The following is a 141663-nucleotide window of genomic DNA, read 5'->3' as shown; positions in this document are numbered from 1 at the left end:
ATGAAATATGTAACATCGTTGGCGCATGAAGAAACCCTCAAATTCCTGCTTCCTGCCTTTCATGATGTTCACGTTCATGTTATTTTGAATGACAGAGTTATCTAATCTTTCTCAAATCAAAACTGCTCAAAGGGGCTGAAATCAAGAGTATCAACAGTTTAAAATGCAAATTAAAAAACGTGTAATTTAAGTTTCAGATTGATACGTTTTATCTTGCTTCTCTGTCCTGGTGAGGAAACACTTGATGTCTGTCGCCTTTTGTTGGATTAAGGCAGTGTGCTCTTTATGATGGCTCCTGAGGAGGACATAAACAAGCCAGATATTCTATAACGCTGTCCTACTTATAAAGGTTTTAAACGGTTGAGAAAATAGTGCTGTTGGTGAGCCTGATTGCTCTTAAAGCTGCACTGAAGTTTGTTTGAAATGGAATCTTTAGTTCTTGATACGCTGTTGCCTGTGATGGTGCATTCATTTCTACAAGCAAAGCCCATTTGTGGTCTGTGCACACTTAAGAAGTTGTGTACTTATAGAAAGCTCCGAGCTGGCAGAACAACATGCAACAATGTCAGAACAGATGAGCAGCTTTGTATCTGGAGCCAACAATACAGTGAAATCTTTTAGCTCTTCAGCTGCTGAATGCTCCACTGTGTTTGCAAACTCGTGTTTGGCTGCTGAGATCTCACAGAACTGTTTCTGCATGAAAGTGAATTAAAATGGTAAAACAAAAGTGCTGAGATGAGCTGAAATGGGAGAATTCGGCTGTGGGTTTACCACTACTGCAAAATATGAAGACTAAAGATGCACACAGCAGCCTTAAATACCCTTTGGTTTGTACCCCATTCTTCTTGTACAGCCACCGAGTGTTTCGATGTCGTTCCCTTTAGAGGTCGGCTCTGTGTTTTCAGTCAAATTATGCAGCGTGCTGTGGAAAGAGCAGGCGGTTTGTAAGCAGTTAGCTCAGGTGCTAAATATTTCATAACCAAAGTGTTTTTTTGTAGTTGTTTGCTCAGCAAAATAATGCATCACAGCTGCAGCTGAAAAGACTGCGCTCCTAACAATATTATGGATAATTAATATTTTAATGACCGCATCCTTAAAGAGGGACGCCTCCCTAAACCCCGTGAAATTTACAACTAAGTCAAGAGTGTGCTGTGTCAAATCTGTCAAAGTGTGTCAGGTAATGTTATTGGTTTAACTGAAAAAGTCACCAAAGTTTTCATTTGTGTTGAAGTTTGAATGAATTCAGGCGGCTGTGAAGTCGAGTGCACCGACCGCTGGAGTCAAAAGAGTTTTCAGTGTTGAGGATTGTGATGGGAGGAGCAGAGCGATCCTTCTGTTAATAACAGCAGCAGCTCTGGTACAGGTGTGGTCAGGTACACAGGTGTGATGTGCGCTGTGTTTAGGTGGAGCACACTTTAACTTTGGGTTTGAAGCTCCTGATCAGCAAAATGACTAATAAAGCTCCAAAGTCCACATGCCTTAATATTCCAGTTAAAACCTCCCGTTTCTGCTTTGATGCACTTCATCATTTATTTAATAACTGAGTAGTTTTTTATTGGCTAGTTTAATAACTGATTAATAATTTATTGGCTAGCTTAGTAATGAGCTGTCATGTCAAAAAGATAAAATGCTTCTGACTGAATAAAAATATTTGTTGCTCTGTGAGGTTAATTTTACATCTTCATTAATGAGTCCATAAATCAAAGAATATCCTGTCCCATTTTTAAACGCTTTAGTTGGATGATTCCTGTAAGCAATAAGCATGATTGATTACTATATATTGAATAAACTGGACATATCAGCAGCAAATATTGATGTGAGCTTTTGACCCTTAGCGCTTTTTTGCAGTCCGGTTGTAGGACCTTCCCTTGTTCACGGTTATCTGTCTAGTGGACTCAAACAGCGGTATTATTTTAGCTCTATTGATTCTGGGTAATAAATAGCCTGAGAGCGTTGTGCTGCTGGTAAAAGCTGAGAGGGGGAATCCCCTGGGGAAAAGCTAAAGCAGGCACCAGGTCCCGATCTGAGGCCGGCAACCAAGAGAGGAGGGATTGAATACAAGTCAATAGATTTATCCTTTGAAAGCTACTAAAATAGATACTTTGATCAGACACTTGGGTTATTGCTGTGATGTGTGACGTACTTTGAGGGTGTGGTAAAGGTTTTTGTCTGTGTCCACTAAATGACTGCGTGCGCGTTGATCTTTGACGCTCAAGTCATCAAATCCTGCTGTGAATGTCGTTTGACGCACACGTGTTGTTTAAGGTGAACGATTACTACATGAATTTTGTGAATTTGGCCATTTTGATGCTTTTTCGCATCAAAAGCTGACCGTGAGAGTTCACTCATCACAAGCGTTCAGTGTTCAGAGAACATTGGTTTGTCTCGTAACGCGATAACAATTATTTTGTCTTTGTTTTTTTAGTTCATGAGTTTTAATCGGCCACATTTATAATGAAATGTTTCAGATTTTTCCTCTGAAATTTGTGAATGGGATGAACTCAGTGCGACCTGATTAAGCCTGAACTATCATTTAAAGCAGAGAGGTGGGAGGAGGGAGGGAGTCTGAACCCAAACTGTGAGCTGGATCCACATAAGAGGAGCCTGAAAGTGAACGCTCTGAAAACTCGGGGAAAAAAAATGTTTGTTCTTAGTGAGGTGCCCTGACTTTCTGTCTCACAGCTCCTGAGGTCCTCAGATGCTGATGAATAAGAACAGCAGCCTTAACATAGTTCAATGTTTTCTCCTCTAGGTAAGCACGTGGTCAGTGGAGGAGCTGCGGCTGAAGCTCGCCTCTCTGGACCCTCAGATGGAGCAGGAGATCGAGGAGATCCGCCAGCGCTACCAGGCCAAGAGGCAGCCCATCCTCGATGCCATCGAGGCCAAAAAACGAAGGCAGCCGAACTTCTGAGAAGTTCTGGAGGATTTCTCTCACGTTTTCTGCAGCAGTCTGGAGGAACGCCACCGAGGCTGCTGGAGTTTCCACATGATGTGACGTTTGGGGAGCGAGGATTATCGCGCTGGACGTCTGCCTGCTGAGTTTTTGGACCTTTGTCTAAGAAGAACTGTAGAAAAGCTGTTCAGCTGAATATCATTGACATTTATTTTGTCTGCTTGAGATCCATGATCCTTCTGTTTGTGGCATTTCTTTTCATTCATCATCAGCAGCAGTTTTGGACTCGAGTTTCTTTCTGCTTATTTCAAGCTTGCACACAGTTGTTTTTAGCATACGGTGAACATACTTAGAGGGACCATCAGGTCCTGTCTGTAATCATGTGGTACATCATCATTTGAACTGCTGACTGTTAAACTTTGGTACTCATCTGTTACTTTCTTAAGTTTTTGCCATCATTGTTGGTAAGCAATGAAGCTGCTGAACTTTCCAAGGTTTCCGCATCAGGCAGCGAGGTGTTTTATAGAACAGGATAAATCCTCATTCTTGAAAAATGCACAAAAGTTTGAAGGGGAAAGTGGATAAAACTGGGTTCTGCCGGCACGTCTGCTTTCCCAAAGATCTCTAAAAGATTAAAAAAAATCACTGAATTTGAATTCATAGCTAAAAGCAGAGGAGATAACGGTTCGGTTTTTCTCCTCTTCCACTCGATTGGTCATCTGAGAGATGCTGCACATATTCTGTGTTTCCACACAGTTTGCTCTGAACTCCAAAGCTAAGGTTTCTTTCGAAGCTGCTTGAGAAAACTCTTTCATTTGGTACATGTCCCTGCGTTTCTGTTTTCTACATTTCATAACTTCACAGCCTTTGGTGTTACATTGAAGTCCTACTCATTATATCGGACTTTGTGTTTGTGCCTCGCGACCAAACTGTTACTAGATCTTTTCTTTTGTCTTTGATCTTCTGTCGGCTGAAGCACATTTTTCTCACTTCCTGCAGCTGCAGCATGAAGCCAGACTGCAGAATTACTTCAGTAATGGAGACAGAAAAATGGCATCAGTTAGTGCAGAGTGTGGTTCATGAACCAGACTCTCTTTCTCATGTGGACCACATCTTTTCACTTTTTCCCAGTTTTATATTTAGATGCAAAGTAATGTTTCACTTTTATAAGATTATGCGATCGTCATCTCAGCTCTTGGGCCAGTTAATGAGGATTGTTTACAGTTCACAGATGATGATTCTGCTCTGTGATTGGTTTGTTCGGTTGGGTTTTGGTTTTCTGTTGGCTTGTGGGTCAGAAGATGAATCTGACAGGTTGAGATGATCAAAACGAAAAGAAAAAAGAAATCTGGCTACATAAAATTACAAGTCTGTAGTACTATGTAAATATTTAGTAAATGGTTTCTAACACACTGTAAATTAGGAGATAAAAGACATTTTCAAGTGTTTACAGTTTGTGTCGGCATTCATAACTCCTGTGCAATATTACAGTATGTCATCAGTATCCTGTCATTACAGCACAGGAGGAGTTATTGTTGTCGATACGCAGATTAAATGAAGTGCCCTTTTTATTTTTTATACTTTTCCTTTGTGTGAGTGGGCCTCAGAGTAACACGGGGCACAGTGGCCGCCTGGCAGCTTGTTTGGCTCGTCCTCAGATGACCCTCGCTCACAGTTCTCGTTAAACTGAAGCAAAACTGTTTCTGTTGTACAAAAGTCCAGCAGGGGGCAGTAGAGAGATTTTCCTGAATAAACTGGAGCGTGTGGAGCTCGGGGGCTAAAATTATTTACACCCGCTTCTACACAGAAAATCCCTCATTTTGCTTTTTTTTGGGGGGATAAAATAAAATTACACTTGAGGCATTTAATTTTTCTCACAGTGAAGCAGATTTTTATTTATTTGTTTGTTTGTTTGTTTTTCAAATTAAAATGTTAGCATTGTGCTAAAGCGTGCTGATTGGTCAGGACACGCCCCCTCGACTGTGATGATGATGATGAAAAATCTCTCCTGCTGCTCGCGTCATGACTGAAATAAAGCTGCTGAGCCTCGTGGCTCACGGTGCTGTGACGTCTCCAACACTTACAAAAAGGTATTTTACTTCAACTGAACCTGTTTAAAAATATTTATAGAGAGAAAATGGAATTATATACACTCTCCTGCCCTTGTATCAAAAGTGTTGACCCTGCAGATTTTCCATTTTTGGCTGCAGCTCCGTGGAGTCTCATTCATTTTGGATCGTCTCAGCACGACTCCCTACAAAGCGAGGGAGGTGTCCATAACTTGGACATTCTCTGACAGTGCCTTATTCTCGATTAGCCAAGTGGCCAATCACAGCAGAGACAGGTGACTAATCACAGCAGGGCCAGAAGTTCTGTATCAGTGAAGGACGTGAGGAAAATCATGCATTCTTTAACATTAAACATGCAAACGTAGTCTGCTGCAAAATAAAACAATGAAAGTGTAAATGAGCATATTGTGGGCGCTTGTAACCTTACAGTGTGTTAGAAACCATTTATTAATGTTTCCTTATAAATGTTTGACAGTGGACGATGGAAGAGAAGATCTAATCTTTCTTTTATCAGTTTACTTGGTAACTGCTTCATCTCTCCAAAAAGTCATGTTTTTAAAGCACAGATGATGGTTTGTGAGTAAAACATGAAGTGTGGGATCCTAAAACTTCTGAATTTTGATGTTCTGATTGTTGATTGCACCAAAATGTGAAATATGACCACATTTGCCTTTTTGTTTAACCACCAGTGCCCTTCTTATTGTTTAGATTTTCATTTCAGATCCAGCATTTTTCTTTATCTCTCCTAAAATAAGCTCTAAAAAACAGACCTGGTTTGACAGATTTATGGAGCAGATTCAACAAAGCTTTTATCCCCCCGGGTTTGATCTGGCACAGCGGACTCGATGAGGCCGCTCCTGAAAAAGTGCCAAGAAGACTTAACATTCCTTTAGGAGGTCCAGCACAAGAGAAAATAAGGGACGGTTTATATTTTTATATGTAGGTTTAGCAGTGACACAGTCAGTCAGCGAGGCGATGGTTCATCTCAGTGATGTGTGTCCGGATGAAAATGAGCTTCTCAGGTCATAAAAACTCCTCAGGGGTGTAAAATAATGGCAGAACCAATTAGAAAACGCTGTAGATGGTTCACAGGTCACGTCTGTATATATGAGCAACACTCGGCTGCATGTGTATATTTTGATTCATTCAAGCTGAAAAGTTCAGTGTCAGAAAACAGGACTTTAGAAAAAATGTGAGAACTGCTGCTTTCAGCGGGAAACCCTTCAGCTGGATTTCATCACAAAATGCTGTATTTAACAGATGGTTCAAATCCACAATGTGCACATTTTCCTGTGGCCTGTGGTGCTCTTTATCCACCAACCATATTTTATTTACATGGCCAGTTTCTTTTCAGTCCGGTGGAACTAAACAAAACTCACTTTTTTTGCTTTTTCCTCCCAGTATCTGTCGGACCACAGCGTTATAGCAGAGATAAACATGTTAACAGCCTGCTGCAGGAAATGTTTCTGCCCTCATGAAGGATGAAAACATCCACAAAGAACTGTACAGTGGGTTAATTTTTCCTTTGTCTTATTCGAAGTGTCCAACTTGGAAAGCTGCAGCTGATCGTTGTCTGTCTGCAGCTAAGCTAGTTGGAGTCACTAAACTGGACCATTTCTCTGTGTTCACACTGTTTTTTGACCTTTTTTGTGATGCAGATCCTCCATCAGGTCTGTGCTGCGGTTACAGTCATTGAAATTCTCGCATTTTATCAGCCAGTTACTTTGCAGTAATTAGCAACTGTAGGCATGTCTGAGACCAAACTGATAAAGGTGCAGGCCAGAGGAAGAACCTGTGAATTTGTTTGAACTGCCCCTTTAACCTTCCTTTATCCTGTAGCTGTTGGTGTCTCCAGTGTTTCTCTGTAAGATAATGACTCATGAGCACAATTCATTTCCTGCTGTGTTACAGGCAAAGCTTTTTCTGCCTCATCTTACGCACTGTGGATGCACTGTAGATGCACTGTGGATGCACTGTGGATGCACTGTGGATGCACTGTGGATGCACTGTGGATGCACTGTGGGGCTTTTCAGAATATAAAAACTGGTTTTAATCCCTTGACTTGCAGAAAAAGGGGACAAATATTTAAAATAATGGCGCCTGATTGTTGTTGAATTATTTGCATGAGCTGTTTGTTGCTGCCTGAAATTAAGTCGAAGTCACTGGAGACCAGAGAACCTCTTTTTTTTCTTTTTTTCTGCTTTTTTAATGTAACAGAGACACTTTTGAATGCTTCCTTTGATTTTCCAACCTTTGACTGATTCTTCATAAACTGCTGAATATGAAGACCACAACAAACATCAGAAAGTATTTGCAAGTTTATTTTTGGTCCTCATTTTTCAATTTCAAAACAGTTACAGTCAAACTTCTTCAACCTTAAGACTGTTAAATTTTTACTTTGATTTAACGTAATTTACATGCTTGAGTTAAAAAACACTGAGCAGCGTTTCAGGATCTCAGCATGTCAGTTTACTTAACGAGTGATTCATGGATAAATCCATACACTCTAAATTACGCTCTCTTTAATCTCTACATTTTTTTTCTTTTTTAGTGAATAATACTTTCTTTAATTTTTGTTGTTTACACTGTTTCGTGCTGGTTTTATATAACTAGCTGTTTAATTTCACCTCAATATTCAAGCTCAAACATTTTATTGGTCAAAGAAATTGGATTCATTAGGAAACTGTAAAAGTGCCTGAAAAAGTGAACAAATGAACAAAACAAAGAAAACCAGAGAAAACTTCAAATGTTGCTGAAGTCTGACTTTTCGTTTTGGACGTTAATCTGAGTGAAAATCTTTCTGACTTTTGAGAATTCAGAAGTTCTTTCTGCCTCCTTGTGTCTCTGCCTTTTGTACAAATCTGTTTGAGAATGTCAGGATCTGAGTTTGCTTCCTGTTTGCGTCTGCCTTAAAGTCTGAGCTTGTGTTTGAGGTCACTGCTGTTTGGTTGGTTTGTATGCTTTGTGGGTTTTTTGTTTGTTTGCTTGTCTAACAAAGAAAATAAAAAAACTAAAGCAATAAAAGATGCTGCTTTTACTTTTGTACATATAGATTCTTATCAAGTTCCAATCAAACCAAATGTAACTGTAAACCCGCAGCAGACACTTCATTAAGTACACCTTTGTAGTACCAGGCTGGACCCTATTTTTCCTTCAGAACTGCTTTAATTCTTCATGGCAGAGATTAAATATAAGGAACACTTCTCTGAGATTTTGGTCCATGGTGAAATGACAGCGTCACAAAGTAACAGCAGATATCTCAGCTGCACCCATCATGTAACTCTCCTGTTCCAGCACAGCCCAAACGTGCTCGACTGGACGGAGATCTGGTGACTGTGGAGGTCATTGGAATATAGTGAAGTCATGTTCAAGAAACCAGTCTGAGAGGATCTGAGCTTTGGGACATGGTGTGATCCTGCTGCAAGCAGCTATCACGTGGTCCCAGTCAGCAGCGATTCACAGGTAGGCTGCTGTGTTTAAACAATTCTCAGTTGGCACTAAGGGACCCAAAGTATGCTGAGAAAATATGCCCAACATCACCCCACCAGCAGCCTGAACCTCTGATAAGAGACACGATGGGTCTGTGCTTTCATGTTTGCACCAAATTCTGAGTCTACCATCTGAATGTTGCAGCATAACCTGAGACTCATCAGCCCAGGCAATGATTTTTTTAATCTTCTGTTCACCAGTTTTGATGAGTCTGTCAATTATTCCCCCAATTTCCTGTTGTTATCTGACAGGTGTGGTCTTCTGCTGCTTTAAAGTTCAAGATGCTCTTCTGCATATCTTGGTTATAACGAGCGGTTATTTGAGTTACTGTTGCATTCCTATTAGCTCGACGCATTCTGGCAGTTCTCTGACATCAGCCAAGCATTAACACACAGAGTTGCTGCTCACTGGATATTTGCTCTTTTTTTGGACCGTTGCCTGTAAACAGCAGTTTCTAAAATACTCAGACCAGCTCAACTCGACACCAGAAACCATGCCAAGTTTAAAACTTCTTACAAGTCTTCCTCATTCTGCTGCTCAGTTTGAACTTCAGCAGGTCATCTTGAGTCTGTCTGCGTGGCTAAATGTACAATGTTTCTGTCATGTGACTGTCTTATTCAATATTTCCATACTGGATTTTATATCTGATGAAATAACAGATTGTAGTCACAGTTTGTACAGTCATGCTCTGCCTTCATCATCAGCTTTGGGGAGGACTCTCACTGCCCTCTGCACATTCTAAAAGTTTTCTCGTGTCCTATCAGATCCATCACAAACGCCCAAACTTTTTAGGCACGCCTCGTCCCCCTTTTTCTTGTTTCCTCTCCTTGTTGAGACTTCTGTCGGCCAAAATAGCAGAAATGAATTTTTAATCAGCCGGCCACGAATCTGATCTCTCTCTCCTTCAGTCTGTCTGCTGTTTGTGCAACAAAAATAAAACAGAAACTGTGTGTGTGCGGTCACAGAAAACAGCAAGAGAAGAAGAAAGAGGATGAAAAAAAAGTTTTCCTAGAAAGAGGACATCCAGCACAGGGGCAGATCTACTGGGGGGCAAGAGGGGGCAACTGCCCCCTACTGTAGAGCCTTGACCCCCCCAACCTGCATATTTAGGGTTCAAACTATAAAAATAGGCATTCATAGCCTTTTCATTGACCACATCTAGGAACCTAGGTGCTCTAGGAACGCAACCCCCACAAATTTTGCCGGTTGACTGGATAAGCCACCTTTGGCCGACTGTTTTGTGATTTGGAGCTTTATGATTAAAATTGAATTGAACTAAATGAATTGGATGTCTCTTTCTGAGACTGACAAACCCTGACGGCACATGAATGGTCGTGCATCCTGGAGCTGGACAACCTGTGCAGCTTTAGTGGAGTCCAGCCTCTCCAGGGGTCCTGATGCCACTTTGATCCAAAGCAGCTGAAGTGGAGTCAGAGTAGTTTTTGCTTCCTAACTGGACAGATTGATCTCCTTGACGCTTAACTACTCTGACTGATTGTTCCCTTAATCCCTTAATTGTTCCCTTTTGAGCACTGTTGAAACTTTACAGTTCATCTGTTATTTTTTCTTCCAAAGTCCTGAACTCTCATCATGCTGAAAAGATAGCTGTTGCACTGTGTGTTTAGGCTGAGAAACATCGTGCCAAGGCTTTTTCAAATGATGACAAAAACCTTTCTCAGTTTCTCTCCACATTTTCAAACAGATAACAGCGTTCAGCCCCGACTCCACGTGGCACAGCTTCAAACTCTGGAGCATCAGCTCTCTCTCAGATTGGAAGGAAACCTGCCCGGAGACTCGTCCTACACCAGCATCCATTATGTGAAACTCAAGCTGAGCTGCAGAACAATCTTAATGTCGTTCATCCTGTGGAAGTTCATCCAGCTTGTCTTTCAGAACAAAGCTTTGGCAGAGAGGCGACATTTAAAGGGCCAGTTCACCCAAATCTGATTCTCATTAAGACATCTTAACAGTTTCAGTCCTCTCAGAAAGAAAGTTGTTATAGTAAGTAAACCAAAGGTGAGTGAACTGGAACTAGAATAGAACTAAATATCTAACCAGTTCTTCTGTTAACAGCTTCTTAAGTTAGAAGTTCAAAAGTTAGTCCAGATCCAGAACAGCGCCGTCCTCCTCAGTCTACTACATAAAACTATATATAAAAGAATATGCACTGAAGGCTCAAGCTGTCATGATGTTTAAGAGTTTTGGTTATGCTTCATTTGCTGTTTTTTATTATGAAAGTATCTCATTTTTTCACCTCACCCCCAATTGAATGTTTGTCTTTAGCTTTGTTATTTGATGAGTTTAATGTTTCTGTTGTTTTTCTTTGCCCTCTTTCAGATTTTCCTTTTTTATTATTATTTAGCTTGTTGCCTTCCATTTTAAGAAACATCTTTAGTGCTTTTATAAATGCAACACTTTGTTTCCTTTCTCTCTTTAACACCTGCCTTTTTATCTTCTGTTTGACTTAACTTTATTGACATTATTTATTTGTTTGTTCTGCATGACTAACAAATTTTAAAGGACATTTGATTTGCATTTGATATGATGACACAGAAAACAAAAGGAAGAGAGGGAGAGAGCAAATTGTGCCCAATGGACACTGAAGAGTATAAAAGTAGATGGACGTGAAAAGGACTTACTAAAATTAAAAAGAAGGAGACATTAGCTCAGGTGAATGCTGAGCTTGATGCTCTCAGCAGTGTCAGAACTGATTTTCAGTGACAGTTTGACAGGTTTGGTTCATTTACGAGTACAAAGTGTTTGACGTTTCACAAAGTGATGACTAAACGAGCACCAATGACGCATCTCAAACTGAAACAGGCCTGTAGGAATCTATAAATACTGTAAGATGCCGTATATCTTTATTTATCTTCAGGATACGGCCCAAATTTATATGAATTACTCTTCAGTTTCATGTATTTGCTTTTCTGTGCAGCAGATTATGATTTTACGGTTTTCAGCTCACCTGCTGTCCTGAGTCAGAGCCTAAAAGGCTGCATCTCATCACCGTTCATGTTTACTGAAATGAGTTGACTGAGGAGATGAACTGAAGCGTCATCTGTCTGGTTAGTGGTGTTTCCTCACAGAGAGGGTCTTGTGCACCTTTTTAAACCAGTCTGAAACATCTGGAAGGATTTTTCTGAACATCCACAGACGGTACCATGTTTATTATAACACACTCAAACTCTGTGTACAATTGAGGTTTTTACACTTCAGTGAGGTTTTTCAGTCAGTTCTCACAGATGATTCTGGTTTCTCAGATGCCGCTTGCATCTCACTGTTAATCACAAGGTGACTTTTGGCTTTAGTGTCTTTTTACACCGAATGTGACAAAATAACGGCCCAGTTTCAGAGACCTACAAAGTCTGCTAGAGTCCGAGCGGTCTGAGTCATTTGGAATTGTTTGTGGTTCTTTCAGTCTCTTTCACTCACTGATTAGGTTTATTAAAAGATGATGGTTTGGGTTAAAACACATCCCTTAGCAACATAACAGTGACACGGCGCACACCGGCCTCTTGTTACACTCAGCAAAGCTGTAGGTTAGTCAGTCTCCCTCCTCGGATGTACCATTAGCATTAGCTTTACTTTTTGTTGCACTTTGTGTTAGCTAGCATGTTAACTCGCAAGTGCTGTGTCTGTTTAGTGTGATGTGTTCACAGGTTACTGTACAGACCACACATATAACTCTGCAATGGACACACTGATTTTGACACATGTTGGCTAACTGCATTTACCTCTTTCCAGTCTTTATGCTAACCTAAACGTTAGCTTAACTGAACTTATTCTAGCTCCAAAAAAACTACAAAAATGCTTCCACTGAGGCTTCAAAGTACAAAGATAAGAAACTTTTTCATCAAATGTTACCTTTATACATTTTACTTCAAGAACAAAATTACGATTCAGACTTTCATAATCTTTTTATTCACTTCATTTCATACACGTGCATGCTATTTCTCTTCAGTCCAGCTCAGTTTAGGCTCAATCGATTCGGTTCTTGAGCAGACCTTCGTGTTTAATGTTGCATCATGTACTGTAATTCTATTATTTGGGGTTTTTCATCTTTTTTTAACAGCTACAGAAAAACTTCATTATCAGAAAGAACAAATTTCCACCCTGAAAGCTGCCCACATGCATGAATAACAGCAAACTACAGTCCATCACGTAGGTTTGTGATGGAAACCCAAAGCTGATCATTAAAACCAATTTACAACATGAGCCCTCCAGCGCCTGGTTTCTTTAAACTCCACCAATATCCAATAAAATTCCAGCCCTCTTGGAGTTTAGCCCTCCTGTTTATGCTCGATGAGTTCAAAGGTCAAACATGAAGCGTACAGATCACTCCTCATGTTGTGTTGCCTTGTTTTAAATGAAAGCCAGATTTAAATATGAATGCAGTCATCATTTCCATATGAACACGTCACGCACGAGGCAGGAAGTGAACCTGAACAGCTTTGATCTCTAGTGAGAACGCAGCCTTCAGCAGCTCTTCGTCACAGCTGATGCGGCTCCTTCTTCCTCGTTATCGACGTGTAAGATGGATGCTCCACATAGCTATAGTTTATTACACCACCTTCGTCCTCATAATCTATATCGTCCTCTTCGATATCATCAATATCATCATCGTCCAGGCAGCAGCTGTCCCCGTTTGACCCCTCATCCTCTTCGTCCTCGTCTGGCCCATTCTCGCAGCTCATCCTCATCCTCATCTTCTTGCGGTTGTTGTTCCTCACTGACGCCTCCAGAGCTTTCTGGCGACGGTAGAAGTGGGAGAACTTGTTGAAGATGATGGTGATGGGCAGCGCCACCACCAGGGTGCCGCCCAGGATGCAGCCGCTTGCCGCCAGCTTCCCGACCACCGTGACGGGCACCACGTCCCCGTAACCCACCGTGGTCATGCTCACCGTCCCCCACCACCAGCAGGCCGGGATGGTGTCCAGGCCCACATCCTGGAAACAGACACAGAGGGATGCTTTAGACATCCAAGGTAAAGATTTTTAGATTTATTTATATTATTATGTAAACAATCCAATTAAATAATAAAATACTTTGGTATATAAAATCTATCAGAACAAAGCTGAAGTTTAAAACTAATCTTCAAGGGGAAGAGATGAACTGACCACACTGACTAATGTGCTCTTTGAATTTAATCATTAGTAATTACACCAACAGGTGTGCTTTAAACATCACAGATATGCCTGCAAAACAGGATAACTGCCACACCACTTCAACTGTTCAGTCACTGATATTTTTATTTGTTACAGACCAAAACAAAGATAACAGCTTGATTGCGCTGTGAAGGATTTATCAGCGTCTAACAGCACTAATTAAAGTAAAACATTCTGTGAGCCAAAACCTTTTAATTAGCCAAATGTCATGAAAACCAGCTCAGGGACTTCATTGGCAGGAGGAACACGAGTGAGTATTAAAACAAAGACTTTGTTACAAAGTAACTGAGTAGTTGGTTGAAGTGTGTAGCCATGGTTTCTGTCTTCATACTGTAGCAACCACCGAACATTTAGCAGGTGTAATGTTTGCCACATTCATCGGCATGTTAGCATTCTGATATTTATACTGGGAGGAATTTAAACTGCTCATAAAGTATTGGAGAATTTTTAACTGTAGACTGACGATGGCTCAAAAACGGTATGCCAAACAGACTGACACTGAAATCACTGGAGCCAAGATGTTAAACGCTTAAAAAGCAAATTCAAAGAACTCATTTGAACACAAACTAAGTTAAATGATTTCCACCAGTGTGAAAGTCCAGCAACCACACGTCAGTCAAACTTTACCTCTTCATATTCAGCAGTGTAGGCGATACCCGAGAAGACGGACACTCCCACAGCCAGGTAGAGCAGCAGAATGCCCACCTCACGGTAACTGTGCTGCAGATAAAACACGGAGGGGTTGAGATGTGTTTGTGCACAAAACCTCATCTGTCATGATCAAATATTTGAGGTTCGATTCGTGACAGCGATACAGCCAAACGCCCACCATCTATGCCCGCTCGGCGTGAGAAAACACTCGCCCGTCTTTTCTTTATGTGAACTTTGCGTCTGCAGCTCACCTGACCAAATGTTTGTCTCTGTAAATGTGACTCTACTTCTAAAGTTTTGCGCTTCCTCTCATGTGAAACTCATAAAAAGAAGGTTTTATAAGAAAAGTAGAAGCGAACGTGTGGTACTGATTTTGCAAACTACAAATGTTTGTATTAGACTGCCGCACTCCTCCACCAGGCTGAAAAGTTCAGTTCCTGGTTTCAGGATATCTGGATCTGAATCACTTTGTAATAATCTGTTGACATTGTTGAAATTTTTATGTCTCCCAAATGTTCTTATTTAGGTTGATATGTATTTATGAAATTATGACGTGATGTATTCCATCTCCTGTAACGTTTTCAGGGAACTCTGCCCATAACTTTTTATAATCATGCCAACAATCAGTGAAAACAATCACATGAACTTCTTACTGAAAGCAATGAGCTACACAATCTGACAACACAGCAGAATTTAACACAGATTAAAGCCGGGGTCGCGAACGTCCGGCCTCCGGGTCGTATACGAGACTGTTAGACCGTTTCAATCACACCACAAAGCAATAAAATGCATATATTTTATACATGTAACTTATAGCATGAATAAAAAAAAAAATAGAAAAAAATACTGACAGTCATTAGTTTTCTGAGATGAAACCGACGGATACGTCCAAGTCAAAATCAGTGTCAGTGAATACAGCACGTGATGCACACGTCATTACGTGATTGACAGCAAAGGATGAATCGTGGCAGCTGTCATGAAAACAAAGGTGGATGCAGAATGCTGCGTATTCCAGGAAAAATGGACACATGATTTTTTTCTTTCTTTAAATGAAAGGCAAGCCGCTGTGCCTAGGTTGTGGCGAGGCGCCGGCGCCATTACAGTTCACAAACGTGACGAGCTGAGAGGACGAATGCCCTCTCAACTCAAAGTTAACGCTCTTCCTCAGAGTTTGAGTCCTTAACAAGCAGCTTTCACACGACTGCAGACTGACAGAGAATATTACAGGTGCATGTTTTGTGTGTGAGTGCATTAATAGCCAAGAAGGTGAAACCTCATGAGGCTCAGTAACACAGTACTTACAGACTTTTGCATCCCTGAGTTCATAATAGTATGGTCCCCGGAGAACTATATAAAAATTTACATGCCCCCCACTCCTGGTTTAAAGGAAACAAATGTCAGCTTTATTAAAATTGAGAAGGATGGTGATGAATCGTGGACGTGGATCCCTGTACACTATGAAGAACAAATCTAAGAGAAAAAAAACTTAGTATGCAAACAAACAGTCAGTGGAGTAAAAAAAAATCAGTTATCTGAGAAATGGAGCATTTCCACAAATAAGCAGCAGTAAAAGTCAATTCACAGAGAAGCTGGTCTTTTTTCAGAGAACTCCTTTTTCATTAGATGCTTTACTTCTGAAATGTTTCGTTTTCCATTTTCAAGATCAAACTAAACATTAAACTAATGTTTCGAGTTAAAGGCTTTTTCATTACTTGATATGCAGGAAAGAGACCAAATAAGCTCTCAGTGCTTCATTTGAAATGCCGGTCACGGATCAGGAACTTTATTAAAGTGGTGCTGCACTTTAATAAAGGCTTTAATAATCCTCTGCTCATCTCTGTTGGAAGGAACAAGCTCATGGTATAGGAGATGAGACGGAAACGTGCAGATGTAATGAAAACCAGGAGGAGCAGCGCGGTGGTAGATTGTGGTCCCTGATCCTTCATCAACAACCCCAACTCCAAAACATGTCAGATAAAACAGAATGCAGGGATTAGAGTTTTCATAAACTCATATTATATTCACAATAGAATTGACAAAACATATAATTTTAAGAAAAATAAATGCTCATTTTGAATTTGATGTCAGAATGCTGGGACAGGGCCATGCATTCCCTTTTTTCCAGCATTAGTCCACAAACTTCTGGGAACTCAGGAGACCAGCTGTCATAAGTCAAAGGTGACTCCGAAGTTCTGGACTCTGCATTCACAACCCAACAACCGACAGAGCTGTTTAACAAGTGTATTTACACAAGATTTAAAAGGCAGCAGGACCTGAGGCTGGGGAATCACAGGCGGTGATTCAGGCAGCTGTTTGGTCAACAAGGGAGAGAAGAGTCGGTCAGAGCCAGAGCAGAGGTGTGGTTAGAATATCCTGACATCCTCAGAGGCAGAGGAGGAGCTTGGAGGGTGGACAGCCAGGTAAGTTTCCTCAGTTCCTTTCTCAGTGCACACAGACCAGCTTTGAAATCCTGGAAAAGACGTCTGTTACAGGTGAGTGGCTCAACAGGTAAATGTAGGCATGCTGACTGATCACAGTCTGAGAGGTGTGGCTCGAATGGGTCTTTAAAACTAATCACTAATCCTCAGATGGACGGCACGTGCAACAGGCGAGAAGCGATTTTCAGTTGGCGAAAGATCCGGACTGCGGGCTGGCCACGTCAGCGCTCGGACTCTTCTATCCGGAGCTATGCTGCGGGAATAGGAAGGCCTTCCCTGGAAAAGGCGTCGACTGGATGGCAGCATACGTAATACCATCAGAGATGCAGGTTTTTTAACTGAGTGCTGATAACAAGCCAGATGTTCCCTCTTCTCTTTAGTCCAGAGGCCGTAGCATCCATGATTTCCAAATAGAATTTCACATTTCAGTTTGTCTGACCTCAGAACAGTTTTAATGAGCTTTGTGAGGCAGCTGTGTTTCTGGATCACGCTCCCAGGCGGCTTCTGGTTCGCACGATAGAGCTTTAACCTGCCGTCCTGCGCGGAGGGCACGGTGACTTGTGTTCATAGGCAGAACCGTCCCTGTGCATTATTTTGATGATATTATGTACCGTAGATGAGGAGATATTCACAGTTTAATATTCAGGAACATTATTGTGAAATAATTTACTTCTGAAAAACGGTCTCTCTGAGCTCAGTTTAAACAAGTTTTCTGTGAATAAACTTTGGGTTTATGAGGTTTACAAAAACATTTACACAGCGTCCCAACTTTTTAGGAATTGGGATGGTGCGTCTATTTTCAACGCTGGTGTCACTGATACATTACACATGATACTAAACATACACAATATACACAAAAATGTTGCTTGGACTGATTTAGAATATAAAACCAAATTTCCATCACATGTTAAAGCTTGCATAAAGAAAATCTGTGCAGACGGCAGATTAATGTGTAACATGACTTAAAGTGTAAATGTTGTCAGCATTGTGCTAGCTTCAAGGCTTTTACAGATGACCTCACTAATCCAACTTATACCCTGAAAGCATGATTTTAATTGGAAACCATCCACAGCAATGCTAGCTAATTGGAAATGCTAAGTTATGTTTTCTAATGTTGTTGTTCTTCCATCTCAAACACACTGACACAATTCCCCTAAACTCAACAACAAGTGAACATCAGTGAGACCTTGTGTTAAAAACTGCAGCCCACATGCAAACTTTTGTTTCCTTCAGTTGTCTTTTTGTGTGTCTGTGTGGCTCTGAACCCTAAAAATCAAAAACACATGTCCAACACAGTGTGCATCACATCAGCTGAGATCCACTCACAATCCATCAACCTGCATCTGAGGCGTCTACAGAAAGGTCAACAGAGCAAAAAGTCACTAAACTACAAAATGAAAATCAGTCAGCTGGTTAATGTCGCTGTGTGTCAGAGATCCACACGTTACAAAACTTTGTGTGTCTGTGGGAGCAGACAGAGTCTCCACTCACCCGCAGTGTTGCTCCCAGTGACCGCAGGCCGGTCGAGTGTCGGGCCAACTTTAACACTCTGAAGATCCTCATTAACCTGAACACCTGAGAGGACACAGAGTGGAGTATGAGTGTCAATCTTTAAAAAGAGTCTGAGGAACTCTGGCTACACGGCAGCAGCTGCAGACATTCACTACACTGTTCCAACGGTGGAGTCACGAAGCTTCAAATAATGGGGTCAGTGTACGGACGAGTAATCACCGTGAGCTTCAGACTGCTTTCAGACTGTGTTTTTTTCTACTATGGTATGAGCACAGAAGCCACACCCACCATGTGCTCAAAGCTTTTGTTTGCAAGGGACAGCCAATCAGAAGAAAGTTGCATCAAAGACATGGTGGTGTTAAAGACCCTAGCATTAGCTCGGCAGCAGGCCCATTTTATTTTTAGTCCTCTTTAAATGACAGTAACTCTGTTACCGCTTCTGCTAGAGACAAAATTCAACCCGTTTCAGGGAAGCACAAAGCATTCACAAGGTACATCAGCTCCACGTGTGCGCTTCACATTACTGTAACTCCTCAACCACACTGGGCTACCGAGAACATTTAAATGGTTCCTGAAAGATGAGAATTATTTGATATTTTTATAGCCAGAATTATAAAATAAGCCCAGACAGCCTGTATGATACTGGTGTGATAAAGGGTTCAACAGTGGGTGAACTGAGGTGCCACATTAAATATAATTGTTTTGAACTGTGAATCATAAAAAGTTACTAGATTGTGAAACGAAACCCTAAAAAAATCACTGACCCCGATGCTTTAAATTTAAAATGAATTGTACGTCATTGTTATAAAGAGCAAGTTTTGTGTTGTGGCACTGAATGCATTTGTCAATTTAAAAATATTAATTGAGAAATAGCTTCAGTTACACAGGTATCATAATTAAAATATACGAGCCTGTCAATCAGGGAAAGACCTGGAAATATATCAGACTAATGGAGCTACAATCATAAGCCTTTAGTTTATCTCTGCTACAGGAGAATCTTAAAAGTGTGACACTAAGCAGTCCTGACTAAACATGAAAAATGATGTTATGGGGTAACAAGCAGAAGTTCCACAGGGTGGTGCAGACAGAGCCTCAGCAGTGAGACTGTGTTGACCTGTGAGTAAACTTACACTCTTACATTGACTTCCTTTATGATTTCTCTTCATTGTGTGTAATATAAAATGAATGTGGTCCAACAACTGATTGTTGTTGCTGGTGTGATCTCACTGAAGATGGTCTGCAGTTATTAATAATGTCTTGGCATTACAGTCTTAGGCTAGCAGAACCTCCACAGATGGTGCATGTAATATTAACAGTGTGCTCTTTGATGGGACTGATGAGATTAATACTGCATATCAGACACTGTCACCATAAATACAAACTATCGCAGCCTTTACTGAGAGATCATGACAAATGTGACGAATCTTTCGGTACATTTTTACCAGAGCAGCGTGCGCTCCACATTCATCCACAGCACAGACCTGTATGAGTCGTCCCAGGTCGCCCAGCTCGGACTCGGATCCCACAGTCACGTCAAAGACCAGAGTGACGTAGATGGGAACCACAGACACCATGTCAATAATGTTCAGAGGGTGATGGAAGAACTTCTTCCTGTTTGGTGCGAGCAGCAGCCGCGTGACGACCTCAAAGAGATCACAAACACTCAGCGTTTGTCACCGTCCTCTGTGTTCAGCGTCTCTATCAGCACTGACATATTCGGGCCTAATATTTAGGTTTAGGTATTTTAACTGTGCCTGGAATTTGTGTTTGGTTTAAACAAAGTGATACAATTAAACTGATGCATAAAAGTCAAACAAATTGAATGAAGTATGTAACAGCTCATCATGGTCTGACTTTGCATTCTTTAAGGGGTTTTTTCTCTGTGCCTCGTGTGTTTCCTCCGTCTTTGTGTGATGTTCTTTGTCTTCCTTTCATTTTACTTCCTACTTTATTTTAAAGATTTACTTTGAGGGTTATTTTTGATTTTATTTGATAGGATAGCAGTAAAAAGGGGAGAGAGAGCTGGGGAAGATACACAGTAAAGGACCGTGGGTCGGGCTCAAACTTCAAACTGGCGTCCTTCCTGTTTTAATTTGAAGGGTATTTCCTCATTTCCCTCCTTGCTCCCATCATAGTTGCCTGTAGTTTATTACCTTTCTCTCTCTGCTGTATTTACTCTGTTAGTCTTTGTGAAGTCGTCCCTGTGTTTTCCTTCACGACCTGTTTCTCTGTTATTTTCACTTCCTGCTCCGTATGTTTTCAGAGTGATCCTCTCTGTTCTGTGTTTCCTTCCTTGGCTGTGTAGCATGTTGTTATTGTTCAGGAGTATTTAAAGTGCCTTTTTCCTTCATCCCTGCAAAGACATTTTTTAAACTCTGTGCTGTGTTTCATCTTTAAGAAATCTCCAGCATGAGATAAAAACTGCCATAGAAAATATTTTTGATCATTTTAAAACATATTATCTTAGCACAGTTAAGTTTATTCCTTTTTTTCCCTTCTCATTGACATGCATGGGAAATGGTCTTATACACAACCTTAGATATTAGACCTAGTGAGTTTTTAGTGCACGATAAAATAGTTCACAGCATGCTTAGTTTTAATCACCTCACCTCGAAGGTGAACCAGCAGGAGCAGAACACCTCCAGCGCCTGCATGGTCGGCTCTTCAATCAACTTCCCATCAGAATCAAAAGTCTGGGAGAAAAAAGGACAGAGGAGCGTCTCTAAGAGTGTTTTCAATTAAACATTTAGTGATTTCATTTGTATTCAAATTTGACAGCCTATTAGATATTTTTATTTTAAAATAATTACTAACACAAGTTTTTATTTATGTATCTTTTCAAAGACAGAATTTGCTTTAACAGACATCAAAAGCAGAAAAGAGAAAAAGACACATAGTTGCTAAACAGAAATGATCAGTAAAAGCGATTATATAAGGTGGACTAAGGATAAAAAAATGATGTTAAAAATGGACTCAGTAAGGCATCAAGAACTTAAATAAAACAAGTAAAACAGGGTTAATCTATCTGACTGATTAAATCATTTTACTGGTACTTTATTCTTTCTTTTGTAATTATCTTTATGTAAATAGTTGTTCATGTGTTTTGGGACATAATCAGGAAAAGTGAGGAAACATCTAAACCACAGAGAGCTGCGTGGCCAAGCTGTCGATTTACTGGTTCATTTAGTTTCCCACCAACACCTTTGGCCACGTACTGAAAGAGTGAGGTCACAAATCAAAGAAATGAACTTCCTCTGCAGACTGTCTGAGCAGTTACAGGACACACTGGAGAGATTATATCTCAGTTTACTTCCTGAAAAAGCTGGAGGAGCTGGCCAGGAAAGAGGGAGGTCAGGACATCGCTGGCCCTGTGAACTGGACCCGGGTAATTAGGCACCAGCAAAAGTTTACAGAGCTGACTTTCAGCATCACTCTGTTTGGATCCAGAGAATTATCAGTAGTTTACTTTGTTTTCAGTTCATAAGATTGTTTCAAGCATGTTTTTCTGTCTTTCTCAAAGCGGATTTAAGGCTCTTTGTGAAAGACATCTTTGGTAATATTAGGCGAGTGTAAGTCACACAAAATTAGTTTGTCTATTTGATTTCACTGAGTTTGACTCTGAGAAGCAAACAAACTGTTTTAATGAAACTGTGGATGAAAAGTGTTAATTACTCTAATTGTCTTCATCTGAGCCTAAATCAGCACGATGAAGCCAACAGATGCTTCCTGCTGAAAGCTGACTGAACCGTTTTGTTTGGTCTCCACGTTTTGAGCTCGCCGTACCCACCTGATACTCTGGCATGCTGTTGATACACATGGTGGCGATGGATGTGAGCACCACTCCGATGGAGAGCAGACTGAAGAGCTTGCTGGGGATGGAGTATCCCGGGTTCTCCAGCGTCAACCACAAACACTTCCTGATGTTCCCATAACGCACTTCCTGGAAGTGCTGCATGTCTCTGTGAGGGTGGAAAAAGGCAGTGAGCTAAAAAAAAATTTTTTAAAAAGGAGAAAGAACGTGCAGCTGTGTCTTTTACTTGTTTAAGTCAGATATCTCGTCCACAGATGTGTCTACACTGCTGGCGTCGCTCTCATCGTCCCAGCTGCGATGTCGGCTGCTCTCCAGCTTGCGGTCGTGGTAACGATAACTACAGCAGCTGTCCAGGAAGAACTCATTGATGCCCCAGTACTCGATCTCCTGGCTGTGCGGGCAATAGAACCCAAATCAAGGTTATCTATGCATTATTAAAAAAAAAGTCCAAAAAAGTCACACAAACCACATCAAAATAAAATGATTTCCATGTGTTTGTTCTCTCATCTGCTTCCAATGTTATTAGTGCACTAAATGGCTCCATGCCTCCTGTAATTATGCTGCATATTGGACAAAGGACACCTGCAAGCAGGCCAAAAGTCTAATTCACGTTAAATTTCTGCTCGTTCTTTCCAGCGCAACATAACACTGACACACCTGAAGATCCACTACAAGATTTGTTGCCTTGCTTTGGTGTGAAAACCAGGATGTGTACCTGAAGGTAGCCCAACAGTTTTGTTGAGTAAACGTCAGTTTGATAAAAGTTAAAGAAAAGACAAAAACAATCCAACAAGAACCGTGGACCTCAGTCTTTTTGTTAATGTCCAGGAAATGGACCAATCACAACCTCCACCAACAGCAGTGCACCCTCACTGACTGTAAATGATGTCACATTTGTGCAGTGTGTAGTTTGGGTTTGTGACTTTTTCAAAGGATCAGCTGTTTAAATTTTACATGATTGTGTAGAGTTGATGAATTCATTTTACTGCTTGTTTTTAGACTTTAAAGTTTTTATGCAAAGCAACAATGAACAGTGAAGTCCGTTAGCAGCTGCTGTGTCTGATTACAGGACAGACGAGCAAAACCAAGAAAGACTGAACTCAGCTCACTAAAACCTTTCTTTGAGTCACATTCACAAACGTCCACAGTCGGTTACAGATAGATTGGTATGAGAGGTGTAAAGGTTCTCTGGGATGCAGAAAGATGAATGTGGCTCAGACAGACCTGAAGGAGAAGACGCACAGCTCCTCCATGATGTGAAGTTTGCCAGTTTGGTAGAAGTGGAGGACGTAAGGGAACAGGCCGGGATTCCTATCAAAGTAAAACTCCTTCTCCTGCACATCATAGTCATCACATACCTACAGCAGGAACGGTGGGAATAAGACAGAGGAAGAGTGAAGAAGAAGAGAAGCAGGTGGGCTTTTAGTAAGTCAAGGCAAGTTTACCTTCAAATCTATCACGTCTCGTGTCAGTCGTACCCCACTCACACCCAAACACATCAGCCCACCTGCAGTATGGCCTCCTCTGAGTCACATGCCAGCAGCTTTCCCAGTCTGGTGTCCGGGAATTTCTTCAGCGTGCTGGAACAGAGGCTCCTCTTCAGACCTCCGACGTTCACGTGGACGAGACCCTCGTCAGAGTCCTGGTGAGCCCAACTGGGCAGACTCTCCTTCCCCATGGTTAGATCAGCTGGGACAATAAACACAAACTGAAAAACACACTGTGACACATTTTAAAGACATTCAATTTTGTGGTTACATTATTAAAAGACATGATATAGATGTTAAAAAAGAAACAGTACAAGTGTGTGTAATCTGATCTGTGTCCTGTAAACAAACCCTCCTCTACATATTGACCACATCATGCCAATATACTAAACCATCTGTCACCATTTGTTCCTTTCATCACATCAACGCATGTCTCTGCTGCAACAGTTTCCCTTTGTGTAAGTCGTTTGTGATAAAATTGCTGGTTAATTTCTAAAACTGTGAACGTGTGTGGATAAAACCCAAACAGCCAAGCTTTCAATTAAATCTCCACAGGACACAAACACAGATCTTCAGCAGTTTCTGTGAAGACTTCTTAATGCCCCCCCTCCTTGATGTTTCTGGGTTTTTTTGTTTGCTTCTTGTCTCACTTTTCATGTGAATCTGTGAGTGAGACACATAAGTAAGACCGGGAGAGAAAAAAAGCATTAAAATCATCTTAAAAGGAAAAGACATCCGAGATGGAAAAGCCAACTCAAAGTGACGTTTCCTAACTTAAATCGGCGTTTTCAGCCTTGGTTCTGCTGGGCTGAAGCTAAGAGGCATTTCTCAATGTTTTTTGTTTTTTTTTCCAAGGAGAATTTATCGACGCATGGTTTTCTGAGTACACGCGATCTTTACGCTCCAGATTGAGTTACATGAGAGCTGCTTTATATTCAGCAACCACAGCCTTCTAGTGAGGAGTAAGTACTGCGATAGAGTATCACTAACAATGATAAATAATCCCCCCGTTCTACTATCACTCACTCAAACAATCAAGTTTTATTCTTATTCTTGCATCTATACGTCACGTACAGCAGCATGCAGTTCAGGCTGCACAGTTTATCCTTACTTCTCCTTTGTATCATTCACATGTGCCAGGCTTCACACTGTGCTAAACACTCAGTTTTTCTTCTCTTGGGTCTTTGTGATGTCATAACGAGTAAATATCTCCACCCAAGTCCATCCTGGACATTATGGATGGGGAAAGAAGCAAATAATGTACAGTGGTCCCTCGCTATAACACGGTTCAGCCTTCGCGACCTCGCTGTTTCACCGATTTTTTCTGTGCAATTTTGCATGCTTTTTTTTTCTACAGCGCATTGTGTTCTGCGTTCTGATTGGCTGTATCCCATTGTCAATCAATCTCTTGCCGTGTCTCCTGTACAGTACAGAATGCGTTCAACTTGTCAAATTTACACATAAATCTTTGATTGCTAGCAGTGTGACTCTGAAGTGCTGTACTGTATGTTTGTAAGTTTTCTCCAGCAAACAACGAAACGTTGACATTTTTGTGTTTGCCAAAGGCAACCGAGGGTGACTTTGGTTTCATTCTATAATACTGGACTTATTTTTCTACGAAGGTTTGAACTTTGAAAGTGTTTAAACAAGCGAGAAAAGTGTGAAAATGTTAATGCCTGTCTGAGAAAAATGTATAACGTATGTAGTGAGGGGTTTTACAGCCATAAAACCCCTTTCTCACCCCAACCAATCACAGCAGATGGCCCCGCCCCTCCCTGAGCCTGGTTCTGCCGGAAGTTTCTTCCTGTTAAAACGGAGTTTTTCCTTCTCACTGTCGCCAAAGTGCTTGCTCATAGGGGATCATGTGATTGTTTTTTTTTTTCTCTGTATGTATTATTGTAGGGTCCACCTTACAATATAAAGTTGTAAGGTAGACTGTTGTTGTGATTTGGCACTATATAAATAAAATTGAATTTAATTTAACTGAATGAAAACATCTATAATAATTGTAAAAAATAAAGTTAGCTACTTCGTGGATTTCAGCTATCGCGGGTTATTTTTAGAACGTAACTACCACGATAAACGAGGGACCTCTGTATTCCCAAAAACCTTCAGTTTGTGATGAGGGACCAATCAGAAACAAGCTGGGATAAAAAGTTGTGACTTTAAAGGTGGGAGGGGCTAAATCATCTTGTTTCAGACAGAGGATGAACTGGGAGGGTTTCACCATGACATAAACAAGGATTATTTTGAACTGTGAATCACTCAGAGCTATTCTTGGGGCTGTAAATTAGCTGAAAACGACCCCTTTGATGACAGACACGTCATTTTAATGGAAGCTGTGATCGTTTTGACAGTTAATGTGCATCTGACTGAATCATGGCCAGAGTATGACTCACCTCTCAACCTTAATTTTTGTCTTCTTGATCTCAAGCTGAGTCAGCACTCATCAACCCCCCCATGAAGAGCTTGTACCAAAGAAGAGCCTCAGCTTTAATTTCTGCTCCAAATGTTTGAGCTTCTTTTTAGAATTGTAGCTCCTCTAACTCCACCTGCTCCTCTAAATGCACTTTTAAGACCAGGGGGGCAGACACTAATTGGACGTAAGAGACATTTTATGTTGACCACAAAACACAATGAGCACTGGTTGAGAGCCAGACTTAATCTAAGTGTAACCACAGTTTGCACATTTTCAAAGTGTTTTCTGTGCAAACGCGTAGAAGATGCAGAAGATTTAAAACAGTTCTTCTAACCTCATGGTTGCTTGCAACTTTCTCCATCAAGTTTAAAAAAACAAAAAAACATATATCGATGCAGCCAGAACTCCCACACGCGCTCATTTACTGTACTCCTGGTGCAAACACCCACACAGCGCGCATACTTTCACAACAAAAAAAGAAGCTACACAATGAAATCAGACAACAGATGAGTAAATAACAAAGTTCACATCAAGCCCCAAAATTGAGGAAAGTGCTGTGATGTTATCAGCCTCTCCCAAATCTTCCTGCTGTGATTTAAGATATTTTTTAACAATAAGAAGGCAACATGACCACCAGGAAAACATAATTCAATCCTGTTTAGTTGCCAAGAGTTGCATTAATATCGCTTAGCAACAAGTAAAGGTTGTGAGGATGAAGAAGGTGTCTGCAGCACTGTTTCTGTTTTCCCTCGATCACCGCCAGTTTGAGCTGCCGTGTTTTTGGAGCTACAATTTACAGCCGTCCCCCAAACACACCACACTACAGTGTGCCGTGACACTCCTTCAAAGACCTGTCTGAGGGCAGAGACTTGGCTTTAGTATTAGGTTGGACACAGGCGTCATGTGACGACTAGAGGTGTAAATTATGCGGCATGTCTAGTGAGGATTCCCCCGCAAGAAACTTTTGACCACCTGACACTTCATAACTTGTGTTTCTGCATCAGTTTGTGCTTTTTTTCACTGATGTCTTTAAAGGGAACACAAAAAACATTCAGCATGTACTGTAGACTAATAATGCGAGGCTTTAAGGCCATCCTATGTTGCTTTTAAAAAATTATGCTGTTATTTCTTGTAATAGTATCCCTGCTGGGTTAACTCGCAGACACATTTCCTCTTCGTCTTCTGTGTTTTGACTTTTCCAGACATCAGAGTCTGAGGTGACGACGTGTCAGGCAGCTTTTGTGGCGTATGTGGGGAAATCTGCTTAAACATGTGTCACATGGTCACGTCAGTACTAAACAGTTGTGTATATTTTAGAAGCCTCTTTTAATAGGTCAAGTGCACTTCAGACAGAAAATGCTGCTTCCAGTTTCGATTGTGATTGATTTTCCCTCAGCGTACACCCTCCTTATATGTCTGAGTCTATGTGTGGCCTCTACACACAGAGTGGAGCAGGCAGCGGTTGCTGCAGGCGAAACAAAGGCAGCACCGGTGACAGTTTGTATTTCTGATCAGAGTCTTGCCTCTTAGTGTAAATATCCAAACGGTTGCTCCTCATGTGGTGCTCACTCTAACAGGACCGAGGACATCCATCCATCCACTGTGAGGCTGCAGTAAGTGCCTCACTGCAGGTAAAGTGTAGCTATAATGTATTGTAACAAGGTTACACAGCCTCTAATTACAGAGTGTAGGAAATCGCCCGAGGAATCGCAGAGAGGTGTTAACCTAATGTGGACATAATGGCGTTTTAACCAGGACGGTCTGACTTCATCTGCTCCTGAATCTTTCACTGTCTTCCTGCTGGTATTTAATCAGGTTTCTCTGTGCTCAGCTCACTGATTTATGGTCACACGTCCTGGCTACTGTTTGCTTCACTGCAGCTGGAATCTGTCTTCATCCGTCAGCGGCATGCTCGGGTCAAAATCAGAGACGGGTGTAAGAACTCACAGAGCGCTGGACAATAACAATAATGATAATAATAATAATAAAAGAATAATACTGTCATGTACGTTTCTGTATAACGCTGTTAAACAGTTGAGACCACATTTTCAACAGAAAAACAGATTTTTTACATTAAGTCGGCCATGTCTGTGTAAAATCTGTCGTAAAAAAATTATTATTAATTTATGAAATATGATTTCAGTCTGAACAAACCGACATTACATTCAGCAATGCACAGCTAATATATTTCTGATATACTTCACTGTAAGTTCTGGTCTCCTTTTTGCTGTCTTTCTTTCGTTCATCATCTTTATGTGAATGTTTTGTCTCTGTGTGGTCATTGTCTGTTTTTTTATGGTCGGTCTTTGTGGTTCTTTTGTGTTTCCTTGTTTTTATGTGGTTAGTTTTACGGTTATTTTTCATCCTTTGTAATTGTTTATGGTCTCTTTGTGGTCCCTGCACATCCTTGTTAATGCATACATTGTTGTGGAACAATAAGAGTTAACGGTCCCTCTCTGTAGCTGATGCCTGTTCAGAAATCCATTTCTAATGATTCAGCAACCGAATGCCTCCATGCATTAAACTGATGAGGTGATAAAAGCTGAGTGTAAACAAAACTTACAAAATAATCTGAACTCAGGAGTGTCTTACTGGACCTCTTAAACTCCCACAGCCTTCATTCATCCCAAAAGCTGCTCAGTGCACGTTTGAGCCTGGATTATGATGCTATTAGAGGAAACTGCTCCCGAAGGTCAGTAACTGACTTTAGCTTGAAGGAGTTTGTTGAGAATAAAAAACTCTCTGCTGTAACTTTAAAACATGTTTTTGTTTTTACCTGGAAACACTGTTCATCCACTGCAGCTCTAAAATGACAGATTTCCTTAAAGCCTCTGTTTCTGACACCAACACTGATCTAGATCTGACCCATTTTTTAGATTTTGTTTCACTAAATGAAACAAACGTTGCTCTTTATTGCCCACTGCACTGCATCTGTCATGTTAAAGTGGGCTTATTATGCTCATTTCCAGCTTCAGATGTTTATTCTTGGACTCTACCACAGTGGCTTTGCATGATTCAGATCTGGAAATAATCCTTATTTGTCATGTACAGGATGGCTTTCTTCAGACTGGCTGCCCCTTGCAAACAGAAGGTTTGTCCCTGAGACTGTTTTTAGGGATGTAAGTGCTGAGTGAACCTCCGTGTTTCAGGCAGTCTGAGCTCGTGGATGACAGTGATGAATATTATTTGAAAGTTTTGAATTATTTAATATGAACATCCACTGAAATAATATAGACCACAGGAAATTTACAAAGAGCAAAGTAGGCCCACCAAGGGCTCCACAGCTTGTGAATGAAATCTTAAATATTACTAAATATATTCTTGCCCCAACCCCCCCCCACACACACACACACATTAAATAAGAGTGAGACACTGGGAGCCTCCGTGTGTCTGTAATTACATGCTGAGCTCTCCGGGGAGCTGCTTTGGTGCACATACAGAAATAAAGTTGATCTATAATTCAGCACCTGCAGCCTGGAATCACAGCGGTGGGGAAAAAGCATCCTCAACAACAAACTCCCTCCGTGAGCAAGAAGCAGTGCTGCAAACAAAAGGGCGAAACTTCCCAGAGTAAACTGGGATAACTGGAGCTGCCACTTTAAATCTATCTCACTAAGACCACGAGACGCAAAAAGATGCTGGTGTGTTTTAATGTGACTTACCTGTGATGTCATCTTCACCCCATGATGAAGTTTTTCACTCCTCAGCCTCTAAAAGGATGTGATCGCTGGAAAACACACAAGAAACCCCCCAAAACCCGCGCGACCTCCTCGTGCTGGAAACTTCAGCGTCCTGCTGCAGAGCTGTCACAGTCCGCCGTGCGCGCGCAGCTTTCCTCCATCTGAAGCGCTCATCTGTCCGTCTTCTCTCTCGGAGGCGGTCTTCGGCTTTTTCCGTCACATTCCGTAACAAGAGCCGATCTCCGAGTGAGACACGTCTCCCGTATTAAACAGTTTTTATGATGCGTTTGCGGCGCTCAGCGGTTATTCAGAGTTTAGCGAGGCTGTTTTTAAAGTTTTAATGTCTCCGCGGAGACTCAGCGCTGCTGCACTCACCGGCTTTAAACCGGCTCCTAACACAATTCAGTGTTTGCATGGCATCATCCTAATATCTCTTACATTTTACATCTGGGATTTAAGCTCGGTGTGTGTGTGTGTGTGTGTGTGTGTGTGTGTGTGTGTGTGTTCCCTAATAAAAACATCTAAAGTCCCAAATGCCATAAAATTCATTTATTTTTATTTCCTATATTAAGCCTTTAATATCCCAGCAGGGACACACTGCAGCTGACTTACCTTTTTTTTTTTCCTTATTAAGGTATAAACTTTAAAACACTTCCTCACTGTAGTGCCAACACTGCCTGTGTCACGTGTTCAATTAGGCCTGGGGGCCATAACTGGATGTCACTGGAAAATGTGAAGGAAAACATAAACTGTATTTAAAATGGTGTTTACCTGAATTTGAACTATAATTTAACAAATGTTTACAACTTGTTGCACTGATAAAGACCTCCTCCGTGGCTATTACTGCACCAAAGTAATTAAGTAATAAATAAACATAAAAAAAAAAAACATCTCTGATTTAATAAAAACGTTCTGGGTGATGAGCTACCAAAAACTTTACATATTTATTTCTTGCAGTTTAAGCCCAAAGTGATGTGCTGACAGATCTCTCTCATCTGCTGCAGCAACATTTCTTTGTTGTGCAGAAAAACTGAGAGTAAGTGTCCAAGTTGGACTTTTTCTTACATTGAGATAGCTCAGGGATTAAATGTGTAACTTTTTTATACCGACAGAAAACTGATTTTGTTTCAGGTCTGAACCAAAGTGCACTGTATGTGGCCCACAGTGTAACCGGCTTATATGCCTACTTGCATCTTTTTCGCAGCTTTTTTTTTTTTCACATGTCCTCCTGAGCTTTTTCTCATCATTCCTGTATCATCTCGTTGTCCTGATTTGTGACTTCGGCTAATGCGCTTTTTAAATAAAGCTTATTTTGTATTTTGCATCAGTTATCTTGTCTACATTTGACAACTTCACAGTCTCAGCATGTGAGCATGACTGGCTCTATTGATTTCATAATACATTTATAAATAGATGCATTTGTTCATTAGTTTATTTGAGTGCCGTACCATTACAAAGGTTTATTCTGCACACGCTGTGACACACTGAAATATGAAATATGAGGCATGATGACAATCAGTAAAGATGCCACATGATTAAAATAGGAAAAGTGTCCAGTTCACAAAGTGTTCTCATTATTTGCACATCTACAGTCTTTTTATGTCACTGATCTGCTGCACGCTGGAGTTACAATACAAACACAAGCATTTCATTCAACTAATGGGTCACACTTCTTTTCTTTTATATATTTTCTCGTATATTTTTAAATGTCCTGTTTACCTTTTTATTACACAGGAAATTTTACAAAATTTCTTCCTGAGAAATAATAAGAGCAGTGTGTGCAGACCTGGGTCTGTTTATAAAATACCAGGCTGAAAAAATGATATGTTGTAACAACAGATATTTCACTCAGTTTTATCATTTAAACACTTGTGAAAAGGAAAGCTTCCAGTCCATATTATTATGTTCATATTATTACTAATAAACTTTATTATGAATGTTATTGACCTGTTTTTGTTTTGTTTTGTAATGATTGATTATTAGATTATTAGTATAGATTATTAGTAGTACATTATTTCAATATTTAAGCAATGAAAGGACACATTTTCAAATCAATAATTAGCACTCAGATAATTAATTAAGACAGAAGTCTTATCTCTCACAGCGAGTCTGTACAGTATGTCGCTCATGTTGGCGAGCTCCTGCATGTCTGTGATGAGGGCGCCATCTAGTGTGCATAATGAAGTTTTACAGCTCAGCCTGGGTCGATGGAGGTCTTTGCTTCTCTTTTTGTTTCTTTCATAAACATTTTTCAGAATTTTACACGCAATAAGAAATTATATCATCTGCTCTGATAACTGGTACTTCTAACCTGCTGATTGGCTCAATCAGAATTTTTGATAAGCAGGTGGGTGGGGCTTCTGCGTTTGCAGCCAGAGCTGACAGACCTGTATGCCTGACAAGGGCCATGTATAAATCTATACTGTAGGCAAGTTGTCGCCACAAACTCTTCTGACAGCATGAAGTGCACCTACATAAAAATTTGCATAATGTCAATTAATTTGTTTTATTTAGACCAAAATCAACATCTGTGCTCACTGAATAAATCAGGTCACATCACAGGCACATTCTTTTAACTATAGTCAGTGTTTAGAGTCAGTGCTTCTCTGGCACCGTCCGTTTCCTGCTCTTCCCTCTAGATTTAACACCTTTACAGCCAAAGTGAAGCCTGAAGTGGCTGCTGAGCTTCTGGTCTCTGACGCCATAGATGAGTGGACTGAGCAGGCGTGGAAGCAGGTTGGTGAACAGAAAGGTGGTGAATAGGATTACGGTCCTCTTATGGGGCCAGGCTGTGACTAACATGAGGTTGATGAAGGGAGAAATGTATGACAGCATGCAGATGAGGAGCTGGACTCCATGCAGCAGGATGGTGTTACGAGCATTTTTGGCGGAGGCCTGGTTAGAAGAAGAAACTGCCCGGGCGGCGCAGAGGACCTTCAGGTAGGTGATGATCAGCGTGAGGAAGACAAAAGAAAACAGGAGGACCTGAGAGGGAGAATTCAAGTTCATTTGATCCAATCATTTAAACTGAGCCATAAACGTAGAAAACAAACATGTCACCTGCACAACCAAACTTTGTGTCTCATGGTACGGTGTGTTGTACACAGAGGAGGGGTAACAGATGACGTTCTTCATGAAGACAGAGAGGGGCTGGATGATAAGGAGGATGATGACATCTGAGATGGAGGGGATGAAGGAGACAGCCCAGATCAGTGCGATCAGAGCGTACGCTCGCTGCACCGTGCAGAGCTGAGAGTGATGGAGAGGCCGGCAAACAGCAATGTAGCGTTCAACCGCCATGCCGGCCAGATTCAGAGGACTGTTCCTGCATGAAGACAGTTTGAAGACACAGGTTTATATTTGTTCATGATGTCTGTGATACGCTCTTTCTCCCTACCAGTTTGAGTTCAGCTCAGTCTGTTAGAGTCTTAAACATGTAAATATTTTGTCATGTATGTTAACGGTTTTCAGGTGTACCTAATGATGTGGTCAGTGGCTATGTAAAAACTGTTATAAACTGTTAAATTGACAACAGCCTGATTAATATTAGACGTATTGTACTGTGGCTTTAGATTTTTTCATGCCCTTCATTTATTTCTTATTTGCAGACTTTACGATGTTCCTGCTGGTTGTCATAAGTGACACGTGGACAAAAGCAAACGCACACTCTCTCGCACAGACACACTTACTTGTTGGTTGTGATTGTGATGAGCAGCATGACACAGCAGGGAGCAAAGCTCAGGGGGACGGTGTAGGTGAGGATCTGCAGTATCACAGTAACTGTCAGCATAATCATGTCATTGATGACGAGGTGGATGTAAAGCACGTACCTGCAGGAGAGAAAAGACGGGACAGGAGAGGACAAAAGAGCAGGATGAGACGACAGACGCAAAAAAATAATTATAATAACAAACTTCATCCTGCTCTGAGTTCTATTTCATATATTATTGAAATTGATGTGATATAAAACTTGTAGATAGGAAATGATACACCTGGGGTCTTGCTGGAAAACAACGCTCTTAAAATAGGTGTAGACAAACATCCCATTAATGCAGTTGATGATGAAGCCAAATGCAAAGGAGACAAAGTTCTTTGTGAAGGCGTCATTCAAGCTGTCCTGACGTTTGGTCGTGTTCATGTCACACCTCGTCCTGCTCGGATAGAAATAAAACAAGTTTTTAACAGAGAGCCAGTTTCATATTAGACAAAACAAATATTTCACCCACTGAGGTTAGAGGAACAAGAATCATGATTTGAATAAACTAAAAGAAATGACAAAAGGAAGAATTTTATTTTAAGAAAAACAAAAAAATCAAAACAAAAATTGTGATACATATTAATAAAATGTACCTTCTATAGTTAGTGAATTTTGCCAGCGACAAAAACAAACAAAAACATGTAAAAAACAATAAAGCATACATGAAAGTACATTATGAATGTATAAGTCAATATTTATCATGACCGCCTTTATTGTCCTCCACACTCTGATGTGAGGCAGCAGTTATTCTCCAGGCTGTTTCAAACACAAACAAAGCTCTTCTTTGGATGTTAGCTGCTTTGTTCTGTTCTCTCTCACGATGATCCCAGACTGCTTCACTAACGTTGAGGATCGAGTGTTGTGGAGGCCATTAATGACTGATAGTGTTATATTGTGTGTTTTTGTGTCCAGGTGTATTTTCACTGCACTGGCGGTGTGTTTGGCATCATTGTCATGTGGAGAAATTAAGCTATTAATTTCCAGATGGTACTGCATGGTGGATCAAAATATGTTGGTACTTTTCTTCTTCCATCACTACTGATTAAAATTCAGAGCCATGAGAGAGTCTCTGCTGTGATTTACAAATGGCTGCAGACTCTCACTGCTGCTGACCTCCTCCATAGATCGTAATGACAAATTGAACTAAAAATGTAACATTTGGATTCATGTTTCTATTCTCATTCAAGTCCTAGTGTCTAAAGTCTGTTATGTGCAGACACAACACTGGTTCATCACTTCAGTTAGGATTTTTTTATAATGCCTGTTCTTAAGTTCTTAAGAAAAGACAAAACCTTTCTCTGAAAATGGTTAGGTTCAAGGACTGGAAATGAGTAAAAAAGCAGCAATGTGCAAAGAAATACTCTGAGACAAGCTGCAGAACGAAACAAAAAATAAAGAAATGAGTGGTGACTCAAGACTTTTGGACCGTACTGTGAAATAGCATTTTTTAAATCACTCTGCAGTTTCAGATGCCATGAATAATCTTAAATACCCTGCCATAAACACCACTTCATCTTTAAAGTGCAAAAACATGTTGGTATTTGTTCATCATTCTTAAAATGATCACCATTTCTATGTTTTCACAAAACAAAATTTAACACTTCAGCATTAAAAGACAGCAGATGTAAGTTACTCCTTTCTGCTTTTAAGTCTTTAAGCAAAAACGACTTACTTCAACACGACACCGGTCTGGCCTGTGCTGATGTAACGGGCTGAGCAGCTGTGTGTGAAAAGTGAGAGGATCAGGAACACGTGTGGTTATATAGATTTCCCTGCTGCAGTGATGTGAGATTATCCTGGAGAGGTGGGGAGCTACAGGCCCGAGGGTGGATTATTGTTTACGTTTTGAAAACTGTGTGTAGTTGTGAACACAGAGTTTGTTTATCAAGAATATTATGAGAGATCTAAATGAAGGTTTATTCAAACAGCATGGTCAGGTACTATGAGTCAGAAAACCCCAACAATCATATGACCCCCTATGAGCAAGCACTTTGGCGACAGTGGGAAGGAAAAACTCCCTTTTAACAGGAAGAAACCTTCAGCAGAACCAGGCTCAGGGAGGGGCGGGGCCATCTGCTGCGACCGGTTGGGTGAGGAGAGAAAGACTGAACAAAAGGCATGCTGTGAAGGAGAGGCAGAGATTACTAATAAGTAAACTGCAGCTGGTGAGGGTTAGGGTAGGTATAAGCACCTCCTACTGTTTATGTGTTTATTGTGTTTTACTTCTTTACTTCACTTCATACTTTACTTCATAAAGCAGTTTGATAAAAGGCTACACATTTATTTTGCAGGAACACCTCTGTGCTATATTACCAACTTCTGCTATATTAGAAGCTGTTTCGTCCGGTTCCTCTGCACGAGCCCAGCTGATACCTGGTGTTTTAGGAATGATGCTGATCTGCTCGGTACTGCTGACATCGCTGTGGTAAATTTCAGGGTCACTCACTTTAAAACACTCACTTTGCTTTGAGCCCTGACAGGCCAGAAAAACACTTGATCTGTGTTCTGACACAAATAAATCCAATTTTATAAAATGTACTCATATAAAAATGGTTTTGCAGTTAATTAGATATATACTTTTTAAATGATTGCCTTTTTAGCTATTTAAAGGATTACTTTATTGAGGATTAGTTGTACAAGAATAAAACATCACAATTACCTTTATGATTTGTTTGAATGTCTTTATAGAAAAATTTCACAGTGTTTCAGACGCACTTTGATTCAGAAATACACATGGATGACAAAAAAATACAGATTTTACTTGGAATGTATTTATCTGCACATCAGTCCACATGCTGTGAGCTTTAAATATTACTGATGTTATTTAAATCTATCCATCCATCCATGAATGTATGACAAACAGGTGAAACAGTGATCACACAGAGGTTGTGTGCAGCACACTGTCGGTCAGGTTGAGCTGAGGTTCCCTGATTGTGGTTATTTCACCTGAGGGTTCATTTTCTGTGACGCCAGCCTGAGCAGAGTCATACTGTGTTCATGACAGGATAGGTACCGAGTCCAGTACTTCCTGAACTGTTCATCACGAAAACCATAGATCATGGGGCTCAGGAAGCGGGGGATGATGTAGACGAGCAGGAAGAAGATGTATCGAATCTCCAGGCCCAGCTGAGGGAAGAGAGAGATCAGAGCCGCCTGAAGGGAGGGAACCACAAAGGCGAGCATGCACAGCAGCAGCTGAAACAAAAACACAGCATAGATACAGCTGATTTATGCCTCTGGACTCAGATATTTTCAGATATATGTTCCCTTAAATGTTCAGGAGATGTGGTAAAAGTAACAAAAGTGACAAAGAAGCAACATGCAAGAACAGCAGCTCTATTTCAAGATCCTTCCAGATCTTTAAGCTCCTTACTCTATCTTTAGGGCTAAGCCATCCACCCATTTGGAGGAAACTCATTTCAGCTGCTCGTATTCATGACCTTACTCAGATTTCATTGCCATAGCTGAGGGTTAGGATGTAGATGGACTGATAAATCAAATGCCCACATTACTGCTGATGCTGTACGAATCCACCAGTCCAACTCACTCTCCACCTTCCCACCACTCATGAATAAAATCAGGTTCTCAGACCTGGAGATGTATTTTCGCAGTACACCAGACTGGTGCCTCTGTGGAACTTGGTTGTAACCCTTCTCCGAATCTACAAAAGATTGTAGACTGGACGGTCAAACTCCCATGATGCCTCCAAAAGTCCCACAAAGGTGAAGATCAGGTCTGCTCTCCCATGGCCTGTTTGAAATCTGCATTTTTCCTCAGGGTTTTAAGGGCAGTGCCTCCTTCTCATCACCCTGATACAAACTTTGATAATTGGACCTGATAATTGGAGCATAGCTACCAGTCTCAGTTTTTTGAAAATGGGACCTTCCACCCTCTATCTCCACCTCCACATCTTTCTTGTTCATTGTTTTGGGAAACAAAAGTTATTAAAGATAGAATTAAGTGAACAGTTTTAAAATCTCTCTGCTCTTCATCACACCATCTTTGAACATTTAAGTGGGAACTAGTGATAAAGGCAGATGATAATGTTTGGTGGATACATCAGTTCATGTGAATGGTGTCAAGTCATACGTGTTTTTTTCATGGTGTGACACCCACCTGCACCCCGTGAAGCAGCACGGTGTTCCTGGCTCTCTTCACTGAGACGAGGCTTGTTGAGACAGCCTGCGCTGTCAGCATGATCTTACAGTAGGTGTAAAGCAGCGTGAGGGCCACAAAGGAGAGGTAAGTCCCATCAAACACGCAGTTCTTGTAGTAGATGGACTGGTCACGGAAAAGAAGTGAGTGGTCACAAAAAATCTTGGTGTGGAAGAAACTCGGAGGCTCCTTGACGATCGTGATGAGGAGGTCGGTGATGGGCGGGGTGACGGTGAGGATGAAGATAACGCAGATGAGGAGGAGGGTGCGAGGGATGTTACACATCTGGGTGTAGTGCAGAGGGAAACAGATGGAGATGTAGCGCTCCACAGCCATGCCGGCCAGGATGAGAGGGGTGGAGCGGGTGGTGAGGATCGCTGTCATGATCTAAGGATGGGAGAGGAGGGTGGAGGGAGAGCACAAAGGATAACAGTGGTGTATAGTAGTTAATTTGTAGATCACGTATTGTACTGTGTAGATCATCTTCTTTACTACCTATTGTGGATTTTAAAGCAACAATAACAGTATTCATACAGATCCTGTAAAGATGCAGCACTATTTTTCTTTCCTCTGTGTTAGATGGTCTGTAGTCAGGATCCTGTAGGCTAAGAACATGAAAACATGCAAAACATATGTGATGGGCTTGACTGATGCTGCTGTGATTTACCAGGAGGCAGCAAACAGAGGCATGGATCTTCCTGAAGATGTAGCTGATCACGTAGAGAGCTGTCACCAGGGTTAGCTGCAGAGCATCATTGATCACCATGCAGATGAACATGATGTATCGCGGGTTCTCGTAGAAGAGACTAGGGTCAGAACAAAGAGCTGAGAGCTGAGAGGGAGATGGTGTGGTTTATGTTTGTGTGTACCATATCGCCACATTAAGTTTGCAGGTTTTCTTATTTTGGATTCATCTGCTTATTTTTGAACATTTTCCAGGAAATGGAATTTTTGTCTTTCCAAACCAGTTTAGGCATTTTATTGTTAAACTGGAGATTAAACTGGACTAATGCAGCAAAGTCTAAAGCTGTTTTCACATAAGAGCTCTGGGCTGAACTCGCTCTTACTCATGTGTTGGACACAAGATTGAAGAGTAACCTCTGGATCTATTCTCAGTACTGAAAATACCTCAGCTGAGGTGAGGGTGCTGCCTGTGCAGAGCATGCAAGAGTCCCTATCCATGAATTCATCACATTACTTTTATACCAGAGTAAATAATATCAAACAGACTTTTCACGCAGCATTATACTCCAGACTCAAAGGTTAAATGTGTCCAACATTTGACTTCTCATGTGCATCTTTTCTTAAGTAAAAACAGTTCAATATGGAAGAAGGCAGAAGAATGTAACCTTTGGGGGTTTTGCTGTACTCTAATTAGTTTTTGTGCATCCCTGAGGCTCTGAGCACCTGTGTCGTTGGAAGGTGTGCATCATGCTGCCATTGATGATACTGAGGACCAGCCACACCAGCATGGCCACTATGTTCTTGGTCAGAATGCTTGAGAAGCTCTCCTTAACACCTTCTGTCTGGACAGAGGTGATATTTGACACCAGCGGGTCCAGAGGCCCAGAGGAGGTGGAGTTCATGACCAACATCTCCTCCTTCTCACTGTCTGAAGGAGCAGAGAAATAAAACCTACAATTATACAACAATTATACTCATGAACTTCTTCAGGGATTAATTACACACTGCATCTTTAATTAATAATAAATCTTTGATTAATAGTAAAAAAAGACACATTTCAGGAATTAAAGTATATTACTATGGGTATGCGCTCTCTCTTAGCACAGCTATTATAGTGAAAAAGGCAAATCTATAATAACATTTTGTAATAATGAGCATACAAACATGCTAGCCTTCACACACCTGCACACAGATCTGCTCTTTACAGTAAGGTCAGAAGTAATTTCTAATTCTGTTCTCTCTTATAAAAAAACAAACAAAACATTTAGACGTGCAGAAACATTCAGTTTTTGTGGGTAACTCAGCACAAACAATGTTCATATACACACTTATCTGTAAGACAAGAGAGATGATTAGATGTCAAAAGATATTCTCTTTCACTGTTGATGCATCAACAGTCACATTTCATATGTTAACATCATCAGAAAAAATATAAAAACTAACAGAAGAATTTCTTTTTACAACTTTCAGCCTTTTCAAACCAACAAAATAGGAAATATTCATATTTTAAATATTGCATTAATGTAACCTAACAGCAGGAGGTGGCAATCACAGGCTAGAGCTATGTGCAAAGACATTCAACAGACAGTTGTCAGAGCCTCTCACCTGCTGACTCACTGACTGGGTCAACAGCCTCCTCTGCCAGCCTGCTGCTCAGATAAGCCCCCTAAATATGATCCGTCCTCTACAGGATGATGTCAGATTACTAATTTCAAAACTGGAGCTTTGAGTGGTGCAAACCACGGGACACCATTGTTGTCATGCATGAAGGTATTTACAGCATGTTGCTGTGCTTTATGTAAAGAAATTATATTCATGTCCATATAAAAGCATGTCAGTCAGCCCTTCTCTGTAAACTAAATAACATAAACCGAGACATTAATAAACTCAGAATGTATTAATTCAGTAGAAGGTTTTACAGCAGAGAACAGATTTTGTTGAGACTGGATGTGTGGGAGAGGCTCTGCTCACTGTAGTGTCCACAGTATAAATTAGTCTATGTGCTTCCTCTGCATGCTGAGTTTGGAGTTTATCTCAGTCACTGAAGCGGTGCACCACATTTCAAGTCATTTGACTTTAACAAAGTCAACAGAACTCATAAGAAAAGTGTAGCTGAAAAACAGATGTGCTGACCTGTTTCAGGCGTCATTACAGGAGTCCAAACTGCAGCTGAAATAACAGATAATAGTCTGAACTGTTGTTAACAAAGAAAAATTCAATGCTTCATATTAAACTATAAACACATTTTTTTATGGTCTTTAGTAATGTGTCCTTCATTCTCCCACACAAATACATTTTTTATCTCTGTTTTAATTTGTGGGGACGTGGCCTCCCCAGCTCAGACTGATGAAGTTAAATAAGCATTCGCTCCTTTGAACAGACAGTTTGTTTTCTCATTAATCTCTGAAACGCTCAAACAAATTGAATCCACATAAAATTTTTGTACTTGCCAGGATACATTTTCAACAGTTTGCATTTCCAACATTTCCAACATATTTATTTATTTTTCACATCAGAACATTACAAATTAAAGGTTTTCTTCAAACACTCTACAGGTGGTCTTTGTCCTCGGGCGTTACTTTCCTCTCTTTGTTTCTGCATCTGTTGCTCAGAAAGTACATCCTGAGGTACTCCCTGAACTTCTTGTCTCTGACACCGTAGATGATTGGACTCAGAAACCGGGGCAGGATGTAGACGATCAGGTAGTTTGCAAATCTGATTTCGAGGATCCGGCCTGGGAAGATGATGTGGAGGACCACCTCCACGCTAGGAGAGACGTAGGAGAGCATGCACATAGCCAGCTGGGCCCCGTGGAGGAGGATGGTGTTCCTGGCTTTCTGGGCTGATGTCTTATCTGTGGAGAGGGCTCTGGCTGCAAACAGGATCCTCAAGTAGGTGACGACCAGAATCAGAAACACACAGGAGAAGTAGATGATATCAAAAACTTGCCTTTTGTATGCCAGGATCGGGTCTTTGAACACATTCTGGCGCAAGCAGAACACCGACTCATGAAAGAAGCTCAGAGACTCGGTTGCAAGTGTTACAAACAGATCTGTAATATCTGGAGCCACACAGATAAACCAAATCATCCCGATGACGATGTAGGTCCTCCTCACGGTGCAGATTTGGGTATACCGCAGAGGTTCGCATATGGCTATGTAGCGCTCGATGGCCATGGCAGCTAAGTTAACAGGGGTGTTTCTGGTGGTGAAGACCGCCACCAGGATGAAGAAGCAGCAGAAAGCGACGTTAATCTTGTAGAAGATGTAACTGAGAATGAAAAGCATGATGGTGACAGTCAGCTGGATGGCATCGTTGATCACCATGTGGATGAAGAGGATGTAACGAGGGTCATCATAAAAGGTCTGAAGGAGGAAACAGAGGGAGTGAAATGTCCGTGCTGTGATACTTCAGTGTGACACTTTCACACCTTCTGAAATAGGTTAATAAGTAATAATAACTAATAATAATGAATAATTAAAAAAAATTGTGATAATAAATAACAGAGAAATAATCAGCTGCTTCTTTGCTACAGTAGTCCTGAGTTTAACCCTCAGTGAGTTTGCTGCACATGAACCACTTCTCCATCTGCTGCATTCAAAGCTCACTGCAAATTTCCAGACAAGCACATTAATCATGAACTCCAGCTGTAAATCACAGCTGTAGATAAGAGTATACCCAACAAACAGAGTCACAGCGACCTCTATGGAGAGGCAGCTGAGAGGAAGCAGAATGACTCAGTGGTTAACAGCAGCAGAGCTTCGGTTCAAACTATTGTGGGAGGTTTTGTTTCTCCATGGACTGAAAAGACAAGAATAGAGTAAAAAGTAGAGTTTGGGGGAAATACTGCCTCAAAACAGTTTTGTTAGAGTTTCATTTACTCTTTTTTCTAAATTGCGTAAAAATAAAATATCCTCTGACTTTAGACACATTAAGGACGACATCACTTCTGACGAACAACAATAAGCAATATTCACAACCCGCAAAGTTTTTTAAGATAAAATCACTCAGCAGCAGAAATAATACCGGCTTTATCATCAAATATGGAGTGAATGGAAAAAAAACATTTACAGGTGCCTGATGTCATTCACAGTCAGCTGCTCTCTGGTCTGTATTTGCTGCTGTTGTTAGTGCAAAACACCTTCAGTGTCTTACAGGAGTGCAGCGAAGCACACACTCTTGAAATAGCAATACATTCTTCTTATTTTTTTCACCTTTTTCACTCTGTGTTTAACTTATAATCACATCTTTAAATTGTTTTGTGTAATTTCCTGTAACGATACATAAACATACATGTTTCAGTTCATACATGTGTGTGAAGTGTATGTTCTGTGGGTGCTGGAGGGCCAGTAAACCAAAATATCATATTAATTAAATGTTTTGGCATTATAAATGGCAGGATAAATAATAATATATATATGTGTGTGTGTGTGTGTGTGTGTGTGTGTGTGTGTGTGTGTGTGTGTGTGTGTGTGAGTTTACCTGGTGTCTAAAAAACGTGACCACCAAGGTGCCGTTGATGTAACTGAGTGTGAGCCAGACCAGAACCACGATCAGGTTCTTGACAAACGCTGTGGTGAAAGTATCTCTGATGAGCAGCAGCTGATCCAGCAACAAGAGACAGAAAATTCAGTTTATCTGCTTCTGGTGTCTATGAGCACATACATGAAACAGGAAATGGAGAATAACAATAAACACAAAATTATTTATCTCTATTATTTATTTGGGTAAGACTGTCTGGACTGAATCTTCCTCTTGTACCCTCGATAAAAGTGCATTTTACTTTCATTGAATGCATCAATGCAGTTTCCAATTCAAGTAATAATTTTACACCGTAAAGTAAAGTCAATGTCAGGATTTTATTTTATTGTATTTTTTTAAATAGATTTATATTTCAATATTTATTTATTTGTGCTGCTTTACTGAACCTGATAAGGGACGGTCATGTTGCCTCTGAGACCCAGCAGTGAGCTCATTCTCCACATGAGAGACCTGAGGGAGGATGGACACAGACAACACAACACCTGTTTAAATAACTCATTCTAATACAACTATATTAGTAGTATTCTAATTTTAATAATCAGTTTAAAAAAAAAATCTTGCATACCGCAGTTTAAAAAGTGGACACTTTCCCCCTAAAATAAAGGAGCTGTGTGTTTTATGGTTTTACTACCATATTGTTATGAATTTCATACTTTGTTCTGAGTCTTACACACAGCTGAAGCTTTAACAGTTCAGATTCTTTTTCTCCCTCCCTGTCTGACACGAGCATCGGCCAAAACTCACACCATTGTCACTTATTGTATAACTATAATATCATACATATTATCAGCAGGTGCATTCAGATCTGGGTCTATGATTAAATAAACATTTGATTAAATAAAAAGCTGCCGTGCACTTTCCTTTTCATCACAAAGTTATAAAACTGTGGTTTTATTTCAGTAAGTCCAGTTTTATTCCATATAATCTTAATAAATGTCTACCTGAGCACTCAAAGGACTTCATGCAAATTGCTTCATTTACCCATAAACACACTTTTTTCTATGTAAGCACTTTCTATCTAACATTCACACAAATTCAAACTGGAAGGATCAATCAGAGCAGCTTGGGGTTGCTGCCTCTAGAATGGCAATATTAGTAATAATGGTAATACTCCATTACATGTGAATGACCTTAAATTTTAAATTTAGGTAAATAATATTTAAAACGTTAAATTAGAATATTATTTAAAATATATAACATATTTAATACATATATGAAAAAGGAACAGAGTAACTGCTGCAATGCAAATAAATTCACACTGCAGAGATTTTAATGAGGACCTACCTGAGTCCAGGTGAAACACAGAAGGCAGTGTGAGAGCGGAGCCTTTATAAGTGTTTCAGTGTTTATCACAGGAGGGAAAGCTTCACGACGATGAGAGTGCTGCTGTGATTGTTATGATCTCATAATCAAACATGAGATTTAAAAAAATGTAATCTTTAAAAAAATGACAAAAAAAATAATAAATAATACATGTCAGCTGTACCAACTCATTTCTTTTACTGTATAATCACCCAACAAAGGCCAAGCCTGAACTTTATTATTCTGAAGCATGAATGCTCTTTGGCACAGCTTCTTAAAAATATATGAATGAGTCATAGCAATTTTCATGATCCTTGATTTAAAAGATAAAAAGGCCAAAAAGAAGAGAAAAAAATTCAGCATATTCTGAAATAAGAGAACTTTATAAAAAAGAAAAATCTTTAATAATTTAAGGCTGGTGGTAACTTTTTTCTGCTTTACTTTTAGTGTTTTCATTGCACAACATGGAAGTTGTACAAAATGTCTCATCATTTCTTGAAAATTTCAAAGAAATTTTTTTCATTGAATAATTATAATAATTATAACACCCCCCCCCCCCCCCCCCCGAAAAAAGAAATACGCTTTATAAAAATCAAGCTATGGTATTTATTTATTTATTTATTTGCAGCATAAAAAATGAACACAAATGAGTTAATTTAAAGTTTTATACTGTTGCAGATGTAACATTAAGTGAGGCCCTGGTGTTTTCTGGGTGGGTGATTCCTCTCTCACTGCAAACGAGGAACCTTCTCACATATTTCCTGAACGTCTGGTCTCGCAGTCCATAAATGATGGGACTAATAAACCGAGGTATGATCTGGACAATGACAAAGGAAGCAAAGCGTATGGGACTTTCCCGGTTCGGGAATAACATGAACAAGCTCTGTTCAAATATGGGCCTCACATAATTCAGCATAAGTAGCAGCACCTGAAAACCATGAAGAAGAATAGTGTTTCTGGCTTTTTTGATGTCACCGGTTAGTCCCTTGGCTGCAAACATAATCCTAGCGTAGGTGTAAATGAGTGTGAGCCAGACTACGACAAGACAAACAATGTGTGAAGCGTCTCTCTTGTTCAGGCTGTATGTGCTTCTGAACACGAAATCTCTAACGCATCTTACTTTAGAGTGAAAGAACTGCAGAGGCTCTGTAGCCAGGAGGATGAACAGGTCAGGGAGGATAGAGAGCGCACTGGCAGCCCAGATCAAACCAATCAGAATGTAGGTTTTCTTCACTGTACAGATCTGCCCGTGACGGAGAGGCATGCAGACGGCGATGTAACACTCGATTGCCATGCCAGCCAGATTTAAAGGGGAGTTATGGGTGATGATGATGGAAATGATTAGCAGGATGATGCAGTAAGGCACGAAGAAGATGCGCAGGGTATAACTGATGATGAGGAGAAGAGTTGACAGGAAAAGCCACATCATGTCATTGATCACCAGGTGGATGAAGAGAATGTAACGAGGGTTTGAATGTAGGATCTGCAGAGTAAAAACAGTGAATCCACATATGTGAGGGGAACAGGATTGCTTTTAAAGCAATTTGATGATGTTTCTGCAAATGAGCAAGAAAAGATTTTTCACTACATGGTACTGAAAGCAGCCTCTACGGTTAGCTGTAACTGACACAAACTATTATAATAAGAATTTTTAACTATTCGAATTACTTAATATTCATTTAATCACATCTTCCCTAAATTTTACACCTTTAAAGAAAACTTCCATGTTTTTCAGAAGCAGATGATTTTTATTTTATTTCAATAATTCGGAGTAAAAGAATAGATTTAAAGACATGCCTTGATGCATAAAAATACAAAGCATATAAATAAACACTATTTGCAGAGAAGCATACTGTATCAATATTTCCTAATGCCTTTTTTACACAGAAAAATCTGAAAGTGAATCACAGTGAGAGCGATAAACTACTCTTTTTTCATTTATTGCTTAAGATTCAGCGCAAAACCAGCACAATACAAAAATATTACTATACATATTCAGTCAGGCAGCAAATACTGATCTTTGTCCTTTTAAAACAAAAAGAAGAAAGAGCTTTGCCATTAGATTAAACTGAAAACAAGCAAAACTCAGCATCTGTTTCTTTAAAGCAGAACAAAACAAAGTCAGAAAGGGTTTGCATTTAAGATCTGCCCTGTGCTACAGTTATAATAATCACACTTTACATGATTTGTAAAACAGTGTACGACTTTATACCTGATATTTTCTGAAGGTGTGGATCAGGGTGCCATTGATGTAATTAATGGTGATGCAGAGGGTTGCAGCTACGATGTAGTTGGTCAGGAGGGGATTCTCCTCATACCAGGTTAGAGTGGAAGAGAAATTGACTGAAGACAAATTCATGTCTGACACGATGAATCCTCCCAGTCTGAAATGATCACACACACACAGATGGTGTTGGAGGTTACTGTGTGGCATCGAAAAGGCTCAAACATTCATGAGTAACAGAACTTTCATAGTACAGCGCACTGATCTGTGAAAGACATTCAATGTTTCAAACACAGCTCGAAACGTTATCAATTCACAACGGCTCACATGTTCTTTACTTTCTTTGTTAAAATCAAACCTCCACCAAACAAATCCAGCTGACTACAGGAAACTTCATTCATTACACTTCTTCACTTCAGTTCTAAATGACACAGACTGCAATAAAACTGCTAAGACAATGCTTGTAATCTAAAAATCTAAAATTAAAATCCCAGAAAAAGTTAAAATTATATAACAAATATGACAAACAGCAAAAAAGGATATCAAACAACAACACAGTAATTTACAGTCTGCAAAGTATCCAGTAATGCAGTAACAGTACACACGAAATAAAGATTGTACTTACCCTCACAAACAACATGCTCTATTAGACTGTAGGGAGTGCAGGGAAGTTATATAGATGCCAGTGTTTGCACGCCGGCTGCTCGCTTCCTCCATCTCGCCTAGATGGTTGGAGGTAGTTTGGATAATCCCAAATGATGTTGTATGCAGTGATTGGTTGTTTAGTTTGTTTTGGTTGCATCATGGTTTTGCATACTTGCATATGAGCGATAAGTTCCAGGATGAAGAAATAAATTCAACACAGAAGTGAAAAGAGTCGATCCCCACAGACTCTCGATTTAACTTCCTCACAGGACAGTTTTACAGTCTGGTTTTAAAAAAGGCTTCAGTCCTGATGGGGAGTTTCTCCCTTTATAAAAACTGTACGTTGGGTGATTGTATTTTCTTTTTCTCCTGTTTTTTTTAAAAAAATAATTCATTCATCCGGAATATTGGCATAACAGGCATGTCCGCTAATCAGTGTCACTAAACTGGACTTTACATGTTTATGCGACTGGTGCAGTGTCACTGTGCAAACTGTTATTGATTTGACGTTATTAGATATATTTGTGGTTTTGTACTCTTTTACCTGAATCTACTTGCCTTGAGACAAATGTTTTCAAAAACATAATTTGTCACCTATGAGGTGGTCCGAGCTGTTTTCAGTTTTGCTCATCATTGAGGGTTTTTTAGGTCTTAATCTCTTAAACTTATACTTTCTTTTAAATTCTTACTCTTTTTGTTACTTCCCCACATGCCGTGGACCTTCAGGTGAAAGAAAAAAAACGGCAGTTCTTCTGGGATTTTGGGAAAAAATAGACAAGAGAAAATGATTTTGTACCTTTGTCTGGATGTCAGCTGATTTAGCCGTATCTGAATTTTTACAGGTTCCACTGATTACAGTAGGTGCGAGTTACCAGCTGAGCTGCTGGTTTTTCTTCTGGTGGCTCTCTTCCTGTTTGGTTTTCATGTTGCTGAGTAACTTTTGTTTCAAGTCTCCTGAAGCGCTCAGATTGAGATTTTAGATAACTGTGAAGGTGTTTTTCTTTACCATGATGTCTTGTGTGGCCATAAAAAGCTTTTTATATTTTAGGTTATTATTATTATAATTATTATAATTATTATTAAAATGACTATAACAACAACAACAATAATATTCTGTCCTTCAACTACATCTTGACTGCTACCTGTTTAAATGTGTTTTAGTGGCATAAAAAACCCCAAAACCTGTTAAAACTGTGTTGCTATCCAAACACAGGATAAGTGTGGATTTGACACACCTGCTTCCAACAAAACTGCAGGAGAAATTTGATCTGCCTTCACTCTTCAGAACAAAGCAGATAACGAGCCTGCAAGGCTTTATTTGGTTAGGACATAAATAATAAGAGGGGTTTCAAATGAGCATCATTTGAACATGAATGATGATCAGAAATGGTTGGACTCCTAAACACAAACTTAACAATGTAATGTTACTGTACAGTGTAGCGAGGAATGCCCAGACCTCTACATTGGAGAGAGCAAACAGCCACTTCATGAACACATGGCACAACATAGGAGAGCCACCTCAACGGGACAAGACTCAGCAGTCCATCTGCATCTAAAGGTCAAAGGTCACTCTTTCAAGGATACCAATGTTAACATTCTGGACAGATAAGACAGATGGTTTGAAAGAGGAGTGAAAGAAGCCATCTATGTCCACTGTGAATGACCATCTTTGAACAGAGGCGGTGGTTTACGACACCAACTGTCTGCATAATCCAGTTTTGAGATCCCTTCCCAGACGCCTTCATGCCCACTCACATCCTGAGTGTGAGTGGGCATTAAGTCACATGATAGGGTGGGGCCAGGTTTCACAGTGGGTTCACCTGAAACCTTGGCTGATTGTGACCCACACCTGTTTTCACACCTAGGCTCATGGATGGACTATGACAAAGACATAAATAATGAGAAGCATTTTAAATGAGGATCATTTGTACATAAATAATGAAAAATGGTTGGTTTTGGTTTTAGAAAGCCTCATCTACAGAAGACTGAAGATGTATTTACATAAGTACTATGAGTGTGACAAGAAATAAAGTAGATTACAAATCATGCACTTCTCAAGAATGAAATGTAATGGCACATTAAGGTGAGTGTCATTAGCATCAATCAACATGCTGCTATTTTTAGGAGCACCACACTAATGCTGAAGAACTTTCCATTCTGTAAACCTCAGTGTTTTTATCTTAATGCATTAAGTAATTTAAAAACATCACTTGGAACGCATTAGCTGATTAAAGAGACACTCTTAAACTCAGAAAAATGTATTTTGGATTTTATTTTATCAAGGAAAAAATTACTGTATCCAACTACTTTAAATATAAATAATATGATAAATAACTACACATAACAAACGTCAGGAAAGACTCTTTATATTTCATGTGTCTGAAATAAAGTTATACCATTTTTTTAACTCTACAAATATTGGCATGAAAATCCTTTCTTGGCTGGTCTCTACTTACATCTGCCGGTGGGCGCTTCTGACTGTTTTAGAGCTCTTGGGTTCCTTCACATTGTTTCTAAAAATGTATATGTATATATTTAAAATAATTTTCTGTATTATTTTGTTATACTTACTCTTTTTGCATTGATTGTCATGGTCCTGGGTCATTGACCCAGTGTGTAGTGTTCTCTGTGCCTCCCTTATGTTTGGTCTCTGTGTTTCTTTGTTGCTCTGTCTCCCCTGTCAGCTGTATCCCCCAGTCAAGTCTGCGTCTCAGTGTTACGCTTCCTGTTTTACTTTGAAGGTCTGTGCCCTAGGTGAATGTATTGAGTTTTGCTTCCCTTTGGTCTCATCATGTCTGATTTCTCCCAGCTGTGCCTTCCTCCTGTGTCTCATTTCCCTCGTTATTCCCCAGTGTATTTAAGCCCTGTGTTTCTCTGTTCCAGTGTTGCGTCCTCCCTCATTGCTGTGTGTTTCCTCATGAACTTAGGCTTCCTGGTGTAGTTTTGTTTTGTATGCTTTTCCCCTGCCAGCAAATAAAGTTGAGTGTTTTGAGTTTAAACCTTGTGTCCGAGAGTCTGCGTTTGGGTCCTTCTCCTGCCTGCACACAGTGTCTCATGACATTGGTTCTTTTGGTAATACCTACTTCTTATGTTGATTGCTTTTGTTTTGCCTTTTTTGTGCAACATTTTCTTCCATCTTTATTAACTTTGCTTTCATTTTGTCCAGTTTTATTTCGGTCCACATTTTCAGCTGTTTGAATTCTGCATTTTTTTTGTCTGTACAAACACTAAAGTGTCTTGTAAAATTGCCAAATAGAGAAAGTTACTGTTCGACACATTCACTGTAACGTTAGATTAGAAAGATATGCACAACAAAAAAGGACAATTAGAATAAAATAAACAAAGACTACTCAACCTCAGTATTTTAATTAAAAGAGCTGATGGCATTGTTTTGGTCTTATTTGTTAATGTTAGCCTTTGGTGAGTAGAACAGGTATCTTCTCAGATATCTTCTGAATGCCTTATCTCGTATCCCATAAACAAGTGGACTAACAAGTCGAGGCAGAACGTGAACAAATACTGAGATTGTGTAGCGAATAGTCAGGACTCCTTTTGGGAACAACTTTGTAAAACCATTCAGCAGTAAATCATACACGTAGGTGAGCATGCACAGCAGCAGCTGGAAGCCGTGCAGCAGTACGGTGTTTCTTGCTTTCCTGGCGTTTGCAGCAGCTGCCTGTGCAGTGAAAAGGATTCTGAAATATGTGTAGACAAGGGTGAGCCAAACAATAACCAGAAATACAATGTTGGACATAGTTCTCTTCTTTTCTAATTCAGGAAGTCTGAAAACAGTTTCTCTAAGGCAGAAAACTCTTGAATGAAAGAAATCTCTGGATTCTGTGGCCAAGATGGTGAATAAATCTGGTAGAATTGTAAGTGAACTTAGCACCCATATCACTGTGATCACAACGGTTACATTTTTGACTGTACAGATCTGTGAGTGCTGGAGAGGGAAGCATATAGCAACATAACACTCTACTGCCATCACAGCGAGGGTCAGGGGATTGTTCAGGCTGCAAATTATGGAAATCAACAATAAAATGATGCAAAATGGGAGATGAAGAGTGAAAATGATGTAACTGAGGACTTGAAGGAGGGTGAACATGATGAGCAGCAGGATATCATTGATGACCAGATGAATGTACAGGATGTAACGAGGATTTGTGGTGAAAACCTGAAGAGAAGGACAGGATAGTTTAGACCTTTTAGGTACATTACAGATGACCACATAAGAATACACATGAAAAAAAATCACATTACACGATGTCTCGCATATATCCCAAACGGACATAATGAATCGATACAAAAATAATATCAGGAATAAGTAAAATACAGACCTCATGTTTTGTGAATGTGTGCACCAAGCTGCTGTTGACATAGATGATGGAGACAGAGAGACCCACAGTAATCAGATTCTTGACGATAGCTGTGTTTAAGGAGTCCCGATACACCGCCGTCGTCAAATTCATGCCAGCATTTGAACGGTTCTTGAGACGTCTGAAAAGTTTCCTAAAACCTGGACACTTTATTCATCAGCATTTAAGGTTCATATAACATAAAATATTAATATAGGAAAGCTTTAATACTGAAGGTCGATTATCTGCTTGGAAACATTATTCTCAATAAGAAAAATAGCAAATGGAAGCTAAATAAATATACAAGATAAATATACGGAGTAAATAAATATACAAATATGTATTTAGTATGCGCTTTTGTTTTTTAAGCCCAATCATAATGATGATGATCCTTCTGTTATATGTTTCACCTACCAATCTGTTGCCATGGAAACAAAAACAGCAAACAGTAAAACAATGGTTCGTAAGGCACACATATTATTCACACTGTAATACTTGATAACATCTAAAAAACTCAAGTGAACACAATAATTAAAAAGATCGTTATCATATCACATCATTATCATATGATATCGTTTTATCTCTTTACACACAGACAAACAAATCGAGAACAGGCACTCACCTGGTTATGATCAGAGTCAGGTGGAGTTGATGTCACTTCTAATATAGAGTACTGGTACTAGTCAGGCAATAGTGAAGGGGTGTGTGTGCTTGTGTGTGTGTGTGTGTGTGTGTGTGTGTGTGTGTGTGTGTGTGTGTGTGTGTGTGTGCACGTGGTTTCATGAGAGCCTTCAGAGTGCGTGTGCCTTAGAGGACACTCAAAGCTCATTACGTTTCATAAGTCCTGACACTGACATGCAATACTGTACAAACCAGTTTAGATGAATTAAATCTTAAATGAAATTCTACTACAGCTCTTTACAATCCACCTTTTTTGCCAGATACTTTTTACAGTTGGGACTGGTGACCTAAGGAGGGTATAATGAATGCGAACTTGAACTTTCAATGGGTTTTCATGGCATGAGAAACAAAATTTCAACAACACCATGCTGGTTCCTGGAGTATTTAAAAGTAGAATGGGAGGCAGAGCCTTCAGCTTTCTGGCCCCTCTTCTGTGGAACCAGCTTCCAGTTTGGATTCAGGAGACAGAGACCCACTCCTGACTTTATTCATCAGCATGTCACTTCTCAGGCAACATATAACAAAGAAAGCTTTAATACTGAGGTTGTTTGTCCTCTCATAAATATTATTATCACCAAACAATCTAACTATGGCCTTTAAATCAATTTACAAATATAATTTTGTTAATATGTTTATTACACAGTTTTGTCTTACATTGTAATGCCTACCGTAAACTAGTTTTCTCATTTTCTGGTGATCGATGATGACCATTATTTTAAATGCATCACACTTTTTATGCACCATGTCCATCCAACCTCTCATCCAATTCAGGGTCATGGGGCGGCTGGAGCCTATCCCAGATGTCTTCGGGGCAGGGTAGACCCTGAACAGGTCACCAGTCTGTTACAGGGCTAACACAGAGACAGACAACACTCACATTAGTGCAAATGGTTGCTCTATTTCCAATTTTGAATAAATTAACACTAAAACAGGGACACACAGGGAAAACCTGAAAACTCCACACAGATGGTAAAACTGAACTCAGGACTTTCTTGCTGCGAGGCAACAATGCTAACCACTAAACCACCGTGCTGCCACGTGCTGCCACTGTGCAACCATATCATTTTTTTAAACTTACCCATTCATTGGCATAGGGGAAAACAAAGGGAGAAAATGGTGCACCATAGAACAAAATAATTTCAATTAAGCTAAAGTACTAACAGCACACTAAATTGAAGCTGCTAATTAAACCTTGGTCCTTGAGTTGTTATTTTTAACATGTCTGCTGTGAGAAACAACTTCTATTCTCATTCAAGCTTGATTTGTAAGTGATTTTATAAGCGTAAATCTGTAAGTGCACACATATAACTCTCATGTGATGAAAGTAAATAGAAGAAGATCCAGACAATGTTCATTTCTAAACATGAAGTTATAGCTGAAGTAATAGTTGATAACATCCAAAATCATCCAGCGAACAGATTGATTACAAATTGTTACAGGAAAAATACAGGCAAAATATTGTAGCGGGCCAGGGCTGTTCGGGGTTCTGTTTACAGTTATGTTTGTTCTGTTGCCATGGTTACAGGTGACGCTCCCTCTGCGACTGTGTGTTTCCGGGTGAGAGAGCGCCATTTTGTGTTGTTGTTGTGGCTGCGCCGAGCGGTGGTGTTAGCGTTGTATGCTCGTCTGCCTATGCTAATAAACGGCTGTGCTCCCTGGCTAGCTCGCGGGAAGCAAGACCAAACGAAACCTCTGTCTCCTCCTTGTCTGAGCTCGCCACATTGGTGTCAGAAGTGGGATAGCTCACCCTCGCCGGAATGGAGAGAGACACTCAGAGGCTGGAGCAAGCGAGCGGCCATGTAAGTCCCCGACGGGTCCCGACGGCGCGAGCGCACCGCGGCAGCGGCCCGTGGCGACCGACGCTAGGACAATGCTTGATGGGCTGCCTCCGTCGGCCGACACACTGGGCCCCCGACAGCGAGCAGTGGTGCCTGCAACGCCGGCTAAGGTACCGAAATATAACGGGCTAACCCCGCTAGAGCCCTACCTCTCACAAGTACGGCTAGCCGCGAGACATAATGGCTGGAGCGACGGAGAGGCTGCTACACACCTAGCGCTAGCATTGGAAGGAGATGCACTGCAGGTACTCCATGACCTAGCCCCGTCAGAGCAGCATAAGCTCCAGGCCCTCACCATAGCACTCGAGAGGCGATTTGGGCAGCGGCACTCCACTGATCAGAGCAGGGAGCAGCTGACCAACCGGAGCCGTAGGCCGGGGGAGAGCCTGGGCACTTTTGCAGCGGATGTGTTGCTGTATGCTCGTCATGGCTACCCAGAGTTCCCAGCAGCAGCCCGTGAGGAGCTTAGCCTGCATGCTTTCCTGCGAGGACTTTTCCCAGAGCGACTACGCCAACACGTCCGCCTGGCCATGCCTCAAACTCTCCGTGAGGCGCTCCTTGAGGCTGAAAGGGCCGAGCTGGTGCTCACCTCGCCACCTAACCAGCAGGTGCGCCCCCCAAACTACCCTCAAATCAGAGCCGCAGACTACGACAGGGAGGGGGAGGTCCCGGAGGTATGCCAGCTGCAGCTCTCGGTGCCCTGGAGGCGACCCCGTCGACCGACCGACCGCTGCTACCGGTGCGATGAGCCTGGCCACGTGGCGCGCGACTGCCTGGCGCCCGCCCAAAGGCCAGAACTATGCGGCCTCAGGGGGATGAGAGAGGGAGCGGTACAGCGAGGGGACCACCGCTCCAGCTTCCTGCCCCCCTCCAAGAACGATGCACGGTGGCGGGCCTAGTCGGGCACCTCAAGGGACTCTACCTGAGCTGCTGTGTTGAGGACCAGCCCTGCCAAGCCCTGGTGGACACGGGGTCCACCATTTCCCTAATACGACCTGGTGTGTTTCCTGGAACATCCGGGCCGCTTGTGATGGGTTGGTCACCCACCGACACCCAACTGATGACAGTGACAGGGGAGAGAACTGACATGCGGGGGAAGAAACCGTTGCGGATCCGAGTGAAGGGTCTGGAGCTGGTGCACGACTTCTGGCTTGCTGACATCCAAGAACAGTGCATCATTGGCCTTGATCTGCTGACCCGCTGGGGGGCCTGCGTTGACACCGCGAAGCTGGCTATCACTCTTGGTACAGAGACTCTGGCCCTCCAGTGCGGTCAAAAGCAGGGAACCGGAGACTGCAGGCAGACTCGGCTGGTTCAGCACACCATCGACACCGGCTCTGCTCAACCCATCTGTCTGCGCCCACGCCAGCTGCCCCTCTCGAAACGGCAGGGAGAGCGGGCCCAGGAGGCACGGGGCGTGGCTACTGCTCGGGCCACAGCCGGCGGAGGGGATGGCTCTCGTTGACCATGCAGCAGCTGAAGCAGGAGCAGGAGGCTGATGCGACGTTGGTTCAGGTGGGGGCCTGGCTGGAGGCAGCACGACGCCCAGGCTGGACAGGGGTGTCAGGACAGGGGCCCGAAGTGAAGGCCTACTACTCCCAGTACAACAACCTGGAGACCCACGACGGCCTCCTGTACCGGAGATGGCGGGCCCCCGGGCAGGGCAGAGATCTCCTGCAGCTGTTGGTGCCTCGGACGCTGCGGTCGCAGGTGCTCGAGCTCGTCCACGGCTCGGTGGGGGCCGGCCACTATGGGAATGCCAAAACTCTCCGCCGTCTCAGGGGACGGTTCTATTGGCCTGGTTGTCAACGGGAAGTGGAACTTCATGTGCACTGCTGTGACACCTGTACGGCACGGAAGGGCCCCACTCAGCGCTTCACTGTCCCCCTACAGTAGCATCGGTGGGGGCCCCGATGGAGAGAGTGGGAGGAGACGTCCTAGGGCCTTTCCCCGTCCCCGAGGCAGAGAACCAGCGCGTGTTGGTGGCCAGGGACTGCTACAGGAGGCTGAGCGAGCTGCGCCAGGCCCAGGTCAGTGCCGGAGTACGACAGAAAGGAGCCTGCGACACCAGGTGCCGAGGGGGAGCTTTCGTGCCTGGCGACAAGGTTTGGGTGTACTGCCCGGTTCGCAAGAGAGGGGTGTCCCCCAGGCTGTGCGGTCACTGGCAAGGGCCGGCGGAGGTCGTGGGGCGGCTAACAGAAGTGGTGTACCGGATCCGCATGCCGGGTCCAGGACGCGTGGCGGTGTTGCACCAGGACAGGCTCTCACTGTACTGCCCGCCCGCTTCCGCAGCCACCAGGGCAGGGGATGCTGGTGGCACCCCAGGTTCTCATCCAAGTGACTCTTCCCCTGCTGGTCGAGATCGGCCTGCGCGCCGAAGGAAGACACATGGACAGTTGCAGGACTTTGTGTTGGGTAATGGGGTTGTCGGGGACGACTGACCCCTTAGGTGGGTGCTATGTAGCGGGCCAGGGCTGTTCGGGGTTCTGTTTACAGTTCTGTTTGTTCTGTTGCCATGGTTACAGGTGACGCTCCCTCTGCGACTGTGTGTTTCCGGGTGAGAGAGCGCCATTTTGTGTTGTTGTTGTGGCTGCGCCGAGCGGTGGTGTTAGCGTTGTATGCTCGTCTGCCTATGCTAATAAACGGCTGTGCTCCCTGGCTAGCTCGCGGGAAGCAAGACCAAACGAAACCTCTGTCTCCTCCTTGTCTGAGCTCGCCACAATATTATATTATGAATTTATGTGCACGAAAACACAGAACAGGCTCTCATGCGTCTCACATGTCATACATCTAGTAGCTCAGCTACTAATATAGAGTAGTCAAGTAATAGCAAAGGGCTTTGTGTGTGTGTGAGTTTGGTGAGAGTGTGCTTTAGTGAGGGCCTCAAACTGTTGCCCCATTATGTGAGGTGTGACTCATGAATAGGGATGGGTATCGTTTAGGTTTTATCCGATACCGGTGCCAAACCGGTACTTTTGAAACAGTGCCGGTGCTTAAACAGTGCTCAAACTGGTGCTTAAAGAATGGAGAACACAAAATTGGTCCAAAAACCTCTCATGTTCAGCTGTTTTTTTGTAAAAAGATAACAATGTTAGCCTTTTCTGCAGCTATAGGGCATATATGGTATCACTCTTGGCTGGAAGCAGTGCTTAAACAATGGAAAAAACACAAACTTTGTCCAAAAACCTCTCATGTTTAGCTGTTTTCCACTTTTTCTTTGGTCATTTTAGCCTTTTTGGCCAGGGTGAAGGGAGTATCTGCCATCAAACAAGAAGACAGCCGCATGTAACTACGACGGTGTTTGCTAGTTCACCTTACATGCATTAATGTAATAACGTGGTTAGCGTACTCACCGTAAATTACACACGAACAACATGAAGCTACTCATGCAGAGAAGAACGGCTGCTGCTGCCATCATCATCCGTCATCATTTCTGCTACACTGGCAGGGCTAGGGGCCAGGACTCTACTCTTCGGGTTCTTGGGGGATGTTGCTAACTCCGGGTCCGATAACAGGCACCACACCCGCAGTAGATGTGCACGGTGTGAGGTCTTGCAGCGAACTATCAAATACGGTGCATTTCTCGGCTTTAAAAAAAACGCTATGCGTCGCCAGGTGTTTCATCAGATTGGAGGTGTTACCTCCTTTGCACAGTATCACCTTAAAGCACTTGTTGCAGGCTGCTGAGTTTGCATCTTTTGCTGTGAAGTACAGCCAGACTTTTGACCACTTCGCCTTGGGCATTTTTAATCTGTAGCTCTGCTCTAAAAGAACGTATGTACCTGGACCCGCCTACTATCCTCGGAAACATAAAATGATTGGCTAGAATTGGCTCAGGAAAAAAAAGCACCGAAATAAAGCACCGAAATGTGCGCTGCTTTTCGGTCTGGTTACTACCGTTTATGTCAGGACACCGGTACCCATCCCTACTCATGAATGCGTGTAGATAAAACTTAGCAACTTAACAAATTCACAAATGTGAATGAAAACATTTTAAATACTGCTTCAGCTCTTTACAATCCACTTTTTAGGGTTGGGGTTAGCATATTTTACTTGTGTTTACTAGTATGATTTTTGTCTAATATTTAAATTTGTGATTATGCTGGAGGTATTAAAGAAATTCTGTTGCAGTGGTTTGAATCATATCTATCTCACAGAGTCCAATTTGTTCATGTAATTGCAGACTCCACTTGACACACTAAGGTTGATTATGGAGTTCCACAGGGTTCTGTGCTAGGACCAATTCTGTTTACTTTATACATGATTATTTTAGGCAATGTCATTAGAGGGCGTAGCATACATTTTCACTGCTATGCAGTTAACACCCAGCTTTCTCTATGCATGAAGCCAGATAACACTCACCAATTTGTTAAACTGAAGGAATGTCCTAAAGATATAAAGACCCGGATGACCTCTCATTTTTTGCTTCTAAATTCAGATAAAACTGAGGTTATTGTACTCGGACCCTGAAAATCTTACAAATATGGTATCTAACCAGATTCTCACTCTGGATGGCATTACCTTGGCCTCCAGTGACACTGTGAGGAACCTTGGGGTCATTTTTGACCAGGACATGTCCTTCAATGCACATATTAAACAAATGTGTACCGCCCCTCCCTGAGCCTGGCTCTGCTGGAGGTTTCTTCCTGTTGCTAGCTCATAGGGGGTCATATGATTTTGGGGGGGGGTCTCTGTTGTCTTTGTATTATTGTAGAGTGTTTACGTTAGAATTTAAAGCACATTGAGGCAAAATTAAATGTAGCCAAAAGGGGGCAAACTATTTTTCACACCACTGCAATTATCAGTTAACATAAGGGTCATTCCATTTCAAATCATCACAAATTCTGCACAATCATTTCTGATTGGTTTAAAAAATTTATGTTTCAAAATTTGGACAAATGTAATATTGGCTATGAAACTATAGCTTCATACTTAAAATATTTTTAAAGCTATATATACTTGAAAAAATGGTTGGCCGACAAACTTGCAGCATATTATTTTTTTCACTTTGGAATCTGAGATCATGTTTGAACAGTGTTATATCAAAAACTATTAAAGACAAAAGCGTTACATTTTCACTGGCCTTCCTTACCATAAACTTGAGTCAGTATCCGTAATTTGAGACAAATGTATTATTATTAGCATATTATTATATTTGAGCACACATAAATAAAAAACATAAAGCGTTGTTAAATACAAGTAGAGACAATTTTTAATAGTATATACCTTTATTTTGCAATAATTCAAAATGAAATGCATGAAATACTTTCTTAGTCACAGTGATGAAATTAAGATGCTGCTTTCATTCAGTTTTTATGATAGAATGAGCAAATATGACATGTTGAACCACAGAGACAAATATATCATAAATAATCCTACCTGAATAGAAGAGTTTCCAGATGGCATTGTAATTATAACTGAGAAAATGATTTGGCTAAAGATATACATATTGTTCATTTTTGAGACCTGCTCTCCTATTACAGCACCTACTGCCCTGAAGCACTGCTATAATTCATATTTTTAAATACATGAGGAGGCAGCCCTAAAAGAATTTAGAGAGATCGCCACAGTGATTCTACTACAAAAACAAGAACAGGTAGTCTGACTGCTGATCACCACATTTGTTATTTGTTGGAGACCAGGCTCTGTCTGCTGGCTTAGGACTTACATACATTCAGCTTTATCATCACTTTATGCTCTTTACTTGCTTTATGTTAGCATGCTGTCTGCACAGATGCTTGCAAAGTCCTGATGATGTCTTAGCAGAATAATGCAGTTGTTTCTGTCCTTGGATGCACTTAAAAATGTATTAATTCAAAGAGGCCAATGTAACGTATTACTGTAATGACATTAGACTTTTCAGAAATCTAGATGTTTCTACAGCACACTATGGCAATCACTAGGTTTTTATGTTTGTGGTGTCTTTTTGTGTTCAAATTTAAAAACTAAAAAGTTTTTCTATATTAATGTTTTATGTTGCCTTTATACTCTGTGTGTGTCCTCATTGTAGTAGGGATATATGTGTATGGAATTGAAGCCTTTTAGGATTTGAAGGTTTTTATTATTAACCATAGTTATGTGACCAAATAACAAAAGTAACAAAACTGAAAAGTCCAGTCCACAGTCCAGTCCATTCAGATCAGTTCAGTGGTGTTCTGCATTCACTTCACCACTGCAAGAGCTAGTGGTAGCACTAATGTAGCTTGCAGTCACCAAAAACTAATCCAAAAACCTCAAATTCTAAAAACTCATGAAAATATGTTTTTATTTTCTCTAGCTAGGTTACTACAGTTTTCTCCTTTGTGATACAAACAAGAAGTCACAGTATTCCTGCCAACAGCTTCAAAATACAGAGACTAATAGAACACTATTTCACTGTGATTGAGAGTTTAGAAAGATCAAAACAAATTGGCAAGTCAGGATGATATGAAAAACATAAAGTGAATTTCACTACTCCCATCATTACTTTTACTTAGTCTGTATCTAAAAGAAAATGGTAATAAAATTAAGAGAAATTGATAAATGTGTAAAGTTAATAATGTTGCTTTTGTCTTGTCTGGGTTACCTGTGTACAAGAGCATTAGCATTTTTTGTATGAAACAAGTATTTTTTCAGGTACTTTCTGAACATCTTATCTCGTATCCCATAAACAATTGGACTGATGATTCGAGGCAGAACATGTACTAGTATTGAGATTGTGTAGCGAATAGTCAGTACTCCACTTGGAAACAAGGATGTCAAACCATTCAGCAGTAAATCATACACGTAGGTGAGCATGCACAGCAGCAGCTGGAAGCCGTGCAGCAGTACAGTGTTTCTTGCTTTCCTGGCGTTTGCAGCAGCTGCCTGTGCAGTGAAAAGGATTCTGAAATATGTGTAGACAAGGGTGAGCCAAACAATAACCAGAAATACAATGTTGGATATGTCTCTCTTCTTTTCTAGCTCAGGAGGTCTGAAAATTGTGTTCCAAAGGCAGAAAACTCTTGAATGAAAGAAATCTCTGGATTCTGTGGCCAAGATGGTGAATAAATCTGGCAGAATTGAAAGTGAACTTAGCACCCATATCACTGTGATCACAACAGTTACATTTTTGACTGTACAGATCTGTGAGTGCTGGAGAGGGAAGCATATAGCAACATAACACTCTACTGCCATCACAGCGAGGGTCAGGGGATTGTTAAGGGTGGAAATTATGGCAATCACTAGCAAAATAATACATAAAGACACATGAAGAGTGAATATGGTGTAACTGAGAACTTGAAGGAGGGTGAACATGATGAGCAGAAGGATATCATTGATTACCAGATGAATGTACAGGATGTAACGAGGATTTGTGTTGAAAACCTGAAGAGAAGGACAGGATAGTTTAGAACTTAAAAGGTGAATTATCCCACTAAACACTGAACGGTGGATAAAAACAGCTGCTTCAGTGGATCAAACTTGGACGTCCAAAAATGTCATATAAAAGACGTCACTCCAACGTCCCTTTGCGCAATGGGATGTTCACAGTGCAGAATATATCACATTCTGTCGTCTACTATCTAGTTCTAAATGGATGTAATAAATAGATACAAAATGTATGAACAGGATACAGACCTCGTGTTTTTTGAATGTGTGCACCAAGGTGCTGTTGAAGTAGATGATGGCGATACAGAGGACCACAGTTATCATATTCTTGACAATAGCTATGTTTAACGAGTCCCGATACACAACTGTTGTCAAATTCATGGCAGCATTTGAAAGGTTCTTGAGTTGGCCTACAAACCTGGAGACATCATTGATTGTTACGGCAGGTTGTAACACAGAAGGTGTTAACTTTAAAAACACGGCAACGTTTTGATATCTATGAGCATTCCTTATCTGATCAATAATAATCTTAGAAATCTTAAATATTCTGCAGCACTATTACACCAACCATAAGACACCATATCCAAGCATCAAAAGTAATTCATTTTGCTTAAGCAATTCATTTACATTTCAGAAAATGCATTTTCTGCAATGCAATCCACCATAAATTATTGATTCTTATCAATTTTCACAAAGTGCAAATGCCTTTCTGCTTCAGTTTAAAAAATCATTTGAAATTACAACAAACTGGCTTTTCTGCACTAAACTCTGCTTTAGCTAAGTGTGAACTGCAATAAGACATTTTCATTAAAGAAAAAACTCCACATGTTTGACCTATAACATTAACTAAGTCACAATGAGCTGGATAATAGTAGCATTCTCATTCAAAGCAGTAACTTAAATGGTAGTTGATAATTACGCGTGGTTGTGTTACAGCTTTTGAGTTATTGTACAGCTGATCACATAAAAAAAATTATACTACACTGAATGACTCAATACAATACAAATCTCAAAGAATATATAAATTGTTTTTTATATACAGCCCCCCCCCCCCCCCAACAAAGAATAGGCACTCACCTGGTTATGGTTGACTTCTGTCTAATAAGTTAGAAGCACTTGCCAGTGATTGATAATATATAGTGGTTTTATGCAAATGACGTCAGGTGTGTCTGTGTGTGAGAGACAGAGACAGTGCCCGAGTGTGTGTGAATAGTAGACATCATATACTTTTCTCATCCCCCCCCATCACCACCCCTCACCCCTCAGGTGTGCTCGTACCCGCACGTGTGCACGTGTGCATGACCCTCTGTATTAGGCACTTTTGCTAGCTCACGAAAAAGAGACAAGCATCATTGACAACCGGTGTTAAGGTGGGATGCCAATGTGTCAATATATGCTTTGTCTTATGGTCTATCTTCTTAAGGTGACATGACCCCAACACATGGTCTAGTGTCTATGTTTAAAGTTTGAAAAGTCAGAGAATATTGTCAGTGTTTAGGCCACAAAATCCACAACCCCCAGCTCTCCAGCTAACCTGAAACATCTTTCTGTGTGTCAGGGCCCAGGCCATGTGTGTAATGAAACTGCATTAAAGGAGTCCATTCAAAACCCATACGGTAAAAAAATACATTTTTCCTGGCCAAAATATATTTCAAATATATGGTAAATATATGTTGTATTTGTGATGCTCAAAAAAAATATATTTTTGAAATTGAAAATATATTTGTTTCAAACCAAAATACATTTCAAAACATATTTTAGGGTGAAGAAAATATATTTCCAACCTTACAGTAGAATGTATATCAAAGTATCCTTTATTTAAAATGTATTTAGTGCAATAATGATGATGATAATAATAATATGACTAAAAGTAACATGTTTTATGCACATCTGCAAAAAACAGTTGGATTCAAACAAAACAGAGTCAAAGGTCTATAAATTAGGTTGTGTATTCATTTGCTTACAGTATTTCACATTACACAATATCTCACTATAATGTAGCGTTCATTGACTTTGAAATTATCTGTCAGTGATACAGTAAACAAGATACAACAACTGCTATGTACACGTTTTTGGCAATATATACAATATAGTACTTAAAGAAACACACTCCACTTTTTTTGGAAATAGGCTCATTCTCCATCTCCCTCAGAGTTAAAAATCCAGCGTCTTCTTTCTAGATCCGTACGTTAATAGGGCTCCGGAGCGTGATCTTACGGGATGGGGCGTAGCCAGGATTTTTGGTCGAGGCGCCATATTAGCAGGCCAAACAAATGCTTGCTGTGTGGTCGGTTGTAATGTTAGATTGCACTACTGGCAAAGGAATAAGCTTGAAAACGGGCTCTCTTTTCATTGTTTCCTCACCTGGAAGCATTATGAGGGAGCTTATGTGTTGGATGTTACCAAAAGAAGGCGTCTAGCCTGGATAGCAGCTGCGAGACGAGCTGATATTCAGTTCTCTACCATCCACAGATATCTGTTGGTGTGCTCCAGTATTTCCATTCAGGTAAGTTCTAAATAAGTTTATATTACTCTTTATAGCCTGTTAGTTTTATTTTCAATGCGCTCTGAGGTTATAGCACAAACTTAGAACAAACATGCAGAACTACCTTCTATTTATAGAGTTGCTAATTATTTGGCATTATTGCAGCAAACCAGCCTATGAAATGAATGAAACAAATCCTGACTGGGTTCCAACACTACACATGGGGCACTACGAAATCTTTGTTTCAAACTACATGCTACATACCACCATGCCAATCAGATTACTTCTTCCATGTGAGGGTGAAAAGGTGACCCTCCTGGATAAGATGGCAAAGGTTTGCTGCGTTTTGGTGAACATGTGCCCCAGTGTGGTAGTAAAACCAGGAAAAAATGCTCTTGTTAAATACTCTTAAGTCTTGTGCTGTATATGTAAATTACAGAAGGCTAGTAGTGGGTGATATTATTTAAATGCTGTCATGATTTTATGTAAACATTTTGTCATTTGTAAACTATACATGACATTGATTCTACATTGTAACTGATGTGATGTTCTACAAAGTGCTTTTAATTAAAAAAAAGACAAACATTTCTTTGTTTCTTTATTCAACTTTGAACAGTGGTACTTAGTAAGTACATATTCGGTAAATGCAAAGTATTTACATGGCCCCCTAAATTAAAACACTATGGGTTATTCAGAACAGAACTATGCTTGGAAAAATATTGTCCCATCAGTTGATCCAACTCCTCCACAGTAGCAGGTGGAACTTTTCTTTTTTGAGGATGGCTTATTTTACCTGTCACAACGAATGGTCTGCTTGTTTTGATCAAGAGCCTTTTTTTGGGCAGCTGAAGAGGAGAAGTCTATCTTATGGCCAACCTCTGGCTGTATCTTGGTCATATTACCAGGCAAAACCCAGTATGCAGGTTCATCTGTAACAGTCCTTGTGCCACAGATCCGCACTGTTGCTTCTACATTAAACAGAAGAGCAGGGACATGGCTGCAGGTCTCCACGACTCCGGCCATACAGGTGCAGTGGGCGGCTTCGACCTTCCCTGTGATGCTCACAGTGACCCATGGCTGCAATGCTGCAATTCAGTCTTTAAGAGTGCAGTACCTGAAACACACAGAGACAAAGTTCATTTAAAGACAAGAATTTGACTCAACACGGGAAACCTCACCCGGCCCGGACACGGAAAGGATTGACAGATTGATAGCTCTTTCAAGCCAAGGTTGACATAAATGTGTTTTATCTACTTTCAAATCCATTTATCATAAATGTAACAAATAAAGTGTTTTTACGTATCCATCTATAGAACGCTGCATGTTATATTCTAAATCTGCCTGTTTCTTTTTAGAAACCTATCAGCAAAAAATGAACCTAAAGTATGTAATGCAAGGATGTAATCACTTTCAAGAGGGAGAAAACATAATGTTCGACTTTAAGTGACAATTATGGACACCTAATATGATAAGGAGATTCTGCAGGTCATTAATCAATGTATAAAACTAAAACAGAATGTATTTTTAGTGACACGGGACACAAACAAGGAAGCAAGATGTGTAATTAGGATTATTTATAATAAATATGAATTAATTAGGGCAATTTCTTTAACCATAAAGAATAACTAAATCCTTCAGGACAATGTCACATCAATGCACTGAACTCACTATGTTATCCCTCTAACAGCCTCTACATGTTCTCACTGTAATTTCCCCCTCATGAATGAATTTATGCTTGCACTAATCTGAATGTTCGGGGGGAATCAAACGCATTTTACTCGCAGTACTCAAGCTGACTTACCTTTGTTTGAATGACGGCGTACTCACAACGTGGAGGCTTAAAAATAGCCAAATCTTGTACCCAGTCCTTGGTGAATTGGATGTGCGCCTCCAGAGATTTATAATTGCGAAACTGATGCGCCGTGTATGCGCTGACTCCACAGACAAGGTACGAGAATAGATCATGCTAAGTCAATAGCGGTTTGGTCTTCAGGGTTTCTACTCCACGGCTATATTTCATACGGGTCCGCATTTCACTTTGCATCTGGACACAATCTGTCTCTATACCGTCATTTTTCTTTTGAGCTACTTTTCAGAATGGTTCCTATTAATCTTGTTTTGATTCGTGGCCTGGCAAGATGGTGCTGCGCTCCCACAATGCATTGCGGCATTACGTCAACTCCAAAGCCCTTTGCGTGCAGGAGAGTATGCGCATGCGCATTGCCATGGTGATTTTAAAAATAAAGATATAATGAAAAGTAATTAATAAAAAGTACATATTTAAATATTCCCACAAATGTGCAATGAACGTGCAAAAACTCTGTTTATTAGTTGTTGCTGTTTCTTTCTTTCTTTCTTTCTTTTTTTTTTTTTTTTGGAAAAATAACGATGTCTCTGAGGCGCGAATTCCGACAGTGAGAGGAACGGCCGGATACAGGAGACGGGAAGGAACAAGCCGATTATGTTCGCGTTAATTAAGTGGTTGGAAGATTTAAAATTCTGCCAACTGGACATATACGAGATTTTAATGAGGATGAATAATTAGCCGGCATGGAGGAAACGGACCTTTATTTGGTGGAGTGGCGACAAGGAGCCAAAAGGCGGGTGGCCGGTCAAAGAAGCCTCCATCATCAAGATAGCAGGTGCCTTTTCTCAAATATAATATTACTTTGTTCTCGCTTATTTGGCACGGAAGCGTAGAGCTGCCACCCAGACAAAAGAGAAATATAAGTATATCACGTTATAACGTGAAAAGTTTATCGTTCTAACAATATACTATCATGTTAGTACAATATACTTTTCACGTTTGAACAACATGTTTGAACAACATTGTAGAACAATGTACATAATTATCACGTCCGTACAATATTGTGCGAACGTGATAATTATGTATATTGTAATAACGTGATATTATATTATACAAACATGAAAAGCATAATGTTAGAACAATAAACTTCTCACGTTATAACGTGATATAGCTCTATTTTTCTTTTGCCTGGGTGGCAGCTCCACGCTTCCATAATTTGGTAATCAAAATATGTAACTTAATTAATTATATTGTGACGTACTTTTGCCTTTTGTTATTATTCTGCCTTCTCAGAAAGGGAAAAAATTACAAATAAAACTGTTTACACTTGTTATATACAATAACTATCAAAACCTATTCACATTTAATTTGACTTTCACAGAAATCCCACATCTCCTTCTGGCTACAGAGTACTTACCAAGGTTAGAAACAAAGCACAGTTATGCTTTATTAATATTCGCTAATTACAATGTTCCACATTTCCTTGCTTTTTAAGTCATTTTTAGGCTTTTTAGAGGTTTTTTTGGTTTTTTAGCAGTAATGTGTTACACCCCAGCCCAGGGAAACCCGGCGTGCAACATAAGGAAATTAAAAATAAGGAGAACTGCCCCCACACTCCCTGCTCTCAAGGAAGACGAACCAAAAAGACAACTGCCACGGATTTCACAACAGCCAGTCAGTTTATTAAGGCCCAAAAGGTAGCGGGCGTCAGGGTGAGCATGGCCAAAACAACAAACCAAAAAACTCTAGAAATGAAATGCAGCTGGCTTACCTTCACCGAAAACCCCAAAAGAAAATTACAGGTGTCTTACCTGCCTCCCTAACCAAAAACAGGAGAAAAGGTTCCCAAAGAAAAAATGGCTTCTCACCCCTACAGCTACCGAGTAAAATTAAATATTGACAACTATTTACATCTATATACAACACTATTTACAACACGGCAAAAGCTTCCAGAATACAAATTCACACGCAGCCACATGCACAGTTCGTTGGGAACAGGAAGTAGGCGGGGGCGTGTCAGTTGAGAAGGGTCCTCATTTATAGCCAGCCTCTCCCAGTCCTCCACCAATGGTCAGCCTCCACCTGGAACTCACATAGCAGCAATAACACAGGACACAAACTATGCCACCCTCTGGTGTGGCAGACCAAAAAAACACAGTACAAAAAATATCCATAACACTGAATCATAACATACCCCCCAAACCAAGAACAAACTTTCCGTCCTGAACAGAAAGTTTGATTCATGATCTAGACAGCGCGTCAGCCATGACATTATCTAAGCCCTTCTTGTAACGGATTTCAATGTTAAAGTCTTGGAGGAGTAAAGACCAGCGCATGAGGCGTTGGTTGCTGTTCTGCATCCGAGATAAGAACACAAGGGGGTTGTGGTCAGAAAATACCATTGTTGGAAGAGGATTGGACCCAAGGTACACTTCGAAATGCTGCAAGGCGAGCAGCAAGGCTAAAGCCTCCTTTTCAATCGTGCTGTAATGTAGCTGGTGTTTTATGAATTTTTTTGAAAAGAAACAGACGGGATGGTCAAGGCCATGTTCATCCTCCTGCAGGAGCACTGCACCAGCCCCCAAAGCACTGGCATCTACCTCGAGCTTGAAGGGACGTGTAAAGTCCGGGGCGGCAAGTACAGGAGCACTGCAGAGGAGAGCCTTGGCAGCTTCAAAGGCAAACTGACATGTCTCTGACCACACGAATGGTGACTTTGGACTGGCAAGGCTGGTTAACGGGGCTACTACCTCAGAGAAGTTTTTGCAGAAACTGCGGTAGTAACCGGCCATGCCTAAAAAACGACGCAGCTCGCGACGCGTTTGAGGAGCTGGGAAGTCTACTATTGCCTGCACTTTTGCGGCAACAGGGAGGACTCGACCCTGTCCTACTTGCTTGCCTAGGTAGGTTACCACAGCTTTTCCAAACTCACATTTAGCCAAGTTTAGTGTCAGGGAGGCATCACGCAGGCGGTCAAATATTTCGCTAAGGGTTTTGAGGTGTTCAGTCCAAGTGGATGAATAGGCCACTATATCATCCAGATATACTTCACAATTTCTGACTCCATGTAACACAGTGTTCATCAGTCGCTGGAAGGTGGCTGGGGCATTTCTTAATCCGAACGGCATGACGGTATACTGCAAAAAATGGTCAGGCGTAACAAAGGCACTGATTTCGGATGCACGGTCAGTTAACGGAACCTGCCAGTATCCCTTTAGGAGATCAAGCTTGGTCACGAAGGTTGCTGATCCGACACGGTCGACCAAGTCATCCATGCGTGGGAGTGGGAAAGAGTCTGGTTTTGTAACAGCATTTACTTTTCGGAAGTCATTACAGAAACGGGAGGTTTGATCGGGTTTTGGGACGAGAAGTGATGGTGAGCTCCAAGAGCTATTACTGGGAAGAGCAAAACCATGGTCAAGAAGATACTGGACTTCTTGCTGCATTATGGCACGCTTAGTGGGATTTACTCTGTATGCATGTTGCTTTATGGGCTTGTGATCACCCACATCAATATCGTGACTTAGTACATGCGTTTGAGTGGGGATATCACCAAACAGAGTTGGGTAATTTTTAATGAGCTCACGGACATCAGATTTGGCGGGATCAGACAGATGTGCTAAATAGACATCCAAGTCAGCCAAGATTTCAGAGTTCCTAAGACGCGCACCAGAAACAGAGCTGTGCCTGTCATCCAACCCATCATCGCAGGGACTATATAAGGGTTGAGAGACGGACACTGACACAATAGGTGACACAGCAGGTGACAGACTAGAGCGAAGTGAGGAGGTAAGTGACGGAAGTGACGGACAAGGTAAGCGACACATGCTGTAACTGACGTCAGACGCCGGAGATTTTGGCGGAAAATTTAAGCGAATGGTAGTTTAGAACTGAACAAAGTTTCTTTAAGCTTTAGCATTACCAAATATAATAATCAATTGTCACATAACTAACAACATCTGTCCTATCATCCCTAACACCCTGGAGGACAACGGGGAGAGTTTAGACGCTCTCCAAGATTACATCGACCGCTGTTTCCAAGATTTAGTCATGAAGAAGGCCCAGAGTGCATCTTCCCCGGCCAAAATTGAGACACCGTCATCGAAGAGATGTCGCCCGGCAGACTCCCCCGGCACAACATCACCTGCCGGCAAAGACATTGCAGACATCCTGGAGTCAATCGACCAACGATTGTCCAGTTTCGATGCGAGGCTGTCCCTGGTGGAGATTTTACACCAGGAATTTAAATCTCTGCGAGAATCCCTGGAGTTCAGCCAGCAGCAAGTGGAAACGCTTGCCGCTGAAAATGCCACGCTACGGGAGTCGGTCAAATCTCTCACCGATAATGTGACCCAGCTAAACACTGAAAATAAAAAAATAAAAGAGTCAGTTATCGATCTACAAGCCCGTAGCATGCGTGACAACCTTGTATTTTCCGGTATTCCAGAATCTGCCGGAGAGGATGCAGAGGCAACGGTGAAAAGCTTCATTAAAATCCACCTGAAGCTGCCGGAGGACACCGTAAAGAACATTGCCTTCGATAGAGTGCATCGCTTGGGGGCCGTGAGGACGCCGGCCGGGAGACCACGTCCTATTGTGGCCAAATTTGGCCACTTCAAACAAAAGGAACAGGTGAAAAGCCGCGGGAGGGAATTAAAAGGAACGGACTTCAGCGTGAACGACCAGTTCCCCAAAGAGATCCTGGAACGACGCAGGGTCCTGTTCCCAATCCGACGCAGCTTCATCCAGAAGGGCTCCCGCGCTGTCATCGCTGTGGACCGGCTGTACGTGGACGGACAGCTCCACCGCGACCCCGACATCACTCCGTGGCTGTATTAACTTCACACCAGATAAGAATCCGCTACACCCTTTCCCTATCCACGCACACTAACTTGCATTAACTTAACATTAACATCTGTCTAACTTACCAGTATCAAATCGGCTCATCTTAATTTCATAGCAGAATTAACACCGTCACTCTCCGTCAACGGTATGATTGGAATGTTTCCGGGTTTGTTTGTTTGTTTTTTTGTTTTTTTGCTATTGTTTTTCTCTCCTTCTCGTTTTTTTTTCTCTCTTTTTCCCCCTCCTGTTTTTATGCTGCTCACCCTTGTACTTGGTTTCTTTCTTTATTTCTTTCACTGCTTCGATCACCTGCTTCCAGACTCATCCACAAACTTTATTTCGACACATATGCACAGCACGATCACACACAATCATGCGCTCAACGGCAGCACATTTACATCAGACAGACAGCGCACACAGTATAGGATACACACACTTAAGTCAAGCGTACTACTCATATTAGTAAATATGCACACACATAATCAGACTCAGGGAGCATCTCGCCACGCATTTTTTCTCTCTCTCCCTCTCTTTATTTATGAACTGGTGATGTATTCTCTCCACCTGTCTAAGCCACACACACAGCATACACCCCTAGTTATACAAATATATCTATGGGTGAACTAAGATTCGTTACATGGAATGTAAATGGAGCTGGCTCCAGAGAAAAGAGGTTAAAAATATTTAACCAACTCAAAAAACTACAGGCAGATGTTGTCCTTTTACAAGAGACCCACAGACCTCTTAAAGGTTCGAATGAACTTAAAACACCTGAGTTTCCTAATGTGTTCTCAGCTTGTTATAATTCTAGACAAAGGGGAGTAGCAATTTTAATACATAAAAATATTAATTTCACAGTACTCGATACAGTTATAGATCCAGAGGGCAGATTCTTAATCATTAAACTATCTATATGTGATAAAAAGCTATGTATTGTAAGTGTATATGGTCCAAATGTTGATGATCCCTCATTCTTTCACAGTTTTTTCAGTGCACTCTCTGAACACTTAGATGGCACACTTGTTCTTGGAGGCGACCTCAACCTTGGACTAAATGAAGAAATGGATAGGCTCAATACAGCAGGAACTCAGCGTAATTGGCAGTCCACAAATATAATCAAACAGTATATGAGCGACTTTGGTCTTTGCGATGCATGGCGCTCCCTCCACCCCAACAGTAAGGAATATTCTTTCTTCTCACATGTTCATCACTCCTACTCTCGTCTGGATTATTTTTTGGTCAGCAGCTCACTGCTGAGTGACATTTCAGACACTGAGATTCATCCTATAGCTGTCAGCGATCATGCTCCTGTATCTTTAACACTAATGCACAAGAATAATACTACGCCAAGTAAAAACTGGAGATTTAATACTTCACTGCTTAAAGATGAAGACTTTATTAAATATTTTAAAAAAGAGTGGACTTCATATTTAGACTTTAATGACACTCCCGGAACATCAGCTTCTGTTCTATGGGAAGCAGGGAAAGCTGTGATGAGAGGTAAAATAATTTCTTTCTCATCACATAAAAAGAAAGAAGAAAACAAAAATATTCAGGAATTAGAAAAAACCATCAAATCCCTAGAAGAAGCCTACGCGTCCCACCAAGATCAGGAAACATTGAACAAAATACGCAAAACAAAACTAGAATTAAATGAGATAATTGATAAAAAAACAAAATTCTTAGTACAAAGACTACGCTTACAAAATTATGAACATAGTAATAAATCCGGTCAATTTCTAGCAAACCAGCTAAAAATAAATAAAGAAAAAACAACTATATGTGCTGTTCAAGATTCATCTGGGAACACAGTATATGACCCGAAACAAATAAACAACATTTTCAGGGATTTCTATAAAACGTTGTATTCACCACAAATAAACCCATCTAAAAAGGAAATTGATCAGTTTTTAGACAACATAACTCTCCCAAAATTATTAGACACTCAAGCAATGGCACTAGATTCGCCACTGACACCAGGTGAACTCCAGGAAGCCCTGATAAGTATGCCCAATAATAAGGCTCCAGGCCCAGATGGCTTTCCTGCAGAATTCTACAAAGAATTCTGGACGATTCTAGCACCAGTTTTATACAGAACGTTGTTGGAAATCAAAGAAAATGGCAGACTTCCATCAAATATGAATTCTGCAAACATTAATCTCTTACTAAAACCAGGCAAAGACCCTGTATATCCCTCAAGCTATCGTCCAATATCCCTTATAAATGTAGACCTCAAAATAATCTGCAAAGCTCTCTCAAAGAGATTAGAGAAAATAACCCCCTCTTAATTCATCCTGACCAAACTGGTTTCATAAAAGGTAGGCACTCATCAACAAATACACGTAGATTACTTAATTTGATAGACTACTCATACAGTAAAAACCTTGAAACTACAATATTTTCTTTAGATGCAGAAAAAGCGTTTGACAGAGTTAACTGGAAATTTCTATTTGCAACTTTACACAAATTTGGTTTTGGATCTTCTTTCATCAATTGGTTAAAAATATTATATAATTCCCCAACAGCTTGTGTGAGAACAAATGACCAGACATCCTCCAGCTTCTGTCTCCTGAGGGGCACCAGGCAGGGATGCCCACTCTCCCCTTCACTGTTTGCAATTTTTATCGAACCACTAGCAGCAGCAATTAGACAGAATTCAGTAATTAAGGGCATAAAATGCAAGAATGTAGAACATAAAATCAGCCTTTATGCGGATGATGTGTTACTCTTTCTCCAAAATTCACAAACCAATATCTCTGGGGTGATTGAACTGATAAACTCTTTTGCAAGAATATCAGATTACTCAATTAACTGGTCAAAATCTACAGTCCTTCCGATTAATTGCTCCTTCCATAATTCCTCTTCTACTCCACTGCAATCGGGAAATATAAAATATTTAGGTATTAATGTATCTCCCAAGCTTGCAGATCTAACTAAATTAAACCATATCCCACTTTTAAAGAAGGTAGAAGGTGATCTGGCTAGGTGGAAATGTCTACCCATATCACTCATGGGAAGGGTTGCCGCTATAAAAATGATGGTATTACCAAAAATAAATTATTTATTCTCAATGATCCCAACTAAACCGCCGCAAGATTGGTTCAGATCTCTAGATTCATATATGTCCAAATTCCTTTGGAAAAATAAGCCCCCACGTATAAGCTTAAAAACACTACAAAAGACCAAGGATAAAGGAGGATTAGAACTACCTAACTTTCAGCACTACTTCTTAGCCAACAGGCTTCAGTTTATCTCAGGATGGCAAAAACATACCCTCTTAGATGAACCTTGGCTAGATGTAGAACAAGCACTTTGCAATAATCTAGAGATTTCAGATCTACCATTTATCAGCTCAAACATCCAACGACATGAATGCTTCAAAAGCATCAACATCAGCTCTTCTCTGACAGCGTGGTGGGAGTTTCTGAAGTTGACAGAGTCTTCATTAATCCCATGCAAACGTACACCTATCTGGAACAACCCTGACATATTACAAAACAATAATATGATAAACTTTTCAGATTGGAGTAGTAAAGGAATCAAATACTTAGAACATATACTAGAAGGAACAGAATTTATTTCATTTGACAGACTAGTTACACAATATGGGATCAACAAGAAAAGATTTTTAGAATATCAACGAATTAAATCCATAATAAAAAGAGATTTAAACCGGGTCAAGTTGAACTACAAACGCCACCAAGTGTGGTTCAATTTCTTACTCTTAAAACCCCCAAATTACTATCCAAAATATACAGAATGCTTTCTAAAACAGATGAATCAATATCACTTCCTATTGCAAAATGGGAAGCGGATTTATCAGTTAACTTTGACCAAAACTTCTGGTCTCAGATTTGCTTAAAAACCTTTCATCTAATTAGAAATCCCAGTCTTCAATTAATTCAATACAAAATACTACATAGAGTGCACTATACAGGCCATCGGATGTTCAAGATGGGCTTTACGTCTACCAACAACTGCTCACACTGCCAAACCAATTCACCGGACAATTATATCCACGCTCTTTGGTTCTGTCCACCAGTTCAGAAGTTTTGGCGCGAGATATGTGAAGACTTATCAAAGTGTCTGAAATGTAACATTCCAACTTCCCCTTTAGTATGTTTGTTGGGCAGCTTAGATAATGTCACTCCGGAAAAGAATATAGCCCATATGGTTTTCACTGCCCTATGCATAGCCAAGAAAACAGTCCTCATGAACTGGAAAAATAAAAATAATCTTAATTCTAACCAATATAGAAATTATTTATTAGATTACATTAGTCTTGATACAGCCTCTGCCACCACATCAGATCAATTGCTCTGGGCTCCTTTGATCAGCTCCATCACCTAGTGGGGGTGGGGGTCTTAGTTTGGTCCCACCTTCACTGTTGTGATTGGTGTGGGGGTAGGGACAGGCTTAGGGCATCAGGGGTTCCCCGGGAGCATCTTCCTTGGGGGGCTCAACCCGGGATAACGGTCATGGCCAATTAGGGGCTCTGTTGGCTCTTAGGTGACGGTTTCCTCGTGGCTGCGTGCAGCAGGGCTAGGGGAGGGTCTGTGCTGACGGACGTGGGTTACTGACCTGGTAGCCTGGCTGCCCCTGGGTGGGTCCGGGATGGGCGTGAGGTTCTGGGGGCACTCCGTCTCTGGGCTGGGGCCCTGGCCAAGCCTCAGGGGCTTGGGTCCTGGTTGGTGTGTTGCCGGGGTTGTGGCGGGTGGGTGTATGGGGGCCCAGTCCTGGCGCAGGGTGCCGCCTGTGCATCGAACCACCTGGGGGGCTCTTCAACTGGTGGGGGAGGTTGTCAAATCCTGCAGGAGATTTCCTCTCTTCAGGAACTCTCTCTGCAGGAGGGGAGATACAGGAGAGGTGGAGGAAGATCTCAGCCTGGGCGTCTATTGTCTTGTGTAGTCTGGAAGATGAGTGGATGATGGGGTGGGTGCAGTTTTCTCTGTGGTGGGGTCGGGTGGACTGTCCCGGGCTCTGTGGGGCTGGGCGGCGTTGCTGCACTGGGCCCCGGTCCGGATGGGCCTGGGCCCCCCTTTCCCTGGCGGGTTGCAGAGTATGGGGGTGCCTACTGGGGTCAGCGGGGGAGCTGGCCCCAGGGAGGGGTCACTTGCCCCTCCCTTCCTTCCCTCCCCATCTCCAGCTGCCTCCCTCTTCCCGCTCCACCACAATCACCCACACATGCAGGGCCTTGGGGTAGGGGTGTGTCACCAGGGTGCAGAGGAGACATCCCCCCCCTCTGTCCCCTTCTGGCTGCCTCTGCCTCAATTTTATCCCACAACTTAGACATTCACATTACTCACACTCTCATTACACATACATATAGGATCTTGGGGGTGGGCACGCTACACGGATTCCAAATTACCATCAGGGTGTACACCTCACCCCTGGCGTCGTTGCCCACCTCTCAATTTTAAATACACGTAGACATTGAGGGCTAGCAGGAGGGGCTATACGCTTACCTGCTGCTCTGGCAGGTAGCTCCATGCCCTCCTGGGTTTTAAATGCACCTTAGAACACACATACATCAACACTACATAAGAGCGGGTGGAGGGAGGTTTGGAGTCTTCCTACACCCCCGTTCTCTGCGGCCTGCTGGAGCGGGGGGGGCTAGGAGGAGGAGTTGGCCGTCCGACTGGGGTCTGGAATGTGGGGCCTCCCTGCTGCTGCGGAGTCGGGGCAGTCTGCTTCTCCCCACCGCAGGGAAAAGGGTAACATCACCTGGGTCTGGGCGCAGTTTCCTCCTCCAGGGGCAAGGGTACCTAGACCCGGGGCTTAGAGTACGCTTGGGGAGTGTGATTGTGTGTACAGCGTCTCTTTATGTCCGTCTCCACGTTGGGTGAGTGTTGAGTAATTGTATATGAGAGCATGAGGGTGGGAATAGATGTTTGTATCTGTGTGTGCCTGTTTGTCTGTGTCTATATGTCAGGTTGGGTATCAGACGCCACCTCTCTGGGGACATCTCAGGCCCTCCAAGGTTTGGAGGCCCATCTCCCCCCACCACTTCCCTGCCGGTGGCAGACGCCCTCAGACATCGGTGCGTTGGTGGTTCTTTGTGTCCGGGGGTGGGCGCCCAGGTACCCACCGGCTCACTCCTTGGCGGCTGCTTATCGGGGCCTGGAGCCTGGGGCTCGCTCGGGCCACTTCGGGATGGGGTGCCCTCGGCCTCTCAGCCCGGGGCTCGGTCACTCAGGCACAGCTGGCTGCCGGCGGAGCTCACGGGCACGTCACTGCAACCCCCCCGGCTTCTGCTCCGCGGCTGCTGAGTGACCCCTCATCTGGGACTCTCCTCAGCTCTTTCTGGGATAGTGGCGCGGCTGCCCCTCTGTTGGTCTTCCTTGGTCTCTTGTGTTCTGGGGGCCTCTGGATGTCTGGAGTTTTGATCTCCTCCATACCTGCTTCATGCCCTGGAGGACGGGGCAGTGGCCCCCCACACCCTCTAGCAGATCATTACATGAAGGAACCTTTTAAAAACAAGCGCGTTCATGCTCACAGGTGCACACACGGGTGATCACACACACAAACTACACCCTTTTTGGCTCCTACCTCAAAGCACACTGTGCGCTGTCGATCTTACGTGCTGCACAATAATGTTTAATATTTAGTATTTACTGTCATATTCCCATATATCATTGTGATGTTGTTTATTACTCTCGTTTTCTTCTGCTTGCTTTCTTTTTTTCTTTCTCAACAGGTGATCCAGGTGGTCAATATGTATTTTTTGTCTGCTTATTCTGTTGGTTTTTGGTTTTTGCCCTTCTCCCCCGTCCCTCTTCTCAGCTGTTTTTCTTTCCCTCTTTCTTTCTCCCCTTTCTTTCCACCAGTCAAGTCTGTCCCGTATTCAGCAAGTGAAAATAAAATAAACAATAAAAGGTGAATCAAATGGACCATTACGGCAAGGCTGGGATGGTCCATTTGGTAAAGTAAATCCGTTGGGCATCTTTCTTCGCCTTTAGACAATAATTCTGATGGCAAAAGAACCAAACGGGACAGGTTAAAAAAAAAAGAAAAAAAAAAGACAGACTAGAGCGTTCACGATCAATGTACTCCTTCAGCATGTTGATGTGACAGACGCGACTTTTCTTCTTACGATCAGGGGTTAACACAACATAATCGGTTTCACTTAGTTTGCGCTCAATGACATACGGACCGGAAAACTTTGCCTGCAGGGGAGAACCAACGACAGGCAAGAAAACCAACACGCGATCACCTGACTGGAACATCCGTGCTACAGACTTTCTATCAAAATGGGTTTTCATTCTGACCTGAGCCTTTGCTAGCGCGTCACGAGCAAAATTGCAGGCATTATGCAGCCTCTCTTTAAACAAACTAACATAGTCCAGAATGTTTTCTTTCGGACGATGCCTATCTGAGAGAAATTTCTCTTTCGAAAGACGTAGCGGACCGCGCACCGTGTGGCCAAAAACTAAATCAGCTGGACTGAACCCCAAAGACTCCTGGCATGTCTCTCTGACGGCGAACAACAGTAGTGGCAACCCCTCATCCCACTCACGGCTTGACTCAGTGCAAAATTTGCGAAGCATGTTTTTCAGAGTTTGGTGGAACCTTTCTAATGCACCCTGACTCTCCGGGTGATACGCGCTAGAAGTGTGATGGGTGACACCAAGCTCTGTCATGACCTGGGCAAAGATTTTAGACATAAAATTTGTGCCCTGATCTGTTTGGATGCGTTTAGGCAGTCCAAAGGTAGAAAAGAACTTAACAAGTGCTTTCACAATCCCACGTGTTTTTAATGAGCGCAACGGAATGGTCTCAGGATAACGGGTGGCAGTACACATCATGGTGAGGAGGTATTGGTTTCTGGACTTTGTTTTTGGAAGAGGACCAACACAGTCAACAATGACATGCTCAAATGGTTCCCCAACGACTGGGATGGGTTTTAACGGAGCTGCCGGAATCACCTGATTTGGTTTACCGGCAAGCTGACATGTATGGCACGAGCGGCAGAATTTTGCTACATCAGATTTGAGACCAGGCCAGAAGAAGTAACGGAGGACACGGTTGTATGTTTTTGTGATTCCCAAGTGACCGGACATGATGTGGTCATGTGCTAAACTTAGGACCTGGGAACGGAATGACTGTGGAACAACAATTTGCTGCACTCCCTCATGTGTGCAGCCAGAACTGGGTGTCCAGTAGCGCATCAGCACCCCATCCTCAATGAGGTAAGACGCAGATTTCCCACACTTAGGCTCTGTCACAGAAGCCCAACAAGATGACAAGCTCTCATCATTTTTCTGGGCTTCTATAAGTTTGTTTTTTTCTACTGGGAGTGTCAGAGCTTTCTCATCAGGCTGAAGCTCTACTGACACAGGGGTACTTTCACAGTTGGGTGGCAAGCTTGTTGGATCTGAATCACTTAGGAAAGAGTCGCTAAGATCCACAAACTCTCCATACTTGCGTGCCTGTGCACGCGTCACAGCACACACAGGAAACAAAGAATCACAGTTTGCTGCGGTGACATCAGAGGCACTTGTGTCTGCTATTGGTGTTTCGACTACCTCGGGCAAAGGAAAAACTTTGCATCCAGCTAAATCATTCCCGAGAATGATGTCAATGCCCTCAACTGGCAACTGAGGTCGCACCCCAAGTTTAACTTCCCCTGATACGAACTGTGACGACAGCTGCACAGAGTGCAATGGCACACGCATAACCCCCATTTCAACTCCCCATGCTAACACGTCGGCGCCACAATACGATTGGGCTGAAAAAGGTAAAACACCCGCACAAATGAGTGACTGTTTTGCCCCAGTGTCACGCAGAATGTTAACAGCAACCTTCTTCTCTTCTCCCACCAAAGAAGCAAAACCTTTTGACACGAACGGTTTGAACTCGTCATCTATCCTGTCCTTTTCAGTTTTAAGTACAGTCACCCCTTCTAAAGCACAAGGACTGGTTTGCAGAAAGCTGATTGGGGAAGGAGATTTAGTCTTCCTGGACTGTTCCTTTCTCCTAAGAACGGGACAGGCAGCAATGAGGTGTCCTTGCTCATGGCAATAGTAGCACTCTCTATTTTCAGTGGTTGCGGATGTGATACTGCGGGTGTTCTTTGGTGACCAGATTTTTGGACTGACTGAGTTTGGTGGGCTGTGACCAGGAGATGAAAACACACTTTTGTGTGTCAACGCAAACTCATCGGCCTGTACAGCAGCAGCGGCAAGAGTTGTAACCTTTTGTTCATTTAAGTAGGTTGCTACTTTCTCTGGGAGTTGACTTTTGAACTCCTCCAACAACACCAGCTCACGCAAATCATCCAAGGTTTTTACCTTGGTAGCGTAACACCACCTATCAAACAGAGTTTTCTTTTCCCTGGCAAACTCTACATAAGTCTGGCTGGCAGTTTTTCTAAGACGTCTAAATTTTTGCCTGTAAGCTTCTGGCACAAGCTCGTATGCACGCAGGACAGCAGCTTTCACAATGTCATAGTCCAAACTGTCCTCAAGTGAAAGAGCTGTGCATACCTCTTGAGCTTTCCCCACCAATTTGCATTGAAGTAAAAGAGACCATACATTCTTTGGCCAGTGTAGTGCCCCTGCAATGCGCTCAAACACTGTGAAATAAGAGTCTACCTCAGTTTCTCTAAATGCAGGGACTAATTTGATGTGCCTACTTACATCAAAGCTGTCTTCTGGCTTAGGGGATGGTGACTGCGGAGCTGACCGAGGTGTAGGAGGACTGGCAGATACAGAGGCTCCCCTCTCTATCTCCAGAGCCCTCACCCTTAAGTGCATGGCATCCACCTCCAACTGCTGCTTCTTTAACTCCACCTCCTTTATGCGCAGCGTTAACTGCAGCTCTTCCGCAGAAGGGCCAGGTTGAGGAGGGAGATTTTTCAGTGGGGCAGGAATACCAGCAACAGACCCAGCTCAACACCCTCTGCAGGACCTGGCTCACCAAACAACCCCCTTTCATGCAGTTTAATACACAGGAGCTCTTTAAGCTCCTTTTTCTTTGCATTCAATGGCACTGTCACATCAAAGAAATTGGCAATAAGAATGAGGTCATCCTTTTTACATCTGTCCACCTTTTCTTCAGTTGGGCCTAAAGTGAAATCCTCCAATTTAAATTCCATACTAACACACACACACCCTCCCACACAAGAAAAAACTGCCAACCAGAAAAGTAGAGCCAACCAAGAACACAGGTAACCCACCCGTGACAACAGCAACGAAAACGAACAAAGCACAAAACAGCCCACACTCCAAGCCAACCCGACGAAAAAAAAAGATGGACGAGCCCCCAATTATGTTACACCCCAGCCCAGGGAAACCCGGCGTGCAACATAAGGAAAATAAAAATAAGGAGAAATGCCCCCCACACTCCCTGCTCTCAAGGAAGACGAACCAAAAAGACAACTGCCACGGATTTCACAACAGCCAGTCAGTTTATTAAGGCCCAAAAGGTAGCGGGCGTCAGGGTGAGCATGGCCAAAACAACAAACCAAAAAACTCTAGAAATGAAATGCAGCTGGCTTACCTTCACCGAAAACCCCAAAAGAAAATTACAGGTGTCTTACCTGCCTCCCTAACCAAAAACAGGAGAAAAGGTTCCCAAAGAAAAAATGGCTTCTCACCCCTACAGCTACCGAGTAAAATTAAATATTGACAACTATTTACATCTATATATAACACTATTTACAACACGGAAAAAGCTTCCAGAATACAAATTCACACGCAGCCACATGCACAGTTCGTTGGGAACAGGAAGTAGGCGGGGGCGTGTCAGTTGAGAAGGGTCCTCATTTATAGCCGGCCTCTCCCAGTCCTCCACCAATGGTCAGCCTCCACCTGGAACTCACATAGCAGCAATAACACAGGACACAAACTATGCCACCCTCTGGTGTGGCAGACCAAAAAACACAGTACAAAAAATATCCATAACACTGAATCATAACAAATGTTTCTGCCTATTTATTTCAGCCCATGAAATCGAATGCAGATCTTCCTGATGTGAGATTTACATAAATGTAAGTAATTTTGTTTGTCATTAATGTTGTTGCTGTTGTTCTTTTTGTGCAGTTTGCAATCATATAAACCTAGCAAGCATCAGTCAGCACAGTGACTAACCTAAACAGATTCTTGCTTTATTCACATATATTATATGTAATTATATATACCTGCACATTTAGGGTTGCAGCCACTTGGCCCCACCCCATTGTTGTGACAGCCCTGATTGTACTTATACACTGCATCTGAACAGGGAACAGTCTGCCACATTAATGTATTTTTAAGTGACTTGTTTGTAATACATGAATTTTTTTCTTACAGATGTCAAAGTCTCAACCTCATGCTGCCCTCCCCCATCCTCCTAAAGTAAGTATTTGTTGTTGTAGTTTTTTATGCAGTGTCTGTGTCACATGCTAAGCATAATTATTGAAATAACTGTTTTCTAACAGATTTTCCAAAACACTAGTTATGTTTGTTGTCATTCAGACCAGTACTACTGCTTAGACATTGCTTAGTGGTCATGCATGTTTGGCAAGCTTGTTATGATACCAAAACAGTAGGCCTGTCACAATAATCGATATATCGACTTAACACACAATACATGTACATGACCTCAATAATTGTTGATGATGCAATATAGCTGACATTATATTTACAAAAATAAAATATAATAATAACAACACAATAACATTAAATAACATTGTTTTCTATTTGTTAGAAAATTTACTGTTTATTCAAGTTTTTATAGTATCTAATATTTTGATACCTAATTTCCATGATCTAAATATTTTAAGAATTAGATGTTGGTTTGTCAATTGAAAGTGTGTAGATCTTGCATTATTATGGTGTTATATTATGATTATACATTCAAAGACATAAAATGGTCTTAAAATGACAATGACATAACTTGTCGCAATTGTTTATGAGGCAATATACCGACCAACAAAAAGTTGTTATCGTAACAGCCCTACAAAACAGACGGTTTTATGATTGATAAATTCAAAAAATAAATACATTTAATTTCTCTGAGATTCTCTAATATTCAGTTACAGTTCACAACACAGCTACCTGTACATGCAGTATTATACTGTAAATATAAATCTCTGCATTTAGCATCCCACTAGAAGAGTCACAGTTACTGCCTCTTTTTTTTTTTTTTTTTTACAAATACCTGTACTATTACTAACACATTTACTGTTTTACTTTTAGCCTGTGGATACAAATGCAGATTTCCTTAATGTAAGTTGTGCATTTTTATTACATCATATTATTTTAATATTATTTATTTATTTTATTTTACATTCAAATATCTCAAGCTTCTTAGTTTAATAAGCTTGATTGCTAGTAGATAAAGAATAGTTCACCTATAATTGATATTCCCAATTAATTTCTCACCTCTGATTGAATGGCTTTGTTTGTTTGCCTTTTTTGACCATAACAAGACATTTTTGCAGGATATATATGGTGAATTTATATGCATAGATACAGTCATAGTGCTTGACACATGCACACAGCAGTAGATGGACTAAAAAGGAAATAATTACAATCATGATGTTGATGGCTGATGTCAGTATATATATTTTAGAGGAATGTTTTGTTTTTCACCCAAAATGAACTATATTGCTTCAGAAGAGATTTATTACCCTACCTGACTCTTATATATTGTTCTGTTTTTTGTTTGTTTTTGTTATTTTCAGGTTCAATAGTGCGTGTTCTTCTAATGGCCGCCTTCCCACTGGAGGTTTTGATCCACAGCAATTTAAAAGGTAAACAGCTTTGAAAGTCAGTTCAAATGGTTAGCTAATAGTATTCTAAAAAGCCTACTTCTCTGTCACCAGTTTCTTTACCAAAAAGTACCCATAAAAGTATCTCTCAATAGAATATCATTGTAGTTCAAATGTTTAGTTGTACAAATATCAGATTTTTGGAAATCTAAAACTAGTCAGACACTCAAATGTTCATGCTTTTTATAGGAGGACAGAGCAAAACGGACGTCGGTGCAGAGCGAAGAACTGCCCTTCATAAGGACACTTTGACAGCCATATATAGTAAGTGAAGACTTTCTGTGTATCTAAAATTGCATACAGCACAAGTAACTTACTTTGCAACCATTAAAATAGGTTGCAAAGTAAGTTACCAATACAAATAGGTAATGATGCATAGTGGTTGGTCTCAGACAAAGAAGGTCAACAGATTTATGAATGCTGGAGAGTAAGGAGAGATGACCAAAAGGGGTGTTAGCATTACTGTAATGTGAACTGGATAGACTTTCCATCTAGGAAAAAAAAGAGGTAAAATTATGCGTAAAATATATCTGTATTAATATCTGTATCTATATAAACAGAAATATCTATTTGCTAAATGAAGCCAGCTAACATAAATCATATTTTTATTTTAACTCTGATAAAAGTAATAGAACTGTGACTTTTGTTTGTTACAGTGGCGGTAAGGAAGAGGTTTCCCAATGTGTCCAGAAGGGCTTTGAGGATTGGACTGAATTCGAAGCTGGGGGAACTGAGACTGATGGAAAAGAAAAGAAATTACATTTGAAGTATGTTGACTTATGTTCATACAATCACACACACATATATACACAGACACACACACACACATATATATATATATATATATATATGTGTGTGTGTGTGTGTGTGTGTGTGTGTTTCTTTTAGAATGTTTAAGTATGTAATGAGAATAAAATTATAAAATGAATATTCCTTGCTTGATTGATATGCTATATGTATGTTTTAAACATCAAATAAAGATTTCTTTCAGCTGTTACATGTGAATGTGTTTTCTTAGAAATATATGAAGGGTTAAATTTATATATTTTTGAATGATTTTAAATAAGTTTAAATTGTATTTTGAAATATATTTTATAAATATATTTCAAAATATAAAAAACAGCCAAAAAATGTATGTGTTAAAACACATTTCAAAATATATAAATATATTTTAAAATGTATTTTAGCACATATATTTTTTGGCCATTTTTTGTATATTTTGAAATATATTTAAAAATATATTTTAAAATATATTTTTTTACCGTATGGGAAGGCCCGCTCATCAAGGGCCTTAATACCCATTATTTTTTGTCTTTTACATCAATAAGAGAAAGAATGTTTTCACCTCCCATTTTGTGAATCAAACTATCCAATACATTAAAAAAGGTTATTTTGAGCAGTAAAACTTCTTGTAGTGTTCAGTGTAATGCATATGCATTCCAAATGCATATGAACGTAGTAACAAAAAAAGAAAGAATATCAGTGTGTTGTGCTCTTAAACAGGGGAAATAGTGATGAGAGACGAAAGAACAGCACTGACACGCAGCTCTCAGTCTCACTTGTCTGTACTGAGCTTTACAGAAACAACACAACCAAAACAATATTCTCTCTGTATGGATGCACTCAGTCTCAGGACAACAGTTTCCAAACTAAGTTACCCTTATTCGCTGCATTAGCTGATGAGAACACTTTAGTTAGTACACAACATGAACTGTAGCACTGGATAAATGAATCTTCTTAAGTCAGATACTTTTGGTGACACAGTCACTAACTTTTCACAGTAACTAAATAATACTTAAAGTAATGTATGTCTTTCAGTTATCAACTTATACAAACGGTAACAGAAAAACCATCACACAATATGACAGAGCACTAGCGAAAGCTAGCAACGGAGTTCAACTGAAACTTCTCAGCAAAAACAGTCCACAATTCACCTCTTTTGTTACGATGAACAATGATAATGGGCTAAAAAGTAACAGTAACACATGCTGCCACGTTTATACAGTTCTGTGGATGGCAGTTACCTTAAACAGGGAAATAGTGATGAGAGATGAAAGAATGGCACTGACATGCAGCTCTCGCTCTCACTCGTCTGTATTGACTAAAGGAGGAGACGCGCGAATCCACCTACTGGAGCCCTGAGGCATTACCAATGGATTAACACACAATCAACACATGCAAAACTCTCACTAGTCATCTCCCTTTACATTGCCACTGCATATTCCATACAGCAAAACAGTCAAAACAACAAATAAAACAATAATGAAGCCATGTCACGAAATATAAGGAACAGAGATATGCAACTCCAAAACTAATCAAATTTATGATCCACCACAAGTGCACACATAAAGGACAACTCAACGTGACATGTTTTTTAAATGTTTTGGGAATTTACAAAAAAGTTTAAAAAAAAAATAAAAATAAAAGTGAGCACACTGTGCGAAAGAGGTACACCATCGGGCAGGCCCCAGACATTGGCCGTGTCTCAATATGTGTACTTGTTCCAATTCAAAGTACGAATCAAGCCAAGTACGCTCAATATTCCTGGACGTGTTCTTGCTCCTCCCATTTTATCGAGCATGCATCAGTGGTGACTTGTGTGGACTTGATGGAGCCAAAACTCAAACGCGGCAGTGGTGGAGGATAGCAGCCAAAAAGTTAGAAATATTACTGTTTCTGGGTCACAAAATAAACTTTTAAGATGTTTTCAGGTGAGAATGTAGCTGTGTAAACTTCAACTATCTGCTTGACTCATCGAGCCATCGCATATTTGGAAAAGTGCTCTGACGTTTTCAGAGACGTCTGTTTCCCACCAGTTCGATAGCTGACCGAGAGGTCAAGGCTCACTAGAGCCAGCGAGAACAGCGGACTCCGGGCACATAGTTTTCAACCCCCTACAGTCTTTCGCTACTCAGGTTAAACATGATACATAAGTCTCTTAGATAACTTCTAAATGTTAATGTTTGGTTCATTTCTGTGTTTTATTTGTTCCTGAGTAAATTGGTTTGACTGAGATTCAGTCCCGTTATAGGTTCAGCTTCATAACGAGACTGTTTTATTTAATATTGACGTCTTACTTGGAGAGCTGTCAATTTAATTTGAGTTTCACCCGTCATATCCCCTGATGTAAAATGGTCTGTTCTTATTTAAACAACTGACTCTGAATTAAATCTAACATTAAAAATATTTAAATTCAGGAGGAAACATTCTCACCGGGAGCAAAAACAGCATATTAATACATGGAGACCCTGAAGGCTGCTCCAAAATGATCAGATTATATTTTACATATTTGGTCAGTTCTCTTCCAATCCCCAGCTGTCTATTGTAAGTTTGGAGTGTCTACTAAAATAAAAAAGGTGTTCTAAGATGTCACCTGTTTGTTTTTATTCATACTATTTTTATTAAGAGAGATTAAGACTGTGTTTCTGTCATGTAGTGATTGTGCTTAACAGTATGAAACAGATGATATGTAAAGCGAATTTTGCGATACTTTAAATTCTTTTTTCTTCTTAAAAAAAATCTTCTAGATCATGTGTAATTTTTTTCATGTCATTTCTAATTTCCATTGCAAATATTAATCACAGTTAAATTATGAGGGAATGCCAGTAAAAAGTCGGGAGCTGTAATGTCATCAAGTACACTGCTGTTCCACTTTTAGAACGATCGAGCTGCGTTCGCGTGTTCTCGGGAAGTCTGGACTACTGTGTGAACTTATGAAGTCCTGACTAGGGAGAACGTGAGTATGGACTCGGGTACGTGTGGGCTTGGTACACCCAAATATCCCACGATGCATTTCACAAGAGCTGAAAAATAGCTGAGGAGAAGACGCATAATTGTAAGTTAAATACTGCTGCTGTTGTAATTTGCAGTGCATTTTTACGCGAGTTTTTTACAGTATTTAAACTTAAATGTTTAGTCAATTTAACAGAACAGACACTACTTAAAATTTCTTGTGCCATTTTCGGAGACACCTTGCCCGCCAAATAGTGAGCACAAGATTCAGAGTGCCCGAAAAAACTGCCTTATCTTGGCATTTCGTTTGGAAATTTTCCGCTATCGCTAAAGACTTTGATATAAATCGCTTTAGTATTTTTAATAAGCAGTCGCTCACACAAATCTTATACTGTCCTATATAATGTTTAAAAACCTTCTTTTTAAGTTTCTATGAATATTATGTTTTAATAGAGCACCTGATTGTTTTGCTGTCATTATTCCCAACTATAAAAGGCTATTCTTGCTTAAATTATTATTATATTTATGCAATATTCAATGTTTTATATTTTAATCAAGGGACAAGTGAGGAAAAGCGGGCTCTCATTGAGTGGTGTGCGGCAAACGAGAGCCTTTTTACTGTTAAGAGAAATTCCTGCAAGATGGGAGTAAGTACTGATTTTGAGTGCTTGTGCTGCTCCCTGTGTGTTTAAAAAAGAAAAAGAAAAAGTGGAACAATCTGAAGGCCAAATACAAGGTAACTACCTGTTCCTATCTGATTCCCTAGATTGGTTTAAAAAAACAAAACAAAAAAACTTATTTACCATTACTTAAATGTAAGTACTTTTTAAAAAAAATAAAATGTACTTTGCAATATAATAATAGAAGTCAGTGTAAGTGTAATAATAGAGCAATTAATACATATTTTCAGGAGCTTAGGGACCCACTTACAGGGAATGGGGTAGAGGCAGGCAGCACGACTGCTGCCACCTGGCACCTTGTCCCCTTGTTGACAAATTTTAAATAAAACACTTTAAACGTCAAACATGAAGTGAGGTTTTTTCTCTGTGTGTAACAGGAAAATCTCTTCAGTGAAAGTAAAACAGATCATTTAAACAAGTGTAACATTTACGATAACTGTAGATTTCCTGTGAATGAAGCCTTAGCTCGACGCTAGCTTAGTCCCTCTTTTCCTTAACCAAAAATCGACAACAGTCCTTGATATAGTTTTTCAATATTTACTTCCAAATCTCCAAACAGGTACACAGTAACTGAATTCAGAATTATCAAAACTTACAAAGCTCAGTTCAAAAATAGATTGAGAGGTCAAAAAACAGTGTGCCTCCACTCTCCTCTCGCCTAACTTCCTGTCTCTGCAGACTATCAAGATAAAAGTATTTTAAGCACAAGAAATCAAACTGCATCTACGCTCCTAAGAAAACAGTTAACATTAAATTCAACCTATACAATCATGAACACACATGAGGTTTATAAAAAATACACAAAAATATACAAAAAAAGAACACTGATGCACACAATTTACAATGTGAACAAATAAAGATGGATTTCAACTACACATACAGCAACATCCAACTTTTTATAAAACCAGCAGGAGGCCATTTCTTGTGGCCTTAGCTGCATACATATCTGTTTGAGGATGAATACATTTGACAGATGAAACCTTTTCTAGACGTAGTCACGTTCAAACAGACATGCAGGCAGCTGTTCAGGAGCAGATACTTGTGCAGCCTCGAATACAAGTTCCTGAAAGCTCCCTGTCTGCGCCTGAGCCTTCTTCTGTTTCGGCTTCTGGTCCTGCTTGTGCCGCCTCCTCGTCTCCTTCTTCTTGGAAGACATCACCTGTTGCCACACAGATATTGTGGAGGAAGCAGCAGGCCCCCACAACTTAGGGGGCAAACAGAAGCCGAATCTCAAGAGTTCACAAGAAGATGGAGCACCAGCGTGTTTTGAGGATGCCAAATTTACACACTATAATATTTCTGGCCTTTGCATGGTGCAGATTGAACCGTTCTTCAACTTAAGCTTTAAAAGAAAAAAGTACATACTTATATTCAGTGCTTAAAAACCTTTTTTTTGAATAATTGGTAGAATTATAATACTGCATTTGTTCTGTTAAAGCTCAGCATGCTTCACAGTAACAGATGTACCCTGTGTTTGTAGGTGCAATGAGAAGGTTCAATGGCCAACGGGACAACACAATAAAAACGCCAGAGGGGAGTGGCTTTCTGTAAATCTGAAATTGGCCAAAATTTGACCAACAGGTCAAAAGTAGCAAGATCGGAGAAGTAAATAAAACATTCTATTCATTCAACTAGCCAAACTAGCAACAATTAACCAACTGGTCAGAATGAGATTTTTAGCTATGCCACCTTTATCTTGCATGCTTGGTTTCTGGAGGGTCACTGGTACAAGCTCTTCTGGTGCTTGTACTGATTTTACCTCAGCTGTTTTGGGTGCAAATTGTATAACAGAGAGTCTGTTACTTTGCAGCACTTGCTGATGCTGAGGGTCGACTGTAGGACTGCAAGGAGGCATCTCAAAAGTTGGGCTACTCTTTACAGATTGAGTTGGAGTTGAGCTGTCACAGACTTGTGCCGGGTGGCTTCTTCTATATGGCTTAATGTGGTCAATACAGTATTGACGTTTTAAAGTATTTCCCTCATCGTTTTTTAGTCTAACACATTTTCCACAGATGTCTTGAATTGTGTAGGGACCTGAAAAATCAGGTTCAAGACTTCCTCCTTTTCGTCCACGTTTCCTCATGTTTAGAAGAAGAATTTCATCTCCTACATTGTACACATCTTTTTCAGGGTCTGTTTAGCATATGCACCCTTTAGCTTGTCTTGGGACTTTTCCAACATCATTATGCCAGAGGAAACAAGGTACAGTGACTATGTGAAGCGCAACGTGCAGTTAAAATCTAAAATTTAATAGGAATTAGCAATTAAAAGGAGAAAGATGAAATCCGATTCTGAAACCATTTAAGAAAAGTGCAATTTCATTTGTTTATATTCTTAGTTCTGACATAGAAAGAACTCGACAAACACTCACCGGCACTTCAACAGGAACTTCTGATGGAAATACTGCTTCTCTTCCATACATTACAAAAAAACGTGAGCGTTTTGTGGTGGTGTGTACTTTTGACCTCAGTGAAAACAGTGTGGGATCTAGATACACATCCCAGTTATTCTGCTGGTCATTTACCAATCTTTGGAGGGCTCTAAATGCAGGCATAGAAGTATGTAAACACAGTAAGGAAAGTTTAATTTGAAGAAATGAAATGACTAAATTATTAAGTAAAAATTATGTTTGAATAACATAAATAATGTTATAAAAAACTGTTACATACAAATATCAAGCATACCTTTTTATGTTGTTGTTGGTCTTTCCATCGAGGCCATTTGTCTGTGCTACGCTGCTGTGACACTTCTTTTGATTTTCAGTAGCTTGCAAAGATCAGAGGTGAGCTTCAAGAGACAAAGACAAGGTTCTTATACACATTCAAGCACACAAAAACTTTGACCCCAGTTAAAAAATGTAACTAAAAAATAATTTAACACTTACTTCATTCACAAACTCTCTGCCTTGGTCCGACAAAATCCTTTTGGGGCAGCCATGTTACGCCCCAGTCTAGGGGTACAGGAACATAACATAAGGGTTAGAAAGGAAGTGATCCCGCCCTGGTCCCCAAAACCATACCCAGAAGCCAATCTTTGAAGTGAGCGGTGGTTTATTTGTGTATTATTTACTGCGGGGTGAACAAAGGCCAAAATAAAAAACAAAACAAGCTAAGTCAGGAGAGGAGGTGCTATCTAAAACCCTATGTCAAACAAAAACCAAACAAAAGACACATGCTACACCTAACTCCCTAACTGAAATAACCAGGAGAAAACAGTACAAGAAAATAATAGGGCAGCTCACCCCTTCTGTTTCAGTGTCTATTTACAATGTACTATTTACAAGTGAAGACTAATTTACACACTATATACAAAGCTCAATAAATCTGAGGAACCACACACGAATAACACAAGGTTTGGAAGCCAGGGTCGGGTCTGCTGCTGCTGTCAGTCGCTGCCGCCCACAACTGCTGATGAGGGATCTTTTAAAAATAGGCACACGATGAGGGGTCCAATCAGCCGCCGCAAGCTCTCCAATCAGGAAGGACCTGTAGATTCTTAAAGACATAGAACACCACAAAATATACAGCCGGCCAGGGCCGTAACAAGCCATGTCTATATATAATGGAGCGTAAGTGCTGGGCTACCTCAGATGCAAATTTACTTTTTAATGGAAAAGCCTCGACCCATTCGGAAAAGTAGTCGGTTGCAGTGAGAATGTACTAAGCTGAAGACACATTTGTTCACCCTATCTTACATGTCTTAATTCTATTGCTTTTAGTTTTTAAATTTTTACTGTTTTTAACTTGTATTGTGTCTTTTACCTGTATTGCTATGTATCGCTTTTATTTTACTTATCTTTTAGTTTTAAATAGTTGTACAGCACTTTGTTTGAAAGTGCTTTATAAATAAAGTTATTATTATTATTATTATTATTACTGGAAACCGCTGGAAGTTTTCGGAAGAGTACTGTGACAAAGACAGTTTCCCTGCTGATAACATTCCCTGACTGTAGGGGTAGTGAATTACTAGGAGGACAATCTGAACCTGGCACTTTCAGGGCCTAACAAATCATGCCTACCCATTAATTCAGACATGAGGAATGAAAATGCGAATCAATTTAAACCATTATTTTTAGCATAAAAACAGTAGATAGGAGAGTCATTTTATTAATCTTTCCCCCAGTAATCTAATGCTGGAATTCAGTCACATTTGGTAATTGACTTTGAAATCCAGTCAGTGAGCTGTATTCTGACAGGCAAAATGCAAATGACATGTCAAGGTTCAGAATTTCTACTTTTCTTTTGTTTTTCTTTTTTACAATTGCATTTCAACCTCTGAACATATTTCAACACAAAATGTCAAAACACATTAACACCATTTGCAGGCTTAACTCAAACTTAAAACCCGAATGAACCCAGTGTAAAGTAATTTCAAAGAAATCTAAAAGAGTCTTCAACTTCCCACTTTTCCTCCCATGGAGAACCAGTTGGCCTGTCTCATGCACGGCCACCCTTTCAAACCCCAGAGAAAACCCAGGAACAACTATGGGTTAAAGATGATGACTTACCAACATGGAGAGCCCGTGAAAAAGTACCGCAATCAGAAGAACTATGCGTTGAAAATGACGACCCACACTATTTACCCGAGTGGTGGACCCCACAGACACCACCTCCCAGGTTTTGGAGCAGTACAGCCGAAGAAGATAACAATAATAACAAATTTCTCTGTAGCAAAATGTTATACATTTAGTTTTTTATATGTCATATAAAGATGATATGCTCCATGTCTGTCTCTTATTTTGATGTATTTCATGTGTTAAACACCATGTAACAGGTAACAGTGAAGTACTCCCTAATTTTTTTTTTTTTGAAAAAGCCTTTTTACACCAGTTTCAGAGCAACTGTCTGCTGATTTTTACATTTACATGGATGTCTATATGCTGGATAACTGCACAGTTTTGTTCAATTAATAAAACATTTCTATGATCACATGCTGTAAATGCTGTTGTGTAATGTTTTATGTGATACAAAGTGGTTGATTTATAATGAATTAAACTGTGTCTCCTGCAGAGCTCTGCGATGTTGTATTCATATTTGAAAACATTCAGTGTCTGAACCTATTGCAAACTAATGTCTCTTAAGGATTTGAGGACCTTGTTTTAATGACAAGGGGTCGATTAGCACTGTTGCCGCACAGCGAGAAGGTCCTGAGTTCAATTCCACCATCAGGCCGGGGTCTTTCTGTGTGGAGTTTGCATGTTCTCCCCGTGTTTGCGTGGGTTCCCTCCGGGTACTCCGGCTTCCTCCCACCATCCAAAGACATGCAGCTTGTGGGGATAGGTTAATTGATTAATAGGTGTGAATGTGAGCGCGAATGGTTGTCTGTCTCTGTGTGTTAGCCCTGCGACAGACTGGCGACCTGTCCAGGGTGTATCCCGCCTCTCGCCCTGTGACAGCTGGGATAGGCTCCAGCACCCCCCGCAACCCTGAAAAGGATAAGCGGAAGCGAATGGATGGATGGATGGACGTGTGAGGCACTGTGTAATTTGCTAATGTGTCCTGTTCATTCATTCACGAATACAGTTCTCATGGCATGCCTGAGGTGTCAGAGAAAGACTTGAATGATAAAACTCCTTTTTTAAAGACCCCGACCTGTGTCAATGTCGTCATGAAGAGCGATGCATGCACAAGCTTTGAAATTTTCACTGCAACATCCAATAAGTGATTATTTCACGTCGTGTCACAGATACATTTAGTTTAAATGTCTCACATGAATTTTGCAGCCAAATTGTCAAAAAAACAATAACAAAAAACATGCTCTTACTCAGAATTTGAATAAATCCATGACTTGTTTTGTTTTTGTTTTTTTGCCAGTTATAATGTTGGATGCCTGGTAGAGCTTTAATATAAGTATCCATATAAACATTTTATTTTGCATACTCATATAAATAATTTATACTAACAATGAGTAAAATTCATTCATTCATTCATTTATTTACAATTCAAAGAATCCAGAATCCAGAAAAAAAAATGTAATGTCTTCTGTACCATTGTACGAGAGCGTACGGCCCTCGACTGGGTCAACAAATCTTTGGACCAATAGCACTAAAAGCCCGCGGTCCCATGAATCTTCATCTGGAGATCAGCCCCAGCAACCAACTTTTCAGCACCACAACGAGACAGATGGCCTGCTGCAAACAGCAGTTTTGGAGCTTATCACCCTAAGCTCAGTTCTAAGTGCAATTATTCAATAGCACTGCTTAGGGCAGGGGTAACTCCAGGCCTTAAGTGCCGGTGTCCTGCAGGTTTTAGATCTCACCCTGGGTCAGCACACCTGAATCAAATGATTAGTATCATTACCAGGCCTCTGGAGAACTTCAAGAAATGTTAAGGAGGCAATTTAGCAATTTGAATCAGATGTGTTGGATCAAGGACACATCTAAACCCTGTAGGAGACCAGCCCTTGAGGCCTGGAGTTCGACGCCTGTGAAGTATAGGCAACAATGAGTAGTGGGGGGAGTGTTGGTAAAGGAAAATCCCCACTCACCATAACCATGTCCCACAGAGACCAAGGCTCAGCAAGCCCCGGACCCACACCTAGCCAGACACAGATGCACAGACACACACGCTCAGACACACATAAACAAAGACAAAGCACAACATGCAACAACACTGATCCACATTAACCCACCCTCTGAAGTGTGGATGAATGGATACCCCCTGAACCAGCAAACTGTCCACCCCCCTCCTTCAAACACACAAACACACAGGCTGTTGTCAGCGTTTGACATGATATGTTGGTACATGTGTTGTGTCCGTGAGTATATGAGTTTTAAGGCATATGTGTGTGTGTGTGTGTGTGTGTGTGTGTGTGTGTGTATAAACTAGAGTGCAATAAAAAAATTAGAGACAGAAAACATGAGCATGTGACTGCTGGTCATCCAAACCTCCCCCTCCAAACTCTGTGTCTTTAGCCCTCTTCCACTAGTACCTATTTGGCTCCACTCAAAGTGACTCAACTCAACTGTACTCCGTTTCTGTCTATTTCTATTACACTCGTGTACCACTTAATATGTGTGGGGTTGTTATAGCAATGTGGCTGAAAGTCTGTGACGTCATTTGTATGCAATACGAATGCCACAACAAAGGAGGATGTCGAGGTGACGGTATACCTGCTGCTTGGTGTATGGCTTATTGTCAGAGTCGGGATGTTGTTTTTTGTGCAGACATGTCCCTCAATGGCTGCACAAATAGTTTTGAAAATGGCGGTTTGGATTTTTGTGAAGGAGACGCCATCATGACTCATTGAGTGCCACCGCTGACTAGCTGATTTGTGGCGTGCAGTATGTTGATATCACATTTTGCTTGGAACCCTGACGGAGTAATTACCTGGTACCAGGAACCCACCTAATGGAAAGCACTAAAAAGTTAGTCAAGCTGAGCTAATATAAGCAAGTACGAGTGTAAAAGGCCTATAAAGTGCAGATAAAATTGAGAAGCAGACAACAGCCCCAACCACAATTCTCTGGCTAACACAGCTGCTCCTGCAGGCCGTATTTCTATAGTGCTGTGAGCCGTAATCACTACAGAGTAATTAAAAAGGAGGGGCAAGTCACCACGCAGCACCTGTTTGAGTGATGTGGGGGGAGGGTCGGGATACAAAGGCCGGGAGGTCGAGGAAAGAGCCAGCTGCAATTGTTTTTATACCACTGTGTATTTAATCATTCGTTGTTAATTTTTGTTTCTTTTCCACTGTGTTTTTTTGTCCTGTCTCCTGCTCCTCCTGCCACCAGTAGATGTCAGCCATCTACTGGTCTCAGTAGATGTTTGCCCCTCCCTGAGCCTGGTTCTGCTGGAGGATTTGTTAAAAGGGACTTCTTCCTTGCCAGTGTTGCCAGGTGGTTGCTAATAGGCTGCCATCTATTTGTTGGTGATTTCTCTCAGTTTTATTGTAGGGTTGCAATCTTGTAATAAAAAGCAGCTTGAGGTGACCGTTGCTTTGTTTGTTTTTTATATAAATAAATCTATTTAGCAGCATTCTGTCAATTCAATAAAATTTTATTTATATAGTGCCAAAAGACAACAACAATTGCCTCAAGGCACTTTATGCTGTAGTCTTTCTTTCTTTCTTTCTTGAAAAAGTTAGTAATGTCAGGAACAATATCTCTCCTTCTGTGTCTCTCCTGTCTGCTCCAACCCCACCTAGGCCTGTTATTTTAGAAAGATTTTTACCTGTGTCCTTACCTGAGCTGGTCAAATTAGTTAATTCGATGAAAGCGTCCTCCTGCTCTCTTGATATTTTACCTGGATCGTTGTTTAAAAATGTCTTTCAGTCTATCGGTCCCTGTGTGCTTACAATTATCAATACTTCACTGGTTTCTGGTCAGGTCCCTGTTTATTGTAAGAATGCTGTTATTCACCCACTGTTAAAAAAAAACCTAAGCTTGATGCTTCTCTTCTTAGCAGCTGCAGACCAATTTCAAAATTACCATTCATTGCTAAGATTTTAGAAAAGGTTGTTGCTCAGCAGCTTATAGCTGTTCTAGATGAATACAGCATTCTGGATAAATTCCAGTCTGGTTTTTGTAGAGCACACTCTACTGAAACTGCACTTATTAGAGTCTCCAGTGACATCCTGATGAATTATGATGCAGGAGAATGTTCTGTCCTGCTGATGTTGAACCTGACCTCTGCCTTTGATACTGTTGACCATCACATTTTGCTAGATAGGCTGAGACATTGGGTGGGTGTATCAGGGTCTGCTTTGAACTGGTTGGCATCTTATCTGTGTGAACGATCTTTTTCCGTGGCTAATTCTAAATACAGGTCCTCTTCTACTTCTCTTGAATATGGTGTGCCACAGGGCTCTGTTTTGGGGCCTTTATTGTTTTTGCTGTATATACTCCCTCTTCAGCACTTATTGAGCACTTTTAAAGATATTTCTTATCACTGCTATGCAGATGATATTCAGTTGTATATCTCCTTTAAGCCCCAAGATTTTCCAAACTAATGATTTTGCATAGGTGCTTAGATTCCATTAGGGGAAAGTTTTAAAGTTTTGTTTTTCTGTTTTAGATTTTCTGTGAAGCACTTTGTGATTTTTGTCTTGAAAGGTGCTATACAAATAAAATTTTACTTACATACTTACTAATGTAAAGAACCTACAATAATACAGCAGTAAGCATGTACTTCTTTTTTTACACACTGCTTCTGCATATTGGTGTAATAAAAAAAAAAAATTAACGGCAATATGTCACACTGTTTTTCATGTCAGATTGTATTTGCTTATTTTAAAGGCCAGATTACTCTTTCCCCAAAGGGAGGGATTATGCAATCAAGTGCTACATGATATGAAAGAAAATGAAGAGAGGTGTCCATCACACATTTTATTTTTCCAATACAATGCCCTACAACTTCACAATGACCGCATAAAGTTTCACGAAATCACACACTGCATGAATGTATCTTAAGTATTTACAGCTTATAGAAGCCAAAGATTTAAGCCAATTATGCTCCAATCAACTGGGTCAAGATATAAAATACACCTTTTTAGTATCTGCTTCAAGGTCAGAGATCAAATGTCACACAGTCACACAAATTAGGAAAACACTGTAGTTTCCACTGGATCATCTCCAAACTTTAAAGCAGTATGTTAGTCATTGTGAGACAGGAACTTTCTTACTTTGAGCTCATTAAAACATTATTTTTTCAACACATCATTATATGATTCATAACGACACAAAACTATACTACACTATGAACTACATATAGATAATGCTGACATCAACACAAAGAAAAACAAAAACAATGCGGATTTCCATATTACCAATGCTGACATCAGCATTAGTTTTAATATAGCCCGTTACCTACCTATTATATGTTTTGATACATAAAACCTTAGAACTGAAGGAGGATGCTCTTTCTCTTTAAGTGGACAAATGTTTGTCAAAGAGTTAAAACAGTACATTATCACTAGTAACAGCATTTATTTTTTGTTTTGTTTTTTTGATTGTTTTTACTCAGATTTTATACAACTACTAACGATACCCAGGTAATGTGTGATTTTTAAGACTGATGGTGATACCTATGTTTGAGCATTTAAAAATCCAATATATCACCTAATATTTGTTTTTCTTTCTGGAACACAATGTGTGTTCAGAGGATGAAATCCAGTTAACCTGATGATTTATTAATGTTTTTCACCAATACACCTTTCTAGCTGCCCTCTGCTAGATAACAAGAATATTAGAGTCTAAAGTCTGTCTCGTTACCCATTTTCATGGTACACAACAGATACTTTTTCAAATACTGTTTAAATGTCTTGTCTCGTAACCCATACACAATAGGGCTAACAAACCGGGGGACAATGTAGATTATGATATAGGAAATAAAAACAACTATTAGATACTGTTTAGGGAACCAGCGCACCAGAGTCTGCGTTAACACAGTTGCTATATAGGTTAGCATAGACAACAGAAGCTGAAAGCCGTGGAGCAGGATCGTGTTTCTCGCCTTCTTCGACTCTCTCTCAGCTGATTTAGCTTTGTTAGCAGCAAAAAAGATCCTGAAGTATGTATAGAAGAAGGTGAGCAAAACACCAATTAGGAAAATTAAATATGAAACCTCTTTCTTTTTTACAATGATTGGATGCCGGAATAAATTATCTCTCTCACATTGTATTGTGGAATAAAATAACTCCACCGGCTCCGTTGCCAGAATAATAACGATGTCTGACATAGCTGAGACTGCACTCATGGCCCAGATCCAACCTATAGCCACGTATGTTCTTTTAGTGGTGCAGTACTCAGCGTGTTGCAGTGGTAAACAAATAGCAATGTAGCACTCCAGTGCCATGAGAGCTAAATTTATTGGAGTATTGAAGGTGGTGAAGATTGCCAAAGTGATAAGGAAGCAACAGAATGCAACATTAATTTGATAAAAGATATAAGTGAAGACAAATAGACTTATTGAAGAAGTGAGCTGGATCATGTCATTCACCACCAGGTGGATGAACAGGATGTAACGAGGATTCAAATAAAATATCTGAAAGTCAAAACATGAAACTCCTCATCTCACTTAATACTTGAATACATATATATTTCTTGTGCTAACAATATTAAGGTATACTTTTACAATAATGCTAATTAAATAAAAACAACAGTAACAATAATAATAAATACTGACCTGGTGTTTTCTGAAGGTGTGTATCAGTGTACCGTTAATATAGTTGATGGTAAAGCCAAGAGTCAGAACGATGACATTTTTGGCCACTACTGCACTTGGTGAATCGCGATATTTCAGACTGCTCGACGCATTGAAGGCATAAGCTGAGGAATTCATAGAGATGCTTTTCAGGATCCTTACAAAAGAGTAAAAGTAAGTTACACACTGTCTCACACACTTTATTACCTAAAGTATTCATTCATCCATCCAAATAATTGAATTCAGATGTTCCAAACACTTCCATGGCCACAGGTGTATAAAATCAAGCATCTAGGCATGCAGTCTGCTTCTACCAACATTTGTAAATTAATGGGTCGCTTTCAGGAGCTCATTGAATTCCAGCTTGGTACCGCGATAAGATGCCACCTGTGCAACAAACTCCATTCGAGAAATTTCCTCACTACTAAATATTTTACAATCAACTGTTAGTGGTGTTATAACAAAGTGGAAGTGACAGGGAATAACAGCAACTCTGGTGAGTCATGCAAAATCAAAGAGAAGGGTCAGGGGATGCTGAGGTGCCTAGTGAGCGATGCTGAGTGAGCAAACCTTCGGCAGAGTCGGCTGCTACAGGCCTCATGTGGCCTTCAGATTAGCTCAAGAACAGTGTGTAGAGAGCTTCATGGAGTGGGTTTCTAAACTAAAGCTCAGAGTTCATAGAATGGATCACACAACCTTTGAAGACTGTTTGTGTGGAAAAAAAATGGGCCAAAATCACATGTGAGCAATGCATGAGACTAGTTTCTCCATTACAGGAGGCGTCTTGAAGCCGTCGCTTTTGTATGAAGGGTGAAATAAATTTCCGTAAGCATTTTCAATTATTTTTCCCTGCGTCATTTCTAATTATTACACATAACTTATTTTATGGACATCTATGGTTTGATTCCTTTGCTTGTGTGGATTGGATGGGTTGTTACCGACATCTGGTGGGAAATTCATGCCAGTAGCACCTTTAGAAATATATTTACTTAGAAAATTAGTGACATGTTCAATGCTTACCCACTGAATGCTTAATCTATAAGCTAAACAATACTAGTCACAAATAAGCTGCTTTGCTTGAGCTTTGTAAATGCATTAAAGAATCTTAAATAAAAGACAATAACCGACTGATAGCAGGGACAAAGAAAAAAAACTTTCCTACCTCAGACAGACCACTCCAGTCTCCACTTTGACCAGTTAGGAAACTGATGTGGAAATAATTTGTCTTTATATTAAGGAGGCTGATGCATGACTCCTGCTAAAGGTTGGAAATGATGTCACTGATAGTGTTCGTCCTCATTGGTTAAACTTTCTGTTCTGTAAACTAATACTAACCCCTGTTAAATCAAACCCCTGTGTTATTAAATTAAAAACAAAATATCTAAAATGAAACAAACAAAAACAACAAGACAAAAAAGACATTTTCAGTTCTTGACAGTTAAAAATATTTTCTCTTTATACTTTTTATCCTGGTGGGAAAAAATTGTGATATGGGAAGATGTCGATTTGGCCTCAGTTTCAGAGCCCTCATTAAAAGTCACTGAAATCTTTACATAGTCAAAAGATCTGAATTATTTATATAGAACAAATACTTGTTACTTGTATTATATGGCATCTCAAAAGGGGCAAAAGAAAACATGATGTCAGCCCAGCATTTGCAGCTATAACAGCCTCAACACTACAATGAAGGCTTTCCACAGGTTTAGGAGTGTTTATGGGAATTTTTGATCTTTCTTCCAGAAGCGCATTTGTGAGGTCAGGCACTGATATTGGATGAGATGAACCGGAGCGGTGACTGGCTCATAGTCACTGCTCTAATTGCAAAATCTTTAATGCATCTGGAGCACAGAATGGCCAAACTTTGGACATACTGCCCGAAATGCGTTCACAGAGACATTTCAGGGATTTTAAGTCAACACTTTAATTGCATTAAATATTTTAATCATGTTAATTGTGATGACATGTTAATGCGTTGACAGCCCTACATTTGGCACAGTGTAGTCAGACATCTACTGCTCCTGGCAACGGTCAAACCCAGACTCATCCACTGATCATCAGACAGAGAAGCGTGATTGATCACTCCAGAGAACAGTGACACCACTACATCTGACACTTCCTTACATCACTGAGCTTAGTGATGTAAGGCGCTAATGTAGCTGCTTGGAAACTTGTTCTTGAGCTAATTTGAAGACCACATGAAGTTTGGAGGTCTGTAGCGACTGACTGCAGAAAGTTGGTGACCTCTGCGTCATGGCTACTTCATGACTTATTTGCAGTTCCTCCAATTTTTACACTACTAATAGTCAATTGTGCAGTATTTCATAGAGAGAAAATGCCATGACTGGACCTATCATAGTACCTCACTGAGCTCCTGAACATCGAAATTCAATGATTGGAGCTGCTTCCTGCCTAGAGGCCGAAGCTGCTTTTCTTTCTTTTTTAAATCCTTTTTTTTTTCTCTTTTTTTGTTCAAGTTGAGATGAATATTTGTTTTTGTACTTGTTTTTTAGCACTCTGTTCCGTGTATGTTGTCACATATATTATAACACATACAAATATTTAACATTTCATTACATTAGTAATTAATTTTATGCATTACTTTACTTTTTATTTTGGTCATAAATTTATTTAAGAAACAAAAAATATGAAGAGAAAAGAAGAATTCCCATCACCAAAGCCTCAGCTCAGGTGTGGAGGCTGTTGTGGAAAATCTAAAATAAAATTGCAACCACCAGGTGAGCATGTCTTTTGAAGTGAGGTTTATTAAAAGAAAAAGAAAAACACTGCAGTGGAGAAAACGTTCAGATCAAACACCAAACAGTTTCCTGATGAAGGACACTGCCCTGAACTATTTTGTACCTTCCCAAACACTCTTAAACAAAGAACATTCCACAGCATATCATATATCCCTATACCTTCAGTCCAGCTCATCCTTGCCTCCCACCCACTCTAAGAAAAGTTACGACCACCTGTCACCTCCCTAAGAGCAGGATATCTGGAGATCTTCAAGTCTACATTGGACCCTCTGTGAAGGTGCAATAAAACCGGGGCCCACTTGTGATAACATCCCACATGCATGCATACAACTAAGTGAGAAAGTCATATTACTATTACTAAGGTGATATGATTAAAATATGTGATGATTACATGACAAAAGAAATCTGCCACCACAAGGTCCACAGAGAGAAAACTACATTTTAAATAAAATTCTCAAAAGTTTCATTTCAGAAATGAGTGCCAAGCCTCTCGTGTCTCTAGTGCTACCCAAGTGTAACATATGTGTTAAATACTTGTGAATTTCACCCAATACACCTTTTTTTTTTGGATTAAATATGTCATTTTTGCATCTCGGTCTCCTGCCTGTGTGATCTGAGTCTGTGTGCGTTCGTGTGTGTGTGCGCTGCGTAGTGACGTAGGCGCGTGCATGTGTGTGCCCCGGTCACAGCTCCTTTCAGCATGGCCGGAGGTAAGTCACTGCCACGTTGCTCTCTGCTAATTAAAGTTTGTTCAGAGCCCAAGCTGCAATGTAAATATAGCCGAACCGCAGCGTTTTTGTTTGTCATTAAGAGATTAATTCGGGGTAAGTTTTGTGGAGGGCGGAGTTCGCTAATATATGTTTTTAATGAGTTTTAGCCGAGAACGCAACTGAAATGCTAGCATGCTAAGTTAGCCTGATCGCTAGCGGCTTGTGAGCGTACTCGCGGCAGTTTTTTTTTAACAGCGTGTACTCTTTTTTTCCTTCGTCAGGAGAGGTGTACTGGCAGACGCATGACACTCACAGATCAGACTATTTCTGTGTTGCAGGTATGGAGATGTTCTTATGTTTTATAGATGCAGTCTTTCATTCATTGTTTTTATGGTACAGTGTTGTATTACCTGTTGGATGGCGGTTATTAATATGATTGTACTGAAGTGTAATGTTTGAATTATAAGCATTAGAATATTGGGTCCTGGTTATTGAATTGTATTTATCTGACTGTTTATTTGTTTTTGAATTATTTTGTTTATTGTTCTTATAAGTTGTTTCTGATGATTTTTCAGTGACATATTATTTATTTTGTGCTTTTTGTTTTTCAGAGCTTAAGTTAATGTTTTAAAACAATTTGTTGTATTTGATTTATTATATTATTGTAGTGTTAATGAAGCTGCAGTCACAGCTCCTTTCAGCATGGCCGGAGGAGAGGTGTACTGGCAGACGCATGACACACACAGATCAGACTATTTCTGTGTTGCAGATGTACAGTAAAGAGCCAAAGATCCAGTACTGTCTCCTGCCTCTTACTTTCACGCCAGAACACAACGCAACAACAACAGGCGTAACACTTGAACGGGTTACACAAGGCCTGACCTAGCAGTGACCAAGGACACCCAAAGATAGGCAACACATTATGTACAGATCAGTTGTTTTATTAAAAACGCTTAAATTAATTACAATATGACATATAAGCTTTAAATTTATAGTTTATAAAATGACATTTGCTGAACAGTATTTGCTTTGGAAAGGAATCTCTCATCTTCCTTTTCCTTTATATTATTCTCTCTTTCATAGAGTCAAAGGATCACACATTAACATTTATCTCTTCCTGGGGAAATACGGACTCTGTACACTTAGCAAGGAGACAAATTAAGTGCCAAACTGCAGATTAGCAATGAAATTATCTGTTTTATTACATTCCAGAGGCTGAGACAGTTAATACTGTGTAGTGAACATTTGTTTTTCCTAATCATGGTCTTTTGTGCATTTGCAGAGTTTGTAATCTTTCAGCTTCCTTCTTGATTGTGTTAAACAACATTATTTTTACATTGGCTTTAGCAAAGCTTATGAATGCTAATGAGACTCTTATTTTTCTACCTCCAAAAATCTGAACTTTCAGTGAAAATATTTTAATATAGTGCAGCTATGAAAACAGCAGACGTTACACAAAATGACATACTGAAAATGTGTTCCCATCTAACATCAGTGTATGAGTTTGATATGTATTGCTGTTTTATGACGACAGCTTCCGTATTATCTCTGGAGTGTGGTTCACTGCACACAAATGCCTTTTCAAGAACTTTCTGAAAGTCTTATCACGTAATCCATAGACTATAGGACTTCCTAAACGAGGGAGAATTTGGTTAATAATAAAAGTGGCAAAGTTTATGTCACTTAGCCTTTCAGGAAAAAAGTATACCAGTAGTTTGATTAATGGAGGTTGCACATAAACCGTTGTACACAACAGCACCTGAAACCCATGAATCAGGATGGTGTTTCTTGCCTTTTTAGCATCTGAATCAGCACATGTAGCTACAAACAAAATTCGGCAGTAAGTGTACAACAGTGTGACCGAAACTACCACCAGAAACAGTGTGTGGGATGCATCCCTCTTCTTTACACTATAGCTGCTCCGAAACACAGCATCTCTGTTGCAGACCACTCTTGACTGTAAGAACTGTGAAGTCTCAACAGCCAAGAGAATGAAGAGATCTGGCAAAATGGAAAGTGAACTTATCGCCCAGATTATTCCAATTACAATATATGTTCTTTTGACTGTACATATGTCGCTGTATCAAAGAGGGATGCAGACAGAAACACAACACTCTGCTGCCATAAAAGCTATATTAAGAGGAGTGTTTTGTGTGGTAAAGATCGCCGGCAAGATGAGTAACAAACAGAAGCAGACGTGGATGGTGTGGAAGGCGTATGAGAAGACGAAGAGGGAAATGCTGGTTGACAGTTGGATGATGTCGTTAAACACCAAGTGGATGAACAGGATGTAGCGAGGGTTCAACCTGAAGATCTAATTTAAAGGACATAATTAAGGATTCGATGAGAGCATATCGTAGGCAGAGGTCAAAACAACACAAAGTTGATTTAAAAAGCCAAATTTTTTCATACAGTGTTACTGTAAAAACATGTACATATTATACTTATAGATTAAAGTATTGCCTCACAGAAACAGTAAATCACATATAAGTGAATAATTGAGTTAGTAGAGACTTTAGAAAAAACCCCCAATGTGCTGCAATTACTAAAATAAAACAAATAAAGCACAGAGAAGATTTTGTTTGTTTCATCTAAATCAGGTGTTTACAAACACCCAAATAATATACAAAAATAAACTAACACTGAAAGTAATAAGGACTACATAAAAAGCAAGAATTTCTAAATGATATTTTTTTTAAAGTACAGCAGGCAAACTCGGCCTGAGCTGAAAACAAAACAAAAAAAATCAACTCAAAATAAAAAAAAATAATAAAGATAACAAAATATGACAACTCTGTGATGGTTAAAGTAAAGTAACAGGCCTACACACATGATACTTGTTGAATGTGTGGATCATGGTGGCATTAATGTAGTTTATGGTGATGCCCAACACAACAACGGCCACATTCTTGCCAACAGTTTTGACAAATGTGTTCCAGTAATTCAAAGTTATTGTGGCATTGCTGTCAACTTGTGTCAAATTCATATCAGCATCCAAAGAACCTGTTTCAGGGGCAAAAAAACAGTCAGCGGTGCAAAATACAGCAAATATGATTTAAAACAGTGTGAAATCGTGAACAGTTCTCTTTTGATTCTTTTTTTTTTTCATTTCGAATAAAAAAAAGTGTGAAGTGAAGTGTGACAGTACTGACCTTGAATGGATTTTGATCGTAATGTGACTGTGGTATTGCAGCAGCCTTTTTATATAGAGTGAGTACACATGGATTGGCGGGTGGGGGTTGATCTACACTGTAAAATATAACTTGTTGTTTCAACTTAAAAATATGAGGTAAAGGGCTGCCTTAAAATTTTAAGTTAAGTCAAGAAATAGAGTTTGTTCTTATAACACAACCAATTGTTATCTTAATGAAAAATCACATGTTGTCTAAACTTTCATCTTAGTTTAGTTGACTGAGATTTGTTAGTCAGTTCAACTCCTTTAATTGTCATTTTTACTTGGGAAAACCCTTTCAGCTAAATTAAAATAATCTATTGTTTAAACTCTTGTCCTAGTTCAGTTGACTTGGGTTTTTTAGTTAATTCAAATACTTTAGTAGTTCTTTTAACTTAGGAATCTATTTTAGCTTAACTAACATAATCTGTTAGCTAAGTTGATTTAAGTTTATTAATTAACTGAGCTCCTTAAGGTAGCTGAGTGAACTTGTAAATCAGTTTCATTTTAATTATCAGAGTTGATTGACTGGATGTAAAGAAAAATGTGTATTAAACATCTTAAGTTTTGTTTTGTTTTTTTAGCTTTCTAACATCCATTTCAGCAAAACTACCTGTTAGGTTTATCTTAGATCTCAGGTTTAAATACCTACATTCCTTTAAATTAATTTTCTGTTGTTTACAGAAAAAAAAATAAAACCCCACAGATTCCATTAAAGTCTATCTGATCATTTCATACAGAAAGTTTGTTTTAAGAACATGACAAGACAATTACTCATGAGCACCCAACATTCACCATTTATTGTGCCATCTTAGTCATCTGAGAAACAGAAAAATCAGTGACGTAGCTCATCAGGCTCACAATCCATCAAAACTCAAAGGCTGCTCCCTGTGAAACAATAAATTTGAACTTGGTCTTGAGCCCAGTTTGGGTGAAGATTAAATTCTGACCAATACTCTAGGAGCAGTAGTGATTCTTGTGAAGTAACAACATAAAGTCTGCATTAATGTAATGTATCAACGGGACACTTGCTATTTTAGAAAAGTTATTCTTTACATTTACAAAATTTTTAAACTTCATTGTGCTCAGTCACACCTGTTAGCATAAAACTTGAAATATTAAAATAGTACAAAACCTTTGATAAGTGACAGTAAAGATCAGTTTATAACAACTAAGACATCAAACTCTTGTATTTGTCTTCGTTTACAATTGCAACAAATTCCACAGAACCAATACCTCTGAAAATGAGTGCATGCTTCTGAAACATTTGATAATATGGATATTTCAGAAACATCAGTTTGAGTCTGCTCAATTGCAAAACAAAGGAAAAACTACTGACTTGCATGAGATAAGCATCTGCAAAGTCCAGCATTATATTGTTGTTCACATAAGTTTCTTAAACCATGAACAAATGAGTAATTGTCTAATCTGGAATGTAAAGTGTAGTCATTTAGTGACATACAAAAGTGAGAATGAGAACTTGCAAGAATAAAAAAACAAACAGTAAAATAAAAACTGTCCTTAACACTAAGGAACATACAATTACAGTTCTGCATGGCTTTCTGCAAGAGTCTGTTTCTTAGACCATGCACTAGTGAGATGCACTGCCTTCCACCAATGTTCATTAGGATGTTCTGAATGACTTCAAAGATGTCCTTAAGTTCCTTTGGATAGTCTATGTTGAGGGCAAAAAGAAGGCCCATCAGCATGGAAATGGCACTTGAGACATCCCTCAGATTAGACAGGATTACTGCCGCCTCAAGGACAACCAACACATCGATGATGTCTTCTTCTTTCACCATCGCAATGCCAACTTTCATCCTCTTAGAAAACGTGTCTTCAATACCTGTCGGCTATAAAAGGGTTCAAAGACAAAAAAAAAAAAAAAAATTACACAATTACAATTACACAATATCCCTTGTGCTTAAGAATTCATGTCTTTCCAAAGAAGAGCCATACTGATGCTTTGGATGATGGTGATTGGCTTTGGGTAACACTTATTAGTTGTTAAAGTTTTTTCAGAATGAGATATGCACCCCCATGTTACAAATCCATTTCTTGCTTTAAACAAAGACCATGTTCATAAATAACTGAGCATGTCTTCAATTGCAGAATTCAAACAAAATTTTCAATTTAAATGGTAAATGTCCTGTATTTGTATAGCGCTTTACTAGTCCCCTAAGGACTCCAAAGTACTTTACACATTCAGTCATTCACACACATGGGTGGATGACTGAATCGTGACTCAAGAGTTGACAGTTCGTCTTATAATTGGAAGGTTGCCGGTTCGAGCCCCGGCTCCGACAGTTTCAGTCGTTGTGTCCTTGGGCAAGACACTTCACCTGTTGCCTACTGGTGGTGGCCAGAGGGCCCGGTGGTGCCAATGTCCGACAGCCTCGCCTCTGTCAGTGCACCCCAGGGCGGCTGTGGCTACAATGTAGCTTGCCATCACCAGTGTGTGAATTTAAATCTAGTTATGCTAAATATTGGCTGTGCTCTAAACCAAATCTGGCTGAGAATACATGAAATGTGCAAACTGCAGCTACACTACAGGATCAGATTGTGGCTCCATAGACAATGCTTCTTTAATCAGTTTATTGATTAAAGTTTATTTTTCCCCTATATTAACAGCATGAAAAAAGAGCATATAGACGTGGCTGAACAGGTTGCATAATTGGCACTGAATATCAACATCCACCTTTACCCAGCTGCCCAATGACTCTCAGCCAGTAACCTTTAATTGCTTACCCAGTCTACACAGTCTCTTTTCCAGGGTCCAGGACATTTCACCAAAGTATTGCCCCCCACAGCTGTAGCAGCCACTGCAGCCCCTTAAATACCCTAATATCTCTGCCATTACAATATACAATGTGAGAAATCAAACGTAAAGCTGAAGTGAACAGTACAGCAGCGAAATGTCAAAGACCCTGGTGAAGACATGAATAAACACAAGACACTAATAATATCAATGCTAGCTTGCCAGTTAGTTTCTCTGAAACCCAGACCAAATCCAGTGTCAAAGATCTTGTAATAATACATTTGGTGAGGAAAAAGTACACATGTTATCATGTGGCATCTGTTGTTTCATAGATGCCACATGTTTCATTTAAAATCCACTGTGGTGCTGTCATTATTAAATTTACTAAAAGAAACAATGCTAACCTTCACAGTCTTGAAAGTGTGTGAGGGCTCTTCCTTTAGAAAATGAGGTCCTCTGTCCTCTTCCTTTGTGTAGGGCTCTGGTCAAAGAAGTCAAAAAGAAAACAAAAACACTTTTTAAACAGTGTTTATAAAGCATGTAGACAGCTCCAAATTCACAGCTTTTTGATACATAATTCCATCAATATATGATTGTCATTGGAGATTTTGAATCAGGCTTATCAGGACATTCAAGTAGAATATGATATCCAACCTACCACCAATATACATAGATTCTGTAAAAGTTACCACACTAAATGTCCAGTTGTGAAATATGATGACAGACTTTACTTATCAGCTTTCTTTCAATGAGTTCATCAGTTGAACTGGATAACCTAAAACTTAAACAAAGGAGAACATTTCGCAGTTGAACACTTACATCATCTCCGAAGCATTTTATGAGCCTAGTTAGCCCTCCTATGCCGCTCTTGATTTTGTACAGCTCCACGAACCTCTCCATAATGGTCAAGCACAGCAAAAAGGAACCCTTTCAGGTCAACAGATGTAAGACGGGCACATTCTGCTTCAACCTGAGCAACAGAGGAAGAGGGGTGGAGAGTACAGGCAGAATAAAAAAAGATTCTTTGAGACCCAAATTTAAGCAAACAGTCATCTGAGGCCCATTAGAGAAAACACAAACACACAAAAGCAAACAAACAAAAAGATGCACTTTACCTGCCGTTCAGCAAACAAGGAAGTTCAGAGAACAATAAGCTCTGTCTTGAAATCTTTTAAAGTAGAATGATTGTGAAAATGACTTATGTGATGTAAAACTTTAGTAAACGTGCGATTAAAAGAACACTGAGTAAAAGGACAAGTAACAGTTTCCTTATTCCTCAGATGTTTACCTTGATGAGCAATACTGTTTTAGTCCAACTGCCTCATTAAAGTTACACAACAGGCTTTTTACATTAAAGCCAGCAAGTCCATTACATACTCCCTTTTTAGATCTGAAATACTGTGCAGATTCTGTGTATATGTAGTGGACAGCAATTTACCCCAAAGAGTGCAAAGTTTGCAAGTCCACCTCATTTAAATGACAAAGACAGATGTGATCATCTAGACCTGTGAAAATAAATTAATGACAAACTTGCAGTTATGGATGTTATTACAACCACAAGAACCTAAACAGTCTGCTCCATTGCTTTTGTTAATGAATCACTTGTTGGTAACAGGTCTGAATATTTAGTTTATGCACCTGCATGTGATCATCAATAGTGCCATATTACTTCTTAAGAAGTACCCTGACACTACAATCTTTATATCATTTGTTCTACAGAGCTATTAAGTTACAATATAATCTGTGGTGTTTCCAGTATGACAAAATGCACAAATTGTAACTTACCATTTGACTCCACTGACAAAAATAAATCCCCAGCATCAAGTTTGGCTTCACAGACCTAAAATAAGTAAAATAAAAATATATGTTATAATTATATTGTTTTCGCCATTTATTCATGTTGCTAATTTTCTGACATATAAACAATGTTAGTTTTGTTACAATACAGAGAATGCAGTTTAATTAAAAGGTAAATTATGCAAAAAAAAAAAAACTTCTGCAGTATACCATGCCAAAAATCAGTGTCTCTGATGCCAATTATTTTATCACTACAGCTCTTTTAGTATGGAAACTCACACAAACTAGTCATACTGATCACAAGAGTTCAAAAATAAGTCAAAATAGTGAGCTGTTGTTAAGCATAAAGCATTTCAGGGTAACAAATAACTGCACAATAGAATTAAAGCAAAAAAATAAACACACTGGAGGACTATCTGATAAAAACTAATATAATGCTGGTTTGTAGACCATATTTTGTCTCAGTCCTCAGTGCACTCTTGCAGCTTAGCATGCAGCAGTTAATAACAACTTAAGTGATTACATAGGGGTAAACAGGTGACAACAAGCATCGGAGTCCTGCCAAAAAGTTCTTTTTGAACCCAGTCAGTTATTGGAAATATTGCCAAAATGAACTTCCACCAAAATACAACAGCCTGTGAACTTGAAAGAAATTTACAAGGACAGAGACAATATGAAATAAGCTTTATTAATTAGCTGAGTTAGCTTGCTAATATCGCAACAGTGGTTGAGTGCACAACCTTAAAGCTAGCGGCACAATACTTGTGATTTGGTCAGTGCCACATTAAACCCATAAAAAAGGCCATATGTCAGTTTATTAGGTCAAGTTTGGTCATGACATACAAGCTGGACCTTGTCCGCTAAAGCTACATTAGCTAAAGCAAACATTTCGGTAAAAGAGAAAAACACACATCATGCCATAGATTCAAAACATGTTCCAACTTTTGTAGCTCTCTTTCCTTATAGTTATAACCAATGTTACTCACCTTGAAAGCATATTCCAAAGAAGACGATTAGAAAACGTCCAAGTAAAGTGAGCATGTCGTTAACCGCCAATTCCCCATGATGCACCTCGGTAGCAGTCACGTGAGGCAGTTTTGAATCCTGCTGTGCTCAACTTACCCACATTGTCAAGTTCACATAAGTTTCTGATTTAGCTGGACATGAGTTTTCAAGTTAGCTTTTTTTGGTGTAATTGGGACGTTTTTAACTTGTAATTCTATGTTATAACAACAACTTCAGTCATCTATCGTCAAACTGATATAGAATAATATGTTGAAATAACAAACATCTAGAATTACATTTTACAGTGTATGATAGATGTGTGCACAGTTTATCCAAAGCCCAATGAGATCTGAGAATTTTTAAAAATAATTCTAACTCATACATTAGATAAATTCTTACTTCCTAAAAAATCCCAACATGAAGAGAACAATGAGGAGGAGAATACAACAGGCAGGGATTTTTGTGATTGTGTAGCTCATGACAAACATTCACACAGTCACACGAAACATGCCATTGAACACCATGTAAAATAAAAAACTGGGCACACATGCGATGCCATGCGGGTGCATCTGCCTTCCCTGCTGCGGCACCGCCGACCACGCACCCCTATTGCCCGACTGCGGCCAGGAACCACCCGTCCGAACCTACTCCCTTTCCCTGTGAGTGGGAGAGGGAATCAGCCCGGAACGTCGGCGCCCCTGGCACCTGGCCCACTGACTGGGAGGTGTGAGTTCAGGTGGCTGCCTGCGGATCCAGCGGTGCCGGGAAAGCTGGTCTGGAGATTGGCCACGTGGCAGGTGGACGCAGCACGGTAGGTGTGGTTGTGAGCCCCAGCTCACAGGCAGTTGGGCCGATGTCCAGCGTGCATGATCAACTGGTGTGCTGGCCTCTAGTGGAGGTGAGGCCAATCAGGGCAGCACGCCGACCTCAGGCTTGGCGGGGCCGTTGCACCCCTCACCCTCTGGCCGAGCAGGCTCACCTGGCACGGGGACCTCCGACTCCTCGTGCAGCTCGTCCACCACCGCTGCTCCCGGCAGGAGCAGCCTCTTGCGCACCTTGTCCACCTCCAGCAGGCGTGGACCCTCATGCACCTCCTCCACCTCCGGCTGGTGAGGCCCCTCGCGTGCCTCCTCGACCTCCACCTCCAGCTGGTGAGGCCCCTCGCACGCCTCCTCGACCTCCACCTCCAGCTGGTCCAGTCGAGGACACGCTGATCACGCTGCGGCCGTTCTCTGGGGAACTGGAACGGGTGCTGGCTCCTGCCGGGCCCAAGCCGCTCCCACCCGAGGAGTAAGTACAGGTGTGGAGGCAGGCTGCGTCCCAGCTGGTCTCACCTTTGGGGCCAGCACAGGCGCTGGACCAATCTGGACCTTAGTCCCGTGCAGTTGAGGCTTGCAGGTGGGGGTCGAGGCGGTGTCGGCCAGAAACCAATGCCAGCTGCCAGACTTGCTATAAACTGTAGGTTGCGCTTGGATCGGTCCTGCAACTCTTTCCACTGGCGGCGAGACACTGCTGCCTGTTCCCGCTGTGTCGCCGCCATTTCGGCCACCATTTTCACCCCCGCCTCCCTTTGCTGGCCCAGTCCCCCCTCCTGGGTTTCAGCACCACTGTAAATGACCACGGCAGACCCGACGACGTGAACATGCTTTCCAGCATCTTTATTCTTTTATTTACCCGTTGCTGTCATGTTACATACACAGCTGCAGCTTTCCAGCTTGCAGCTGAACACTTCTACAACAACATCAATAGTAGGCAGAGCACAGATTTTAATCTGGTGAGGTGTGATTGCGATGTCGCGCAGGTGCGTCCACCTTCCCTGCTGCGGCACCCCTGACCACGCCCCGCCACATACACAAATTAACAATGTAAAAACCATAAATATATAATAATACCAATTAATACATAAGACTAATCAAGCTATCAAGACTTTTATTAGATGTTCATGGCATTTCCAACTTACATGACTGAATGAACCGAATAGAGGTATAGGGCAAGGCGTTCACTCTACTTATTTTGACGGTCTGATTTATGTACGGTGATTTTACACAACAGATTCCCTTTCAAGAACTTCCTAAAAGTCTTGTCACGAATGCCGTAGATAATGGGGCTGATGGATCGTGGCAGTATTTGCACTGTAACATAGACCACAAAGAGGGAATCAGTGTAATTTGTAGGGAACCATTTCTGCAGAGCATTTGTTACGTGAGGAGCTGCATATGTTGCCATGCACAGCAGCAGCTGAAACCCGTGCAGGAGGATTGTGTTTTTGGCTTTCTTGGCATCTTTGCTCGCTGTTTTTGCAGTGAATAGGATCTTTAAGTAAGTGTAAATGATAGTAACCCAAACTATAACTAGAAACACTGCATATGTGATATCCCTCTTCTGGATGATGAGGGGATGTGGGAAGACAGTGTTTCTGAGGCAAAACACACGAGAATGAAAAAAATCCAGGGGTTCTGTGGCCAGGGTGATGAAGAGATCAGGAAGGACAGACAATGTTGTTGTCATCCAAATTAAACTGATCAAGATTAAAGTTCTTTGGACGGTGCAAATTTGAACATGGCGCAAAGGGAAACAGATGGCTATGTAGCACTCCACTGCCATGCAAGCCAGGTTCAGAGGGGAATTTTCAGTGGTGAAGAGAGCGAGCAGCATAAAGATGCAGCAGACGGAGACATTGAGTTTGTAGATGGTGTAGCTGATGATGAACAGGATGGCAGTCAGCATCACTTGGACCATGTCATTGATCACCAGGTGAATAAAGAGGACATACCTGGGATTCTTGTAGAAAATCTGGAGAGGTGTAGAAAGACAATTTTTGAAAAAATTCTTTTCAGCTATGATATGATTTGATATGTAAGGCATCTTTGCTTTGAATAGTGCCCCTACAACAAGCAGTAGAAAATGATGGATATCGTTAAATGGTGCCATTTCTTTAGAGAAATGTAGACACCATAGATACTGGTTGCATCTCACCATATGCATGAGATGTCATTGAACGTTGATGCTTTGACACACTGGTTGTGTCTCCAGATTAGCTTTGATTTTGTAAGACTTCCACCTTGTTCAAGTCTTCCTGTTAAAGAGATTTGATTTCACTGGGACTTTATGGTTATTAAAGGTGAATGAAAACAAATAATGAAGGTATTTGCAAATGTAATTGTAGCTGCATAACTCACAGGACTCTCTAAGATTTATATCCCATTTAAAGCTTTAAGCTGATTATGTAAGTGGTCATGAAAGAAAGACTACTAGACCTGGTGTTTGCAGAAGGTGTGAATGAGGGTGGCATTGACGTAGCTGATGGAGATGCCAAGGACCACAACAATCAAATTCTTGGTCACAGCTTTAGGAAATGAGTCTCGATACTGTAAGACTACAGTCACATTGGCAGATGATGCATTCATCTCTTGACAGCTGAAAAAAAACCAGTAAATATTATATTTTTAAGCAATAAGTAATATTTCCATCACATTTCCACGGAGTAATTCACAAGTGCATGAAAATAAAGTGTGCGTCACTGGAGTCATTACTATATCAGGTTTTAAATTTGTGATTAGAATGGTAAAAGTGGTATTTTGTCCTTTTGGCAAACACATTACCTGACAGTACAAGTGCACTGACCAGGTGAAAAAGTCTGTAACCATCAGTCTACAAAAGTATTACATAAGCAGCTTGAGACAACTGTTACTATGATTTGGTTCTATATCAAGAAAGTTTCATTAACCAATTACACATTTACTTACAATACTATCATAGTTTCATCATTTTATCATTGTATCACTTTTAAATATCAAGGCTATCATGACATCCCTAAAAGTTATGAATTCATCAGTGTAAAAGATGACATTCTAGCTACAAAAACCAACACAGTGAGGAAAACATTAAAAAGGCACAATTCAAAGAAAGTTAAAGTGCAGGTTATATGAGGAAATGCATCTGTATAAATAATCTTTTAGGATGAGACTTAGAGGAGATGACCATCTCAGCTGACCTGATTATGGATTACAACAAAAGATTTTAACAAAACAACAAAACAACAATACCATGTTGTTTATAATTTTATCAATCCTTTAACCAAATGACCATAGAGCATAGAGCCCTTGTTGAGTTGCAAGTTTGATTTGATATTCACTTTTATTCTTGTGTTATTAGTGCCTTTGACCTGTTAACATATTCACTACTTTGTTAATGGTCTTAAAATTTAATGTCTTAACCTGCTGTTTTATTGTGAAGCACTTTGGTATACCATTGGTTTTTAAATGTGCTATATAAATAAAGTTGTATTGTATTGTATTGACCCTGATGGTAAAGTTACTTTGAAATGATTATGATAATACTAGTAATATTAGTAATACTAAAACAACTAGAGACAATTTTATGATATAAAATAAAAAATAAACATACATGAACATTTAAGGCTAACCAAAGCTGCCAAAACAGACACACATGTGGTATTGCTTTTTCCCCCACGTTGTTTTACATCGCAGAACTTGAAAAGTTTTTTTCTTACAACCTTTGAAATGACCATGCAGTAAAAACAACACAAGGAAGAAAACCTCACTTGCAAACCTCTGAAATGATCTATATAACAACTATAATTTTAACATTGAACTGAAGCATGATGATAGAAGGGACTATTTAATTTAATTTTGATTATTGTTTCATCAAATTTTTTTCTAAACTTTGAAGTGTAAAATAATGACGAGCTCCTTTAACACTTTAGTGTTTTATCAGCTAAAAACCCTGTTTTACACATTTAAAAACAATATTTTAAAGAGCTGCAGTTTGCAAGAAGAGCTCAAACAGGCCTATATAATGTACATTTGCATATACATCATATACATCACATACATCATTCATGACAATGTTGTCAGAATACAGTTCAAAGCAAAATGTAGATGGAGGTGGTACTTGCCTGATTGCATCTAAACACCAACATAAGGCAGCCGATAATCTTATACAGGTTTATGGTGTCCTGGGATTCCTTGGGTGTGTGCACCGGATAAGATGCTCCGTTTACAAACATGGGTTGTTGTATGAATATGGTTAGCATTGCATGTATGGTTCTTATTAAATTTATTAGAAAATCTGTCATAAAAACAAGAAAACACAAATATTTTAGAATTTCATCTCAAATTGTCTTCTTGGCAATAACAAGCTGTTGTTGTGCACAAATTTGAATTGGCACACTGGACTTTTTGTGGACCAGTTTTTGTGTTTAGGAAAAGCAAGTAAATAATCATAATTTAACCAAAACTAATAATGTGCTTTACAATTTATTTTGCTTTTTCTAAAACAGTGTGGTTATACTGTTTGGAGTATGGCTTTTGGCTCAGCTACAGGGGAGGGTGGCACAGCAGTGTTACAATCACAATCATATTTATTGTCAAGTTGTCTTGTTGCCATGATACAGAAAGAGTGGTGCAGAAATAGAATATAGTGTAGTTACAGTATATAAAATATACACATACACATAAAAGGTGTACACACTAACTACCTGCATATATATAATATACATAAAAATAATAAATAGCAGTTGGAAAGTTTTTTGGGGGGAGTGGTGCACTAAATGTAGCTGGAACATATTGTGTGTGTGGGTGTGCACAAAATTATTATAGCCTGACACATTAACTGAGTAGTGAGACGGGTTAGTGGGTGTTGTTGAGTAGTCTGACAGTCTGGGGAAAGAAACTGTTCTGGATTCTGATGGACAACAACCACCAGCCAGAGGGGAGTGTCACAAACAGTTTAATGCTGGGTGTGGTACTCACTGAGCCCCCAGCACTTGGGCTCTTGATGGCTCCGGGGTATCTGACTGGGCGCTCTTTGGGAATGAATGCGTGTCGCTGGTGTACATCCTGCTCGGAATGTCAGCTGGTGAACCAGCCGGCCAGCCTAAGAGCGCCGTCACGCCCATTACCGTTAATGGAGGTCCAGTTTGAACACAAGATTTCCTTTATCCTATAAATAAAGATTTTATACTGATGGGAGTGGTCTTTTCTAGGACGATATTTTAGAACAGATTTTGGACAAATGGCTAATCTAAAGACTTAGAGAATCCGTAACAAGAAGCAGTGAAGTTATACTCCCTCAAACAGACTATGTAATTGGTTCTATTTGTTTGTTTGTTTGTCTGTTTGTTAGCAGTCAAGAAGTCCACAGTTTTCAAGATATCCTTTTTAAATGTTGTGTGATGGTAGATATGAAAAACACCTCGCAGTTATTTTATTTTGGTGAAAATCTGGTCAAGGTCACACCAGTTGTGAAAATCAGTAAAAACTTTATATTACTCTCAGGTCTTTAAACATCATCTTCAAACAGTAATGCAAGGCTATGGCAACATTAGTACCTAGGCTGGTTAAGATTTTGACCTTGACCTTCATTGTTAGCGCCCAAGGCCAAAGTTGACACTTAAAAGAAATGCAAGAAACCATTCCTTTACATCAGCGGTCCCCAGCCTTTTTTCCGCCATGGACCGGTTTAATGTCAGACAGTATTTTCACAGACCGGCCTTTAAGGTGTCAAAATAAAATGATACGACCAAGACAAAAACGGTGGTATTTTGTAAATATAATAATAAACGCAAATTCATTGTGTAAACGTGTAACTTTATTAGCAGCGTCCTCCTGAAATGTGCCAACAGCATCAGTGGCGTGTCCAGCGGGGTGGCCTGGCCACCCCCCAACCAGACTGGCCACCCCAGGTGCCACCCCGAAGCTAAAACAATAAAGTTCAGTCAAATATCAAATGTACGATTATGGTTTCACAGTGAAGGTCAGATATCCGAGTGTAAGTGAATGCAGCATCAGCCTCTGCACTATGAGCATCACGTTAGCAAAGGAAGGAGAGCCAAGCACGAAAGACGGCACCGCAGAAAACAACTTTTCGGCGAAAGAAAATGAGGACAGAATAAATGTCCCGGTAAGTAATATTACATTCGTTGAGTTTAGTAAAGTTCGGTGAAATTAGAATACCAAGGAAAAAATAACACTTAAAGTATTATTGCAACCATCGAATATTTCAGACAGTAGGCTAGGGGGGGAGGGGGGGAGGTAGCATGACAGTTATGAGTTATAAGATATAATCCAAGTTATAACATTGCTGTATGGAGCTGCAGATTTGGTTGCAGGTTAACATAGCTGGACTGGCCATTAGGCATACCGGGCATTTGCCCGGTGGGCTGATGACTTATTTTATTTTTTTTGTAACGGCATGAACAATGAGAGGTGGTGGATTGGCCAGATGCTGGCCGATGTGTAAAACTAACTCAGCTGTTTGGTGGTGGCTATTGCGGAGCTTCCACAGAAGCCAGCAGGTGGATGAGGGAAGGGGAGGCAGGAGGAGGAGAAACCCGAGGCGGCCGCCGGTCCGAGCGTCAGGTGAACTGAACTTCAGGTAAGAAGTTATGACCTGCAGTCTATCTGGGTCAGATATAAACCAAGTTTAGGTGGAGTTTATTTTCTTTGTGCTGACTTTTTACAGTCAGTTACAATAACTCGTACTGCGTACTAGCTAGCATGACCGAATTTCTATACAGCTGGGTGGGTGCTATGATGTTACTGATAGTGAACTTTATTTTATTCATAAGGTTAGTTAGTAGAGTTGCCAACGGCTCCTTAAAAAATGGAATGGTCCCTGATTCAGAGAAAATATGCGTTTCGTATTGAGCTGAGAAGAGACGCAGTTTGTCCCGTACTTCAGCTAGAATGAAAAAGACACAAAGCTGGAGTTATTCTGTGTCTTTGCTGCACAGCTGCCTCTTCTTCTCTCATTCTCTCTCCCTCCCTCTCCTGTTGCTACTTCAATCATGAAACTGATCAATGATCAGCTGATCGGCTTTTCTCTCTCATTTGTTTATCGCCCACTTTGCGCCAGAAAGAGGAAACCAGCGGATGTCGCGCTAAACAACAGCAGCACGTTTAAGCTTGATCAGCTGTTGTTAGAATTTATTTAAGATTAATTTCTAGTATCAGCTGATGTTTGCTGGAGCCACGGCTGTAAAGCTGCTGGTCATGATGTCGGTTTGGATATGTGGTGAGAGGGAAACATGAAGATGAAACCAGGAGATGTCCTTACTGAATCATCAGAGCTGAACAGGTGATAGAGAAACAGGTTTACCTTTTAGGTGACATGAATGAGTTGAAGGGAAGTTATGAACTGTCTTTGAGAGACAAATAACACCAGGATCCTTTTCTGTGTAGCTGACAGCTGGTAACTGTGCAGGGGGCCAGGTAGGGCATTAACAGGGAAAGGGGGGCACAAAGAAACACTTTTCTTTCTTATTCTCATTTAAAATATCTCGCTTTTATTAAATAATTATCTGAATCTTGCCAACAAAGTTTTTATCTGACGTAAAATGTGTAGAAATCATACATATACCAAAAAGACAGTGTACATCACTGTCACAACAGCGTTTGTTTTCATTCAAAGGCTTTATGGCTTTAATACCTGGTGGGCCGGTCTCTAGTCAAAATGCCCAATTTTTTGTCCCAGTCCAGCCCTGCAGGTTAATACTGGCAGTGTCACCATGCCAGCTGACTGTATTTCATCATCAGCCAGTGTTGTTCTTTATACATCAGTATTACCAAAGTTTACCATAAGGCAGCATAGAAAGTATTTACTTGCTTTCAGGTTTCATTCAAATGTTAGTCTTTTCATTTGTTTCCCCACTTTTTTCCTGTTTCAAAATCAAACACCAGTTTGTGAGAAGATTATCTTCTTTTTTTAATTAATAGGCAGATAAAGTTTTGCATTGACATTGTCTAATTTGCCAATTGTATGTTAAAAACGTTTGTATTTTAATATTCAAAAATGTTTTTGCCCAAAACATATGTGCACTATATGTCAATAAAAATACCGTGCAAATATTGCTGTCCTTGAATGCTGAATAAACACTGACAAAGCACTGTTTGTATCTCTTGTACTTCATCAACGCAGTATCTAAAAACTTTGCACCGTAGTGGTTAAAATCTCATTCTAATAAGAGTTAAAAGCGCATTCGGTTATTAGGTTTATAGGGTTATTGAATTATGGTTAACGGGTAGTAGAATTTTTTTTTAACATTATCTGCCAATTACATCTGCCACCCTTCTCCAAATCTGTGCCCCTACCTGGCCCCCCCAACAAAAATTTTCTAGACACGCCACTGAACAGCATTAAGGGTAACATCCTCCTCTCTGCCCCTGAATGCTCTCTGGTAACTATGGAAACGTGTAAATATTTCTTTCAAAATAAGACACACGACTACAACATGGCAAAAGACCCAGGGAAACTGAGTTAACGATAAAGACCCTGAAAACCATAAATTTCACACCCAAGCATCAACTTTTGCGGCCCGGTACCAAACGACTCACGGACCAGTACTGGTCCATGGCCCGGTGGGTGGGGACCACTGCTTTACATGGTATGAAAAGGCATGGAGAGATCTGTACAACATACTTTTTATCCTTTCATTACAATGCCCTATGATGTCACAGTGACACCATGAAGTTGTACAAAATCACACACTGCATTAATATAACTTAAAATCTAAAGTTTTTCAGGTTTGTAGAAGCCAAAGTTTTCATTCAATTCTGTTCTAATCATATGGGTAAAATTAATAACATACACCATGTTAGTATGCTATTCTTCAAGTTCATAGGTCAAAGGTCAGGGTAACATGACATAGGTAAAAGCTTAATTTAAACAAAGTGCTTATTGCAAAGGCTTTTTCAGTACAAAATTATGTGACTTTTATATTCAGCATTAGACTTTCAAATAAACAATGCAGACTGTTTTGCTTTTTATTACAAATGTTGGTCTTAGTTATGCACTTTATAGTGATTAGGTCAAGGGCTTTTGTAGGCAGTAAGAAAATACTGAGGCATCTTGACTAAGTTAAAAAGTTTTATTTACAACAATAACTTGTAACATGTAATTACGGGGAAGGTCATACCAGGACGTCACGGCAGGGGGAGAGTGCTAAGAAAGAGGAGAACAAAGTTAATCCAATGACCCACGTAAATACGTTCCAGTGTGGCTGAGGACAGCAGAGAGTAAAGGTTTCTTACTTGATACTGGTAGAGATTTAATCCTTGGGTGTGGAATGGCGATCTGTCGTTGCAGAGACGGGAAGTGTCCTGAGCGAGTCTGTCCTTACGGGTCTGTTACTAGGTCCGAGGAGCAGGAGGGTCCAGCAGGGCAGGCGGGGTGATCGAAGGCTGGAGGTTTCATACAGGAGGAATACCAGCTTCGAGGAATCAGGTGTTGAACAGGCTGAGCCAGGCCAGATTAAACTGGAAACAGGAAGACAACAGAACTAACACAGGAAAGAGAGTAGGACACAACTGGGGAGCTAATTTACCACTTACAGATAGCAGACAATCTGGCGAGGAGTGAAGTCTCAGGCTGGTCCTTAAGTACAGTTGTTGATTGCAGCTTTAGGAGGTGCAGGTGTGCCTGGCAGAAGGGAGGAGGGAGGGTGGGAGGGGAAAGCCAGCCCAACCTGGACTGGAAGATGGGGAAAAATATTCCAAAGACCACAACAGTGCAGAATATGAGCGTTTTGTTTCTTCTTCTAACATATGTAACATTTCATATGTTGATAAATCCAATACGCTAATGTTGAGGCTTCACACCGAGGGTTACAGAAACCAATTTGTGGGTACATCAATCTTTATTTACAATCTAATGTTCCAGAAAAGTATTGATATGCATGCGATACCCTGATCTTTACATACTGCTTCATTAGTTAAACTTATGTGTAACAATTCTTATATTAAACAAATATTTCCCTCTGTGTAAAGATTAGAAATATAATTCCTAGGAGCTCATTTTACACAACAGATATCTTTTCAGGTACTTCCTGTAAGTTTTGTCTCTTACTCCATAGACTATTGGACTAATTGCTCGTGGCAGGATCTGGAAAATAATATAACAAGCAAAAAGGGAATTTGAATAATATTGAGGAAACCACTGCAGTAGGGCCTGTTTCAGTAGGGGTTCAGCATACATTGACATACACAACAACACCTGAAAACCATGGAGAATAATTGTATTTCTGGCTTTTGTAGCATCTTGGCTTGCTGTTTTTGCGGTGAACAGGATTTTGAAGTACGTAAAAAAGATAATAAACCAGACAATAACCAGATAGACTATATAGGTGATATCTCTCTTCTTTATGATGTGGGGATTTTGAAACACTGTTTCTCTGAGGCAAAACACACGAGAACTAAAGAAACCCAGTGGCACTGTGGCCAAGGTGATGAAGAGATCAGGAAGAACAGACAGCATGCTGGTCATCCAAATTAACCCAATCAGCATTAACGTCCTTTTGACCGTGCAGATTTGGACGTGACGAAGAGGGATGCAGATGGCAATGTAGCACTCCACTGCCATGCAAGCCAGATTCAGAGGGGTGTTTTCAGTGGCAAAAAGAGCAAGCAGGATGAGCACACAACAGACAGAGACATTTATCTGGAAGAAGATGTAGCTGCTGACAAACAGTATGACGGTCAGTGTTACTTGGATCATATCGTTGAGTACCAGGTGGAAAAACAGGATGTACCGTGGATTCATGTAGAAAATCTAAAGAATGCGGAGAAAAGTGAAAAACAACAAAGAAAAAATAAGTAAAGTAGCAGTAAATTATCTGTAAAGGGTAATGAATGAATACTGGTCCAAAGACCTGCTGTACATCACATTTGTTCAATAACATTGTGAAATAAGATACCAGAAACCCAAAACTAAATGTGTGTTTTAAATGTCTTAGATCACTGTGAATTGTTCCTGGATTTATATATTTTCTGAGAAACAGGCAAAGGAACAAGGCAACGTACTTAACATCCTTCAAGCTAAATTTCACCCCCAAATAAAAAAGAAGAAAAATCTGGTGATGGAGTGGATGCTGCTTATTGTGGACTTATCCTAAATAAGTTGAGGAATGCTATTAATCTTGCAATGCTCAAGAATCCTTAAAAAGAAAAATCTGGATTGCTTTTAAAGTTCATCACTCATAAGCTGGGACAAGCATTCAAACATTCAAATACAGCAATCATTTTTGACTAATCCTGCTAACAAACACACAAACAAATCCAACCTGAAAACATCCTCCAAAAGAATACAAAATTTGTTGCATACATTGTTACCATGATGCTCAGTTAAATAAATGTATTTATTACAATAAGTCTACTTTTGCATATATAGCTGAGAAATTTCATCATATTTCTTTCATCACTATGTTGTTTATTGCAAGTGATTAGAGAAATGTCATACCCGGTTTTTGGAAAATGTTTGCATCAGTGCTACATTGATGTAGTTGATGGAGATGCAGAGAACCACAACAATCAAGTTCTTTGGCACAAAATTGGTTAAAGCGTCTCGATAGTTTATGGCCACGGTCTGATTGGTAGATGACGTGCTCATCTCTTCAATGCTGAAAAACTAACATAAGAGAAACACGATTAACAAATATATTATTTGTTAAAAATCTAAAATAAATTATCCCTATTAAGAGTTATCCATTTAAAAAGATGGCAATTTTATGTTTTTTACTATTAGATGCCATTAAAACAAACTAACAGTGAGACGTTTTTAACTTAAATATGCTGCATACTTGTCTTTTATTTTACTTTAATTTCAATGAGTTTAGTTTTTAGAATGTACCTTATCATTCACTTTTTTTTCAATTTAGTGTTTCTTACACTTAATAACCGAAGTTAGGAGCACAAAACCTTGAATTTGTATTTCTTTACCAGACTAATTAAAAAAAAAAAAAAAAAAACACTCACCCAGGGCTTAGGATCCAGACATCAATTTGAAAGATAAAAATCTTTGTACTCATCTAGATTTAAAGGTGTTTGCAGCTAACACGAAGAGGAAAATATATATTTTTTCCTCTTTAAAAAAATGTTTACATAACTAACATTATATTTAATGCCAATTTTTTGTGACAAGATTAGTCATTGAATGAGATGTTCAGTTTTTTAATTGTCATAATTGCTGATGTTTAAGATTCTTTACACGTTAAAGAGGTTTTGTTATTAACAATTTTTTAATGAATGTTTGCTTCATCCAGCAGACTCAAAACTGTTTCTTCGAATTATGGATTAAAGCCTTACAAAAATGATCATGTGTCCTGCAACAGAAAAAAAGAATCATATTAAGATTTTATCAAGAAAATATACCAATAAAAGGTGTAGCATTTCATATGTCTGTCTATAGTAACATAGTAGATATTCAACATTGTCAGCTACGTTTGTATATAGTCACAGTCAGGCTACAGTTACAAGCAATTAAAATATCATAACTGCACTGATGTACTTCAATAATTAATTTGTATACAAAAATTCCAAGCCATGTTCTGCCTACCTGAGTTTATGTATTTATATCACTACACCAGCATGACATCAGATTTTATATGTAGTTTGGTGTGAGGTCCTTCAAGGATACACATTTATTTGTTCAGATGCCTACGTAATGCAGGCCTGAGACTGTAAACTCATCAGGGATACTAAGGTGATGAGTCAAGTGAGCAGGATGAAGATTTTTCCATAAACATCTTTACAATCAACCATCTTTTTCAATTCCATTCGATTCTCTTTCCACTATGAAACAGATTAAATACAGAATGGTGTATAAATACAGTAAGTAAAAAAAGCTGAGAGAAGAGGAAATGTTCACAGGAACAGGGAAGCCTCATAAAGACCTTATAGTACTATTGCTTGTGGTTCATAAAGTATTTAAAAGTAGAATGTGAGGCAGAGCAAATCATTTTAAATTCAATTCTGGATTTAACAGGGAGTCAGTGAAGAGAATAGAATAGAATTCAAGTTTATTGTCATTGCACATGTCACAAGTACAAGGCAACGAAATGCAGTTTGCATCCATCCAGAAAGTGCTTAGCAATAATATAGATATATTACAACATATATATATGCAATAAAATAGATATATAGATACATTACAAAAATTAGTCTATTATGGGTATGAGGGTACAAAATATGGGTCTATTATGGGTATATTACAATGTACACGGTATGAAGGTATGTTATGAATATGCTATAACTATAAGTATGTACAGGCTATGAACAGGATATAAATATGAAAACTATACAGAAATATGAAATTATACAGAAATATGAACTATACAAGTTATAAACAGGTGTAAACAGTTGTAGAACTATAATTATTATTGTACAGAATTATACAGTAGTGCAGTTTAGATCAGTGAGATATGTGGCTAATTCCTACAGAGGTTATTTAAAGTGCTGGTGGTTGTAAGTGGTGATTCAGTCCATGTTATTATTGTGTGTATGAGGGTACAGTTGGCCATCAGAAGCCCATATAGTCCCTGTCAGTTCTCTTGCATTTTAGATCAACTGAAGATTCCTTGAAGATACAGTTTTAATGGAGGCCAAGGTAATGCCATCCACAGTAGCTAGCTGGTTAGACATAATGTTTCTAAGATTTTTAGGGCAGAGTACAGTAACTTTAAAGTACAGTAACTTTAGTTCTATCTGATTTTTTAAGCAGGAAATTAGATAAAGCTCTGTATCATCTATAGTATAATAATAAAAATGTATGCTACGCCTTCTTATAATACTACCTAGAGCAGGTATGTTGAACATCCAGCACAGAGGCTAATTATATGCACCCTCGCTTCTACCTTAAAATTAATTATTTGTTGTCCGCCACCACAAAAAGAATTAATAAAGTGTAATTCCTCTTTCCACCTAGAGTGGCAGCACCATCTGATCTGGATTGTATAAATATTTCATAAATTTATTGGTTGCAACCAACTGTGGCTAATTTCTGCCATAGCAGCTGTAAAAAAAAAAAGCTGATACTGAAGGCTGGCGCATCCAGGAGATATGGAAAATGTAATACTTTTTTATTGAAAATGAAACAGGTGTTTGCCTAATTTGCCAAGGGATCATTGCCGTGCATAAGGATTTCAGTGTCAAGAGCAGAGATGGGCAGTAACGCGTTACTTGTAACGCGTTACTGTAATCTGATTACTTTTTTCAAGTAACGAGTAATGTAAGGGATTACTATTGCAAAAACGGTAATTAGATTACCGTTACTTTCACGTAGGAACGCTGCGTTACTGCGTTACTAAAACCGTGATTTTTTGCGAGAACGTCTCATGACAGTGACGTAAGCGAGTGCGACGTTCGTGACAACAGCTGTCTGCAGATCATAATATATCGAGTGCGGGACAGAGTGTAGCATGCAGCGTTTAAAGCGTGGAAGTACTGACCTTATTTTGAGTTTGATTCCATAAAAAGTGACAAAAACATTAGTGTCCGTTGTGCGTGGGAAGAAAACTTCTTTTTACAGCGAAAAAACCCCTAAACTTCCAAGCAAGCACCGAGTGTACTACGACGTAATGTGAAATTCACAGAGAAACTCGCGGATTCTTCCACTGACCGCTGCGGCACACCTGCACCAGGGTAAACCTCCGCCTACCCCAGTCCTGCTTTACAGGTGAAAATAGAGCAACAGGACCGCTAGTCTTTGATTTTATTTATTTTCTGCTGTGTTTTACTTGCATCTATTTGAAAGAGTGAGTGTAAACACAAAAAAATATTTTATTTTATGTGCTGGAATGTGCAGAAAATAGGTTTAAATGTTAAACAAATTTCTTCCAGTCAGAGAATGTTGCATATAATTTAATTTTTGCTTGATGCATAAAGTTAAAAGATTAAAACTAATAAAACAAGTTTTAAAAAGAGACTTTTCCATTTGATTACATTTTGTATGATGAATTATGCAGAAAAAGTAGAATTGGGCTGAAAGATCTATCGCTTTATCACCTATTCAGGTTGTAAATCGTGTTTTTAAAAAGTAACTAAGTAACTAAGTAACTAAGTAATCGATTACTTTTGAAAATAAGTAATCAGTAAAGTAACGGGATTACTTTTTGGGGGAAGTAATCAGTAATTAGTAACTGATTACTTTTTTCAAGTAACTTGACCAACACTGGTCAAGAGATACTAAAATATGGCAATGCACACTACAAGCTATCAGGGAGCGACTCTGCTGAAAAAGTAAAGAAACTTAAACCTGGCGTAGATTCCTAACAGCAATTCTTCAGATAAATGTAAATAAATTTGGCCAGGTTTCTAAAAATGAGAGCTGCGAGGTCCATAGTGAGATAAATCTCGTCTCTCCTAACAAGACCAGGTTCTTCCCAAAAAGTTTCCAAATTATCTATGATATCAGCATCATCCTCAGACAGACAGTACTTTAAGGAGAACATATGGCTTAATGTGTTTCACCCTGATTCAGTTTTAATTAGTGACCTCTGATTAAGGTAATTAGGTGTCATTACTGCAAACACGAATTTTATTTGACCAAATTTACGTTTATTCTTATCCCGCAGTTTCAGGTTTCTTTCGATGTCGCCTGCTTTGGCCCTTGGAAGACAGTTAACTATGGTTGCTCATGTCTCTAACATCACGTTTCTCAAAACAGAATTTCCAATAAGCAGAGTTTGTTCCTTGGCAGGTGTGTCACAGAGTGGAGAAAATCTATTTTAAATGTGAATGGGTTGGTGGTGTACTGGAAGCTGCTATTTAGTTCGCATGTTTTCGTGGCTGCTTGAGACAATTTACTGGGGGAGAGTTAACAGTGGCTAAGCTACCTTGTTCTTCACCGACAGCAGGTGCCTGGCTAGCAATACGATTCTTCAGGGTGTGGAGCCAGGTCTCCAATTCACCAAGGAAGCAGAGGAGTAACTAAACATCTTACACACTGAGTAGGAAAATGAAGGAGGGACAGGTGAAGAAGCCATGCTGCTAATGGCTCGGCTATGAGCTCACTTAAGCTAGCAAATCCCTAAAAACAAAATAAAAGAATATTGTGAATATAATTAAAAGGTGATTCAGCAGAGACTGTGCTTTGGATAAAGCATTTCAATATTAAACTATGGAAAAAGTCATTATCTAAAGGTTTTTAATTAAACAGCCCTGTGTGCTGTAGCAGGAAGAGGAAGTAGTATAATACCACAGTGATAGCCAACAGCATGTAAGATGGCCAAACAAGTAGAATGACCTGTTTGTGGATCAGAGGCCTCGCCTCCTGCTGGCAGTTAGGAAGAATGCATGTTCCACTGGATTCCCTCAAAGACCTGTTACAAAATTCTAGACCTTTTTCTGTTATTAACAAGCTGACCAACAACATCTGCTATCAGCATTCCCAGTTTTATCAGTTGCATCGGTGTCCTGAAGTTGATCCAGTCTTTTAGTGAAGAGCATTTCTAAACAACATACAAATTTTTCCCTTCATAAATTTAAAAGCTCATAAATTTGAATTTTTCTCTTGAATTTTTCTGTCTTAAAGATTAATTCTCAAAAAATATTTTTCTTGTGAATTTATGACTTTAACCTTTGATTCTCACCAACCACCATCGACCCACTTGACTCAGGACCATTTTTCTTCCTCTGTCCTTTTTTAGTGTTAAGAAAGAATAATTCTGACTTCTGTAACTGACTGTAACACCCAGCAACATGTTTATTTGCATTTGCTTGAGTAAACTTTTTGTATGTTTGACTTGGTTCAACTTTGCTTTTGGGACATACTGACATTTTCAGCAGTCCTTGGTGCATTGATAGCAAGTCAAATAATTACCATCAGGCCCTCATTAGGCCTTGATGGTAAAGGTCACACTGGGTTTAGTGTGTATGTGTGATGTTTACTGTGACTCCAACAGTGAAAGGGCTTAATGACTAGATCTTTGTTTCTACGTTTACATTTTTAACTGCTCTACTGGGCAACCATTTGTGTAGGCTTTGGCTCCATGTAGATAAACAGCAATCAAAAATCAGTCTAAAAACATTTAATATCAACTGTTTTTAGACTGACAGAATGTTTTTTGTTTTGTTTTATTTCATCTACATTTTTAAATAATGGCTTGTGGATGGAAGTGGAAGTCCTGACAAAAAAAAAAAAAGAAAATACAAATACAAATTGCAAATGGTGGCTTTAATGTGTAACACACAATATGTTGAAAAATCTAATAGGTTAATGTTGAGACTTCAAAATATGGAGTATACGTTAATCTTTATTAGATTTAAAGTTCCAGAAAAGTATTGATATGAATGCCTGAACACTACATGTCATTAGTGAAATAAAATGTGTTAAAAAAAAATCTGCCTCCATGAGTCCATATTTCTTAGGGACTCATTTTACACAACAGATATCTTTTCAGGTACTTCCTGTAAGTTTTGTCTCTTACTCCATAGACTATTGGACTAATTGCTCGTGGCAGGATCTGGAAAATAATGTAACAAGCAAAAAGGGAATCTGAATAATTTTTGGGAAACCACTGCTGCAGGGCCTGTTTCAGTAGGGGTTCAGCATATATTGACATACACAACAACACCTGAAAACCATGGAGAATAATTGTATTTCTGGCTTTTGTAGCATCTTGGCTTGCTGTTTTTGCAGTGAACAGGACTTTGAAGTACGTAAAAAAGATAATAAACCAGACAATAACCAGATAGACTATATAGGTGATATCTCTCTTCTTGATGATGTGGGGATTTCGAAACACTGTTTCTCTGAGGCAAAACACACGGGAATGATAGAAATCCAGTGGTTCTATGGCCAAGGTGATGAAGAGATCAGGAAGAACAGACAGCATGCTGGTCATCCAAATTAAACCAATCAGCATTAACGTCCTTTTGACCGTGCAGATTTGGACGTGACGAAGAGGGATGCAGATGGCAATGTAGCACTCCACTGCCATGCAAGCCAGATTCAGAGGGGTGTTTTCAGTGGCAAAAAGAGCAAGCAGGATGAGCACACAACAGACAGAGACATTTATCTGGAAGAAGATGTAGCTGCTGACAAACAGTATGACGGTCAGTGTTACTTGGATCATATCGTTAAGTACCAGGTGGAAAAACAGGATGTACCGTGGATTCATGTAGAAAATCTGAAGAATGGGAAGAAAATCACACAAAAGAAAAGTAGAAGTAATTCATACTTACATTTAAAAAATGAATGAAAAATGGAACTAAGACCTGCTGTATTACACATCAGCCATATCGTTTGGAATAACTCTGATAAAAAATGGTAAACAAACACAAACTAATCCAATAACTTCCTCAGAAACAAAAAAACATTGTTGCACACATTATTGTTATAATGCTGAGTTAAATTTATATGGGAAGGTTTCTTGGCTATGCTGCAAAGGTAAATTCATATTTCTTTCATGCTTTTTCTCTTTTTCATTATTCCATGTGATTAAAGAAATGTCGTACCTGGTGTTTGCAGAAAGTCTGAATAAGTGCTACATTGATGTAGTTAATGGAGATGCAGAGAACCACAACAATCACATTCTTGAACAAAGCTTTGGTGAAAGCATCTCGATAGTTTTCAACCACAGTCTCATTGATATACGAAGTGCTCATCTCTTAAAAGCTGAAAAACATGTTTTAAATATATCATGTTAGTGACCCAAAAATAAATCTAGTTTGCTTCCAATGAAGAAAATTTCAGTTTTTTTGTAAAAAAACAAAATTAAGGTGCAAAGTGTCATTCAAGAGTTTTCAAGTTCACATGATGTCTTGCTATGTTATTATTTAACATTTTTAATTTAGGTTTAGTTACCTATAATAAACTTTGTCAGGAGAAGAAACTGTGAACTTTTTCCTTTTTAAAACTAAACAGAAAAAAAGTACTCACCCAAGGCTGAGGATCCAGACATCGACTAGAAAGATAAAAATCACAGCACTGCCATCTACAATTAAAAACGAATACAATTTGATCAAGCAGCAAACCTGTAGGACAAAAAGGACAATCTGTCTGTCTGCTATAACAACCACTTTTCATGATTAACGTCATACAATATATACTTACGTCTGCAAAAGTACGAAAATTAGATGTTCAGTCTTTTAAACTTTAAATCATTTTAAATGTCACATGTAACCAGCAAAGCTGTTTGATTATTAACCATCTTTAATGAATGAATGGTTCATCAAGCAAACTCAGACGTTTTTCCTGGGGCTTAAATAAGTGCATGTCCTGCAACAGAAAACAACAATCAGTCATTTATTTAGAAAATACACAAATAATATTAATTTGGCAGCATATCTCACATCTGTTACTATTTCACCTTAATATATTTTTTCATGTAGTGCATATCAGCTATGTCTAAAAACAGTCAAAGTCCCAGTACAGCTAAAAGATTTTAAAACATCATAACTGCATTAAAGTATTTTAGTAATTCATTTATACACTAACAAATTGCAAGTGATGCTGTGCCTACCTCAGTTTATTATGCAATTAGATCCCTACTGTAACATGACATCAGACTTTATATGTGGGTTGGCTGGAGGTCCTTTAAGGATTCAAGGTTGTGTGTACAGGTGCTTATGTACTGCAGGTTGGCACATGCATGCAGTGTTTTTTTCTTTTCTTTTTTTTTTTTACTTTTTCTGATAGGCACACCTGGAGTAGCTTCACATAAAAGCTCATTCTTTTACAATCTAACCAAAAGCCTATTTTGGGATCCAAAAGTTCTTCTGCTCAGGGAAAAACATAAACCGACTGTAAAAAAGTGGCTATTATGTTCATTATAAGTAATAGGTGAAGTGAGTAGTATGCTCAATTTTTCTACAGAATTCTTTACAACAGAGGTTTCTCCACATGCCCCGTGCTAACTGTTAGAAGAAAAATTTAAAAAAATATTTTAAAAAATAAACTACACATGGAGTTTAAAATATATAAAATGCACTTTATTGTTACACCAATAAAATAATATTAGCCAGTAAATCTTATATCTCCCAGGTGATTAATCAGTGTAATTCTGCTTTTCTATTCTCATTTATTCATAAATGATTCAATCCAACACAAACAGACAAGAAACAAAAAGTATTTTCACAACTTAATGAAACAAATTTCGGACTTTCTTCCAGTTTTTAATATTAGAGAAAATATCTTAGCCAGCACCTCCTCACATTCTTATCAAACTAGCAAAAACCGAAACAGTGAGTTTTAGTCTTAGTCCTTTCTGATTTCATTGCTACTATTGATCTTGACATTTTAATCAAAAGGCTTCAAACTTTAGTTAGTTTAACAGGTTAGGTTCTTATTCTTGTCATCATGTCTCATGTGGAGCCTTTTCTTAGGGTTCCCTAAGGCTCAGTTCTTGATCCATTATTCTTTGACCTTTGCATGCACCTGGTTAGGACTTCATAAATACTCATAATATATCCTACCATTTTTATGCAGATGACAAACAGTTATATTGGTCATTTTCCTCTGATGATCTTACTCCTGTTCACAAATTAAGCAGCTTCACTGGTGACATTAACTGGTGGATGTGTAGAAACGTGCTGATCTCAGCATGGTGCTGAAAAACTAGTTCATGCATTTATTCTAGGATAGACTGTTGTAATTCATGACTATTAAGTTGTTCCAAAGGTGCCGTAAAAAGCCTTGAGAGCATATTTCTCCCATATTAGCTCCCCTTTATTGGCTCCGTGTTAAATCCAGAATCATTCTCTGTTAGGATCCAGACTGGCTGGGTTTTGCTCTCCTTTGTTAGGACGTGGACCTGTGGTTTCCCTGGCACACCTAAGGACTGTTGGGTCACTCATGCACTGCTTTATTTAAGGAGTGGTGTAACAGCTATTCTTCGCTTGATCGTCGCCTGTCATTACTTTTAAACTTGAACTCTGACAAAGCTGTAATCTGGGCTCTCTGAGTTCGCTCCTCACCAGTCCTCCATCCAGCTCGCCGGCTTTCCCAGGAACAGCCTTCAACAGTCTGTTTCACCAATGTAAACCCAGCACTGCTTAACTGGACACCTCTACGTCTTTAGCCAACCACATCTCCTACCCGTGCTCCTCTCTGCCTCAGCCACCTGATCAAGCCTTTTGCAAAAGTGTGATGAGTAAACTCAGTCAGTAAAATTGTCTCTCTAAATATCGAGACGATTTTATGCGCTTGCCCGTCACTAACTGCCTCAGGCAGTCACTAGCTGATTTCACTGTGAATAAAGCATTTTCACTACACTGTGTGTTTGAGTTGGTCTGTTTCCTGTGTCTGTGTTAGTGACACATGACATCCTCAATATCATAATCAGACTTCATCACATCCATCACAAGACCTCATAGACCTGTATCACCCCATTAGAGAACTTTGTTCTCAGACTGCTGGCTTAGTTGTGGTACCTTGAGTATTTTAAAATAAATGGGAGACAGAACCTTTAGATTTCAGGCCCCTCGTTTGTTGCACCAGCTCCCAGTTTGGTTTTAGAACACCCTCTCTACTTTTCAGATTATGCTTTAGCAAAGAGGAATGTTTTAAGCCTGTAGTTAGGGTTGGATCAGGTGACCCTGAACCCTCTCTTAATTATGCTGGAAAAGGCATAGGCTACTGACAGCTTCCCATGATGCTCTGAGTGTTTCTTTCTCACTCACTAAGTTTTTAGACACCATTTTGCGTTTAATCATTAGTTAGAAAATCTGACTTTTGTCCTGTCTCTTTCCACTCTTCTTTTCCCCAACTACCAACCGATCACACCAGAAGGCTTCTCCTCCCTGAGTTGGGGATTCACTCTATTATTGTAGAGCCTTTATCTAGCAGAGGCAACTCTTTCAGTTATTCAGCTGTAATTTGGCACTTAAAAATAGATTAAAAAAAAACAAGTTAGAAAATCCTTATCTCAAAAGGACTCAGAGAAATAGGTCCATGGAATAATATCAAACAAGTTAGGTTTGCCATTACAAGTCATCAAATCATTTTCTAGCTGTGCTCCACATTTTAACCATTTCTTTTGTTCTGTAGTTGGTGCGGCTTTTAAGCACATCAAGTGGTATTTGCATTGAGGAGTCAGACATTAATGTGTCTATAGTTTGTTGTGCTGCTGCTTTTGCGGCTTGATCTGCGAATTATTGCCTTTAGAGACCTCTGAGTTGTCTTTCTGGTGTGCAGCACATTTACATAATGCTAACTGTTTTGGCAATATTATCACTTCCAACAATGCCTTTAAAAGATTACCATGTTGCACTGGGTTGCCAGTAGAAGTATTCTCTATTCTGCCAAATCTTTGTAAAATGATGTACAGCTGCAAAGACATACTGGCTGTCAGTGTATATGTTTATGTCTTGTCCTTCATGCAGTTGACAGGCACGTATACAGCTGTAAGTTCTGCGCTCTGTGCAGAGTGTGAGGAAGTTAGTGCTTCTAAAATTGTGTCTACTGTGGTTAGACAAAAGGCTATTTTTGGACGCTGAACCGTCTACAAAGATGTTAACGGAAGGTCAGCGCGTGGTTTTGTTTCCTCATCTAGCTTCTTTATACAGCAGTGTGCGTCACCATCTTGCGAAGTAGGGAGAAGTGCTGGGTTTAACTGTCCACACTTCTCAATTCTGATGTGTGACTGTGAAAGCAAAATGCCTACATAGGAGAGTTGTCTGGCATGTGTCAAACTTCTAAGTTGGGACAAACTTTGCATTGCTTACAGTTCATAGCTCACAGCTCTAAAACTAGGCATCAACAAATCATATGCCTAATCATTATGTGTCACTGTGATCCACAAGTATGATCACAAATTTGTTTTTCAAACTTACAAAACAAACAAACAAAACAAAGCAAAACAAATTGCCTATGGCATCAAGGCTTTGCGTTCATATTAATTGAGTGTAAGCTGCTTTCTTCATTGCAAGTGTTTGTTACAATAAGGTTTAATTCATGCATCTTATCACTGAGTTCTAAATTCAAACTATCTCACTTCTGACTCTTTCCAAAAATAATTTCACATATAACAATTTGTGTATGTGTTGTCTATTCATTAATATAGTTGTCAATTATTTCTGTCATTATTTTTACCTTCTTTTGTTTATGACATGGCAGACATCTCTAAACAATCATGAGTTCAGCCTTCAATTTCAACCCAATTATACCCTGTATTCTCGCACTCGAACTTGTCCTGCTTCACCTCCCATCAGTGTCCTTGTGTGGCCTTCAAAGCTCCAACAAACACAGTCTGCAAAATATCATGTTCAGTGCCTTTTTCTCAGGGTCAAGGACAAAGTGGGAGGTCAAGCTATAAAATTTTAGCCAAAAAGTGGCTTATTTTCCCAATTAATCTATGCTTTTGTCGCTGTACTCAAGGTTCCAGGTTGAGAGAAATCCACCTGTACTGACACACTAAAGCATACAATTAATATCATTATCATTACTTTTCTTAAAACATTCATTCGCTTCATCTTCTTAGAGTTTAACTCGTCTGTTTCTCTCTGTGAGCTGTCTTGACACACCACAGGCACACATATTTCCTGTTTCTGCAGACTAATCGAACTCTTTTGTTTTTCTTTGTATTCATAGTCTATAAACCCTCTTTAATTCTACTACCTTGATCTAAAACCAATACACCTTATGTCACGCTCACACTTCTAAATAGAGCCCTTTCAGACATCAGGAATCATCACACACACTGCCTTTTCTCTCAAACTTCCACTTGTTCACTCACTCTACTATGAACCTTTGTAGTGTTATTATTACTTTTTTTTAAATATTTTTGTACAAATCACACCCAATCACTCAAAACCTACTACTCACAGCATTCACACAGTTGAAATCACTCAAAATATGCTTTCATACGAGTATTTCAGACATGCTTTTCATAATCAGAAAGAGCAAGTCAAAGAAAAACCAACTGAAACCTCTAATCATTCTCACAGCACACACATAAACTGGAGGAAAAACTTAAAACACACCGGCATTTATTGCTCAAGAGAGGTTACTACTGAAAGATATATAGTGGTCACTTACTATACATCCACAGTAATGAATTCAAACTCTATTTATACAATTGTAGTGACTATTGTTAGCAACATTTGCAAACAATAGTTATGAAGCTCAATAACACTCTAAACCGAAAGCAACAATCTCCATGGTCCTCATTAGCTTGGTAGTGTCCACATATCCAATTCAGCTTCTCAATCTTGTAGCTTTAGCTGTTGTATACAGGGTTTGGCTCATCAGTTGTTAGTATAGGTTTGCTCTTCATCTTAACAAAGTCTCATCTAAGATGACAGGTTTACAAGCTGGTCAAGTGTCTCTATGCACTTGATTAGATTTGGTATTTTCCTTATTTTCTTCATCTCATATATCATTGTACTGAGTTTGAGCAAACCTTAAGCTTGAATCAGACTACTTTTAACAATTATCCACCTCACATCATAACTTCTTCTTATTAATAGTATGTCATTATTAATGTTATCATTGTTTTTGTTTTTCCTTTTTTATAACAGCAACGGTATATTACAATACACTACTTTACTACTAATATACAATAGTTTATTATTTTATATTTTATTATGTATCCATCACGGGTCTGTGTGAATCTGCAGCTTCACACCTTCCCAAGCTGGAGACATTTGCTTTTCCTTGGCTGAACAATGACACAGCCTTAATATACCTTATGCATCTCTCTTTTTTATTTGATATATTTTGTGTGAATTATCTGCTTTCATTTATTCTATTCGTTCAGCTTGGTTGTCTTCCCAATTCTGTTTCATTTGTTAGTACCAATTTACAGGTTGTTATCCTTCCTATTATCAGTTTGAATACCCTAAAGATAAGCTCTAATTTAATTTAACCTTTTGTTTATTCCACTTTATTCCTCTTTCCATGCTTTAAAATATTACAACTCTTGTGTACGCTTTGTTTTCTTTTTAGCATCCTTTTCAGTATTTATTTCTGCTTGGAGGGTTTCTTGTAATTTAGTCAATGCGGAGGGGCTACATTTTCCCTCCCACGTGGGACATATAGTTTTCTTTTGGATTTCTCCATCTACATGCACTAATTTGTCCGGCGCCTGGACATTTTTTCTCTAACCACTGCTCGTCAGCAGTGAGTTTTGAAGCTTCGTTACCCATTATAATCCTTTACCACTACACAACTGCGGCACCTTCTCTGGCACGAGAATCAAGAGAGGTAGTTGACACGGCCTTCTACTTTCAAGCTATTCTTGAAAGCGGTGTCACCTTTACGTGATGAAACACGACCTTTTTCTCTTTTCACCAGTACTTGGGTGGCCTACAGTAAACAAATTAGTGGAATAGTTCAGCCTCCTTATTGTGCTGTAAAATCAACTTATTCCACCAACAAAAATAAAACAATAAATACCTTTATACGCGCGCTACCTTTACCCACTACGGGGGAGCTACCAGTCCTATTTCAGACGAGCTCTATTTTATTTTAAAATGCTACCAGCCCCTCTCGGGCGAGCCTACTACGATTTTTCGCAACGTGTTTCAGAGTGTCAATATTCACCTGTTTGCTGATTAATTGCCGGGTTGTCAGGTCCCCCTCATCGACCCCCACCGTCGTGGACCACTTTTAAGAACGCTGGCCAGAACCCGAATTTCACGCTTCTGGTCTTCATCCTGTACCTGGACAGGAGCTGTCGACAGACTTCAGCGCGGGCTTCTCACGACGTCAGGACTCGATGAGGTTTTCCTGTGGGGTCACACAAAAGTGTTATGTCCCATCCAGCTCAAAGGACCAAGAAATGTCAGGAGTTTTCCTGCAGTGCAACTCAGGTCGGAATAAATGACACTCAGACAGGTTTGCAGGTTTAACGTGCACACGGGTGAGAACTCAGCGGAGACTCACACCCTGGAACAGTTGTCAGGCTTTATTTATACTTCAAGCATATTTGTGTAGCATGTCCTTCTCAGAGACGTACAGGAAGAGATAAAATAGAACTGTGCTGCGTGCAGGCTTCCTGTTGAGCTTTGCACAGAGCGTAACTTCTCTATTTAAGCTGAATACTAAAAGAGCAAACACATCTAGATAATGAAATGTACTTTTAAGCATAAACATAATAAAAATCCTAAAATCCTAATAAAATCCCTTGACAGGACCTAAAGCGGACGGAGTTTTGGACCCAGATTACTCAGAGTCTGGGAGGCTCCTGACTATGGTAGCCGTAATGCTCCAACAATCCACCAAGCGGTGCGGCTTCATAGCTTACCAAATTCGTACCAAAAGATTTTTTGACAGATTTTTGAGCGCCGTGTACCACATAAAATCGGTTCAAGGTCAGTAAGCTCAACCAGAATTCATACATAAGAACCACCGGATTTTAAGGCGCACTGTCGATTTTTGAGAAAATTAAAGGATTTTAAGTGTGCCTTGTACTCTGAAAAATGAGGCATACACTGTATATATATAGCGTTTTTATACTGTTGTTTTGAAACTTGTCACTTTCTTGCACCTCTGTGGTCTTGCTATTTAATTTCGCAGTGCAGGCAACTGCACAATGACAATACATAAAGTTCTAAGTTCTTAAAGGCCCGTTACAAAAAAACAACAAGAAAAACAGCCCGCTACACGCAGGCCACCAATTTCTGTTATTTGCATTTCCAGTTTATCAGTCACGTCATAATAAAAAAAATCTTCATAATGAAAATGAAAAACGCTGTGTATTTGAGTGACACACAGCTGACTGCCTGTCTTATAGATCAATTCTTACAAAATATTTATTGTTGTGAATTTATGTCTTTAATCTTCAAAATTCAGCTCCAGCTCCATTTCTTTAACCTTGAATGGCATATTTCATTCAGGAACTTCAGAAACAACCATTTTGACTTCTCTGAAACAGCCAACCCTACTTCTTACAATATTGCTTGAGTAAACTTCCTGTAAGTATGGCTTTGTTCTGCCTTCCACAGCGATGACTTTTGGCACATCCTGACATTTTCAGTAATCCTCTGTGTACTGAGGAAGCAAGTCACACTGCAAGCTCCAGAATGAGCAACAGTCTCATCGGCCCTCATTAGGCCCTGACGTTAAAGGTCACACACACACTGGGAAAGCTTGTTATGTGGCACCCAGCATGCAGTTCACATACACAGCATCAAAGGGATTTATTAGATATGTCTTCTGAGGGAGTTTTTCATCATTGCCATTAAACAACTCTGCAATTACTTTGGAACTAGAGTATGCTGTACCATCTGTGATATTTGAGACAATGATATGATTTACTTTAAATGGCTATTCTGGTTAATTATAAACAAATAAGAGCATACCCAGTGGAAAACATGAGATTGTTTGAAAGCAAAAAGATAAATAAATAAATCTGTGGACAACTCACAATCCACTGAGGGAAAAGCCTCACTGCTCATATGTTTAATGAGCTTTTATTGTGAAACCAGCTGCTACAAAGTTTAGAGGACTTCAAAACTTTTTCAACTTGAAGCCTCACATCATCATCATCACATTCAAGGAAAGATTTGTCTTTAAAACATTAACAGCATTTTCATTTCTCTGCTTCCATCAAATAAATGCACATTTCCACATTCTGCACCTCATCAATGCTGAGAAAGGACTGGACTTTGGACTGGAGGGATATGATGTGAATTTTGTAAATAGAAGGAACAAAAGTGGAGAGGGAGTAGCTGTGTATGTGGATAAAAACCTAAATTACAAGGTGGTGGAAAGTATGACAACTGCGACTGATAATTTATTACAATGTATAACAATTGAAATTTATAAGGAAAAAGAGAAAAATGTAATAATTAGCTGTATAGAACACCTGGCTCTAGTATTCAAGTATGACTTCATAGAAGAAATAAAACAAATCAAAAAGTTATGTTTATGTGTGGTGATTTTAATATTGACCTGTTGAATCCGAAAAAGCATAAAATGACAGACGAATTTCTAAACTCTATGTACAGTTTGAGTTTACATCCTAAAATAACCAAGCCTAGCAGAATTACACCACATTGTGCCACCTTACTCGACAATATTTTCACTAACAATATGGAAAACAACCTTGTGAGCAGATTATTAATTAATGACATCAGTGATCACCTACCAGTTTTTGCAGTTTATGACACTAATTATAAGAGAAATCAGCATGAAGAACAACCGAGATACAGACATGTAAGGACAGAAGAAACTATGAATGCACTTAAGAACGATCTATTAAATCCAGACTTGGACAATGTGTACAAAGAAACTGATATTGATATTGCATATGGCATATTTTTAATTGTACGATAAAAACTGTCCAACAATAAAATACAACAGAAAACACAAATATTCAGACAGACCATGGATCAATAAGGGTTTACAAAATGCATGTAAAAAGAAAAATACACTCTATAGGGAATTCCCAAAACAAAGAACAAAAGATGCTGAAAATAAATATAAAAAATACAAAAATAAGTTGACCAATATTATATGTGTATGTAGAAAGGAGTATTATAGTAAAACATTGATCAACAATAACCATAATATGAAGGGAATATGGGATGTTTTAAACAGTATCATTAAAAATAATTCTGGACAACAAAGTTATCCTCAATATTTTATTGGCAATGGCAATATTATGGAAAACACTCCTGATGTGGTCAACAGCTTTAATCATTATTTTGTAAATATTGGACCAAACCTGGCAGAACAAATTCCTGAGTCACTGCCATCAGTCGGCTGTAGTGAATGCCTGATTAATAGGAACCCTAAAGAAATAATTGACACTGTACACATGTGTAAATATAAAACATCTACTGATTGTAATGATATTGACATGAAAATCGTCAAGAAGATCATAGAAGGAATTGTAGGACCTCTAACGTATATTTGCTACTTATCATTTCAGACTGGAAAAGTTTCAAACAAAATGAAAGTAGCTAATGTTGTGCCGCTGTATAAAACTGGGGATAGACACCACTTCACAAATTACAGGCCTGTTTCTTTACTACCACAATTCTCCAAAATCCTAGAAAACATGTTTAATAAACGATTAGACAAATTCTTAGATAAATATAAATTACTCTCTGACAGTCAATATGGATTCAGATCAAAAAGATCAACATCTCTGGCATTAATCGAATCAATTGAGGAGATTACAAATGCTATAGATCAGAAGCAGTATGCAGCTGGACTATTTCTGGATCTCAAGAAAGCATTCGACACAATCAATCATGACATATTAATTAATAAACTGGAACGGTACGGGATAAGGGGGGTTGTACTGCACTGGGTGAAAAATTATTTAAGTGATAGGAAACAATTTGTGAAGCTGGGTGTCCATTCCTCATCATGCTTGGACATTGCTTGTGGTGTTCCACAAGGCTCTGTACTGGGTCCAAAATTATTTATTATTTATATAAATGATATTTGTAAGGCATCTGATATATTAAAATTAGTATTATTTGCAGACAACACAAATATTTTTTGTTCTGGGGGGAATCTAAAGGAGCTGCTTGATACAATTACTTCAGAAATGTGCAAAATTAAAAAATGGTTTAACAGAAACAAACTATCGCTAAATCTAAGTAAAACTAAAATTATCTTATTTGGGAATTCCCTTAGAAATGCACAAGTGCAGATTCATATAGATGGTGTGGAAATTGAAAGAGTAGTTGAACATAAGTTTCTTGGTGTGATTATAGATGATAAATTAAACTGGAAGTCTCATATAAATCATATACATAACAAAATTTCAATTAGTGTTTCAATCTTGAGTAAAGTAAAACACTTTCTGGACCACAAATCACTCCACATTCTCTATTGTTCCCTGATTGCACCGTATTTGCATTACTGTGCAGAGGTTTGGGGCAATACCTACAAATGTTCGCTATCATCAATCTTTATATTACAAAAAAGGGCCATAAGGATAATCCATAAAACGGGTTACAGAGATCATACAAATCCACTATTCTTAAAATCAAAAATTCTAAAATTCACAGATCTGGTTCATTTTCTCACTGCACAAATCATGTATAAAGCAATAAATAACCTGCTTCCTGACAATATTCTAAAACTGTTTTCTAAAAGGGAACGGGGATACAATTTGAGGGGGGAATTAAATTTAAAACATCCTTGTATCCGTACAACATTAAAAAGTTTTTGCATCTCTGTG

General features: G+C 39.9%; 11 protein-coding genes, 3 long non-coding RNA genes and 1 pseudogene across 16 annotated transcripts in view; 2 read left to right on the top strand and 13 right to left on the bottom strand.

The window, feature by feature from the left end:
* The window catches only part of LOC100695319 (serine/threonine-protein kinase 4), a 38045-nt gene extending 31749 nt beyond the window's left edge, over positions 1 to 6296 (top strand). The window contains exon 11 of the mRNA XM_003451852.5: positions 2753 to 6296. Coding sequence (XP_003451900.1) covers positions 2753 to 2911 — 159 coding nt within the window. The 3' untranslated portion in view covers positions 2912 to 6296. The remainder of the gene's footprint in view (positions 1 to 2752) is intronic.
* Positions 6297 to 12353: 6057 nt separating this feature from the next.
* si:dkey-43k4.5 (potassium voltage-gated channel subfamily S member 2) lies at positions 12354 to 29797 on the bottom strand. 2 transcript variants are annotated; one of them, XM_025907602.1, is made up of 10 exons: positions 29597 to 29797; positions 23536 to 23736; positions 23253 to 23386; positions 22255 to 22419; positions 22005 to 22176; positions 20827 to 20910; positions 19699 to 19860; positions 18197 to 18280; positions 14244 to 14336; positions 12354 to 13397 (listed from the first exon to the last, which is right to left on the bottom strand). In XM_025907602.1, the coding sequence occupies exons 1-10, from the start codon at positions 29606 to 29608 to the stop codon at positions 12942 to 12944; spliced, it is 1563 nt and encodes a 520-aa protein (XP_025763387.1). In that variant the 5' UTR covers positions 29609 to 29797; the 3' UTR covers positions 12354 to 12941. The 2 variants fall into 2 exon arrangements, with proteins under 2 accessions (XP_025763387.1, XP_013130913.1); XM_013275459.2 differs by having other exon boundaries at positions 23536 to 23717; positions 29597 to 29796.
* A 2412-nt stretch (positions 29798 to 32209) lies between these two features.
* Positions 32210 to 34025, bottom strand: LOC100703638 (odorant receptor 131-2-like). The gene is made up of 5 exons (XM_003451882.3): positions 33965 to 34025; positions 33607 to 33765; positions 33304 to 33444; positions 32675 to 32939; positions 32210 to 32599 (listed from the first exon to the last, which is right to left on the bottom strand). Exons 2-5 carry the CDS (start codon positions 33750 to 33752, stop codon positions 32210 to 32212), a joined length of 942 nt encoding a protein of 313 aa, XP_003451930.1. The 5' UTR covers positions 33753 to 33765; positions 33965 to 34025.
* A 2258-nt stretch (positions 34026 to 36283) lies between these two features.
* LOC100703909 (odorant receptor 131-2-like) lies at positions 36284 to 39037 on the bottom strand. The gene is made up of 4 exons (XM_025907008.1): positions 38934 to 39037; positions 38194 to 38332; positions 37488 to 37913; positions 36284 to 36566 (listed from the first exon to the last, which is right to left on the bottom strand). The coding sequence occupies exons 1-4, from the start codon at positions 38996 to 38998 to the stop codon at positions 36309 to 36311; spliced, it is 888 nt and encodes a 295-aa protein (XP_025762793.1). The 5' UTR covers positions 38999 to 39037; the 3' UTR covers positions 36284 to 36308.
* Positions 39038 to 40601: 1564 nt separating this feature from the next.
* Positions 40602 to 49611, bottom strand: LOC100704178 (odorant receptor 131-2-like). Its single transcript, XM_013275467.3, has 4 exons — positions 49495 to 49611; positions 43139 to 43202; positions 42693 to 42812; positions 40602 to 41575 (listed from the first exon to the last, which is right to left on the bottom strand). The coding sequence occupies exons 1-4, from the start codon at positions 49503 to 49505 to the stop codon at positions 40760 to 40762; spliced, it is 1011 nt and encodes a 336-aa protein (XP_013130921.2). The 5' UTR covers positions 49506 to 49611; the 3' UTR covers positions 40602 to 40759.
* Positions 49612 to 50221: 610 nt separating this feature from the next.
* On the bottom strand, positions 50222 to 51538 carry LOC106098729 (odorant receptor 131-2-like). Its single transcript, XM_019358517.2, has 2 exons — positions 51261 to 51538; positions 50222 to 51097 (listed from the first exon to the last, which is right to left on the bottom strand). The coding sequence occupies exons 1-2, from the start codon at positions 51390 to 51392 to the stop codon at positions 50321 to 50323; spliced, it is 909 nt and encodes a 302-aa protein (XP_019214062.1). The 5' UTR covers positions 51393 to 51538; the 3' UTR covers positions 50222 to 50320.
* An 8742-nt stretch (positions 51539 to 60280) lies between these two features.
* Positions 60281 to 62698, bottom strand: LOC109202134 (odorant receptor 131-2-like). 2 transcript variants are annotated; one of them, XM_025907004.1, is made up of 4 exons: positions 62679 to 62698; positions 62222 to 62313; positions 61394 to 61562; positions 60281 to 61141 (listed from the first exon to the last, which is right to left on the bottom strand). In XM_025907004.1, the coding sequence occupies exons 3-4, from the start codon at positions 61523 to 61525 to the stop codon at positions 60359 to 60361; spliced, it is 915 nt and encodes a 304-aa protein (XP_025762789.1). In that variant the 5' UTR covers positions 61526 to 61562; positions 62222 to 62313; positions 62679 to 62698; the 3' UTR covers positions 60281 to 60358. The 2 variants fall into 2 exon arrangements, with proteins under 2 accessions (XP_025762789.1, XP_025762790.1); XM_025907005.1 differs by lacking the exon at positions 62679 to 62698 and having other exon boundaries at positions 62222 to 62320.
* Positions 62699 to 82523: 19825 nt separating this feature from the next.
* On the top strand, positions 82524 to 83857 carry LOC112846983 (uncharacterized). The gene is made up of 3 exons (XR_003220239.1): positions 82524 to 83017; positions 83225 to 83299; positions 83692 to 83857. It is a non-coding gene; the product is annotated as an uncharacterized LOC112846983 (long non-coding RNA).
* Positions 83858 to 87971: 4114 nt separating this feature from the next.
* Positions 87972 to 90456, bottom strand: LOC109202272 (uncharacterized). The gene is made up of 4 exons (XR_002062253.1): positions 90332 to 90456; positions 90132 to 90234; positions 89819 to 89987; positions 87972 to 88789 (listed from the first exon to the last, which is right to left on the bottom strand). It is a non-coding gene; the product is annotated as an uncharacterized LOC109202272 (long non-coding RNA).
* Positions 90457 to 97631: 7175 nt separating this feature from the next.
* LOC100705248 (odorant receptor 131-2-like) lies at positions 97632 to 99805 on the bottom strand. Its single transcript, XM_019358491.2, has 3 exons — positions 99751 to 99805; positions 98571 to 98745; positions 97632 to 98429 (listed from the first exon to the last, which is right to left on the bottom strand). The coding sequence occupies exons 2-3, from the start codon at positions 98724 to 98726 to the stop codon at positions 97632 to 97634; spliced, it is 954 nt and encodes a 317-aa protein (XP_019214036.1). The 5' UTR covers positions 98727 to 98745; positions 99751 to 99805.
* A 3771-nt stretch (positions 99806 to 103576) lies between these two features.
* Positions 103577 to 105040, bottom strand: LOC100705517 (odorant receptor 131-2-like; annotated as a pseudogene).
* A 7750-nt stretch (positions 105041 to 112790) lies between these two features.
* Positions 112791 to 114193, bottom strand: LOC100705779 (odorant receptor 131-2-like). The gene is made up of 2 exons (XM_003451889.1): positions 114044 to 114193; positions 112791 to 113579 (listed from the first exon to the last, which is right to left on the bottom strand). Exons 1-2 carry the CDS (start codon positions 114191 to 114193, stop codon positions 112791 to 112793), a joined length of 939 nt encoding a protein of 312 aa, XP_003451937.1.
* Positions 114194 to 120677: 6484 nt separating this feature from the next.
* On the bottom strand, positions 120678 to 121238 carry LOC112847007 (uncharacterized). The gene is made up of 3 exons (XR_003220267.1): positions 121139 to 121238; positions 120839 to 121086; positions 120678 to 120749 (listed from the first exon to the last, which is right to left on the bottom strand). It is a non-coding gene; the product is annotated as an uncharacterized LOC112847007 (long non-coding RNA).
* A 55-nt stretch (positions 121239 to 121293) lies between these two features.
* Positions 121294 to 123191, bottom strand: LOC102081278 (odorant receptor 131-2-like). The gene is made up of 2 exons (XM_019358492.2): positions 123042 to 123191; positions 121294 to 122354 (listed from the first exon to the last, which is right to left on the bottom strand). Exons 1-2 carry the CDS (start codon positions 123189 to 123191, stop codon positions 121590 to 121592), a joined length of 915 nt encoding a protein of 304 aa, XP_019214037.1. The 3' UTR covers positions 121294 to 121589.
* A 5613-nt stretch (positions 123192 to 128804) lies between these two features.
* On the bottom strand, positions 128805 to 131252 carry LOC100706303 (odorant receptor 131-2-like). Its single transcript, XM_003451891.3, has 5 exons — positions 131044 to 131252; positions 130635 to 130799; positions 130461 to 130515; positions 130037 to 130196; positions 128805 to 129708 (listed from the first exon to the last, which is right to left on the bottom strand). The coding sequence occupies exons 4-5, from the start codon at positions 130184 to 130186 to the stop codon at positions 128944 to 128946; spliced, it is 915 nt and encodes a 304-aa protein (XP_003451939.1). The 5' UTR covers positions 130187 to 130196; positions 130461 to 130515; positions 130635 to 130799; positions 131044 to 131252; the 3' UTR covers positions 128805 to 128943.
* Between the last annotated feature and the right edge of the window lie 10411 nt (positions 131253 to 141663).

This window comes from Oreochromis niloticus, linkage group LG5, assembly GCF_001858045.2.
Source record: "Oreochromis niloticus isolate F11D_XX linkage group LG5, O_niloticus_UMD_NMBU, whole genome shotgun sequence".
Lineage (NCBI taxonomy): Eukaryota > Metazoa > Chordata > Actinopteri > Cichliformes > Cichlidae > Oreochromis > Oreochromis niloticus.
This window is presented reverse-complemented; position numbering and strand designations above follow the sequence as displayed.

Excerpts from the sequence above, each read along its gene's own strand:
- LOC100706303 (XM_003451891.3), bottom strand. The coding sequence starts at position 130,186 with ATGAGCACTTCGTATATCAATGAGACTGTGGTTGAAAACTATCGAGAT. Across the intron at positions 129,709-130,036 it reads AGACTTTCTGCAAACACCAG|ATTTTCTACATGAATCCACG; the intron begins GTACGACATTTC and ends CCCATTCTTCAG.
- LOC100704178 (XM_013275467.3), bottom strand. Across the intron at positions 42,813-43,138 it reads ACATGACCGTCCCTTATCAG|CTGCTGCTCATCAGAGATAC; the intron begins GTTCAGTAAAGC and ends TTGCTGGATCAG. Across the intron at positions 41,576-42,692 it reads TCACGTTTTTTAGACACCAG|ACCTTTTATGATGACCCTCG; the intron begins GTAAACTCACAC and ends TTCCTCCTTCAG.
- LOC102081278 (XM_019358492.2), bottom strand. The coding sequence starts at position 123,191 with ATGAGCACGTCATCTACCAATCAGACCGTGGCCATAAACTATCGAGAC. Across the intron at positions 122,355-123,041 it reads AAACATTTTCCAAAAACCGG|ATTTTCTACATGAATCCACG; the intron begins GTATGACATTTC and ends CGCATTCTTTAG.
- LOC100703638 (XM_003451882.3), bottom strand. The coding sequence starts at position 33,752 with ATGAACACGACCAAACGTCAGGACAGCTTGAATGACGCCTTCACAAAG. Across the intron at positions 33,445-33,606 it reads GTTTTCCAGCAAGACCCCAG|GTACGTGCTTTACATCCACC; the intron begins GTGTATCATTTC and ends TCTCTCCTGCAG. Across the intron at positions 32,600-32,674 it reads CACAAAGTTTGGTTGTGCAG|GTCCTCCTGTTTTCTTTTGT; the intron begins GTGACATGTTTG and ends TCTCCCTCTCAG.
- LOC106098729 (XM_019358517.2), bottom strand. The coding sequence starts at position 51,392 with ATGAATTTGACGACGGCGGTGTATCGGGACTCCTTAAACACAGCTATC. Across the intron at positions 51,098-51,260 it reads ACACATTCACAAAACATGAG|GTTTTCACCACAAATCCTCG; the intron begins GTCTGTATTTTA and ends CCTTCTCTTCAG.
- LOC100703909 (XM_025907008.1), bottom strand. The coding sequence starts at position 38,998 with ATGCTGGTGTGGCTGGTCCTCAGTATCATCAATGGCAGCATGATGCAC. Across the intron at positions 38,333-38,933 it reads CACACCTTCCAACGACACAG|TCTCTTCTACGAGAACCCGC; the intron begins GTGCTCAGAGCC and ends TTCTGACCCTAG. Across the intron at positions 36,567-37,487 it reads TGCTGCTTCACGGGGTGCAG|CTGCTGCTGTGCATGCTCGC; the intron begins GTGGGTGTCACA and ends TTTTTGTTTCAG.
- LOC100705779 (XM_003451889.1), bottom strand. The coding sequence starts at position 114,193 with ATGAATGCATCATCTGCCAATGTGACTGTAGTCTTACAGTATCGAGAC. Across the intron at positions 113,580-114,043 it reads ACACCTTCTGCAAACACCAG|ATTTTCTACAAGAATCCCAG; the intron begins GTCTAGTAGTCT and ends ACACCTCTCCAG.
- LOC109202134 (XM_025907004.1), bottom strand. The coding sequence starts at position 61,525 with ATGAATTTGACAACAGTTGTGTATCGGGACTCGTTAAACATAGCTATT. Across the intron at positions 61,142-61,393 it reads ACACATTCAAAAAACACGAG|GTTTTCAACACAAATCCTCG; the intron begins GTCTGTATCCTG and ends CCTTCTCTTCAG.
- si:dkey-43k4.5 (XM_025907602.1), bottom strand. Across the intron at positions 20,911-22,004 it reads ACAGCATGCCAGAGTATCAG|ACTTTTGATTCTGATGGGAA; the intron begins GTGGGTACGGCG and ends TTTTTCTCCCAG. Across the intron at positions 18,281-19,698 it reads ACCTGGGACGACTCATACAG|GTGTTCAGGTTAATGAGGAT; the intron begins GTCTGTGCTGTG and ends GTGTCCTCTCAG.
- LOC100705248 (XM_019358491.2), bottom strand. The coding sequence starts at position 98,726 with ATGAATTCCTCAGCTTATGCCTTCAATGCGTCGAGCAGTCTGAAATAT. Across the intron at positions 98,430-98,570 it reads ACACCTTCAGAAAACACCAG|ATATTTTATTTGAATCCTCG; the intron begins GTCAGTATTTAT and ends TTTGACTTTCAG.